The sequence below is a fragment of the Natrix helvetica genome, assembly GCF_964273705.1.
Source record: "Natrix helvetica genome assembly, chromosome: 1".
Lineage (NCBI taxonomy): Eukaryota > Metazoa > Chordata > Lepidosauria > Squamata > Natricidae > Natrix > Natrix helvetica.
In genome coordinates, this window is record NC_138548.1 from 260031995 (window position 1) to 260133235 (window position 101241).

At 41.0% G+C, this 101241-nt stretch overlaps 2 protein-coding genes across 6 annotated transcripts in view; one reads left to right on the top strand and one right to left on the bottom strand.

Moving 5' to 3' along the window:
• Window positions 1-14178, top strand: part of LOC309399288 (transforming growth factor beta receptor type 3-like) — a 43204-nt gene extending 29026 nt beyond the window's left edge. Inside the window, exons 10-17 of the mRNA XM_081966983.1 lie at window positions 1528-1662; window positions 2391-2708; window positions 3168-3297; window positions 3553-3645; window positions 6319-6429; window positions 11602-11646; window positions 12204-12309; window positions 13718-14178. Coding sequence (XP_081823109.1) covers window positions 1528-1662; window positions 2391-2708; window positions 3168-3297; window positions 3553-3645; window positions 6319-6429; window positions 11602-11646; window positions 12204-12289 — 918 coding nt within the window. The 3' untranslated portion in view covers window positions 12290-12309; window positions 13718-14178. The remainder of the gene's footprint in view (window positions 1-1527; window positions 1663-2390; window positions 2709-3167; window positions 3298-3552; window positions 3646-6318; window positions 6430-11601; window positions 11647-12203; window positions 12310-13717) is intronic.
• A 7879-nt stretch (window positions 14179-22057) lies between these two features.
• EVI5L (ecotropic viral integration site 5 like) lies at window positions 22058-82962 on the bottom strand. 5 transcript variants are annotated; one of them, XM_081966949.1, is made up of 20 exons: window positions 82838-82962; window positions 67937-68163; window positions 56973-57162; window positions 56150-56374; window positions 52339-52413; window positions 49566-49691; window positions 49176-49319; window positions 48514-48603; window positions 43764-43861; window positions 43353-43413; window positions 42875-42928; window positions 41895-41927; window positions 29920-30060; window positions 28772-28900; window positions 28015-28155; window positions 27269-27427; window positions 26634-26780; window positions 26171-26266; window positions 25458-25553; window positions 22058-24194 (listed from the first exon to the last, which is right to left on the bottom strand). In XM_081966949.1, exons 2-20 carry the CDS (start codon window positions 68116-68118, stop codon window positions 23883-23885), a joined length of 2499 nt encoding a protein of 832 aa, XP_081823075.1. In that variant the 5' UTR covers window positions 68119-68163; window positions 82838-82962; the 3' UTR covers window positions 22058-23882. The 5 variants fall into 5 exon arrangements, with proteins under 5 accessions (XP_081823075.1, XP_081823074.1, XP_081823076.1 ...); XM_081966948.1 differs by lacking the exon at window positions 82838-82962 and adding an exon at window positions 82508-82761; XM_081966950.1 differs by lacking the exon at window positions 82838-82962 and adding an exon at window positions 81795-81872.
• Between the last annotated feature and the right edge of the window lie 18279 nt (window positions 82963-101241).

A 101241-nucleotide genomic window follows, 5' to 3' on the forward strand; every position in this document is an offset into this window, starting at 1 on the left:
CTCCTTGCCTTGCTTGACAATAGCAGTTAAGTATATGGAGATGGTTGATAGACCGATAGAAGATTCCATCTCCCCCACCCCCATATATCCTGTCTCTCCCCTCCCCTTCTTTTAACTATCATTTGTATTTTGATTGTTATTAGAAATATTTATTTTTTACGGTTTTATTGCTCTTATATGTCGTAAGCCTTGCAGCAAGATGAGAAGCAAACAAATTTAATTAATAAATAGAATATGAGAGCCATATAAAAGACAAGTGTCTTTTAAATCAGGGGTCCCCAATCTGTGGTCCATGGACCGGCCCCGGGCCACAGCATGCCAGAAACTGGGTCACACAAACAAGAAGAGCCCCCTCTGCAGGATGCAGGTAGTATGCGAAACCATGTCCCTTCTGGGCTGTGGAAAAAACCTCTCTTCCCAGAATTGGTCCGTAGTGGCCAAAAGATTGGGGGCCACTGTTTTAAATGGAGAAATTGAACCAACGCCTTCTCCACCCCATAATTCTAACATTTGGAGGCTGAATTCCATCCCATAATGCTAACATTTGGAGGCTGAATTCCACCCCATAATTCTATCATTTGGAGGCTGAATTCCACCCCATAATTCTATCATTTGGAGGCTGAATTCCACCCCATAATTCTATCATTTGGAGGCTGAATTCCACCCCATAATTCTATCATTTGGAGGCTGAATTCTACCGGTGAATTCCACAGCATCAGATACAAGATGCATATTGTAAAGGATCTCTATCATCAGATTCAGTCCTGGGGCTCTTCCATGCTGCTTACCTCCACTGCTGAATCCAGCTGGAAATGATGAGAAATTGCTGTAACTATTTCAATTTGTTCTTTAGCTTTGACAACAATACTGGCCAAGTGTTTTGCCTCAATGGCAGTTACTACAGTGTCTGATTGCTGTCCACCCGATGCTTTATCCCTCTGGGCCAGGAAAACAAGCGCCAATCAGTTTCCTTGTCATAGGAGGCCTTTAGGAACATGTTGCTTTCATTTCATTTTGTATGAACCTCCTCCATGGACTCCACCAATAGGCATCTTCGTCTCTCTTGTATTTAATGATGGATGCTTTGCTGCTCTTCCTGTTACTTGGGTTAGAATGGGAAACTGGCAGATTTTAAAAAATCAAATCCAAGGAAGGAAGGAAGAAAGGAAGACAGAGAGACAGACCGGCAGAACTAGTAGTCGTCCACTGCTGAACTAGCTTTGGAAAAAGTTGTAGCATCATTTCATTTCCCTTTCAGGCTTCATTGGCCTTCTCAGGTGAGCTATTAGGGTAACTAACTGTTGGTATGCCAATGGCACAAACAGGTTGCAAACAGACTGGTGCTCCAGTATACTACTTATCTGAGATTTAGAAGAAAAGCCTCATAAAGCATGCTGAGGTTCAGGCTTTATATGGGCAAACATTATGCAGTTGGTCTGTGATCCTTACAATTAAACCCTCGTGCCAAATATAAACTCTTTGTTTCCTAAAGTTTTCCTTGTCTTTTCTTCTTCTTCTTCAACCCAGGCATTTTCCTCAGAAGACAAAAAGGACCATCCTTTTCACCAGGTCCAGCTCAGCCTAGAAGTGTCCAGTTCTGAGGCTTTTGTCAACCAACCAGGATTTTGTATTGTCGCTGCCAACAGCCGGGTCTTTGTGGAAGTAATACTAATATTCCGTTTGGAAAAAAAAAAGACTTCTTGTGCAAAAATTTTAATTTCTTGTCCCTTAAATAGTGCAAGGCCACTTCATATTTCCAAGTGGTCTTATTTCAGGGGTTTTGGCCAGGACTCCCAGCATCTCTCTTCTTAACTAGGCCAGAGTCTGCTTACTTCTTTTAAAGTACCAATTTAGATACTACTTGAGATGGTTTCAAAATCTTACATATCTGGAGGGTGTTGACTTTGGAGCCTTTTGCTCTTTTCCCCAAAACTTGGGAAAGAAGATCTCAAAGTCTATGTTAACTAGAGGCTACTTCTAGGCTACTTCAAGGATTGGTCACTTGAGTGAATATTCTTTTTCTTTTTTTGGTAGCTATTATGGAAGGAAAAGTGATTTTTTCCTCTATTGGGAAGCCTTCAGTAAATGGGCCTTCATTTTGCCAAATATGGTTGTTGGGATTGCCCAGTTTTTACAAGAAAAGAGTATAAGCTGTTAGTTGGACAGTCAGCATTTTTGGGATATTTTTTTTAAAAAAGCAACTACAGCCATATTTATGATAACCATCAAGAAAAATCCATATGATTGTATATATTTGGGCTTACAGCCCCCGCAGGTAGAGCCCCATGATGCTTTCTCTGTTCCTTACTCCATCCTTTCAAGATCAAGTATTTGGGTTTGCTAATTCTATGGTGGGTCTTTGGTTTTTTTGTTTTTGTTTTGTCCTCCAGGCATCTTTGGTCACATTTCACTTCTGTCTTGGCTTCACCATCCAACAATGCTTCATCTCTGCCTCTTCGGATTCTTCAATTATATCTTCGTACCTGCTTATCCAGCACGGCTGTGCAGCTGATTCCCATGTCAACCTGTTAGCACCTCAACATGCAGTTCAGGACCAGGAATCACGCCCAAGATACCACCAACGCCAACGGCTAAGTTTTGTGCTCCAGCCTCGCTCCAATCACTCCATTCATTTCTTGCATTGCCATTTGACACTATGCAGCAGGGGACCTCATGACTCCAGCAAAACTAGCGGTTCAATCCCCAAGGTCTCTATAGCCTTTGAGAGCAGGGAAATGAGCTTTTAACAGTTGTCCAGGAGCTCTGTGCAAATACTCACTTTCTGTCTCTGACGCTGTCCTGACATAAGATGTCTTACTACTCGCCAAGCTTTGGGTTGGCCCCTTGGATAGAGAAGGTATCAGACACCCATGTTTCTTCCACCCGTCTTGGCATTTTTGTATGCAAATCAGGTGCTCGATCACTGAGCTATGGCATACGTTTTGTCCAAAGCATGGAAAAGTAGTGCTTAAGAACAACTGGGAACCTGGGGGCAAGGCAAAAGGGAAGCTTCTTAATTTATCTCAAATGAGTTTCTGCACAGAATTGCTTAATGCAACTTATTTGAAAAATTAGATGAGTGATCTTATTGGAAAAGATAGTGGTATTTGGTCCAGACTTTTTCCCCCTTGCAAAGAGATGGTCATTGAGACAGATTTTTGTTTCAGTGCCAGTTTGAGAACAAAGGCTGCAGGAGAGAAGAGCCAGCCAGCGGGGACTTCCAGCGTACCATCACAAAGCCCATCATGGTGACCGTGGAAACTCCACTCAGACCAGCTTCTCCTAGTCTGAAGCCAGGTAGGCGCTTGGCTGTTGGCTCAGGAAAATGGCATCCCTCGCGCCAGAGAGATTTCACTGCCTGCATTTGGGAAAGACAGTCCGCGCAGCCCCTTTCCAGGATATGAATGAAAATCCAGAGATACATGACACTTCTTTGTGCATCTCCTCTCATCTAGTTATAGGCAACATATAGCAGTGATTGGGTGGGCCAATGTAACTCAAAAATATGCACTTGTTTTATGGAAGCCGTTTCCAGATTTATGTTTTTGTCAGTCTCTCCCTCCTTTGCCATAGATAATTCCCTGCCTAAACAGCAAGGAAAAGCAAAGGATGTCAGGAAGTTGCAGAAGGCACAGCAAGTTCCGAGTGAGTATGTGCTGATGTCTTCTTTAAGCATGTATCCTGGGATATGGAGAATAGAGCCACTTCTGAATCTGAATTCCATCTCCTCTCCTAGGAGAAGTCCCGGGGCTTTCCCTGTAGCTCAGTTCAAGTGCTCTGCTCCCATCCGTGAACCAGCAGATAAGCCTTGCTGTTCCCACCGTGGTTCCCCTATTGCATTTAACCATGGCTTGCAGCCAGGGGACAATGTCATTTCCCACACAAAGAAGGCCACCCTTCTCACACTGTCTCAGTGTCACCAGCTGACAGGAAAAGCATTTGCCAATCGCAGTACTATCACAACTGGCAATTATTTTGAGAAATGGCTGCACTGCAGGTTTAACTATGTGCCGGAGCTTGCTTCTCTTTTCATTTGCTGCCTCTCCCAGAGTGGAGATCAGCTGCCCAAGCAAGGTGATTGGGACGAGGGGGCTGTTTATCTGCTGTTTCTCCTAGTCAGTCCTCAGGCCTAGATCAAGCAAACTACAGGGAGATGTAGAACGTCAGTCATGCAAGCTGATTCTAACACAACTCAGTGTGTTCAGACTTATAACAGACCTATAGCTGTTGTTCATTTTGCTATTGTACCATGCACTGTTGGGTGCTGTGCTGCGAAGCAGTAGAGAAAGAGAAAAACCTCTCTCGTACATTTCATCTTGCAACTCCCCATCACTGCTGAGCAAGTACAACTCAGGCAGATTCAGGTCTCTGAGTTGAGGATTAAGAACTAATAAAGAAAAGACAGGGGATTGACCCTTCCCGCCTGTGGCTCACCTGATAGGTCTACCAATAAGATGGACAACCAAACACATGATTGTACCCACGGTTGTCATGGCGTTTTTGCTGCTCACAGGGCAAAACACTGCTTTAATGTCACAACCTCTAAGGATGACTTTAAGCAGCCCGAGGTATGGGTTGGGCACAAAGTGAAGGCAAATGTCTTCTTTTGCTGTGAATATAGCAAAAGAAGCAAGGAGAGGAGGTGTGGCAGCACATCAGTATCATGGAAAGGCTCAAATATGGCCAGATCGATGACTCCTTCTACAATGTTTTTCTAGCTCTTCAAGGTGTACATTTGGCTCTATTTCCATAGTAGTGCCAGAAAAAGAGAGGAAAGCTTCTGCTTGTTTAACAATATGATTCCAGTTACTTCTCATTAGGGATGTGTGAAACTTACCGATTCAGGAGCAGACTGTACTGAATCTCCTCCTGATCACATTCTGGGCATCTCCTGTGACAGAATGTCCAAGGTTATCAAATTTGTTCTTGTCACGTTGACCCGAGTTGCATGAATCACACACATAAGCAGAGACAGGGAGTCTAAAAGAGATTGTTATTAGAAATTTAGCTGTTGTTTGGGAGAGAGGCGAAAGACAAAGACTGACAAGAACATGGATGTACTGTCCATCACAGGAGAAGTTATGATACATCTAGGTGACAGAAAACAGTGGAGTTCAAAGGACACTTCAAAGACTTCCGAAGAGACATTTGATGATTGGGATTCCAGGGGACAGAGGCAATGAGAGGGAGGCTGAGTTATGAGCTTAGGATCTCAGAGAGAAGGAAAGAAGAGAGCAGAGAATAACAGAAGATAAAGCAGCTGGCAACTCTTCATCTCTACAATGTTATCTATAAGTCAACTCTTCAATGTTATAAGGAGTTACCCAGGGCAAGGAGGAGGAAGGGAATTGTTTAAAACCTGTCTAGCTATCTGAAAGTTAAAATAACTCTCCACACAAGGAGGAAGGAAATAAATATAAACAAAATAAGATCTATTTACAGGGAGAAAATGAAAGGACGAACTTAAGAGATAAGCAGTGAAGGAAATACAATAGCAATAGATTTATACTGCTCCATTGTGCTTTACAGCACTCTCTGAGCTATTTTCAGAGTCAGCAAATTGCTCCCACCAATCTGGGTCCTCGTTTTACTAACCTCAGAAGGATGGAAGGTTGACCTTAAGCCGGTCAGGGTCAAACTCCTGGCTGTGGGCATACTTAGCCTGCAATACTGCATTCTAACTACTGTGCCACCAGGGCTCATAATATTTAAGAAAAAGCAAAATTGCAAAAATAATAGGGGCAACGGTAAAATAGAGTTTTGAAATATAAATTCACTATAAACAGCACTTCTGGCAGTTACAAACAACAAGACATCTATTTAATTTGTAAATAGCCTATTAATAAACGTAGCAGTTTCACTGGCTGAATTGCACGCGTAGCCTAGTTTGTTGCTGTTCTAAAATATCTGGAATAGTGTGCAGAGGAAGAACCAGATATTCCAAAGTTCTATACAAAATAGGTTTTGTATACCCTTATTATCATACTGGAAAATATTAACTGGCTTATAATTCTTTACATTCAAAGTATAAGTCTTATTCGCCAGGTTTCCCAAAATAACATACCTCCCACAACTCTGAAATCTGCCCAATTTTGATATAATGAGTTTGAAATAAGAAGATTCTTTTGCAAGAGTTAGAACAATCTTCCTCTTTGTTTCAATAAATGAACTAAAATGAATGGAACCTTGATTTTGGGGTTTTTTTTTCCCCTCCTTGCAATCTTTAATTTTTGGGACTTGTTTCATATGTTTCAACTGGTTTTATTGGGCAAAGGGAACAAGACTTCTCAATTCCATGTATTTCCAACTTTTCTGCAGCTACTCCTCCCCCAGTTCTGGAGCTCCCAGCTGTCATTGGCATAGCCTTTTCAGCATTCATCATTGGCATCTCCCTCACTGGTGGCCTCTGGTTCATTCATTCTCAGACGCGTATGTAGAAGGACAGTTTTCAATGCTATTGCTAACATTATTCCATGTTCCTTCTGGCTGCTGCTAAAGTCTGCAAAAAAAAAAGTATCACAGACGACCAGATGAAGGGCCATTTAGTTCAACCTGGTTTTTCCCAGAATGGTCAACCAGAGGACAATGAAGGCCCATTAAGGGTTAAGTTTAAATGAGCACTATTGCATCTGTACCCCTTTGATGGGAACTTCCAGACAATAACTTTTATGAGCTGAATAGTATTATAAATATAGGAGACCCATTGCCTAGTTTCTCCACATAATTTTATACAACTCTATTATCTCTTTACTATTACTAGTATTGAAAAGCCAAAAGATAAACATTTTCCCTATAGAAATAGCTCCAGCTCTTGAAACCTTTTTGGTGATGTATTTACCAGAACTTTAGACAGTGGTCTAAATGTAATTGTATTCTAGCTTTATAGAAACAAATACATGAATCCCAATATAGATTTCATATTTTTATGGCTACTGCATATGAATCAGAGGTGGGTTCCGGCAGCTGCTACTGCCAGTTTGCTCATGGTTGCACAGCGTGGGTGTGTACAGTACTAAAAAAATGCTTCTGCGCATGTGCAGAAGCCAAAAACAAGTTAGCTGCGAGTATGTTGCTGCCGGAAGAAGCGGTTTGGGGGCATGGCAGGCCTGGGTCGCTGCCAGTTCCAGCGACCCAGGTCACCAAGTTACTACCGGCTCGGCCAAACTGGTTCAAACTGGTAGGAACCCACCTCTGATATGAATTAATGTTTCAAGCTCTTTAGAACTGACATGACAGACTAGGAAAGGTGTCCTGGAATTGCAATAATCTTATAACCCTGATTATGAGGCTCCAATATTTGTCTCCTGGTGTATCCTCAATATCAATCTACACAAATTCCTCAAGAAGCTCTAATCAGACATATTTTCAAATGCTTTTTGAAAGCATCTGATCCATTGGATCAAAAAGAACTGAATAAATTTAAGTATCGTTCAATATAATAATGGTAAAATATTGTTAAACTAAATAAGTAGAAATCCATTATAATCCTATAACAGTTTTATACTGTAATGTAGAAAAAGATACTTTATTATAACCAGAGACCAGACAGATTAAATGCTTATCAATACTAAACAATAAAATAATACCGACAATTAGAGTAATGTCATTAAAGGATTAAAGAATGCTTCATATATAACTATTCCCATGCATAGCAACCTAAAACCACTCCAAGATATTCAAGATAAAAATTAAATTGTAACTGACAAGGAGTCAATTGGTCAGTTTACAGAGGTAGCTTAGATGTTACAGATAGTTCTTAATGTATGACCACAATTGAGCCCAAAATTTATGTTGCTAAGTAAGAAAGTGGAGTTTTGCCTCATTTTGCGTCTTTTCTTGCCACAGTTGTTAAGTGAATCCCTGCAGTTAACTTAGTAACATGGTTGTTAAATCAATCTGGCTTCCCCAATGACTTTGCTTGTCAGAAAGTCGCAAAAAATTATCTCGGGACTCTGCAGCTGTCATAAATATCAATCCGTTGCCAAGAATACAAATTTTGATCACATGGGGATACTGCAATGGTTGTGTGAAAAATGGTCATAAGCCACTTTTTTCAGTGCTGCTGCAACTTCGATCACTAAATGAATGATTGTAAGTTGAGGACTACCTATATTTCTTGTCCCACTACTATTACACGAATTTTGCAACATTTTCTCAAAGCAGCAGAAAATGACTTTGACCAGTTTTCAGGACAGAACAGGAAAGCTGTGATGTAGTTCATGCAATAATCACTGGATTATAAACTATTGGTCCCAGCAGTTTTCTTGGCAATGCCTTTCAGAGGTGGTTTGCCCTTACCTTCTCCTAGAGCTGAGAGAGAGTGAATGACCCAAGGCCACCAAGCTGGCTTTGCCATGGGGTTCAGTGCTCGCTCATTTCCCGTATATACAGCTACTGTATATGAAGCCATAGTCATCTGTTGGTTGGACTGATGCGACATTAGTGCGCTGACGATATGCAGCTATGTATACCTGGGCTGAGTGATGCCATGGAGTGATGCTGCAGAGTGTCATGTCATGTGTGATGCAATGGCTGTCCAAGGGATGCCATGGGGTTCCTGTCTTGGTGCTCTGGGATCTGGATGGGGAAAAACAGGCTTTGACTCAATCATGTAAGACCAAATGTTTTGGGGTTGTAGGACCTCCAAGTTCCAGTGACCTTTTATCTTTTATTCTAGAGAAAGTTGTATTGTCCATTCAGACCTTGTGCCTAGATTTGGGATTGTGTTGGTTGTGTCTTCCTCAAATAGTAGGTTGCACTGTGGCCAGGAGACTCTTTGTAAAGCTTTGTGGGATGTGTTAATTGCACCTGTTCCTGGATTGGGAGGCCTTACTCACAGTCACTTATTTATTTATTTATTTATTACTTGAACTTATTAGTCGCCCCCTCTCCCCACAGGGACTCGGGGCGACGTACAAAGGTATTATATAGCGTATAGAGGAGGTAAGAATAAATAAATAAGTTACAATACTTAAAAAGTTAAAACCCCAGTGAAATTAACCCTTAAAAACTAAAATTACAATTAAAAATGCCCTGGGCTGGGGAGGTTGTAGAGTTATGCCAGGTCAGCTAGTCGAAACAGGTAGGTTTTCAGCTTCATACGGAAGGAGCGAACTTATGCCTTTGTCACCTCCCGTTTGGATTACTGAAATGAGCCCTACCTGGGGCTACTCTTGAAGAGTATTCTGGAAACTTCAGCTGGAGCAAAAGGCACCATTGTAAGGCAGCCGGGATATGCAGTGGGTTCCATCTACAAAACAGCTCCATTTGGCAGGGCCAAGGCACTGTGCCTTTTCTGCTGTAGCCCCCATCCCTTTGGAATATCGTCTCTATCTCTGATAGACTTCCAGAAGTCCCTTAAACTCCACCCCTTTTTTTCACCAGCCTTGAGGATCCTGGGTGGTTGAATGAAATTGAATGTGGTTTGTTCTCTCACTTTCTAGGGTTTTATCTATTTATTTCAGTTGTAACTGATTTTAGATTGCTAGGTAGTTTTTAGCTGTTGTGGTGGTTTATGCCACCCAAAGTCACGTTTGTGAGATGGGTAGCTATATGCAAATAGTCCTTGACTTATGACTGTAATGGAGCCTGCCCATTACGATCATAGGTGGTACTGGTGATTAAGAAAGGGATTGTGATCCCCTCATTTACCAACCACAATTTCTGATCTCCCTATTTTGGCCATTAAACGACTATGAAAGTTGTTAAACAGAGCATGGGATGTTTATATATCACCCCATAGTGCTTTACAACACTCTCCAGGCAGATGACAATGTCAGCCTATTGCCCCCAACAATCTGGGTCCTCTTTTACCATCCGTGGAAGGATGGAAGATCTTTCGCATGTCAAGATAGAACTCCTGACTGTGGGACCCAATTAGCCTGCATTCACTTTGCCACCAAGGCTCATTGTTATCACCTGTGAGAACTATTTGCCTTCCTGAAAAATATAACTTCAATCACAAATTGCTGTTCAACATCCTTCTTTTAATGAATTGAAGTAATGTTTACTGTTAGTCTTGATGTTATTAGCAATAAGCTTTTGAAAAATCATTTTCAGAAACTGTTACTTTCTTGCATGATCCTCCTTCTCTTCCTCCCACTCACACCCACCCACTCAGATAAATGTGTGTCCATTTTGGTAATCCTTGTTTTGACAAACATCTACCGTATTTTTCGGAGTATAAGACACACCTCTCCCCCCCCCCCCAGAGTGTGGAAATGCTGATGCATTTTATACACCAAATACAGACATTTTTGGCCTCCTGAAGCCCTGCCTTCGCATCCCATTTCTGCAAAAAACAGGCCGTTTTTCGCAAAAAACTAAGGCATTTTTGCCTTCCCTCAGCCCCCAGCAGCACTCTGCAGTCTTCAGCAGGGCTGGGAGAAGGTAAAAAAGCCTCAATTTTTGCAAAAAATTGGCTCATTTTCCATCAATTTTTCGCAAAAATGGGAGTGATTTTGCCTCCCCCCAGCCCTGCTGAAGCCTACAGACTGCTCCTAAGGATCAGGGAGGACAAAACCTTTTTTTTCTTACTTACCTCTTTGAAATCTTGGTGCGTCTTATACACCGGTGCGTCTTATAGTCCAAAAATACGCTATTTTCAAACAGGAGCCATTTTCCCATGAAAAGTTTCCTTAACTATGCTTGATACCTATGCTCTACTGATCTCTTTTGGGACTATATGTAACAATATAGTAATAACCAAATTGGTGCAGTGGTGAAGGCATTGGTCTAGAAACCAGGTTGCTGTGAATACTAGTCCTTCCTTAGGCATAAAAGCCAGTGGGGTGACTTTGGGCCAGTCACTCTCTCAGCCCAAACCAACTCATAGGACTGCTGTAGGGAAAATAGAAGGTGGGAGGTTTATGCACGCTGCTTTGAACTGTACAAAATAAATGTGGGATATACATGTAATAATTTTAGCTGGATTTCCATTATCATGGATTTGAACTCCCCTACCTCCCCAACCCTTCTGGAAATATCTGATCCAATTAAATTTCCCACCACTTTGTCTTTCTTATATTGGCTGTACGATTATTGTTCATGATTCTTTAAGAAGCCCCGAGATTCAACACAGGAAGTGGGGGGAAAGTGGAAAGAAACCGAATTATGTACTTAGGCTTAGGCATAGTAAGAGTAATGAATTAAGGTGTTAAAATGGAGAAGAAATAATTGCTGTTTTATTAATGGAAAGATGATGGAAAGGGAACATGGCATTTAGGTGAGGATCTATGGTTAAAATTACCCAGCCTTGTGGTTCTGCCACATTTCATTTTTACTCCTATAAGAAATGTACTACAGAATGTTACTTTATAATAAGCAGACCATATGTCACAATGCTTTCTGTGCATATGTGTAATTTTCAAATCCAGTTCTCACCATGAAGAAAAGACAACTAAACTGACACAAAGTAGAGTTCAAACAGTAGAATTAAATCTATGGGGTAGTGAAATCCGTGGTCCTTTTCTTTCTTCAAAATCTTTAGCAGATACTGTATATCCTTTTCCCAGGATATTCCTGGGCTATTTTTGCCTAGGAAATAAAATTAGTTCTAAAAATTAAGAGTTTCATATGTTATCACTGTCCTTGAATTCTTAGGTAAGATGGCTGCCAGAAAGAAGGCCCAACTTGCAGATGAGAAAGGTAAGGTAGTCAGCCTTGGTAATTGTATTTCTTGGTACTTGATTCCTAGTTTCAAAAAATAATTGAGCTCTGCATGTGAAGAAAGCCAACCTAGTCAATTTTATTGGCTTTATATTTCCCTGGAGTGTTTCCCCCAAAGTATTATGGGAGTTATAATTCAGTAAGGATGCACAGATCCCTAGCTTCTCTCCCTTCGTACAAAATATGCTCTTGTTCACTCTTCCACAGGAATCCCTAGTTTGGCTTGAACACCCCAAAATGCAGCTTTCTCTACCCAAGGGCTCTTCAAATATTTCAGTAAATTACTTGGTGCAAATGCTCCTGCTTCTGAGCCAAATCAGGACCTTTGCACATTTCAGCTAGTTTTGTTTGACCTCATATGTAAAAAGCCAGAGTTACACATAGATGCTTATAAATAAACCCAGAACAAATAGTAGAAGGCGAGTTTGCCCATTTGTGGAAGAGGCAATAATCCTATATTGAAAGTAAGCAAGCAGAAGGGGTTGCTGGAGAAAGAAAAAGAATAACATTATATTTCATTGCATTTCACCTACCAGCTCCTGAAGAAACAGCTGTTTCCAGTACTCTGGATATTTCCTCAGCTTTGAATGTAAACAGTCCTGCAGATAATTTCGTGCCTTAGAAGCCTCTCCTGAAACTCAGGTAGCTGAATTTGTGAATGTTTGTGGGAAAATATGACTGGGATTCCAATAGTGACAAAAACAATGAAGGCCAAAACTACTGTCAGATGATACATATGTGGAACTGTCTTTAATTTTCAATTTTCCATGGATGTGGTCGAGAATGAAGAACTCTTGAGCAAGTATTAGACTGACAACGAAGTAACTCACAAGTGACTGGTCCTGCAGCAGCTGCAGCCGCCTACTTTTCATTGCCTGAAACTTTTATTTTTTAAAAAATTGGGTGAGTGCCATAACAATCTAGCATTTCCAAACTGTATGGCATACTAGGTTCAATTTCCGTGCCACTGAACTAAAATGGGCAGCCCCGTGCAAGACCAAACATGGACTAACCATAGGTACAATCCCTTTAATCTGAACAGAACCGAAACCGCCAAGACATATTGTATGTTGTTTTTGTGACTGCTTTATAGTGTAGATCTCAAAAATAGTGAACACAGGTTGTTGTTTTTGAGCTCCGAGCTTGGCAATTTGGTTGCAAACGTTTCGTCACCATTCAAGGAGACATCGTCGGTGCGCAATGTCTCCATGAATGGTGAAGAAATGTTTGCAACCAAATTGCCATGCTCAGAGCTCAAACCAACAGTCTAACTACCAACCGGAGTTATTAATATTCAAACATGTTTCATAGTGAATATAGCTGGTGAATATAGAGCAGCTTGCACTACAAGCACTATTTCCACCTGTTGCAAAATGCAATCCTACCACAGTCTGTGAGAGATTATGGCTAAAGAAACAGTGGAAAGTAAGGTTGATTAGTATGTTAACCTTCAAGCCAGCCATCTCACCAATTACAGGTAGTCCTCAACTTACAACAGTTCATTTAGTGACCGTTCAAAGTCACGGTACTGGAAAAAGTGACTTATGATCATTTTTCACACTTATGACCCTTGCAGCATTCCCCATGGTCACGTGATCAAAATTCAGACGCTTGGCAACTGGTTTATATTTATGACGGTTGCAATGTCCCGGGGTCATGTGATCCCCTTTTGCGACCTTCTGACAAGCAAAGTCAATGGGGAATCCAGATTCACTTCACTGTGTTACTAACTTAACAAATGTGGGAAGAAAAGTCGTAAAATGGGGCCAACTCACTTAGCATGTTTGTTAAGTAAAACTTAAATGTTTCACATAGCAAACTTTGGGCTCAATTGTGGTCGTAACGTGAGGACTACCTGTATGGAAAGAGACAGAAAGGAGATGCCTAGCAGCTGTAAAATTGATCGCAGTGAGTTGTATAAAATTGTTGCTTTTGTAATACTGGGTTAAAGGACATGCAAAAAAAAAAAAACTGCAGAGGAGAACATGAGAATTGTAACAGGGTGGTTAGAAGTGCAGAAACCATTTTTCTATCCACTTTTTTTTAACAGATTCTGAGATGACTTTGCAAGCGTCTATAAACCTACTAGCCTTCTCCCTTTATTACAAGTAGAAGCTTCAGTATCTTTTTACTGTCCTTGAACTGGTGCTTGATGGTCTAGCTTCAGTAAGTAAATGAGCAGCAGGAAGGTTTTTCATTATGGAACAAGGTGGAAGACTAGAGAGCTGTGCCTCTTCGTTGAAGTGTGCCTCTTCTCTCTTACTGGGCCATCAACAAAAGGAACTGTCCTGCTTGAGTCTGTGCTGAAATATCTACATTCCTCTACTGTGCCAGATATGCTGCTGCTGTTATAGGTGGGGAAGTTGTCAATTAAACTGGGAGAAAAGATAGATTAGGGAACATTTAATAATTCCTACTGAGTGTTATTTGGCTGTGTTTTCCTGTCCAATAGTGCTAATACTTTGCAACTGATATATTTACACGACATGCCGTATCCAGCAAATAAACTATTTTATTGTAATGTATTGATCCATTAACCAAGTGTACTAAGAAAAGGCTGAATTTCCACAGTATGTTAAACTACTGCCTGCCCACAATCATAGCCCAGAATTTTACACCATTTCTTTATTAAATTATATTATAAAATATCCATATTATATTATATTTATATTACAAATTTATAATATATCTTATAACAAACTATATTATAAAATATAAACTAAACCAGCTCCAAATGTTTTTAAAGAAGCAAGTAGCAAAAAGTTCAAAGTTAGAAAATGTTGAGATTACTTTTGTCATAACAAGGGAATTTTGTTAGCGATAACGCAAATGATACAGTTTCCTATTATCATTTGCAAATGCCGCTCATTTGATCCTCGATAACGTAACACATGCTTTGTTTGCAAACCCTTATTTAGTGGTCAAGTAATTAACAGAGGCAGCTGTTGACTTGCCATCTCAACTGGAACCAGAATTTCCATTGCTAAGCAAGGGGGTGGTTTAGTGAGTTTTGATATATATTTTTTTGCCACAATTGTTAAGCAAATCATTTTAGTTGTTAAGTGAAGGGCGTGTTTTTTAAGCAAGTTGGTTTCCCCCATTGACTTTGCTTGTTGGAAGTTGACTGGGAAGGTTGAAAATGGCAATCATGTGACCCCAGGATATGTCAACCATTGCAAAATATATGGTGGTTGCCAAATGCTCAAATTTTGAGCACATGACCATGGCGATGCTGTGCAAGTTCTAAGTGTGAGGACCAGTTGTAAGTCTCTTTTTTCAGTGTCATTGGAACTTTGGCCCCTAAATGAAGGGTAAGTTGATTAATAATTATTTATTTAAAAAATGTATTGGCTGCCCATCTTACCATAGGGTAATTCTGGACAGCTTACACCTGCATTTAGGTTAAACCAAAAAGTTAAAATCAAACATTAAAACCAAAGACACACGAGAAGGGTGGGGGGCACTGGGGGGGAGCTGGGATCTGTTATTACTCAATCAACCACCTCCATTGTGCTGTTCCCCACTGGGGCTGACTGGCACAGCCACATCTTTAGGTCCTTACGAAAATATAGGAGGTAGAGGCTAGCCTCACATTGAGGGGCAAGGAGCAACAACTGAGAAGGCCCTCCTCCTGGACCCTGACAGACAGAATAGTAAAGCTGACAGGACCAGCAGCATGCCTCCCCTGCCAGCACTGGGTCAATCCCAGTGGGGTGAGATGGTCCCTCGAGTAACCTGGACCCGTGGCATGAAGAGTTTTAAAGGTGATTACCAACACTTTGAATTGCACTCGGAAGCAGACTAGCAATAGCAATAGCACTTAAACTTACATACCGCTTCACAATGCTTTACAGCCTTCTTTAAACGGTTTACAGAGTCAACACAATGCCCCCAACAATCTGGGTCCTCATTTTACCAATCTCAGAAGGACGGAAAGCTGAGTCAGCCTTGAGCCTGGTTAGAATCGAACTGCCGAGATGCTGACAGTTGGCAGTCAGCAAAATTAGCCTGCAATGCGGCATTCTAACCACTGCGCCACCACGGCTCTGGTAACCAATGCAACTGGCAGAGCTGTGGTGTTACAGGGGCCATTTTGGGGGGGCCCAAAACTACTACGTTGCACTCCGGACCAGCTGCAGCATCCAAATGCTCTTCAAGGGTAGCCCCATATAGTTTCAACATATATTACAATAGTCCAATCATGAGATGACATGGGGTTGAACGATTGAGTGCAGGGAATCCTGGTCCAGGAAAGGCTGCAACTGGCGCCCAAAATGAAGTTTTACAAAGGCTCTCCTAGCCTTGACTGCCACCTGTTCCTTAAATAGGAGTCATGAGTCCAGGAGAACCTCCAATTTGCGAACTGGGTCTTTCTGAGGAAGTGCCATCCCGTCAAGAGTCAAAGATGACAAAGTCCAGGATCCCGGAGCCCAGTGTACCCAAAGCCATTTGGTCTTGCCAGGGTTCAGGTGAAGCCTGTTGTCCCCCAACTAGGACCCCACAGCTTCCAGGCATCGCGAAACGGCGACCACACCATCACTTGGGTCACCAAGAGGGGGGAACATACAATTGGAAATATCTGTTATGTTTGTTTATGTGATTATTTATGTATACATTATTTAAATTGCACCTTTATTATTTTTACATACAACTCAAGGTGGTGAACATATCCGACACACGTTCCTACTGCTAATTTTCCCACGATAGCCCTGGGAGGTGTGTTGGGCTGAGAGAGAGTGACTGGCCCAAACGTTGTTTGTTAACAGCTTCTAATTTAACCTTCATTATTGGCCCAAATCTTGGGAGACAAGATAAAGTGGGCTCATTCTTCAATGTATACACAAACAATAACATGGCATTGTAGAACATTTTCTACCTAGAGCATCCCTCCTTGATGGGAGCTAATGCCTGCAGGTTCTCCACATTCATGTCACAGCGATTATCTTACTTTAAGTTTCCCAGAAGTTGTCAGGTATTATGAATAACGGACCACATACTTCTTTTTCGGCCTATCCTAGTTTGCCTAGCAGAACTTGGGATATGATGTGGGACTTTTATGAGTAGTAAGAATGGTAAGATAGGCCTTCCAGTTGTGATTACAACCCACAATATTTTCTCGAAAAAGCTAAACACTTCCCAATTTTGGAACAATTGTAATGCAGATGTTGACACCCCCTAGGTACAGCCAGTACTTTTCCCCAATGATGAGTACTGTAGTCCAAAAAGGGCTGAGACACAAAGTTAAAGACCGTGTAAATAGTTTATTATTATTTTTTTAGTACAGGTACTTTGTACAACAATATTTGTTTTAAAATGGGAATGGGCTGGAAAGAATAGAAGTTATATTCTGAGTAGCAGAGAAGGGACACTGGTACGTACTTACACTAAACACATGATTTTTGGAACTGTTTGGCGGGAGGAATATGAGAGAACAATACATTCTAACTGGAAAGCAAGCACACACTTGTTACGGGCAGGCTGCTTCTGGATATTCAGCAGCTTGCTGGCGTTCAGTGGTCTAGCTGTACAGGATAGGAGAAAGTCAGGATATGAAGATAAAATGTGGGCAGGGAAGAGCACTGTGCATGGGATAGCCCCAGTAAGATAGAGCATGTCACTAGCTCTTCCACTTTAAAACATGAGAACAAGAAACACAACAAAGATATGAATTTGCATTGCTAACTTCAATGCAATGTGGCCAATTTCATTTATAGCAGCAGGCAAGCTGATCCCATTCGAATTTTGTGCATTTCAGAAACTACCACACGCATAGCAAGAGCATTTTTACATACACATGGCAGAACATGTCCTTCAAAGCAATGGTTCCTCAGGATTCTCTAGGCAATAATGTCATAGCCAGAGAGAGAAGCTGTCTTTTTTTCCTCACCACGTCAATATCAAATCTGTTTAAGCAATTTGCATAATCAAAATGCATTTGGTGCCAGATTATTCTCAATCCAAAACATGATCTCCTGATTAAATAAAATTCTTAATCTGGGCTACCATCTCAGGTTATTATTATTCCTTCCTTTCTATCATTATGTTGCCTGAACATACAGTACATTTTAATAACCCAAAGCTCTTGCTTTATTGAAATCTGTTGCAAAGTCATTCTGATCAAGCTTAATTTTGGTACCGTTTAAAAATTCTCTCTTCACAATACAAAAGTGTGTTTGCATGTGAGGAGGAGAAATACAGAGAGGACTATGTATCCCAACAGAATAATAAGCCATTTTGGGGGAAACAAATCCCACAGGGATTAGATGGTTTTCCTCATTATATTTTCTTAAGAAAAATTTAAAAAACAATGAATGTAGTGAAAAAAAATTCTTACACGTCTTTTAACAGTAGTGTTTAACAATTTGAGGTAAAGACTAACAAAACATTTTACAGGCATTCATAGTGAGATTTTGACCTGTTACATAAAATTAATTTTCAACAATACAGAACAAGAGCATTCACACTCTTACTCTTGCCCATTAAAAAAACAAAAGAATTACTTTTAACTGTGTGTGCTGGCAATTTCACAGATGCTAACCAGTACACGACTCAAATAACCAGAATAGATTCACAGAATTTAGTCCAGGATAGGAAATGTACCTTTTCTTGGTAGAAAGCGCTATGCCCTCAATTTGGCTCCACTACCCTTAAAATGATGTGGTTTCTATGATCAAAGGCTAAATAAACTAGGACCTTGGAAATACAGACCAGTTTCCCCTTTCTCTAATTTTAATTCCACCCAGGTTCCCTAAAACACATTGTTCTTTTAGGTTGCATTGCAGCCCAGGATAAGAGTGGGGAAGAAAGGTACCTCTTTAGTGTAATTTACAATATGTCGTCCAAAGTTAGGAAAGTTACAAGCTAGGTAAGTTCAATGCATCCTGCTTAAACAGAATGGGGCAAATGGCACCCAAACGAGATGCATTCAAGCAAGTACAGGTAGTTCTCGACTTACAACAGTTCGTTTAGTGACCGTTCAGAGTTACAAGAGTACCGAAAAAAGTGACTTAGGACCATTTTTCACACAACCATTGCAGCATCCCCGTGGCCACATAATCAAAATTTGGATGCCTGGCCACTTGGTTCATATTTATGACGGTTGCAGTGTCCTGGGGTCATATGATCCCCTTTTGTGACCTTCCAACAATCAGTCAATGGGGAAGCCAGATTCACTGAACAACTGGGTTACTAACTAAACAACTGCAATGATTCACTTAACAATTGTGGCAAGAAAGGTCGTAAAATGGGGCAAACCTCACTTAATAAATCTTTCACTTAACAACATAAATTTTTGGCTCAATTGTGGTTGTAAGTCGAGGAATGCCTGTAACTCAAATACTAGAGTCAATCCTGGGGGGAGAACAGAAGTCATAATCCCAATCCCAGTCCTAACAAAGCACCACGTTGTATTCCTTCTGTGTAGAAGAAAATATAAAGAAAACCGCCACGAAAGTGCAAATTGATGTATGCTGGTAGCTACCACAAGCACCATCTTAACAAGCCTCACCTGTCCAAAATAATCTGCTGGGGCAGCGTAACAGTCTGCTTTAAGATACTAGGTGTGTTAAACTACTTTATAGGTAGGTCCTCTTTCTCAGCTAATGAATGTGAGGCCTACCACAAGATTCCTCGTGATATTGTGTTCATATAAATATTTGGGGGACGGATGTACAGGGTAGGCCATGGAAGATACGGTAAGAGAAGAGATACCTGTGGAAACTCATGACAGAAACAAAAATGCACCTCAAAGTGGTGTTTTGCTTCTTCCCTCGCTGAAGTTCTATTGAAAATTTATTTCTTTTATATAAATATTGTATATATCTACGGGTATATATGGCTGCCCCGTTGGCCAAAGGACTGAATGGGTTTGGCACCTTCACTGGAAAAAAATAATAAAGGCCCAAAAAATAGCCACAAAAGGAAATGCAAGGGAGAAAAAAAAGAAACCAATGCATTAAGAACTGGCTTCATCCTTTAAATTTCGTTTGTAATACTTCTTGTTAAGGGAAATAGAAAGTTTTAAAAGAAGCAAATGACTGACTCACAAATAGCTTGGCTTGGAAACTCACAACTATGTTCAAAATAGTTCCTACAAATACAAGCCCCCCCCCCCCCCCCATCTCCAATTAGGCAGTTACTTTTGCTGGAAAATACAGATATGTATCTGTTTGATTCTTGGTTACCAAGATTGGTTTGGTATACTTTTCTTCTCGTGGGCTTGCTATGTATTCTATGGATTGATGGTTTTTAATAGGCCTGTACTTTGAAAAAGAAAAAATAAAATTCCTTGGAGATTTTATAATTTATAGCCAGCAGAGGAATGGGGTGGGCTGAGGGTTGTGGATAACTTGATATAAATGGATTCTTTATGAAGAACTAGACACATAGTTCACTTGGTAAATCAAGCTCATTCCTCTAAAATTGAGGCGATGTTTTTCATGACTTAATGTAATTCATTACACTGTGGTTTATTCATGACATTTGGTGTCTCACCAAACTCAACCAAAAACAACACATTATGCAACTTGAACAAGTGAGTTTCCTGCACTTTGCTGTGATGAAATTAGATCTTCCATCTCTTCCTCCTAATATTTATTTTATTAATTTTCTACAGGTTTCATTGCAAGTTATTTGATATAACAATATTTATCACACGGTTTTGTTTATTATCCAGAGCTCCAAAAGGATAGCATGCTATTTCCTGGTATAGTATAATCTTCCTCTGCAAAAGGAAGATTCAACTCCTATCCTCTGATGTTGCATGGTCTCTGAGAAATTAGTCCTAATAATCCTAATATATCCTGTGGTTCCTGGTATTTACCAGCATGGAAGAAAAAGAAAGCTATCATTTTCTTTAAGCTTTTATACAGTAAAAGCAGTAAATAGTGGGAAGTTGGCATTTGTGGCATCATTTAATCAACTGTATTATAAGGCTCCACAGCTGTGATCTAAACTCTGGAAAAAAGCTGCAGTACTGTGAATAATTTGTATAGAATAGGTTAGCAGTCTTTACTTTAATCAAGATTTTGCCATAATGAAGTTTAAAGGACAAATCAGCCAAATTAATCAAGTCTAAATTTAACAATAACAATTTTGAAAATTGTTATTTCAAGGTTGAAAACAAAATCGGATATGGTTTGAACCATCTCCTTTTGTTTACTCCAGTGCAATTGCAAAACACTAAAGTCAATGGATTTTCTTCATATTTAAAAACAAACAAACATCAGTTAAAGGTCTTCCTAACTTGTAATTTTGGAGGCAGTAAGCATTCAGATAGCACTACACAAAACAAATATCCACAACTGCTAGGTATTAAGCACAACTGGCAAACAGTTTCACAAGCCATCCAACATTGCAAACATGTGCCCCCACTGCTAGCAGAGGGAAGGGGAGCTTCAGACCGATGCAAGCAGATCAAAACAACAATGCAAACTGAACTCATCTGGACCACGTAGTATTCCAATTATCTCTATGAGACTGAACAATGAAAGGATAAATTACAAAATTTTAGTATTACAGCGTAGTGTGGATGTATCGGTATGTGCGTAAATTGTATATATAAAATATGCAAGATTATGCCAAACTGGTGCCTTTCACTAGGCATACTATATAAATACTTATCTGTACATGTGTGTATGTGTATGTGTGTTTATTTCTGTTCACTAGTTCAGGGCCAGCCACATGATAAGTGGGTAGGCAGTTGCAGGTTTGTTTCCCGTTTCACAAATGCTGGTTTACCTTCACTGATTTGGAGCTAAAAAAGCCCTTGGAAAATGCAAGCAGCTTCTCCCTTACCAATCCCTTCCAAACCCGTGCCAAGGAAGGGGTCATGGAGAATTCTTCCAAAAAGAGAGGCCTACGTGTCTGATACAGAACATGGTCGGTTATTAATAAAGTTGCAAGCTTTACAAGTTTAGGTAAACTTAAATGGCAGATTGGTTCACTACAGATGAGAAAGGAAAGAAAATTGAGCCGAGGATGAAGAAAACACATCCGTAGCAAGAAATGGCCCCCTTCCCTGAGAGGCGGAATATTTCATTCCCCAATTTCAAAGACCTGTTAGTCGATGGCCATCCACAACCAGAGATCTTGCTTAACAACATCGCCTAGCCTACCTTCCTGACAGGGTCAAAGCCTCACATCTTCCACGTTCTGCACTTGCCCATCTTCTTTCATAGACCTTCTGTGAAACGCTTTCCATCTTCTAATGTCAGGTGATCTTTATTTTCAGCTGCAACATCATCAGTGGTAGCAATACCTTTATTCAGATACCTTGCAATGCTAAGTATTTCAAAACCTGCACAACTTCTTAATTTAAATGGGAAGAAACAGTGCTGCATATCTTTCAAAGGCATTTTCTGCATTGCCCTAACTTTTTTGGGGGTGGGTGGGGTGGGTGGGGGTAGAGTCTGGAATCTTACTTGCAGTGAGGTCTGGATGCTACACCAATCCCCCAAAATCATGCTGTGGCACAGTAGATTTAATACTCTTAAACATGGACTCTGTTAAAGAAAGGGGACAAAATTAAACTACCATCTTCAGTTCTATACTTCGAAAATGAAGAAGTGGTCCTAACTGCAGCATTATTTGTAGCCTCAAAAAACATGCAGTGCTCCTAAGTAATACTTCACTGATGTTTCTTAACTACTGATCCCCACCCCACCCCCTTTTTGTGAAAAACAAGCCTTTTTGCAGCAAACCGAGTATGAATTGAATTACAAATAGCATTGCAATGACTGTAGCATTTCCAACTGAAGAAGTACGCATCACTTTACAGTCTTATTCAAAGCCTTCTTCATCAGAATCCCTGCATAAACTATGGGTTCTTTCTTTGCCAACTGTCATTAAGTGGGCCACCAGCAATCCTTTCGCTCTTAGAAGCTAATTCTGTTAAGAAAACATGCTCTTTTCTCTACCCTGCCTTGCCTTGCCCCCAACCTCCCCAACAACACACACACACACACACACACACAGATCAAGAGGGGGCTTGTTTCTGAAAGGAATTGCTCCTTGGAGCAGAACTACATTTCATACAACCCAATGCTCCCAAATGCTTAATGGAACCAAGGAGCTTTTGCACAGACTTATCAGTAAACGCACAAGGGTTAAGCATAACTTTCTGTTGGTTCTCCCTCGCTATTCCTACTCTAACAATGTTTGGAAGCAAACATAACATTAGGAAATTCATATTTACTTGATATGTAATTCAAATTTGAGCCCTCAAGGGCCTTCATTTTTGTTATCTTGGCAGAATCAGCTATCTAGACATTCCACAGTATTTGTCTCTTGCCACACAGTAACTTTGTTGAATTCTCAGCTGCCTGATAGTTTAGCAATTAATACTCATGAATCAAGTAGCAGCTTACTAACATATCCCCCCCCCCCAATATATATAAATGTGTATGTATGCCCACATGTGCACGTGCACTGATGGACTGTCTTTCTATCCGAGCCAATTAGGCACTGAGCCAGAATGCTGCAAAAAACAGAGTTTGAAAATATGATATAAAAGTGGAGTTAGTAAAGCATATCCCTTTACATAATTAAATAGAAAATATTGTATGATTACGTACAGAAGTAGTTTTGGCTCCTCCATATAAAAGCCCTCAAAATCATCGAACTTTTCAAAGAGCTGGATTAGTAATTGCACTCTAAAAATAAATAATAAACAGGAACAAAAATATTATTTCCCTCACTAGAACAAATCACCTCTTCAGAAGCTCATTTTTCTCCTTGTCCGAAAATTACAAACAAGTATACAGGCACTCCATTTTCTCCTCTGGATGCAGAGCAGCATGCTAGGAGACAAATATAAATAAAGGGAAGACCAACCCCTTTCCCTTCTCCAAGCACAGCAAGGAGACAGAGATGGAACGCAGCTAGGCTGCATTTTAGGGAACCAGTGGATTGATTGCTTCTGCTGCCCCTTCACAGTCCTCATCTGTGCAAATCTTTGTGTAGAGAAGGGGGAAAAATGTGTGGAAAGCAGGACGTGGATGAGGCCAATACCTGGATTTGGATTTTAACTCCCAGTGGCAAAGCTGAAAAAAAAGGCAGTGCTGATAACAATCCGTACTGTTCGTGTGGGGCACTCCATGCCGCATCTGAGCCAGGACATTCCCTGGGCCGAAGACTCAGTTACATCTGATCCCTGACTTCTCAGTACAACATGGCCGGTGGATCAACTGGCTGAGTTGGGATGGCAGCATCACTCCTCATTTGCCCAGGGCCTCTGCAAAGATGATCTCGCCATTGGCCTCCGGAGCAGAGGTAGGGTCATCTGGATCGCTATCTGTGGTGCCATCGCTCTCCTTCCCAGAGCTTTCAGCCCCATGCAGAAAGTGGGTGTTGTGAGGAGACCGCGGATACAAAACATCCTGCAGGGCACCCACTACCATAGGGCTGGTCAGCAATTCCTCATCTGAAGAATGCAGGGAGTCATCGTCCACTGCCAGGTGACTCACAATATGTATACCATCAAAACCCATGGAGTCCTCAAAAGGCTTCTGTCCTTTCGTTAGCCGAATCTGCAAGAGAGAGAAAGAAAAGACACTGGGGGCAGCCACGATGGCTTGGCATTCAGCACTATGAAACCCGCTAAAGAGTCCTGGAATAGCTTGGATTTAGAAAACAATAATCTACAATGGACAAAAGAAAAATTCCTGCTAGGAAATAACAGAAGCGATGCTCTGGCTTAAGACTTACTAGAAGTGTGAGGCACTACAAGCATAAAAGGGTAACAGTAGCAACCTACTTCATTTCTCTCTAGGTTATTTTACAAACCTAAAGAGATACATTCTTAAATCAGAACAGATGCTGAAATTGCATGACATGGGGGCCTTTGAACTTTGTGTCTTCTAACATGACATTTTCAGCCACAAGTGAAAGAAGGGGTTTATGGGGTTTCGTTTTCAATAGAAAACTGATCTGTGCTTGAAAAAGTCTGGCCGGCACCAGCCGATTGTCGCACAGCTGATCGCCGAAACTACCGGTTCGCCTGAACCGGTAGCATTCAGCTGTGCTGCACGATTTATATTTGCTAGAAAGCAGGAAATCCTGCTTTCCCCCCTCGCTGTTCTACTTACCTTTGCAGACTCAGAAAAGGCTTCTTCTTTTTTTTTTATTGAAAAAGTTTTATACAAATAAATTTTCCCCTTTTTTACCCCCCCCCCGCCATATAATGTAAATCACATACAAATACTATACCCCCTCCCCTCCCCCCGTCTTAAAATAGATATATGGGCTGGGCTAAGGTCACACTAAGGAAGTACTATGTAGCCTTTAGGTAAGAATGTTTAGATTGACAGATGATCAGAGTAAATAATATATGGGATGCTTGGAATTGTTAGAGTGGTGTATAGCGGAAGTCAGGGGGGTGGGTTTGATTGGGAGGTGGGGGAGGGTTAGGGTGGAGGGTGGGGAAATATATATGCATAATAAATTTAGAAGATGGGATTAATGAGATATTGTTACTTTAAGAGAAACCTATATTATGATTTATATATGTTTAATTAATTTAGATGATGGGGCTACTGGGTTATTGTTACTTTAAGAGAAACTTATACTATGATTGTTGGGAGGTGAGAGGGTACAATATTTGAATGAGAAAAGGCTTCTTAATCCTCCTTTTTGAGCACTGCGCAGTAGAGCCTGTGTTGCGCCTGCGCGCGCAAAACAAACCAGTAGCGAAGCGAAGCGGTAGCAGACTTCAGAGCATTTCACCCTTGACGATAAGGGGTCCGAAACTCCTCCATGGTTTTGTCTGCTTTCTCCCACTAGGTTGGGCTTACCTCTGCTTTGAGTTCATCAATCTGCTCCTTGAGTTCACGGATGTATTGCGAGGCATCAGAATTGTTGAGTTCACCTTGGATCATTCCTTCTTCTCTCTGCATGTGAAAAGAGAGGGATAAAAATGACAATTGCTTGGAGGAGAGGACACAAGTGCTTCAGACCTTAGCCCAGCCCATATATTATTTCACAACCTGCATAAATAATTAAACCATTGTTGAAGGGATTTTAGAGACCATCTAGTGCGGTTTTTCCTGCTTCCCAGTGCAGGATCCACTAGAGCAGCGGGTATCAAACTGATGGCCCGCAGGCCGGATGAGTCACACATAGGCCACGCCCAACCCCAGCTCCACAAAGGGAAAATATGTCGTGAAACGTCACATGACAGCAATATGACGCCACAAGTTTGACACCCATGCACTAGGGCAATGTGGGAGATTACTTTCCAGCCAATGAGTTTGAAGAACTCCGGCAAAAAAAGCCAACCATTGTGTGATAGCTCTTCAGGTATCTGATACCTCTCAGCCTTTTCTATAGTCTAAACTTATTATTATCATTAGACCTCTCAATAGTTACAAAGAGAAGTTAGTTCAGGGGGTCATTCGCTAGTTTAGTGCAAGACCATCTGTTTTTTCTTTTCAGATGGAAATCGCTGTTGGCCCTTGTTTCACTTGTGGCTGAAAAGGACACCACCCGCTGGTTACTCTTCCCGAACCTGGATTTCCAGTTCAGCAACCCTCTGCCGCATCTCTGCAACAGCAGCCATGCTATCAGCTTCTCTCAGGCGGACAGCCATAACTTCTTCTTTGCTCTGTAACAGAGAATACAAACCAATGGCAGAAGCCCATCAGATTGAAACCCGCATGACGCGCAGAACAAAAAAAAAAGGCGGAATTCCTAGAATTTCTTGTGGCAGCTATAGATGCCATTTAAACCCACGATGAGTCACTAAATTATCTGAAAGTCAGGAGTTGGGTCATTTTGACAGTAAGAAGGTTTGCACACCGTGGTGCCCTGGTGCTGGGTAATTCCAACATCCCCAAGCTAAAAACAAGGTTAGTTTTACAATTCAGAAATCTGTTTTGAAGCTGCGTACCTTTGAGAAGGAACCGAGCAAGCCTGACTCATTTTCTGTGGGAAAATCACGTGCCTTGGTACCACTGAATGGGCAAACTCACCTTGCATTCAGATTCAGCATGCTTGCGCTTGGTCTCACTCAACTGTGTCTGCAACCCTTTGTTTTGGGCGGTGAGATACTGCATCTTTTCGTGCAGCCCAGAACACTCCTGTTCCATCCGATTGAGGAGATTGCTGTGAATCTGATCCTAGGAAAGGAGAATTAGGGGTCGTTAATACTCTGACACTTATTGAGCCAGCTTGGGGTAATGGTTAAAGTGCTGGCCTAGAAACTAGGAAAGTGTGAGTTCTAGTTCCACCTTAGCCATGAAAGCTGGCTGGGCCAGTTACTCTCTCTCAGCCCAACCCCCCCAGGGTTACTGTTCTTGGGAAAATAGGAGGAGAAGGGAATATATTTTTTTATGTTTGCTGCCTTGAGTTACCTTTAAAGCAATAAAAGCGTGATCAAGCTCAAATAAATAACTACATTATTGAATTTGTTGCCCGGTATGAGTGCACACTCATATAGACACAAATAGGTAATTCCTTATGCGTGAAAAACTTTGCACTTTCACATTCAATATAAAACTGGAAGGATTGTTATAACGATGATATAGTTAGGAAAGAAAGAAATTACAGATAGAACGATCTTATAAAGATCTTAGATAATACCCTTACACAACTGTCACAGCCTCACCTGGCTTTCAAGCTCTACCACTCTTTGACGCAACTCCCGGACCTCGCCCTGGGCCTGTGTCTCACGCAGACGGAGATTCATCAGTTCATCTTGGAGATCATTTATTGTGTTCTTTCGTGGAGAGTCCTTCCACCGCCCGCCAGTCCGGCTCAGATGGGCCTAAAGTAAAGGGGAGTCAAACAATTATCTGCAAATCTAGGCACAGGTATATGGGATCCAGGGGTTCCAAGGTACCAGTTCCCTCAACACATGCTTAATGTCTGTTGATCCACCATGGACAGTGACAAGCCATTTACCTCCAAGATCTGAGAGAGACTTTTTCAATTCTATATGAAGAAATTGGGGACAATCTAGATAAAAGATTATGTGCTATACCAGGTTCTCTCACCTGTAATGATAAACACATTGCTGCTTTATCAAACATTTAGGATCTTGTTCCTTAAAGTGATTTATCAATCAAATCAGATTTTATTATGCTCCTGGAGCTCCCAAATCTAGGCTGCAAAATCCTGATGACCAGTAGATGGTAGCAAGGAGATACAAGAATTTCTAGTCACTTATTGCCATCCAGTGGTTATCTAAACATTTGCAAACCCAAAAGTACTTCTTATTAACTGCTAAAGATCCAAGGACTTACAGGGCCAGTCCTTGTTGCCTTCTATGATGCAAAGATTTAGATTAAAACCTAAACCTAGGCCTAACAAGTGAGGTGTTGTCAGGTGTAGCATCCTTCAACTATAGCATACCTGCCAATTGTCATTGAGCTCCTTCACTTGATATTGCATCTCTCTGAATGATTTCATTGCCTCAGACTCCCGCAACTTCATAGCCTTCAGTTCTTCCTGCAGACGGGCCACATTGTTTTCATCTGGAAGCAAGCTGTTTCTCTGCAAAGGAGATGATTTAGTATTAACACTATATACATCTTTAGGTATGCCACAGCACAGACAGAAGAAGCACCTTTGGCCTGTTAGGTCTCCCTATGCAGCTCTTGGCACCTCAAGCAAATCTGCCCCTCCTTCCCTCATATTTAGTCCCAGCAGTGCTGCTAATTTCACCCTAAGATGCTACTTTCCAGTAGCATTGAATGGTTGAAGATGGTTCTAGGCATTCTACCAAAGGACAAAGAATAAAAGGGGATATTCTTAATATAGGGGTGTCAAACTCGCGTTGTCGTGTGACATATTGGGACTTTTCCCCCCTTGGCTAAACCAGGAGTGGCCAGCGCGTGACGCATCCGGCCCGCGGACCATGAGTTTGACAGCCCTGTCCTAATAGAATAGTGAGGAAGGAAAAAGCAGGGCTGGAACTTTTACTTGTTGGAATGAATAAATCTAAGGTTTTGTTGTAACTGTCATCAAAATTCATGATGCAGAGAAGACTCTATCAAAGCATCTATTCTTAAAACTTCAGCTAATTCAAATACTGCTATCTGGGATCCTGCCGTGGTTACTTTCTAAGACTTGTGTGCTTCTGTATCAGTCTTTGAAAGAAAAAAAATACCTTTTCCATGTCCAGAACTTTATCCTGCATCTCTTTAAGGGCACTCAGAGTCTCAGATTCCCTCAAGCGGGATTGCTCCAGTTCTGTTTCCAGGTGGCTCACAAATTCCTCAGAGTAGCGGGGATTTCCCTACAAAGTAAAAGAAATGTTAGTAAATCAACGGAAACCATGAATGAATGAGTGCTGTCTCTTAATGTTCCTATAGTTTTAATTGTAATCAATTAACTCTAATTTCTACAACTAGAAGCAAGAAACACATAAGTTGGAAGGTAGGTAACTTATAAATACTCTGAATGAATTATTTTAAAGGGATGCCAATAAGGAGAGCAAAGGAAAGAGATGCTTAAGGCTTTTCCCGAAAGCTTCTAAACAAACTATATCCCTGCCCTTTTTTATTTGCTCTTATCTTTTTGAAAGAAAAAAGCAGTGCAGGGGGGATGACTTTGACTGCAAAGTAAATTATAGTCCAGAGAAAAAGAGGATAAAATTACTCTGCTCTATAAAAGCCACGGCCTCCTTGCGAATTACAGTTCAGTTGTTCTTTCTTTTCATTTCAGGAGACTTATGCATAGAACTCTCAAATTTGGCCTTCAATCATAGGTTATCATTCTTAGGAATAGCCAGGCATAATTCTTTTTCTAGATGGGACTTCCTCAATTTGGTGCTCTTGTGATGTTTCATACAATAAGTCACATTAGCTGTCAAGATCTCTAATGGGCATAAAAGCTGGGGTTAGGAGTTTATTTTCAACACGTTCAGATGCACCAGGTTAAGGAAAAGGCTAAAGTAGGGTAGATATTCAAGCAAGACTCAGAGTAGATACAATCTTCCCTAAATCTAATACTGAGAAAAGAGCAAAAGAAAGCCCTGCACTGGCATGATTGATCTCAAGAGGAAAAAAAACCTGTCAGAATCATCCCAATAACATATATAGCTTTGTAAAGCCTGTTCTAACAAATTGCCATGGGAATGATAATCTCTAGACTTGTCCATTCGAGGTGTCGTCCACAAAACAAGTCACATGAATTTAAAAACCCTGTGGATTAACCAACTGGGCACTTGCATGTAATTTCACCTCTATGTATCCCCCTTCATCATACATCATACATCCCCTTTCACTCTGGAATCTTCCACTTTTACATAGTTACTTGTTGGTCCTGAAGTTGTTGAATGGTGCTTCGTGCCTTCTGCAAATTCTCTGTGGCAGAGCAGCATTGTTGCTTCACAACTGCCAACTCCCGCTTGATAATGTAATTCTCTTCAGCCTCCTGTGCACGGGTAACTTGGCCCTAAAGAAGGGAAGACTCAAAGCTGTTACCTTTCTTTCAAGAAAGTGACATCCATGTGGGATTTCTTTATGAACAGCAAAACAAAGGAAGCATATGTTTGATAGTAGCAAGATGAATACAATTAGATTTAAAATAAAACTTTCGCTTACTAACGTTCGGTATTCTGAAGGGTTGCTCTAGTATAATGCTTTGACTCAAAGACTTCTCGGAATGAGCAATGAGTTATGGTCAAAATCAGAACCATATCATAAAGCAGGTAAGAGTGATTATTGCTGATATGTGCTCAAAGGGTTTCAAATTCAGAATATCTGAGTTCAAAACACCCTGCTTGGGCTTGAAGAAAAATTGTCCCAAAGCTGTTCTGACCAATCTGAAAGCGGCCCAAACTCAACATAATCAATACTATTCATTTGAAAGTATCCTAAGCCTTCACTGTTAATGCAAAACAATGCCTTAAAAAGGGAGACTGGCTTTTCAATCCACTGAAGAAGCTTCACTGTGAAAAGTGAAGGGTGAGAAGATTACATAGAGGGCATTGGGACTGCTCTCCTGCCTGAGCCATTCTCTTCTATGATAACTGGAAGCCCATATCGTCTGTCTTTTGCTTGACTTCTGCACCATCCCTAGCATCCCCAAATTTGCAAATTCCCAATAAGTACAACTCCCAGCCCACAAGCTCAACAAGAATTTAGTATGCTACAGATTCTTGAAATTTAAGATTCTACCACAGGTTATTTTTCAGCCATAAAATCTGTTAGTTAAAATAAATCTTAGATTCCCTTGATCAAGAGACAAAGTTTTAAAGATTAGAAAACTGGCAATGAGCCCAAGCATGCATTTGTAATAATTAGTTTATTCCTGCATTAAAGCCACTTGACATTCTTTCCTTGCTCTCACAAAACATCAAGTTTCCATTGGACCCTAGCGGTCAAGGAACCTAGCTTGAAAAACCTTGCTCTAGCTTCGGAGAAACAGTGTTCGTTTGCATGACAAGGATCAAAGAACAAAACAAGGACAAATAATCAAGATCTGAAGAGACTCCCACCTTAATTTGAAGTATTAAGTGACTTGTATCAGTTTAAATAGTAATTCATACTAGTATGCTTCAAATTCTTACGAATTCATGTACATACTAGTGTTCTTCAAATAAAGTCATACATTTTCTAAAGGACAGGAAACCTGTTGCCCTTTTGTTGTTCCTGTTGCTCCAGCAAGCATGGCTAATTGTGAAAGATATCAGAGGCTACCATTCAGCACTTCTCTCTTTTAAGTTAAGTATGAAAATATTATCCAAGATATTCTTTTTTACAAAGAGCCCTGTAAATAGAACTTTTTCTCAGGCCTGTTGTCTGGATTACAAAAGTAATTTGCAAAAAGCCAAATAGATTCAGTAGTACAGCAGAAAACGAGTCATGTTTGGGTTGGTTATTGTAATAATAGGGGAGCCATCCCCAGTCAAATTGCTGGCAGAAGAATTCTGGGATTTGTGACTGATCTGGAGGGCATTCAGACTGAGGAAAGCTGTGTTAGAGCAATACTCAGCTTTAAGACTAATAATCGGCTCCTAGTAACTCGATCTTCATGTGCAGATCTATTTCTGCAAGAAAGAAAAAAACCCCAATGCAATAGATTTACAGAGATGTTAACACAGCCTAGGCTTTATTTATAGATGGAAGTGATGGCAACAAGCTCTCTAATCTCTGCCTTTCAAAGAAATGAAATCAAAGGGGAAAAGGCGCTATATTTTCTTCACACATCACAAACATTTCAGAGTAACATGGCAAAATTGTTAAGGACTTTGCTAAGTGAAATGTATAAAGAGATAGTTAAATTGTGCCACTTGAGGGATTGATGAATAAAAAAGTTGTTACTTTTGAAAAAAAAATACTGTAGTGAATGCATGAAAGATCTGGGTCTCCTAGAAGCATATCTTATTCCTTATTCAAATATACTGGATATTAAATTTTCATATGTAGATCTTTAAATATATTACACTGTTGTTTTTCTAATGCACTGAAAACAAAAATTTAGGCTTATAGCCATAATACTTGAGAATATTTCAGACTAACTTAATTCACCCAAGGCACCCAGTGACTTGGTAACATAACTTGTATGTTATGTTGTAGTTCACTTTTACACCACATTTAAAGGAGAAGTTTAAAGTCGATCAGTTTTAGTAAACAAGGGTGATTTGCCAACAGCGCCGTCATTTCAACATTGGAAGGCATTCTGTACAAGCTTTACCAAATACGTTTCTAAACCTAGATACATGACCTGCCATATCACATTCAGGAGAAACAACGGTGGATATCATGCATGAGTTTTGGTTTTTCCCTGAATATAGCTTGGCATATTTTTATCATCAAAACATGACTGAAATAATGCATTATTTGGATATTTTAAAAGTTTGTAGCCCTGTTTCCAATGCCATTTTTGAAATATACCAACAAAATATATTCTTCGTATATAGCAGAAAGGGCAAAATTGCTTACATCTTGATTGGTGATTAACTCTCTCTGCACTATTATCATCTGGGACAGAGGTCACTAACCTTTCTGACCTCAGGGACAGTTAAATTCATAATTTCAAATCCCACGGACCACTAATATGATCTGCCTAATGACTGGCTGGGTGGGCATGGCCAACTCAATGTCACACACATCAAGGGGCATCTCACCAGCCTCTCCTACCCCCTCCCCCCCAGCCACTTCTCACCTGCCCGCCCGGGCTCCTTAGGGCCCCAACAGGAAGCAGTTGTTGGAGCTAAGCAGTCACCATGAGAAAGAGTTGGCAAAACAGCTGGCTGAGTTCAAATTGGATCTGACCAAGGAGGAGGCTCAGCAGAAGCATCTCACTGAGGGCTATGAACATCAGCTTTCCAAGCAGAGGGAAGACCTGCGGGAGTGCAATGCCAGGTATCAGCCCCTGGAGGCTCAGCAGGCTGAGATGGTCAGCCAGTTCCAGGCCATGATGCAGTCCCACTGGAACGAGGCCCTCCAGCTCTTTGCCACTAGCAGCACTTTCCTCCAGCCTTTGCCCAAAGCTCCACACCAGGAGGCTGAAGCAGACCCCATGTCGGAATTTCTTCCTCCCTCCGACCAACACAAAAAGGCCTCAAAGGGTGAGACTCTGTGCAGCAATGTTGCAGAGACTCTGTGCAGCAAATGTTAATTGCACTTATCTGGTCCAGGGGGTGTAGTTTGAGGACCCCTGATTTAGTGCAATATAAAAATGCAAATAATTTTTCTGCGGACCACCAAAATTTGTCGCGGACCACCAGTGGTCCACTTACCACCAGTTGGTGATACTGATCTGGGACATTAGCCTTAAAAGGCAACAGGCTTAATTCAGGCTTGGTCCTGGGCATATGGGCTAACTACAACAAACTTCAATGAGGGGATAGCATTCTTTCATCACATTAAAACCAACGATTTACTGTGCATTAACTCACAGCAGTTGCCACGTGCAGTGATTCCTCCTCCTTTTTCAGAACTAGCCTTCAACCAAAAAGCTCCACTCCAAAATCAAACATTCCAGAAGATTTCCATTGCAAAATTTTTAAACAAATTTGTGTAGGCATTTGCGTGAATTGTTAGCAAGACCTATTTTCACACCCCATTATCCTTCTATCATCCATATCATTTATTCAGAATCAAAAGTGGCTTGGTTGTGGTTCCTCAAAATAACTGCCCAGCTAAGAATCAATTCTAGTATAAGTTAAGAAGACCCTCATTGATCTTTAGCTGAAGGAAAACCAGGAGTTTATCTTCCTTCCAGCTGATACCTCTTAATACCTTTACTTTTATGATAGAAGATTGAACAAGGCATCAAGAAATGAAAACAATTTTTGTTACTATAGACATTAAGCATAGAAACAATGCTAAAAAGAGAATTGGGAATTTAAGATTATTATTCCTCCAAAGAACACTCAGTGGAACGTAACAAAAGTGTTGTGGATGGAGGTCTCTTTTTGTTACAACTGTACCGTTTCCCATCTGAGGAATGGAGGAATGGATTTTTCTGTGGAATAGGGTTAATTCACCACATTTGAAGTAACAAAGAGTTTTATTTAAAAAGGACATCTGCCCCACAGCTGGGTAGGAATATTCTGTACACTGCATAAAATTACTGAACTGCATCATGCTAGATTCATTTTTAATCAGTTTTGATCTCAAACTATAACAGATTCTTTAGATCTCTCTTAATCACTATTAACAGAGTTGGAAGGGACCTTGTAGGTCTTCTAGTCCAAACCCCTTCCCAAACAGAAGACCCTATCAGTTTTGATCTCAAACTATAACAGATTCTTTAGATCTCTCTTAATCACTATTAACAGAGTTGGAAGGGACCTTGTAGGTCTTCTAGTCCAAACCCCTTCCCAAACAGAAGACCCTATACAATTTCTGACAAATGGCAGTCCAGTCTCTTCTTGAAAGCTTCCAGTGATGAAGCTCCCACAACTTCCGAAGGCAACTTCTGTTCCATTGATTGATTGTTCTCACTGTCAGAAAATTTTTCCTTATATCTAGGTTGAATCTCTCCTTCCTCAGTTTCCATCCATTATTCCTTGTCTGGCCTTCAGGTGCTTTGGAAAATAGTTTGACCCCTTCCTCTCTGTGGCAGCCCCTCAAGTATTGGAACATTGCTATCATGTGTCCCCTGGTCCTTCTCTTCCCTAGACTAGCCATGCTGAGTACTTGCAACAGTTCATTGTATGTTTTAGCCTCCAGTCCCCTAATCCCCTGAAATAATTAAGTGGCATGCAAAATTTATCTTGATCAAGTTGAGTCATGGCAGTCTGCAATTGCCTGTGGTTCTATAACATCTTGTCACATATGCGTCCCCATGCAACTGTTATTCTTTGTAGTCAGTAATGTGTGTGTGTATGTTTCTGCTAGGGTAGCAGAGGGAAGAGAAAGGTGAAGCCTTAAAAACAAAAGGAACATTGGAAAGAAGGGAAAGGAGATGGAGGTGTAAGGTCTGGCAGAAACAAGATGGATCTATACAGTATTGGCTACAGAAGGGCTGCTGTTAGTTCAAAGACAGGTTGGCCTAAGGTTCTTAGAAGTGGAACAGGGTGTAATCTGAAGAAAGGAGGAATCTTTGTGGGACAATTCTAAAAATGGTGGGAAACTGAGGAAGATGTGGAAGGGGAGTCATACCCTACCAGAACTCAGAATGTAATTTTTAAACTGAAGGAAACAATGTCATGTAGCATAATTTCCTTCTAATTAGTAGTAGGTAAAGGTTTCGCTTGTCCAATCCCGTTCCTCTCTAGGGGATGGTGCTCATCTCAGTTTCTTAGCCGAGAGAGCCAGCGTTGTCCAAAGACATTTCCATGATAGGTGGCCAGCATGACTCTATGCCTATGTGCACAGAATGCTTCCCACCAAAGTAATATTTATTTATCTACTTGCATTTGCAGGCTTTCAAACTGCTAAGTGGGCAGGAGCTGAGGTAAATGATGGGAGCTCACTCCGTCGCGCAGCGCTCAGGTCTTGAACCCAGGCTGTCAGCTTTCCAGTGGACAAGCTTGACATCTTTAACCACTGAGCCACTGCACCCTCTAGTGGGAAGTAGGAATACGGAAATAGTACCATAGTATTCAATAGAGAGATAACCCTCTAACTACACACATAACAAGATGAAGCTTGCCAGGAACAGGAAACTACTAATTGATAAAGAAGTTCTTGGCTTAGAAACATAATTTATTCACGTATTAGTAAGTCTCTACTGATTTTACTGTGCTTTATGACTCTACAACCATTTCTCATTGGCTAATCAGTAAAAGTAACAGGAGAGGGAGGAGAAAGAAATACTGCCTCAGATTGAAACTAGATACTTGTGTTTGCTTGCTGAATTAAAAGAGAAAAAAAAATCGAGCAGTATCTGATGTGCTGGGACTTAAGTCAAATTTGGAGAACTCGCAAAAGGCTATGGCATGCATGTTTCAATGAATCCTCAAATACTGTAAGCAAAAATAGTTACAACTATATTAACACAGTAATGTTTAACAAATTTGAATACATAATTAATGCGAGGGTTTTTAAAAACAGATTACAGAAACAGTAACTACATTATAACAGGTGCAGAAGTTTGGGCATCATTTCAGTGTCCCCTCTGGCAGAAATGACAGATTCCAAAAGTTTCCTCTATCTCGTTAACAGTTTTTTTAATCTTGATTTCAAAAAACTGTCCTCTCTTCCTTTCAGAACTCTTTCATTTCTGATTTGGCGATTTTTCTTTTTGCAAGTGTGAGATCTGCAGATTTTCAGTAATATTCAGTTCTACGATGATGAGAGAGATTCCTAGACCTTTACTTTTCTTTTAAGTATTTTATCATTGATTTGGGGTTTATGTTTCAGATTGGATATTTCTGCAAGACAACAAGCTTTTTCCAGCTGCAGTTTCTTTATTGACTATGGGACATTCAGTTCTAGATAATGTTGAATCCTTTCTTCCTTTCATTTGTACAATATTGCCTGTGCAATTGTCTTCCACAAAATCTGAAAGGATAACTCCTGTTAATAGTTGCTAAAGTGTGCCCCTCCCAATGCTTTACCTTTTTTCTCCAAATGGCCATACAGTTCAGTTTTGATTTCATTAGTCCAAACTACTTTGTTCCAAAATGTTTTCTGACTTATCAATATCTTATTTTGTATATTTTAGTATTTGGGGATTATGATTTCAAGCTGCATCTTGCCTATACAGATCACTGCAGTATACATAACATATATCGATATATGTCGATATAGTTTACTTGGACTAAGGCATTTGATAAGGTAGACCATAACCTACTACTAGATAAAGTAGAAGAATGTGGGTTGGACAGCATCACCACCAGATGATTCGTAACTGGCTGATCAACCGCACTCAACGTGTAGTCCTCAATGGAACTGCATCTACATGGAGGGAGGTATGCAGTGGAGTACCCCAAGGCTCTGTTTTGGGCCCAGTACTCTTCAACATCTTCATCAATGATTTGGATGAGGGAATAAATGGGGAACTCATCAAATTTGCAGATGACACCAAGCTGGCAGGAATAGCCAACACTCCAGAAGATAGGCTAAAGATACAGAAGGATATTGACAAACTTGAACATTGGGCACTATCTAACAAAATGAAATTCAATGGTGAAAAGAGTAAGGTTCCACATTTAGGCAAGAAAAATGAAATGCACAGGTACAGTATAGGTGATACCTTGCTCAATAGTAGGAATTGTGAAAGGGATCTTGGAGTCCTAGTGGACAATCATTTATATGAGCCAGCAGTGTGCAACAGCTGCCAAAAAAGCCAACACAGTTCTAGGCTGCATCAACAGAGGGATAGAATCAAGATCACGTGAAGTGTTAATACCACTTTATAATGCTTTGGTAAGGCCACACTTGGAATACTGCATTCAGTTTTGGTCACCACGATGTAGAAAAGATGTGGACTCTAGAAAGAGTGCAGAGAAGAGCAACAAAGATGATTAGGGGACTGGAGACTAAAACATATGAAGAATGGTGCAGGAACTGGGTATGTCTAATTTAATAGAAAGAAGGACTAGGGGAGACATGATAGCAGTGTTCCAATACTTCAGGGGTTGCCACAAAGAAGAGGGAGTCAAACTATTTTCCAAGGCACCTGAGGGTAGAACAAGAAGCAATGGGTGGAAATTAATCAAGGAGAGAAGCAACTTAGAACTGAGGAGAAATTTCCTGACATTTAGAACAATTAATTGGTGGAACATCTTGCCTCCAGAAATTGTGAATGCCCCAACACTGGAAGTCTTTAAGAAGATGTTGGATAGCCATTTGTCTGAAACGGTATAGGGTTTCCTGCCTAGGCAGGGGGTTGGACTAGAAGACCTCCAAGGTCCCTTCCAACTCTGCTATTGTATTATTGTATTATATTTCACACCTGTGGATAACTACTCCAGTGTCAGTTAAACTTTTTAGTAGACCATTTTCAATAATCTATGAGTTCTGCTTCACATATTGTACCAGTGTTTGGACAATTCTAACAGACATTTTTTCTTCTTCTAGATATTCCTACTACATCAGCAGTTTCATGAAACGTTGAATTGTAATGAAATTCCTAGTTGGAATAATTCAGAGATTTTTAAAATATCCTTTTCCTGCTTTGTAAGAATTATTTTCATTTTCAAAAGCTGTTTAGAGGAGTCAAAGGATTGGTGAAGAACACAGAACAATTATAATAATCTGAGATGTTAGAAGGGTTAGAATATTTGTTCAATTTGTTAAATGCAGGCCTAACAAATCCTAAATCATTTTTTAATCCTAAAAAACTTTAATGTTAAAACAAATACCTATAATGGAAGAATGGTAAAGCTAGTAGAATTAACAGAAATGACACCCTTAACAAAAAAAAAAGACGTTGACAAATTTTATTTTTTCTTTGAAACCATTTTTAGACTTTTTGCATGAAATTAAAAGAAATGAAAAGTTGATTTTGGGATCTGATGGTCAGAATTATATGGAATTATGGAAATAAAGCAGTCAAATGCTAATCTTAGTTTGATGTATTTTTTATTTATATTTTATACCAAAAAAAGTCAGAAGTCATTCTTTTTCTATTTTCTTTTTTCTGCCTTTTGTGCACTTTTCTTTAATCTTCCCCAAGCCTTTGGTTTTTTAAAAATCTTTTTTGTTTATTTTTTAACTTTGTAATTTTTTTTGAAAACCAATAAAGCTATGTAAATGTTAAAAAAATAACTAGTACTGAACGAATTGAAAGGGTCCACAATTTTACACCTCAAATATCTGAATCTGTAAATAAGCATATTTAAATATTATGCATGCAGATTTGCAGAAAACATCATGTTTAACTTTATAAAATTATATCAACTTCTGTTCACTGAAATACATACAATCTGAAAATGCCTAGGTTTTGTCTTGCAATTGCAAGTCAGCTGCTATCTCCCTTGTTTCAATAGTAATTACAATTATCAACCAACTCTAAACACAAGAGTAAGTGTTCCCAAACTCTGTAATTTTTACCTTTCAGTTAATGAGCCTTCTTTTATTCACAACCTTTTTACTATGGCTGAATTCATGCAACGAATTTAACCCTGAGGTATTAAATAAGTCATAGCTAACTGGATTCATACAATACACATATCTAAATTAACCAGCATTACAGATAAATGAAATACTCAAGGGCTTAGCATACTTAAAACCCTACTCACAAAGTGTTTTCAGGCAGTCAGTCCAGTAAAAGCTTTGCCTACTTCTGTGGCATTTTTACACCCACCCCACCCCACCCCTTTGCTACCCACAATAAATTCACAGAACAGCCTCCAGCTTCATTAAAGTTACTTGCTATGACATATCTCATCCTATACAGAAAGATTTTGATTTAGGAAACCTCATCACAGGATGTGAGATGAGGGGAATAGTTTTTCTCTTTCAAAATATCTGGCCACTTAGCATCCTCTTAGCATTGTACATACACAAATAATTGGAAACAGCAAGGCCTGGCCACAGTGGCATGGCAATTTCCCCCCCTTTTAGAACTGTTTTTAGGCTCATTTCACAAGGGAACACTGTGGTGTTTTTCAGACACTTATACACTTCAGACACCCTTTATTTACTTGCACACAGGATTGCATGAGAAGAGGAACTAGAGATAAAATCTTACAGACAGGTAATTGCAATAAGATGTCTGCAAATGGATATTTTGATCCCATTATTCAATGTTTCAGACTTAAGCTACTCAGTGCATTCCTTTATGAATTGTCAGAGAACATAGGAAATGGCAAACAAAAAGGTAATTTAATCATGATTGTTAGGTGAAAAACAGTAATTACTGTAATGAAATACCTACTTAAAATGCAGCAATTTACTTATCACATGCCTAAACAGGATTAAGTGCTTAGAGAGATTTGAGAAAAGGCTTCTGAATACCAATACTTTATTAGTAAATTCAGCCATATTCGTAGATTCTGATAAGATACTCTTTGAAAATCCTGTTTATATCCCTTGATTGATAAATAAAATGGCTAATTCCCTGGTGCTTCCATATTCAAAGTTTAAAATCTATGCTTGCTTCATATTTGTGTAAGAGAGGATATAAATATTAGATCTATGCAATATATTCATGCGTATTCAGTCTCCAAAAAAGCACTATGAAACACACAGGAGTGTGAATGTAGCATTTGTCTACATAACAACCTTATGCAAATTCATTCTTTGGGATATTTTAGCTTTTTCAAACAACAAATGCTCAATTCAAAGTTTTTTTATGGCATGACCTTAAACATTAGGTTCAGTTGATTGTTATGCTACTTTAACTTTCATCAGCTGCCAGACCATGGCTGCAATATTACATTCTGCTTCCTAAAAAATAAGCTTCACACTTCTTTTTAATAAAAAGCAGGAGCTTTCAACAGAATTCATGCACTACTTCTCTGCTTACAGAATCTGAAGCAATACAGAACACAAATTAGGTTGTTTGAAAGCCCAGCTGAAAGCCAAGTTAATGTTATTGTTCACCATGATCTATCCTACACACAGAAGCATGTAATTCAGTGTATATAAGTAGCACATGAAATTCCAAATGGCAAATTCCTTTCCCCCATTCTAATGTAATCACAGATCGTGGCAGAATTTCCAGGCAATTGAGACTGATGGGAAGGACTACGCCTTCATCTTCCTACTTGTTATTGTTGCAGTACCTTTTTAAGAAAAGTAGTGGTTGCAAGCATTGGATGGCACCAGAAAGTCACAGGTCTTTTAGCAAATTGCCAAGGCCATTCCCACAATATATTTTTTCCATTTAAAAAAACCTACCTTTTTAAGCATAAATATCAATTTGGTGTAGTCATTAAACTGCAGGCCTAGAAATCAGGAGGCTATGAGTTCTAGTCCCGCCTTAAGTATAAAAGTCATCTGGGTGATTTTGAGCCAATCGCTCTCTCAGCCCAACTAATCTCACAGGGTTCTTGTTGAGAGGGAAAATAGGAGGAGGAAAGCGTATTATGTACCCAGTCTTACTTTTTGCAATCTTCCATAAAGGGCATAATCTCCCCCATAAAATTTAGAAATGTTTAAAGTTCTTTGTAGTGTTTTAAAAGAAAATTCATGCTTAGAATATAAAACAGACATTGCAGATTAGAGTTTTCAGCCCCACTGGGACACTTTGACATCTTCCAACAATTCCCATGATGTAGCTACACAGTTTTAATAGTGCCTTGGTTTTCCTTGCTGGTCTATGCTGAATTAAAAAGATGATATTCATACTGATGATGTAGAATGAGTTTCTAATGGTAGAACTGATGTAAAAATGTGGAAGTGCCAGTATAAGAAATTAAACTTGTTTAGAGGCAAACCTAAGAATGATTTTTTTCCCCTTTCTATAGTGATTTTCACAGGGAAAGGTACCCCAGCAGCATTCTTTTTCCTGCACATGTATGTATCCATAATCCCCAATTATAATTCAGAGAGCAGGACAATTCAGAGATTTGAACTGTCTATTTAATACTAAAACAAATATTTCACCAAGCAGGTTTGCCATAATTTGCCAGCATAAAATATTTAAACTGACCTGAGCCAAAAATATTGGCTGGTATATAAGCAGCATAATTAATTAACCTTATGCTAAAATATATAGTGATGTGTAAGTCAACATTTCAAAATCAGCTGTTTTGTATATAAAAAACAGCTGCATAATATTGCAGAAAATTAAACAACCAAAATAGAATTGTTAGTCTGAATTTTATTAAATGCGAGCTACCAATAACATTAAATGTTGCAGACACTATTTTTCAAGTGAAATGAAATGGAAAACTAAAAGGAGAGTTGAAAATTTAAAAAAAAAATAGTTTACTGTACCTGGATCAATCTATCTGCCAAGGCAGCACTCTCCTACAGACCCAGAAGAGGGAGATCCAAGGAAGGAAAGATGAAGAAAAGAAAAAAGATACAACAGCAGGGTCACACAAGCACAGAGGGAAAAAAAGATAAAGAGCCCAAAAGACCCCAAGAAAAGGAACTTCCAGAATTGTCTTAAATTTGCAGCATGTCATTTCCATCATGCAGATCATAAGAATGTTCATGTGCATAAGGAATGACAGATAACTCTCAGAAGCAGCTTCAAATATTAATTTTTACCCAACACTGCAAGAACTATCAGGATTCATAATTTGCCTACTTCACCAATGGACAAGGATCTCATTGCATTTCAGAAGTCACACTTCCTTTGTCCAGAAATTCAAAGAAGCCTCAGTAGCAAGGACACATTTAGGTGGTTATGCCTTTGTTGGGCAATTAACCAAGATGCCCTCAAGTTAACTATTAAAGAGTATTTATGCTACAATAAAAGACTTCCAAGGAGTTTTTACATTTTTCATGAAAGCGTTTAATATTTAAACACAAAAACAAGATCAGTGTAAGAATATGGCACAAGACGGCTGAAAAACAGTCATTATCAACCACAAGAGAAATAAATTACTTTGGGTCCATTTCACCATTTTGATCAAAGTTTTTTTAGATTGGCAGAGAAACTACATCTAACAACTTTACAGATTAGGTTTTTTTTTAATCTTAAGGAATCCTGACAGAAGATCACTTTTTAATTATTTCCAGTAGTGATAGGGTGAGAAATACTCCCTTGGGTGCTTACATTAAGAATGATTCCAGAAATACATGTGCAGGGTAGTCCCTGAGAGGATGCACAAAGACTAATGGCTGGCATTCTGTGTATTGTCTACAGTCAATTGAGACAGAGAGCTGTGTAAGGCCTCATTTTTGGTGGCCAAGCTAGTCTGGAAGCGGAGGAAGTGGATTCTCATGCGGCTGGGTACACTTCTCACCTTCTCCAGGGTTTCAATTCGCTGTTTCAGAAGGCGATTCTCAGTACGGAGCCTCTGCAAGCAAGATTAGAATCAGCATGTGCTCTGTGTGTGAGCATGAGCTTTTGTCAAGTGAAAACCAGCATATCAAAATGTTATGCTGAAATCTTGACTCCTGAACTAAAGCCAAGCGTCATAAATAACTAGAAGAGGAAAAGTCACGCCACATCCAGATTGATGGATCTAAAGTTCAAAAAAGGGAATTCTTTAATTTCACACATATTACCCCAACAGAAATAAGTCGAATGCTTAAAATACATGCCCACTATAAATAACAAAGCTACTAATCAAGATGTCCAGGATGATACGAAGAGGAAATAATGTGACCTGAGAATTATTTAAGAAAGATTATTTTTCTGATAACACTAAGTATTACACATTACACCAACCCTTCATTTTGATTACAGTATTGCAAGACATAGACAAAGAGGGGTCTTACCTTGATTTCAATCTGTTCTTCCATTTCCCGGTTTTTGATTGCAGTATACTCTTTCTCCAGTCTAGAAAACAGAGAATAGGGTTCATTCTGCATCAAACATAATATGGTGACCGAAAAAGTATGGTAATGAGTGGAAAAATGCCCATTTTCTAATAACCTCCATTTTAAGATTATCACTTTTATTTAGAAAGTCACCACAAAAACTGCAGATTCAGCATATTTTTCCAAACACATTTGATGTTCAGTTTTTGTTCAGGGAAACGCGTAAAGATAGAAAGGATAACTATATTCTCTTGTATATTTTGACCTGAAACATGAACATTGTGTACTGGTCAACCACATGGATTTTGCCTAAATCCTGTATTCTTTAATATTTAAGCTATGTGTGAGGAATAAAAACTGAAAACATACCGTTTCATTTTCTTAGGGTTGTATTTGACTTGATAGGCCTTAAAGATCAGCTTATCAGGACAGCTATCAAACTGATGAGGAATCACCTTCTGAAAATACTGCAGTAGACAATTCTCAAATGAATATGCATCGAGATCATACGGTCTTATCATCAAATGTAATTTCTGACATTTTTATTGGACAGGTAATCCTCAACTTACAACCCATTCATTTAATAAAGAAGTTACAACATCTCTTATGACCTATTTTCACACTTACAACTGCTGCAGTTGGTGAACAAAATTTGGAATCTTAGCAACTGACATGTAGTTATGACAGTTGCATTGTTCTGGGGTCATGTAATCATCATTTGTAATTTTCCCAGCCAACTTCCTACAAGAAAAGTCAGTGAGGGAAGCCAAATTCACTTAATAATTGCATGATTCACTAATAATTGCTTAATAATTGTGGTAAAGGTCATAAAATGAAGCAAAACTCACATAACAACTGCCTTGCTTGGCAAGATAAATCTTGGGCTCAATTGTGGTTGTAAATCCAGGATTACAGGATCTTTCTCAGTTGATTACATTGGACAACAGAGGGATGGTTAATCTCTGGAATGCTTCTTGTGAAAATATTCTTCCAAACATGGCCCATTTGCATTAAACTAAAATTGAATGCACTGAATTCAAATATTTAATGATTGTGAATTAAAATTAAAGTCTAACACCATGATAAGGCAGTTTTTAGAATAGAATAGGTATAGAGGTATTACTGACCACATTTATTATAGCTCATTAAAATATTCTAAATCCGGATGCTTACATGAGCAAACACGCACAGTGAACAAGACATTTCAGAACAAAGCTTTTTACCAATTACAATCTTAAATCATGCCTATAGGATAACTCCCAGCTTCAAGGAAAACGTCTAGTATATTGCTAATACCTGGATAGAACACGTCTACGTTGTGTAATACGGTGTTCATTAGCTTATGCAGTCAGACCCTGATAGAATGCAGTGTTTTTAATCATACAAATTAGAATTTATTTATATGAAGATAATTTCAGCTATTAATGCAATATAAAACATAAATCTTTTCTCTGCCTATATAATTCTTCATACAATGTAGAAATTTTCAAAATTCCAATTTCATAAATTAGGGAGAAATAGCTTAATTAGATTTCAGTTTTTTCTTCAATCTCTAATTCTATGTTGCAATGAATAAAACATTTTTTTTTCACAGTCAGTTTATTGAGTTGTATAATTAAAAAATAAATATACAATATTGTAGGGAAGGAAGGTATCTTAGAAGTATTATACTTGTTCGAAGTAATTCAATATTTTTGAAGAAAAGCTTTCCCATAGAGATTCAATCTGATATATACAAACTAGATTTAGCTCAAAGTTTTCACCTGTTGAGCACAAACCAACCAGAGGTGGGTTTCTGCCGGTTAGGCCCGGATCGGGCAAACCGGTAGTGGCAGCAGCGGGAGGCTCCGCCCACCCACCCGGATGCTTCTGCGCATGTGCAGAAGTGTTGCGCGCACATGAGTGAACCGGTAATAAAAAAAATGGAAACCATCACTGAAACAAACCCATGTGGCAATATCACAAATGGAAATGTTTTGCAGTTATGGGCCTGGAGTTTTGAAATGTACTTGTTCAACTTTGTAAGTTACCAGTCGTCTAGCTCAGGGATCCCCAATTCCTGGGGGACAGATTGATACTGGTTCATGGCCTCTTAGGAACCAGGCTGCACTGCTGGAGGTGAGCAGCAGGCAAGCAAGCAAAGCTTCATCTGTATTTGCAGCCTACTCACTTAGCTGAGTAGGGAAATACCATATTTTTCAGAGTATAAGACACACTTCTCCCCCCCCCCCCAAAAAAAAGAGGCTGAAAATTTGGGTGCGTCTTATACTCCAAATGTAGCTTTTTCGAAGCTTTTTTTCAGCCCTAATGAGTGAAGTGATCTTCCATGCTTTGCCTGCTTTTCTCATTGTTCTATCTCCGATGATCAGCTATGCTTTAAAAGCTGTTTTTATCCCCAACAAGCAAACTTATGTGCTGAAGCTGACCAGACTAAGGATGCTAATCAGAGGAATACCTCGTAGGCAGAATCCTGCCCCTCCCCCATTTTCCTCCCCCAAAACTAAGGTGCATCTTATATTCTGAAAAATATGGTACATATGCAAAAGCCAGTCCGTAATATTTGCCATTGGGTAACCTCTCACCTTACTCTCAAATACTTTCCACCCAAGTAGTGAGCTATTTTTTATAGCTGGAGAAACACATCTGTTTCATTTCAAGAAAAGGAAATACTCACATGTATTTCAAATATTCTGTCAATTCTTTAGAACTATTTTAAAGGATGTAGACCCAATATCTGTTTATATTAGCAGAATGACAGCATATTCACTATACAATCACCCTTACATCTATTTTTTACATACACATATGGAATATGTGTAATCCCACTGGAATCCTCCAAAACCCTTTGATCACATTAAGAGAGGCAGTTTGTCATCCCACCATTTTGGGGAGGTTATGGCGAGGTGGGTGGGTAGGTGGGGAAGAGACATGTTCTCTAGGTGGACAGGGCCTCTGGATGCACTTCCCATGAGAAGTGCACTTAAGGGCTGACACCAGATGTTTTGTGAAATGTAGGTTTGTTTATTTGAGCTGTTGGGCTTTTTATATATTCATTTTGATTTATTACTGTTCTTTTAATTATTATTATCAGTTACAAAGAACTTATATATGATTACAGTGGGATATAAATGAGAGGGTGCAGTGTGTGTGTGAAAAACAGATACATGTATTTTGTTGGAATATTCCTTCTCATACTTGATTTCATTCACCAGAGGCTTGGATCTGCCCACTGAGTATTAGAGAGTCTCATGCTTTTCACTGACCAGTAGATCATCGCTGGGCAGCAAAAAGTAGTTAGGAGCCAGGAATCCTATGAAGCTGCTCTTAGCAGATGGAGTGTATAGATCTTTGAAAGATACCTTGACCACATACTACTCCCATGGACTCCTAATGTAGCCAAGATACATTTTTGTCGTTGTAGCAAGAGTACTACTACAGGGAGACTATAAACATACCTCATTCTAAGCCATGGCTTGTTTTAACTGATTGGTGAAAGATGTGACTGAATTTTTTTGGGGGGGGAAAAAGACTAGGTTAAAGCCACACAAATTGAATTATGGCTTGGCACAGTGCATGAACTAAGCTCTGATGTCAGCGTACGAAAGGCAATGGAGAAACACTATATTTGATAACTAATGTTGAAACTATCAAAAGGAGCTTTCTCCCTATCTTCAACTCGGTGGACCTATATCCATATGATTTTCAGGAATCACTGCCTGGTATCTACCATGTTTCCCCAAAAATATGACATGTCCTGAAAATAAGGCCATGCCAGATTTTTGGGGTGAGCAAAAATATACTCCCTCCAGCAAAAATAAGCCCATTGGACAACCCTCCCCCTCCAGCCAGGCAGAGCGCCATTCACCGACTCAGCGGTATCCCGAAGGTGTCAAGCCACGAGAGCCGGGGGGGGGGATAGGCACTCGCATAGCTTGGCACCTTTGAGATACCGCTCGGTCAGTGAATGACATTGGAGAGGGGGTTTCCAGGCAGTTGCTCTCTTGCAAGCAGGCTCCAGAAGAGCCTGGCGAGAGGATCAGAGGATGTGGGCACATCCTCAGGGGCAAACAGCTGTGTTACAGTCGCAACAGCGCAACACAGCAGCCGTGAGGTGACCACGCTCGCTACCTCCTGCAACCCCAAAAACAATAAGCCTCCCCCCGATAAGGAAAAAATGACCCTGTTTTATTTTCAGGGAAACGTGGTAGGATAATCCTTGACTTGCAATTGTTCATTTAATGACTGTTCAAAGTTATGATGGCCTCAGAAAAAAACACCTGATTTACAACCTGTCCTCATACTTACAATCATCACATCACCTCCATGGTCATGTGATTAGAATTTGGGCATTTGGCCCTGGCTCACATTTACGACCAGTTACATCATCCTGCTGTCAAATTATTGTGATTTGTGACCTTCCTAGCTGGTTTCCGACAAAAAATATCAATTGGGAAAGCTGGTTTGACTTAACAACCATGGTAAAAATGGTAGTAGAATCAGGTTTGATTGCATGGTGACTCATTTTATGATCACCACAACTTATTACATAAATTCCAGTCCTAACTGTACCCCTAAGTCAAAGATTACAGGTTTTTAGGCAGTTAATGGATATTCTTAATATTTGGCATATTGATATACTGCCACAAAAAGATGGAAAAGACATGAGACTTTTTCTAAATAGAAGGAAGAATAAAACATACAGACAGAGGGCAGATGAGTCATTGCTTCTCCACCTCTCTTGCTCTGGTCATTCTGGATGCCTCAGGCTGTAGTTCTGAAACTACTTTCTAGCTCTTTTTAGCCAGATATTAAAACAGCTAATTCTGCCTCATCACATGCAACAACAATGAACATCAGTTCAGAAAACAGCCAGGTCTTGGGGTCTTTTAAGTTTTTCTTCTCTGAAAACTGACTTGAGTTTTTACACTTTGGAACCGTGGTTCTAAAAGGCTTACATTTAGTATATTACTGAAATCAGTTTTTTATCTCAAACTATCCTCAATCCTGTAAATCTCTTCATTCGTACAAGCCTAAATATGGAATTGCGGACAGCTGAAAGTTTGTTGTATCAATACTGAACAATCTTTCTTCTAGTCCCACAATGCATGATAGAACTGACCTGCGACATCCCTTCCATGTCCAGTTGCATGAGTTCAGCTTGGTTGAATTGCAGAAGAGCCATTCCTACACGGAAAATTATTTCCAATCCCTAAAAGACGTTACAGAATTTAGATAGACTCCACCTGTAATTGAATTTCCTTTGGTTTACAATAAAGGTCACACAGTCCTTCCTATGTGAAGGGAATTTAATGCTTTAGTCCCCCCCCCCCCCCCGGCTCAACTATCCACTTGCACACACCATTTAAAATGTCCCGTTTCTCCTTTAATCAAGTTATAACAATAATTCTAAAATAAATTTACAGAAGCAAATATTTATTTATTTATATCTCACCAAGCTGGTTTCATACATAAGGCATAACTAGAACTCACAATATTGCTAGAACATACTGTGACAAATCAACCTGAACTATTTATTCAAATATAATTTTTGGAAATAGATGGATCCATGGACAATAAGAATAGCAATGACTACTACCTATGATTGTCTGCCCCACCCTGCCCCCACTAGAAGTAAAAAAAAAGTTGTATTGCCAGTGTACAGCAAGAGAAGAAAGCTGTTGCCCTCATATCCTATTTTTCCTGTGAAAATTTTAACTATCAAATCAGTTATGCAGACCACTCAATTTCTTCCCCTTCTGTATTTTTAATTGCAGATTTTACCTCATACATGAAGATGTCAAATACTCGTGTGGCCACAGGTAGAGGAAAAGTAGTGAGGAAGAGTGTAAGAAACCAAGATGATGCATACATAGAGGTGAGAAAGCTTTGGGAGCGGAAGTGGATATTCAGCTCAGGTAGTTGTTCCTGACAGAAACATAAAACTTAAGTCTTAAAAATATGAAAAAACTCCAGTTAACATTAATTACTACACAGGCATTAAGAGATTTCTCAGCAGAATTCTCAAAGTTAAATAATAGATTCAGCAGCAAACATTCCTAATTATTTGCTAAGCTAATAAGCTCTGGTACTTCAGACTTCTGATGGGTTTTAGGAATTCATCTAAAATAAAGTAGTGCATATTTAAAATCCAATATTTGGTCATTTCTTTACCTGCAGCATGTATTCAAACTGATAGATACAAAGTCCTAACTCGGCCATAGTGGGTTTGAATAATTCCCGTAGTCTATACTCTTGCATCAGCCGTACAAATACACAGAAGGCTTCCTCTTCCGGCATCTAGAAGCAGACAGTGCATGTGCATGAGTAACTTAATGAAGGACAAAAACATTCTGTTCAGTATGGCGCACTCAAAGCCTAGATTTGTCTTACTAATTATGAATTCCATTTTTAAAAAGGGAAGTAAATAAAAGACAAAATAAAACACAAAGAAAAAACTTTAATAATTCAAATTCTCAAAAAATAATTAATAATAAAACAGAGGTTTTTCACACAAGGGTTCTTTAACTGGGTCTGTGCTATTTTTTTTGAAACAGGGGTTCCCAACCCCTGGGATGTGGCCTACAACCAGACTTGGCCTATTTGGAATTAGGCCTGAGTGGCTGGATGGAGAGCATATGGCTGGCTGGTAGGCACTCGTACAAAGCATGCCGGCCCGCTGCTTGTACAAGTTGAGCTGCGCATGTGCATGCTGGCCCACCACTTGTGCAAGGGCTGTTTGTGCACTTGCATGGCCCAGTTCCCCTCTCCCCCTCCAAGCTGGGCTGCCAAGTCACAAAGGTTGGGGATTTCTGCTTTAAAAGAAAGCAGTGTATCAAAACCAACAAAACAGTTGCCTCCATTGTTCAGCTCCAATATATAATAACCCAAGAAAACTGTTTTAAAACAATATGATTACTTAATATGAATGGTTTTGAAAATAATAAGCATAAATATACATTGGAACTTAAGGAACACAACCATGTCTTAAATAGGATGGAGATTAAGGAAGCAATATATGTGACTGTTTTTGCAATATTTTTACTAATGCTACATTCAGGTTATATAATAATGTAATAATAACTCATTTCAATCAATGCAATGCTTTTAAGCCATTGTATTAAAATCAAGCGACTGATTTGACCTATTTATTGCATATACAACACTGCAATGTTTATACCATATATTGTGGTTTTATGTCTTTTTTTCATGCTGTCCTTGAAAAAGATACACATCCAAAACACAGCAGAATAATTTTCTACAAGGACACTTGGCTTTTTTCTCTTAGTTTTGAGCACCTAACCCCTCTAGCTTGATGACTACATGAATACATAACCACACAGTTTCTTGGTAACTGTAGTAAAATGTCTTCCCAATGCCTTTATCAGGGACGTTTTTGTAGTTCCCAATTTATTGATAAGATGTCCTGAAAATCCAGCTCCTAAGCCAGACACAAATCCATTAATTTCCGAATAAATGCCAGCAATTATATTACAATTCATTCTATGTTATACTTTTTCTAGTATAGACTGGAAAAAAATAGGTGCCCCCTACTACAAACTGACTATCAAGAATCTGTAATCTTCAAAATGGCATTTCACTGTGAGGGAAGGTCGAAAGCCTTCCTTTCAAAACAAGGCTGCAGAACAAACCAAGCAACCACTTCTAAAGGATAGAATAAGCTGCTGCCCTATTTCATTTCAAGCCAGTAAAAATAAGTGTGAAACACACATATAAAATTGAACCAGCTTGGCCTCAACAGTTTATTAAAATAGCATATATTAAATGTGCAATGTGAGCAGAATATGATCTATAGAGATTGCCTATTTAAATTCCCTGAAAAACAGAGTACTTAGGGACCTGCTTCTAAGCAAACTTTTTGAATAATGAAAAGCTTTTAAGTAAGTTTATACTGACAAAAATTTCTTTCTATATAAAACCAGAATTAAGCTTGGTCCCTATTTTTAAATAATAAATTCATGCTAAAATTATAGTTTGAGAAACTAGATGAGAACCCAAATCATCCACTTTTAGCCACAGAAACTGAGCAGGTGATATTGGGCCAGTTACTCCCCAGCCTTTGCAAGGTAGTTGGGGACTAAGTGGAGGAGCGTGTGATTAGGTATTCTGCTCTGAGTTTCTGAAAGAAATGTGGGATTAATTTTTAAAAATGCATAAAAATAAATTACAGACTACAGACCTGTAATATTTTATGAGACAATGAACTGATCTAAACATTCCTAGTCTTCCTTCCTCACTCCCCAACTGATCTAAGGCGACTCTGGGTGGCATACAACATTGAAATTTTACAACTCATAAATCCCTCTCAATTCCCAGCAGCATCAATCACACAGCCACCTTGACTGTATTAAAGGGGGGGGGGGAGCTCAGGTTGACAAACAGAACTATGGCCTTCCAGAAAAATTAAGGTAACAGCCAATCTTATATTGAGGGAAATGGGAGAGAGCCATCATAGAGAAGGCCCTTTCCCCTGTCTCACTAAATAAACTTTCCTAATAGTTGGGAATCCCAATATACTTGCCTTCCCACTCTGATGGGCTTGGTGGATGTAGCTGAGGAAGCAATCCTACCAATAACGTGGTCCTAGTTAAAGGTGACAACCAGCACCATGAATTATACCCAGAAGAAAATAAGTAACCAATGTAGCTCCCATGAAAGATGTGATAAATGTGTAAGTCTTGACTTGTGCCGACATAAGCAGGCCACTGAATTTTGAACCAACCGGAGTTTCCATAGACTCTTCAAGGGCAGCTCCATATAGAGCACATTACAGTAGCCCAAACTGGAGATGATGAGGGCATGGGTGAAGAGGACACATTGGTCCAGGAATTGGCGTAACTGGGGCACAATTTGCAGTTACAGAAAGAGCCTCCTCACCATGACGGCCACCTGCTCCTTGAGATTTCTAATGTTAAGTAGCACAAACCTGCATGAGTAGTAGTCCCACGATGAATGCACTACCTTGGCAGTATCCAACCTCACGGTCTACTAGAGAATAAGCCTGAAAGATAAGAATTTTAAGCCAGAAAAAATTTACAGCTCACAATTTAACCATTAATTAACCTGAAAGAGCTAAAACAAGATGTACACAACCATATTTTAAAATATGCATAGACAGTGGAGTAGCGTGGGTTGTCAGCACCCGGGGCAAGGCAAGTAATTTGCGCCCCCTAACCCGTGGCAACCCACGCTACGCCACTGGACTCGGGACATGAAGGGAGCTCTGAAGCAGCCGTCCTCCTTAGCAAAGCTCGCAGCGCCCTCTATAGGCCCGAAGCAGAATCATTTTCTTCCCTCGGTTCTGGGAAAATAGGAAAAGGAAAGCCGCCCAAGGTCTTCACTTGCTCTAATTTAAACGTATCACGTTATTAATGTCCCTCGCCCTGCCCAGCAGTCTTCAAGAGACCCAGATCTGCATTAGAAAACTTTGGCCCTCTTTCGTGCTCTCGACCCCGGGGAAGACCTGCTCGCGTCTCTTTTGTATTAAACGTGGGAAGCGTTCCTTGGCTTCATTCAATTCAAATTCAGCCTTGAAATACATGCAAGTCAACAGCAGAGAGCTGCGAGGGCGAGGGCGCCCCCCCAGATGTTGCGCCCGGTGCGGCCGGCCCCCCCTGCACCCCCCACGCTATGCCACTGTGCATAGATTTTTGTGATGTCATGACATTTAGTCAATGTATTATTGAACAAGGCTTCATGAATCACAGTTCTTTTTATAAGATGTATAAACTTAGCCCTATAATTTTTCTCACCATGATTACTTTTCAGATATTAACTATGGGAAAGTAACGAATCTGAAACTTGATTATCCTGGAAATTTGATATAATATGAAGATATATGAGTGGCAATATGGTAGGAATTAAGATCAATATTTCAAAAAACAACAAATGCAAAATATTGTGGAATTAAGTAGCAGGTTTCACTGAAAAAAGTGCCACATATATTAACCAAGGGATGCATTTCAGGCAATTCTTGGGGAATTTAAGAATGTGTGTGTTCTTTGAATCTGAGACACTCTGAGAAATTATGCAATACAAAGTAGCTGTTTCTGTGCATTCAAATCACTCTTGACTTCTGTTGACCACATGAATAGGATGTATAAGGAACAAGACTATATTGTCAAAATTGTAATAAAAGTTGAAAAAGTTTTAAAATGTTTTGATTTTGTAGGGTTTAACAGCAATTAGTTTCCCAACTTGAATTTATTTTTCTTATGTCTTTGTTTTTGAGTCTCAGGATGTTTTCCATTTCATTCTTGAAATCTAAGATATACCCAAAAGAAGAGAATATCTGTGGCTCAGGGTTGAACTGTGGGGTGTTTGGTGCTCTCTGAGCTTGTTTTCTTGCAGACATTTCATTTTCAAACTAGATAATGTCATCAGTCCTAGAAGGGAACAGAGTTTGCTCTCATTTTACATACTAGAGGCCTGCCCTATCAGTGTTGGTGGAGTGATCTTGGTGGTTCCTTGATTGGGCTGCTTACTGTTAGCTTGTTTGACAGTTCCTTGATTGGATTACTGTTTGTTTCTTGATTGTTGGTGTAATCTTAATCTTGGAGTTAATCTCTGCTCATCTGGGTGTTGATTGCTGCTAAGCAGGTGTTTTGGTCTTTTTAGTTGCTTTTCGGCTGTTCGATTGTCTCTTTTGAATGGTATGTAGATTTTGTTTATGTCTATGTTCCTGTTGATGGCCAATCTGTCTGAGTGCCAGGCTTCCACTATAATTCAAAAAACCACTTTTTTAATGGAACTAACAGTAATGATGATAAATATAGAATGTGATATCTTAATTTTCTTGTACATGTTCCACTGCTCTAATTACAGACACATTTCTATAATAGTAATAGCATTTACAGTTATCTACCACCCCACAGTGCTTTATAGCACTCTCTGGGTGGTTTATAATGTCAGCATATTGACCCCAACAATCTAGGCCCTCATTTTACGGACCTTGGAAGGACAGAAGGCTGAGTCAACCTTGAACCCCATCAGGATAGAATTCCAGGCTGTGGGCAAAGTTTGCCTGCAATACTGCATTCTAACCACTGAGCCATCAGGATTCTTATAAAATTCTGGGAACCCTTTATGGAATTTTGCTGACACCAAAATTCTGGAATGTTAACAATTTGTGGATTTTCATATGTATAAGGGATGGTTTCTAGGAAGATGAGAAACTTGCATGTAGTCTTATAAGGGATGAAGAATTACTAAATTTGTATTGCGATGAATATCAGAAGTCATTTCTTTTCCTCTTCTTCCCCCCTCTTTTCTTGTACTTTCTATGCTTTCTTTTCCTTTCTGAGTTTAGTTTATATTGTCTTTTGTTTAAAAAAAACCCTTTTAGTACTATTGTATATCATTTAAAAAAATAAAAGACTCCTCTCTTCCAAGTACATCTTTATTACCTAAAAAGTATTTCCAAGACTATCAATATCGATTTAGTACAAAAACCCTACAATAGTACTATTGCTCATGAGAGGCAATGATAAAGAGAAGAGTGAAAGAAAAAAATACCTGGCAATACAGGAGACTGTAAATATTGATAGATAGATTGGATATATGCCTACATTAGTCACAACAAAGAAGGAAAACTCTGGATGTTCTAAATAACTGTAATCAAAGGGAAGGTGACTTAATCCTCAATGGTACCTAACACCAATTATACAGTGTGAATGTTGTTGAACCACATGGGATAAGTTATACAATGAGGTGTAAATGAAATATTGCTATGAAAATTCAAGAATCACATGGGAGAAAGGGAACTGGTAAAAAGGAAACAGAGACCAGAGAGAGAGTTTTACTAAAAGTTTGTGTGTATGTGGCTCCCACCACAGAAGGCCAATGGGTGATTTTGGGCCACCTGCACTCTCTTAGTGCCTCACAGAGCTGTTACGAAAAATCAGAGAAGAGTGAGCTATTTCATCTATAGAATCTAATCAACTCGCTGATTATGTAATTGTGAATATATATAAAACCAAAATGAGAGAGTGATAGGCCTTCACAAATTTTCATCAGACTTATTAATTTAAAAAGAAGCCAAGGACACACTGAGAGAGGGTTCTGGAAATTTAAATTCCAGCACTCCTGGAGGGCCCTACTTTTGAAAGGCTAACTTTATAGTATGTCAGAGGCTGCAAAAGAAATATCAAATAGACGAATCTGCCTCATTTGTAGCTATTATACAACAATTCATTTTCTAAATCAATCTCTGCATTTGATCCTCGCTGCATATATAATCTTACAAGGAAAAATAATTTATTGGAATAAGACTATTTTTCCAATTAAATTTCAATATAACTAACATGCAAAGCAGTTTTAGTATGATCTGCAAGGATAATTATCAATTTAGAAATACATTATAAACATCAAGCAAGGATGTCCAAATCAAAACCTGTTTGATTTTAAGTTGAGATGTGACGTTAATTTTACGAAATAGACCTCTATTCCATATAAAGGGATATACAGTGTACGTACCTTGTTTTCTGGAAAATAATACCTCCCCGGATAATAAGCCCAATTGGGCTTTTGAGTACATGCACTAAAATAAGCCCTCCCCCGAAAATATTGCAACACAGCAGCAGCCATTAGGCGACCACACTCGCCACCTCCTGCACCTCAGAACTAATTAGACTTCCCCGAAAATAAGGCCAGTGCTTATTTCAGGGGGTCAAAAGAAAATAAGACCTTGTTGAGGAAACACAGTAATTCTGACAAAAAAGATATTGTCGTAAACTTGCCTTCATAACATTGAAGAGAACCTCCTGTCCCAGACTGTCTTGCCCCTTGAAGAACTCATGTTCAGGGTATGTTCTAGCAATGTCTCTTCTGATTAACTTTTCACAAGGAGAAGACATTTTCAGCAACTCTGAATATTGATTCTTCACTGGCATGTCTGTGGCACTGCACAAAAGCTGCCAAACAATTGCTCGGAAATGGTGAGGGATTCCTTTCCTTATGAGTTCCTAAGCAATGGAGAAAAAAAGACTACAAGATACTCTAAGTGATATTATGCAAAGCTGGTTCACACTTCATTTATTTTCCATATTTCTATAAAGGGATATGGTCAATTTTAAACCCCTGACATAAACTAAGAGTAATACTGGGTACAATGCTGTCATTGCATCCAAAATTACAACACATCAAGAAGGTATCTTAATAAAGTGTCTCTAAATTAAGGTCTTCATACTTATCCTGAGGTTCTTCTGGAATATCTGAAACCATAAAATAAACATTCAATACCTTAGCCAGCTGGCTTTTAGAAAACAATTTGTTTTTCCTCTAGTTCCTACCCTCAACTTTACAGAGTTCTTGCATCACCATTTTACATGCATTTGTTGCAAAGAGCTAGTATTCATGTAATAGTTTATTCTTACATAAAAAGAATTTTGTTTCTCTCTGCCTTGTTTGTCCAAGTCCATAAATATAATTTAGAAATACAGAATAAAAAAGGAATGATTGGATAAGATGCAAGTATATCACATATAACAAATATAAACATGTCTATGACTTACAAGTCTTATAAAATACGTCTATCACTAGAAAGGCAATTGCTTTCCTCACCTTGAGTAACTTCTCTTTTCTTTTCCGCCATTCTTCCCATTCATTGACAATCCTTCCCCATAAGATCCAGGTATCTTCTTCAAGATGGCTCAGATTGGATGACGCTGAAGAACTGGATACCAAAGATGACCCACTATTCCTTCGTGAGCCATTCATAGAGCGTAATGACTTTGAATCAGCTTCCAAAAGCCTTGAAAAATGTAAAAAAAAATATTACTTGTCACTTTACCAGTTACATAACTAGGTTAGAATGCAACAAATGTTCTAGGGCATAATGAAACTTCCACGTAAACAAGCTTCTTCAAACATTTCAACTGAGGCATTATGACACTTGTAGAGATTAGGATTGCCAATCAACATGTTGAAAATTCTCTTGTAATGTTGAATATTCATCAGAAACTCTTCCATCTCTGAAGAGGAATGGAAGGTTACATGCACAAATTTGTAATTTATGCAAATTATTCTGTTTGAGGAGCAGGATAGAGAATATGACAGAACATGGCATACTTCTTTGTTATAAAAGAATTTTAATATATATTTAAAATCAAAGCTATAGAAAAACATCTCTATCTTTAGACTGCATTCTGGCTTTACTAGTTTAAGATGAATGGAAACTGTATTCTGTGACAAAACAAGAAAATTAAGAGTCCCACTTTTTTTGCTTTATTGTTGGTTGATTAACTATCTTGCTGCTGTATGTATTTATCTTTGGATATTTTTATTATTTTACTGTTTTTAATTGTTTTATCAGTTTTATAGTTTTAGAATTCTAAGTCACCCAGAGTCACTTGGCTGAGATGGGCAGTGAAAGAAATTGAATAAATAAAATTAAAACAAACTGAATTCAGTTATTTTTTACAATTCGTTTTCAATTGCATTTTGTACAAGGTTGTACCATGTACCAGTCTGAAAGGATTCTTTCACCTTTTAGCCAAATTGTATACATTTATAGTACTGTACAGTCTGTACAGTACTAGTTCACAGCATAGAGAGAACGTTGGTCTTACCTGAACGTTTTTTTCTGGAGATGTGGAGGGAGGGGTCACAGCAGGGTTATCGCAGCCTGATTGGTCCATTTGACTGAGAGAAAGCTTCTTAACCTTCGGCTTCTCCCGTTGGTTCCCAGTTTCCGCAATGTCACGGTCAGCACCTGTAAATTAAACACAAACAAGGGCAAGCCCCCCCGGGGCCTCCCGATTCTACACCTCCCGGACCCTGTCTAACTAACTAGGGCGGGAATGTGACCCCTCCCTCCACATCTCCAGAAAAAAACGTTCAGGTAAGACCAACGTTCTTTTTCCAGTAGTGTGGAGGGAGGGGTCACAGCAGGGACATACCCACGCTACGTCCCTGGGCGGGCAGACTGGGTCCCAGGTGAAGAATCGGCCACCACCCTCTGAAGGACCCTCCGGCCAAATGATGCCTCAGCCGAGGCATAAACATCCAAACGATAATGCCTAATAAAAGGCGTGGGGGAAGCCCAGGCAGCCGCCCTACAAATATCCTCTAAGGGCGCCCTGGTGGCCCAGGCCGCAGAAGTAGCGGCACTGCGGGTGGAGTGAGCAGTGATCCCTGATGGGGGGGGCTTCCCGGAAGCCCCATAAGCCTCAACTATGGCCAACCTTATCCACCGTCCTATGGTGGAAGAAGACACCTTGCGTCCTAACGAGCCTGGGTGAAAAGAAACAAACAACGCCTCGGTCCTCCTAATGCTCTCCGTTCGCTTTAAGTATATGCGAACCGCCCGGCGGACATCTAGCTTACGCCACACTAACTCCTGCTCCCTCGAAGGGTTGGGACAGAAATTCGGGAGCACGACTTCCTGTGCCCTGTGAAACTGTGAATTCACTTTCGGAATGAACGAAGGATCTAAACGAAGGACCACCCTGTCCTGGTGAATTACACACAGGTCACTGCGGGAAGAAAGGGCCCCCAACTCTGAAATGCGCCTGGCCGATGTAATGGCCACCAAAAACACCACCTTAAGGGTAAGCAGACGCATATGTATTGTCCTAAGTGGCTCGAACGGGGAGCCCGTCAGAGCCTGGAGAACCAAGGTCAGATCCCAGGTCGGAAATCTATGAACCGGAGGTGGACGGATATTAGCCGCCCCTTTCAGAAAACGCTTAATCAGGGGGGAACGGGAAAGAGTCGGAGAACCTTCCCCCCCCAAAATGGTGGCCAAGGCCGCCACCTGTCGCCGGAGAGTATTATGCGACAAGCCGTCCTCCAAACCCTTCTGGAGGAATTCCAACACATCCGGGACGGTAGCCCTAGAGGGATCCAACCCCAGTGGAACACACCATTTTGCAAACGCCTTCCACGTGGCGTTGTAAATCCTAACCGTGGAAGGCCTCCTAGACGCCTCTAAGGTGGCTATGACTCCCGATGATAGCCTCCGCCCCCTCAAAATCCCCCGTTCAAGAGCCAAGCGGTCAGATGAAGCCACTGTGGCTCTGGGTGATCCACGGTACCCTGACGCAGAACGACCTCCCCTGGGGGAATCCTCCATGGATCTACGACCGACAGCTGGACCAGGTCCGCGAACCATGGTCTCCTCGGCCAATACGGGGCTAGCAGGATAACGAGAGCCCTCTCTGTGACTACCTTCCTTATCGTTCGGGGAATGAGGGGAAGGGGAGGAAATGCATAAAGAAGGCCCGGAGGCCACCGGCTCCTGAGGGCGTCCGCTCCTTCCGCCGAGGGAGTCTGGAAACGGGTGAAGAAACGCGGCAGCTGGGCGTTCTCGGGTGAGGCAAACAGGTCCACCAGCGGCAAGCCGAATCTGATGCAGATCTTCCGGAACAGCTCCGTGCCCAGTTGCCACTCGCCCTCGTCCAGAGTCGTGCGGCTCAGCCAATCCGCCTGGAGATTCGACACTCCCGAGATGTGTTCCGCTACGATCGAGGCCAAATGCCTCTCCGCCCATAGGCCCAACAACTGTGCCTCCCGCCAGAGAGCGCGGGAGTGGGTGCCCCCTTGGCGATTGACATGGGCCTTCGCCGCCACATTGTCCGTGAGCAGGAGAACATGGCGCCCCCGCAAGTGATGACGAAAAGTCCTGAGGGCAAGTCTGGCGGCTTTCAGCTCCAGCCAATTGATGTTGTGGCGGAGATCCGAGGCAGACCAACGTCCCTGGGTCATGTCGGAGTCCATCAGGCCCCCCAGCCGAAGAGGCTGGCATCCGTCGTCACTGTGACTCTCTCGGGCTCCCAAAAACAGGCCCCCTGTTGCAGCGCTGGGGACAACCACCACCGAAACGAGAGCCTCACCTCCACCGGTAGAGGAACTGGCCGCAAGGAGTTGCTCATCATCCTTCTCTGGACTGGGATTAAGGCCCACTGGAGAGGTCGCAGGTGGAGCCGGGCCCAGGGCACTATCCCTATGCAAGAGACCATCTTCCCCAGGAGTTGAGACAAGGTCAGGATGGAAACAGACCGTCTTTTTTGTACGGAGGAGACCAGCTGGCGTAGGCTGGACAAGCGTTCTGGAGACAGGCGGACCCTCCCTGACTCTGAGTCTATCACTGTCCCTAGGTGTAGGATCTGCCTGGATGGGGACAGGTGGCTCTTGGGAAAGTTCACGGAAAACCCCAACGCCTGAAGCCAACGGATCGTCAGCCGAAGATCCGACTTGGCTCTGGATAGGGACCCTGCCTGAACCAGGACGTCGTCCAAGTAGCACTGAAGTCTCACCGGAACGGAACGCAGGTAAGCCGCCAGTGCTGCCAGGACTTTGGAGAACGTCCGTGGAGCTGAGGCCAGACCAAACGGGAGAGCCCGGTACTGGTAATGCCCGCCCCGGTGAGAGAACCTGAGATAACGCCGGTGAGACTGAAGGATGGGGACATGGAGATAGGCCTCCGTCAAATCTACTGAGGCCAAGTAATCCCCCTTCCGAATGCCCTGCAAAATGGATTTCAGGGACGCCATCTTGAACCGCCTGTATACTAGGTAGCGGTTCAGGCGTTTCAGGTTGAGGATCGCCCTCCAACCCCCCGAGGATTTTGGAACTACGAACAGGTGGGAGTAGAAGCCCAGACCCCTCTCCGGCTCCGGAACGACCTCCACCGCCCTGATTTCTAGAAGATGGGCGACTGCGAGGTCCATGAGGTGACGCCGCTTCGGATCCCGAGCCGGGGGAAAAACTTTGAAAAAACTTGGGGGTTTGGAGAGGAATTCTAACCTTAGGCCGTGGCGAACGGTCGCCCTGACCCAACCATCTGACGTGATCTGATCCCACTCGTCCGCATACAGTGCCAGGCGGCCTCCGATGGGATGACTCGGGTTCGAGTCATTTCCCTCTGCGGAAGGGGCGGCCGCCCCCCCCACGAAAGGGCCGCTTGGACTGCGGCTGATACCTAGAACGGTCCTGAAAACTCTGCCTATTGAATGACCTGTCCTGCCTGTACGGTTGGTATCGCTGGTCCTGATCCCTGTCATAAGACCTGAACTGGGGCCTGCGATAGGGATGACTACGGGACTCCGCCTTCTTGGTGGATGTAGGCATAACCTTCTTTTTATCTTTGTTTTCCACCAAAAACGGGTCTAAGGAAGCCCCGAACAAATTTGGACCCTCAAAGGGGGCAGCTACTAGATCCCACTTGGCCTTATAGTCCATCTGCCAGTTCCTGAGCCACAGGAGTCTACGAGAGGCCACAGAGGTGGCCAAAGCACTTGAACCAAATCTAACAGCGTCTAGGGTCGCATCAGCCGAATACTGACACGCTGCCATTATTTTAGCCAAATCCTGGTGTACCCGCTCATCTTGGATCGGAATACGATCCTGAAGCTGGCGAAGCCACATAACCGTTGTACGGTTGAAGTACGAGGCGGCAGCCGCCGCCCGCACCGCCCATGCTGAGGCCTTGAAATTTTTACGTAAAGTGAGCTCCGCCCTCTTGTCCTCTGGTTTAAGCTTGTCTGCCGCGTCCCCCGAAACCACCGGGGAAGATGAGACTAAAGCTGCTATGGGCTGATCTATACTCGGAAGCTGAATAGCCTGCACAAACGACTTTTCCATGTTATAGGCGCGACGGTCGTTGCTGCCAGGCGGGGAAAAGTTAGAAGGACGGGCCCACTGACTAGTAGCTACCTCCAAAAACAGGGGAGGAGCAGGGATCTCCTCCTTATTGGTGGCTGTCGCTGAGAACATGACCATGTCTGGATCAGTGGGCGGCGGGACTGTGGGGTCCCCAGTGCCCACTTTGGTGGTCCTCCTAGCCTTTTTAAGCAAAGGTTTGAACATGGCCTGGAGGAACAGGTTTGAGGAACGAGGCGGCTCGGGGGCCGCATCCTCCTCCTCCGAAAACCCCCAATCATCCCTCCTTGCCTCCCCCCTTGAGGAGACTTCACTCATGAGGGAGGGGGAGGAAGCCCTAGACCTAGATCTACCAAAAGGAGTAAGCCTACTATGATGATACGGCCTGTCCCTTTGGGCTATGCCCCTAGAGATGGCCGCGGAAATAAGCCTTTTGAGGTTCTCAGGGAGGTGTTCCAGATCCTCCTCATCGCCCTCTGAATCATAATCTGGTGCCACATGGCCCCTGCTACGTTTACTGCCCCTACTCGGGCCTGCAGAGGTACCCTCCAGTGGGTCCTCCCTATCTGCCCCTCTAGTCCCCCGGGAAGGAGAAGGAGAACGAGGATCCCCCCGCCCCTGACTCCTATCAGATCTACATGAGGAGGCAGATGAAGATGAAGGGCTAAACCCCCTGGCCACAGGAGGAGAAGGGCAGGAAGCCAAAGGACGTGGAGATCTGGATCTAGGCCCAGGATCCCGGGCCTGCCTTTTCTCAGCCCTTTCAATAACTTTTTCAATGGCCCTGGATCGCCTGAGCTCATCTCTCTGCAGAGCCCTTGAAGGCCTTTCCTCCGCGCAAGGCCGAGGAGCTCGAGGCCTAACTGTGGGGGTGGGATCCGCCCTATCTTCGCCCGCCTGAGATGGCGTGGCCTGCTGGGACTCTGATCTCTCCGCCATCGCCCCACTCACGTGCTCCAGGTGAACAGACCGAAAAACCAGGGAAATAAGCAGCCACAGCCCTTTAGCCGGTGAGAAACGCCTGCTCCGGGTTCCCTGCGATGCTGCCACTCGCCCCAACACGTTCCTCCGGCCTCTACGTGCTGCAGGCCCAGCCACGTGTGTCAAAATGGCCGCCGGCTTCTTTGGGCGGTCCTCCGACAAAGCGCGCCCAAAAAAATGGCCGCCGACCTCAACTGACGCTTCCTGAGCCTCTGGGCGGCCGCTCGCAAGCTCGCCGCCCCGATCCTAGCCAGCACTCACTGAGGGAGCCTAAAAAACCCCGTAGGCAATAAAAACTCTTCCGCGCCTCTGCCGCGAGCTGCAACCGGCCCCAGGATTAAGGCGACTTGAAAAGAAGCCGATCTGCCGCTTTCGCGCCGAAAAATCCCAGCGCGCTGCGGCTCCAGTCAATTTACACGTGTCGCTGCAAACTAGGCAGCAAAAGAAGGTAACAGGATCGCCCAGCACGCCCGAGACTCCAGGCATCAGTCCGGGCGATCCCCTTGGGAGAGGGAAGGCATGGAACGCCCCCCCCCCTGTCTCTCAGCCTTCCGAGGGCAGTAACAACAGCCCTGCAAGGCAGACCAACTATAAAAAAATCTGTAAATTTAGAATGTTCAATTTTTACTAAATCCAATACTAAAATAGCTATAAAAACTCTCTAACTAGGAACCAAACCTGAGTCTTGGACCTTGACTGAGAGGAAACTGGGAACCAACGGGAGAAGCCGAAGGTTAAGAAGCTTTCTCTCAGTCAAATGGACCAATCAGGCTGCGATAACCCTGCTGTGACCCCTCCCTCCACACTACTGGAAAACAAAATGATTTTGTTTATTCAGATTCTCACTACTTTCATTATATAAGATTTTTCACTACAATAAAGCATTTGATGTTACATTGCCACAACACAATCATATAGCAATCAAATAAGGTATTAATAGAAATAAGCTAACCAAAGGATGTTTACTCGTTTGCATGTTTTAAGCAACTGTCAAATCCAGGCATACCAATTAAATGAAGGCAAACTCAAACTAGGATTCCCACTAATAGCTGGCTCGGTACTGGATTTGGATCTATATAAGCCAAATTCTATTCTTAGTTTGGATGGAGCTTGAGCAACACTAATATACAATATATAAAATAAAATATTAATAAATAGGTAATCATTCATCCATCCCTATTCTTTCCATGTCTGATTTAGCATTTATGCTTTAACATCTATCTCATGGGAAATACAATAATTAATACAAGGGAAAACATTTAATTTCTTTGGAACAAGTATCATTTGATTTTGTGAATGAGAAGTAGTCAATCCTAACTAAAATATTACCAAATTGCACCTCTGGCTATCTTTTGATATTCTGGAGGTACTGAAGCTGAATGCGATAGAAAGCTCAAGGAGACTATAAAATGACTTTTAATCATTAATAAGAGTGTTCATTCTCTGCAGAGATTGTTACACATGATTAAAGTTAATCACGAAATGAAACTGCTGGTTATAAATGGGAGGGCTGACCTGATATATATTACCAAAACTTAGCTGAACATCAGTGGGTGGGTGAGTTCCCTCTCCAAAATATGCCATTCTAGGTTGCAGGTATAGCACCAACTATGATTCCAGAGATAGGGTTGAGGCACAGCTATTAAATCTCTGGCAGCATAAAAACGAAGTCCAGTTTTTGTTCCATAGCAGTTGTAATGTGATCTGCTATTGTGATATGTTGATATCAGGATCATGGATAGATCACTCCTGTCAACCCCACTAATTAGCCCAGACTAAGAAAACAACTCCCCAGGAAGACTAGAACTATTATTGAGACTGGGTATAATAATAGAACCTTCCAAGTCTGAATGTGACGTCCCCTAAATTAGGAAAATGTCTGCCTTGGCCACTTCCAAATACTATCTTGTTGCTCTGAACTTAAAATGTTTCAGCCCATTTTGCCTAGCTAATGATTCCTGCATACCTTCATCAAGGTCATCTTCCTTACTATCTACAACTCTCCATCAGCCTTGGGGGTTCTCTGCAGCTATTCACCACTGTGCAAAAGGAGGGCCTGATTTGATTTGATCTGTTCCAGGCAACTGATTAACATGAAAACATTCCAGAGGGAACTTCATGGTTTTGTTGAAGCTTGGTTGCATGGCTTTAGATGTAGCCTGGAGTGAATAAGCAACAACAGTCTTAAATTGGATCACATCTGGGCAGACCCTGTGATTCTGGACCTTGGTTTTCACAAGTACCCCAGGGGCTGAAAGGACACAAGATATACCTCGAGCACCACTGGAGGAAAATTAAGTGTGATCCAAACCAAGTAGATGAGAACATGGTTTACCTTTTACCATTAAAAGTGGGGGGGGGGGAAATACTTCTTTGCTCTTATTGAATCTGTAGAGAGCTGAGCAGCAGCCCTTTTGGATAACTAGTTCCTTTATTGGTAAGGCGGAGGCCCTTGTAAGATCACTTGAGGATTATTCTAGACATCTGACAGATCAAGTTACTCAAATTTGCTTAGAGGTGAACTCTGGCTGGAGAAGCCCTGTGAAACTGACAGAGGCATGGGAAGGGATGGTTCCATTTGTTCTGAAAGAAGCGGTGATTTGTGTCTTCCTGAAGAAGTCCTCCTTGTAGCCAACTATACTGGATAGTTTTTATCCAGTTTTCAACCTTCCCTTTTTAGGAAGTAGAGTATCTGGCTGTATCCAGTTGGGTTTCAGGTCAGGCTGTATTACTCAGATGGCACTGATCATACTAGATAGGTAATAATAGAGTGGTGGATCAATCCTGAACCTTCTGATTCTTTTGAAAGCTTTCAATATTGACAATGACATTGATTGGGGTATTATTCTGCACTGGCTCAGGAAATTGAGAAAAGTGAGGCAGAGTTCTGCAGTGGTTCTCCTTTGGAGGCCAGTCCCAGGTGGTACAGATGGGAAAAGGATAGGTCTAGCCCTAGACCTTTGATATGTGAGGTGCCACAGTGCTCAACTCTCCCTGTTCCTATTCATCATTTACATGAAGTCACTAAGCGAAGTTATCTATTGCCATGGGGTGAATTATCCTCAGAATTTATGCTTTGCAGTTATATATCTCTTGTGCAGGTTGTACGAGTGTTGCCATAAGGTTTTTATCCAGTGCCTGGATGCAATGAAAGACTGGCTGGGAAGAACAGGCTGTAACTCAGTCTTAGCAAGACTGTATGACTGTGGGTTTTTTGGGTCCCTTGGAACTGCAGATTCTCCATCTTTGGATCTGAATGGGTAGCACTCTCTTAGATAGAACTGGTGCACAATTTAGAGTCTCTCATGCAGTGGCACATACAATTTTGGCACCACAATATTCACCAATGCAACATCACTGCTACAAAGTTGCATTGGCTCCTGGGCGTAATTGAGGAACTAGGGAGATGAAGAGCAAGGAGGAAAAGAAGGGGGTCTGATTCAACAGCAGCACACCCAACCTGACACTTCTTAACATCTCCCTGGAAAATGAGCACTCCCTACCAACCCTGCTGGCACGTGCATTATTGCTTGAGAGATATATGCCCTCATGTTCCTCATTCTCTCCCACATTTGTCATCACATCCTTGAAGTTTTCAGTATCTTCCTATTTAAGGAGTAGAAGCTGAACTGGCTTTAAAAACTTAAATTTGTTGCCATATGTACAACCTGCACACCCACTTGTGGCAGCCCTGGGTATCAGATTTGCTGGGGGAGAGAATGCTCCAGGTCCACTTTCTGAGACAATGTCTTATGAAACTTAGACGTATGTCTCCTCTGTTGTTGCTCCTGGCCTTGGAACACAGCAGTCTCAACTGTATTGGCTTTCTAGAAGCCTATGAAGACCCAGCTGTTTTTTTAGGCTTTACAACCAGGATATTAACAGGAGCCCAATAGAATTGTTGACTTGTGAGCCATTTTAAAGCACCTTGGTTATAATATGATGATTGTCCTTATTTTAATGGCATTATACATTTTTATATCATTTTTATTAATACAGGTTTTTAATGTATTGTTTGTTAGCCATCCAATATTAATTAAGATGTATGGCAGAGGTGTCAAACTGGAGGCCTGTGGGCCAGATGCATCATACACAGGCCACGCCCACTCCAGCTCACGTGATGGCAACGTGATGTGGTGAGTTTGACACCCGTTATGTATGGTAAAATAACTTATCCAAGAAAAAGATATTGAAAATAAAGAGTTAATAATGAAGCTGTTATTTTTTTAATGCCCAGTAACAATATTTTCAGATAAATTACAGGGAAGAATCAGAACTTTTTGTCATCTATGATTGTTGTTCTTTGGGTAATAAAGATCTATTTAGCATTTAGAATAGAATAACAGAGTTGGAAGGGACCTTGAAGGTCTTCTAGTCCAACCCACTGCTCAGGCAGTAAACCCTACACCACTTCAAAGAAATGATTATCCAACATCTTCTTAAAGACTTCCAGTGTTGAGGCATTCACAACTTCTGGAGACAAGTTGTTCCACTGGTTAATTGTTCTAACTGTCAGGAAATTTCTCCTTAGTTCTAAGTTGCTTCTCTCCTTGATTAGTTTCTACCCATTGCTTCTTGTTCTGCCCTCAGGTGCTTTGGAGAATAGTTTGACTCCCTCTTCTTTGTGGCAGCCCCACAAAGATATTGGAACACTGCTATCATGTCTCCCTAGTCCTTCTTTCTATTAAACTAGACATACCCAGTTCCTGCAACCATTCACATGTTTTAGCCTCGAATCCCCTAATCATCTTTGTTGCTGTTCTCTGCACTCTTTCTAGAGTCTCAGCATCTTTTTTACATCATGGTGACCAAAACTGAATGCAGTATTCCAAGTGTGGCCTTACTTAACTGGAACATTTGACAAATGTTTAAATATTAAACTATTTATATCCTCTGGCTTTCAGTCAGTATCAGAGAGGTACTGGATCTTCAGAATGTCCTACCTGTTTTGTTCTTCCAACTTGGCTAACAGTTCCAACTCATCTGGGCTCAGGTTCTCAGAATCGGAAGTAGGGGAACATGCAGGCATAGAGTTGACAGAAGAAAGTGCTTCATGGGAAGAAGAGTCAGGGCTGATGGCTGGACTTGCCATCTCCAGCAATTTGAGAGTAACAGGAATGTTCATTTAGAAAGTATTTGGAGACAGTGATCAGGAAAGTTAAGGAATCACCTGTAAAAGACAACATAGTACTTAAAACAGCAATGGTTTTCTCCCTTCTTTGTAATTGATGCCAAAATAAGCTGTTCACAAGATTGGAACATAATTGTTCTAGTTCAAGACTAAATTGCTACTACAGACAAAATAAGAAAGAAACAGTATAACAAATAACCAAGGGTTATTTCTTTTTACATTTATTTTGGGAAGAAGCATTTCTTTTCAGATAATCACGCGGATTTCCCCAATAATCCTTACGAACATTTGACTGCAAAAATTGTAAAATACTCAGAGAATGTGAATTGCTTTTCCAAAGACAAGCCACTATAATTTGAATGTAAGTCACACATTTTATCCTTACCAAACACTCAGGACAGCTCATTGTAGTTTACAGCAGAATTAATATTATGAATGTTCTAAAGCCTTCTTCAAAAAAACATCCACATATTCACACTTTCTGCTTGTAGCATTAAACTAAAAAAAAAACACAAGTAAAAACTGGTTTCTCTTAGAGAGTAACTAAGTTAATATAATTCATACAACCCAGAAGTGGTATTTAGCAGGTTCAGACCAGTTCTGGAGAACCCATAGCGGAAATTTTAAGTAGTTCGGAGAGCCAATAAATACCACCTCTGACTGGCCCCGCCCCCATCTATTCTCTGCCTCCCGAGTCTCAGCTGATCAGGAGGAAGTGGGGATTTTGCAGTAACCTTCCCCTGGAGTGGGGAGGGAATGAAAATTGTACAGTATCCTTCCCCCTGCCACTCCCACCAAGCCCCTCCCACAGAACTGGTAGTAAATTTTTTGGAATCCCACTGATACTACCGTAGATCAATATAATTAATTTGAAAATTATGCAAAAACTACTGGAGTAATTTAGAAGTGCTGCTGCTGCTTGGAACTAAGACAGCTAAAGTACCACATCATAAATGTAGATTACATTTCTCTTTCACAGTTCCGTTTCATTCTCTCCTGACTTTAATCAGACTGGAGAAAACTTATATTGTGGAGTTTTGATGAAGAAAGCGTGTCAAGAAATCTGCCAAGCACTAATTTGTGGAACCATTTCTCCCAGATGGTTTCTGCTCACCCTATCAGATAGGGTAGGCTAGATATTCACCAGATCCCACTGGGGAAGCAGTGTCACCTGGTGGACCCCAGGAAGCATGCCTTCTCTGTCAGGGTGCCTTCCTCATGGACCAGCCTCCTAATGAGATACAGATAATCTCAACCCTGTGGGCCTTCAAAAGGGCTGTGAAGATCTGACATTTTTCTCCCTAGGCCTTATGGTCAGAATGTTAATAGAGTACTGCCATGGCTGTAGATACCGTACATTTGATATGGATGTGATCTTTTCTTTTTTTTTTGGGGGGGGGGGTTGACTCAGTTTCTTTTTCATAGATTTCTACCATTTGATTATTCTTCTTTTTCTGTTCATCACCCAGACTTTTCTGGGTAGACAGCTATATACATTTGCTAAATAAATAAGTGAATACACTTTCAGACTTTTTGATTTGATTTATTCCAGCCTTGTAAATAATTTTACTTGGTGTTTATCTTATTTGTTTTGTTGAATTGGTTGGTCATTTGGTGGCTTTTGCTGTTTCATGCACAATGATTCTACTTTAGCCTAGTATCACCATGTTGATATCTAGCCACTGTCTTGTACCTGCAAGCATACTGCTCCACCAAATAAGTACAAAGAAAGAAGCAAGGGGACTTGAAGAACTAACGTGGCCAGCTAGTTGGTGTGTTATGTTTTGTGACACATAAATACAGGAAGCATCTACTTCATAACTCCTGTAAATTCTTAGTCCCATAAGTACTTAGCACATAAATCTAGTCATTTGGAACAACTATCAATTGTTCTGATATAAGACACAAAGAAGATTTACCTTTTCTTTTTCTTTTTTTTAAAACAAATTTAAACAAACATTTAATTGAGAGGATATGTGAAAAAAGTAAACCCTTACAGTAGTATTTTTGAATATTGATTAATATTCTGCCTTTCCTCCAAGTTGGTATAAATAATTGTCACACCTCCAATAATTTTTGATAAGGTTACTTGCTGCACAGGGTAGTTAATTCATAGTGAATCTTTATGGTCTAAAGGTCACATGGTGCTAGTCTCCCAGTCATAGCTTAATACCTGAACCATTACACCACACTGGTTCTCAAGACTTGTGTTCTGATACTTAGAGAAGCATTATTTTAATAAACATTAATTAGTTTATATTTAAAACATCTTCTATTTGAATCCTGCTTAAATCATTATCAGCTCTTGGAGGAAGGAGGAAGGGAAGTGAGCCCTGGGCCTCATCTCTGCCTCCTTCCTCGAGAGCTGGCTTTGGGGACGGCCAGCCTCTCCCGTCACTGCACCCTTCACTCGCCTTTCACCCAGAGGATCTGCCAGCGGGGTGCCTGCCATCTCATTTCCCAAGAGAAGCTCGGGAGAGACATGCAAATGGCAGCAACTCGAGGCTCCTGAGGATGATGCTGGACACCAGGGGTGGCAGTGGTGCATGCTGCTCCTGCTGTTGCTGCTCCTGGTAATGCAGGCTTCATGGAGAGCATTAAGTTGCAGGCGCATCGATTCCAGCAACTGCGTTTTCCCTTGAAATTTGCGGTCCCGGCAACCCGAAGGAGACATTCTCCCAGCGGCATCTCAGGCACTTAGCCGCGAGGGAGTGAGGATGGCTGGCCGCAGTTTGGCACCTCCCACTCCCCTCAGATCATCGAGGAGCCTCACACGCCTGCTCGCTCACATGGCCTGCGTGCTTAAAATTTCTTAATGTAGTAGGGTGGGGGAGATTGGAGTGGGAGGTTAAATAAACAAATTTGGCTTTGCTTCCTTGCGCGGCAAGAGAGAAAGGTGCCTGAGACGCCACTGGGAGAATGTCCCCTTCGGGTTGTCCCTTAGCATCTCCCTGCTGCCCCCCTTGCCTCTTTTTTTTTTTTAATAATAAAATTTTATTGGGTTTTCAACATTTATAGGGAAAAGGGTAAATGGACAGGTCTACAAATTTTGGCAGTTGCAAAATGTGAAAGGCGCCCCTCCCTCCATACCCATAGTATACATTTATATATAATGCATTGGTATATAATTGATTACAATCAGCATATTAGTTCTATTACTAAATTCAATCAGATTAAACATTACAGTATAAAATCCAAGTATAATTCCATTATCACTTTCGGTCAATTTATAATAATATGATTTTCTTGTTTATTTTTGTGATCTGAGTCTTCTTGCTATTGCCCCATCTCCCTCCACTGGCAGAGCTCTGGCCCCTCCCGTGTCCTGCGTGTCCGTTGTAATGTCTGGTGTTTTCTCTAGGAGTGTTTTATTTTTTTCCATAAAGGCCTGCGCCTCTATGGGTGAATTGATTCTGATTCTTGTCTCCTCCCAGAATATCAGCATACCTTCAGGCATCAACCATCTAAACCACACCCCTTTCTGGTATAATTTATTCGCTAATTGCGAATAATTCTTCCTTTTTTCTCTAATCTTCTTAGGGATCTGCTTCAGAATGGTTATCTCCATATCATGATATGTCAATGCTTGCCCCCTTTGTACACCCAGAATTTCATCTCTTGTGCTTTTTCTAAGAAATTTAATGTGAACCTCCCTGGGTACATTGTGTGTTCTAGCATAAGCTGAGTTCACTCTATAAACCAGGTCTATATCCCACCCCATCTGTTGTTTTTCTTTGTGTGTGTAGTCAGCCAGGATGTTTGTCATGATGTCCCTTATGTTTTCCCCATCTTCTTCTATAACATTTTGAAATCTAAGATAATAGGACATTCTCTCAAATTCTAATTTCATCTGTTGGATGTCAAGATCTTTGTTCCCTTTCTGCACAGCTTCTACCACCCCCTTCACCTCCTCCACCCCCCCCCCCTTCCACAAGGTTCAGTCTTTGTGAGTTCTTATAAATTTGGGCTTGATTTTCTTTAATTTCATCTTTCATTTCCCTTAGCTGTTTCTTGATTTCCTCCTGGCCCTGTAAAATTTGTTGAAGCATTTGTTGAAAGTCCATCTCTGTAGTCTTGGGTTGCATCAGTTCTGTTATCTTTGACTGTGTGGCTGGACTGGATGTTGCAGATGTTGGAGCAGACGTGGCAAAGCCAGGTTTTCCAGGAGGTGGTCTTTTGGATGCCATCCTTTATAACGTTAAAAGTTCAGTCCATATATAAGATAAACAGTTAGAAAAGAAGGGTAGCCAGGTGAATTCCGGGAGCAGGAGAACCAGGCAGAAGAGAATCTCTCTAATAAGTCTGGCAATAGATGAAAAGTTTCCCCTAGAAAGTTCAAAAAATACCAATCCACAAGAGTTTCCTCTGGGAGACACGGAGACAAGGACCGGAAGCCTGAATTTTAAAGGTGGAGTCAGGTTTCACAGTTCATAAAGACAACGGAAGTGTGCCATCTTGCCCTGCCAGTTTTGGGCACAGAGGCATAACAAAGTTTTTAAAAAAGTTCCAGAAGTCCTCAAATCACAGTAATATATAAAATTAAATTGAAAAGAAAATCATCTCAACCTGGGTGAGGCTTCATTCGTTGGCTCTCCCCCCTCCTCCTCCCCCGGGGGCTGAGAGCAAAATTGTTCCTCACCGCTTGTCCAAGGGGGGGGGGGAAACCCCCCTCCCTCCAGCCGCGCCTCCAACTTGCTCCGAAAGTTGTTTTAAAGAAAGCTGAATAATCCTTCGTGCAGAATAGGGAGTGAAGAGAGAAGCAACCTCACCGCACCGCAGCTGCGTCCTTCTATTGTTGCATTCTCCGGTCGGCTTTAGCGAGGCGCGAGGCGCAGAAACGCGAAGCGCCCTCCGATCTTGCTCCCCGGTGCCTTGGGCGCGCGAGAGACCTCCCGCCGGCCGCCGCCGCTGCAGGAGACCCCTGCGATGCCGCCCCTCCGGCAGGACCCCTCTGCGGGGTGTCCTGTGCCCCCCAAGGAGTGGGGAAGCCCACCGGGGAGCCAGAGCGGGCAAAGAGCTGCCCGTCGCCGCCGCCGCCGGAACCGGAACTCCCCCCCTTGCCTCTTAGCGCCCTCCTGCTGCCCCCCTTGCCTCCTAGTGCCCCCCTAAATCATCCCACCGCCCCCCAGAGAGGTGTACCGTCCACTTTGGAAACCACTGCCCTAGAACCTTGTACCCCTTAATCACCCAGTTTGGCCTGCATTATAATGATAGTTTAAGAAATTGTAGCAGGGGTGTCAAACTCGATTTCATTGAGGGCTACATCAGAGTTGTGTTTGAACAGGGGGGCCTGGGGTGGGTGTGGCTAGCTCAACATCACTTGTATTGGGGGCGCCTGTGGCAGTCTGAGCGCTTTGCCAGCGAAAACAGGCTCCCAAGCTCCATTTTTGCCTGCGAAAGCCTCCTGCAAGCTCTGCCAGTGAAAACGGAGCTTGGGAGGGTGGCCTGCAGCTCTCATGAGCTCCGTTTTTGCTGGCAGAGGCACTGCGAGCTGGTCCTTCACTGTTTCCAGGGCGGCCCCAAGGGTCAGATCTAATCACCCGATCCGCCCCCTGGCCTTGAATTTGACACCCCTGAATTAGAAGCACTGATTAAATTAGACAAAGCTATGGGATGGGATGTTATCCCTGTAGAACTTTTCAAAATTAATATTCACTGATGGCCACAAATTTTAGCAGCCCTTTTCTTTTGCCATCGATTCCCTGCTATCATTTCAAAAGACCCACAATTACAATTCCCAGTCTAAGAAAAACCCACAAATAGGCTAGGGTTAGAACTGGCAAGTCTAAAACTGACCAATGCCTGAATTTCAACAGCTGGCAGAAAAATACTGTGGCAACCTTTATGGGGCTCTTCATGCTGCTTTTATTGATCTTGAATTTGTCTTTGAGTATATCCCAAATGACAAGACTTTGGAAAAAGCTAGACATTTCAGTCCTAAATCAAAGGTTTTATCTTCAGATGTGAAAACTACACAAAAACAGTTTTCTTAAGGTCGGTTGAAATACCCAAGGACATTTGACACAAAACATCTCTGAAAATAAATGAATGAAAGATTTATTATAAAGTTTTTTCTTCTCTAGAAGTCACAATCTTACAAAGCAGATTGTGTGATTGACTTAAGGTGATATATTGTCCATAAGGTCTAGCCCCCTTAGCTCTATTTGATCAACATCACTTCAGGCATACAATTTTCCTGGAATCAAAATCAACGGTTGCAGCCTTTTAATTTCTTATGGCATCTGTTACATACACAAAGTCAGACTTTATAAAACATGTCCACAGGATACTGATAAACAATTACATTAGCAGAACTCTTGTGCAATCAGAAATTCAACTAAAATTTTCATCCCATCCTATTTTTAGTGATTTGTTCTCAAGGCACCAAAGTGACTTTTCTTTAATCTGTTTGAATGTTTTGCCCTCTGTAATTATGCAAGGTAAATTTGATAGGGTCCTACAAGACATGTCCATATTTTTCTTGATTTGTAGAGCCAATGGTGTGTGTACTATACAAGGACCCCCAAATTTTCTCACAACACCTCTTTCTAATGAAATACCCATGTAGAAAACTTTTGTGTTAAATATCTTAGATTTAAGGTGAGAAGATTGTCTCTGAAACTTGGATATTAGGTCACAAATAATGTTAGAGGTGCTACAAAAGTATGCTTCCATGTTTAGATTTAACTTCATGATTATCGATTTTCCAACTCCTTTCTCATTTTCCATTTCAAAGCTTACTCTTGTATCTTTAAGCATTCTTTTTATCTTCTATATACTACAATACAATAATACAATAATACAATAGTAGAGTTGGAAGGGACCTTGGAGGTCTTCTAGTCCAACCCCCTGCCTAGGCAGGAAACCCTATACCGTTTCAGACAAATAGCTATCCAACATCTTCTTAAAGACTTCCAGTGTTGGGGCATTCACAACTTCTGGAGGCAAGCTGTTCCACTGATTAATTGTTCTAACTGTCAGGAAATTTCTCCTCAGTTCTAATTTGCTTCTCTCCTTGATTAGTTTCCACCCATTGCTTCTTGTTCTACCCTCAGGTGCTTTGGAGAATAGTTTGACTCCCTCTTCTTTGTGGCAACCTCTGAGATATTGGAATAATGCTATCATGTCTCCCCTAGTCCTTCTTTCTCTTAAGCTAAACATACCCAGTTCCTGCAACCGTTCTTCATATGTTTTAGTCTCCAGTCCCCTAATCATCTTTGTTGCTCTTCTCTGCACTCTTTCTAGAGTCTCCACATCTTTTTTACATCGTGGCGACCAGAACTGAATGCAGTATTCCAAGTGTGGCCTTACCAAGGCATTATAAAGTGGTATTAACACTTCACGTGATCTTGATTCTATCCCTCTGTTGATGCAGCCTAGAACTGTGTTGGCTTTTTTGGCAGCTGCTGCACACTGCTGGCTCATATTTAAATGGTTGTCCACTAGGACTCCAAGATCCCTTTCACAGTTACTACTACTGAGTAAGATATCACCTATACTGTACCTGTGCATTCCGTTTTTGTTGCCTAAATGTAGAACCTTACTCTTTTCACCATTGAATTTCATTTTATTAGATAGTGCCCAATGTTCAAGTTTGTCAAGATCCTTCTGAATCTTTAGCCTATCTTCTGGAGTGTTAGCTATTCCTGCCAGCTTGGTATCATCTGCAAATTTGATGAGTTCCCCATTTATTCCCTCATCCAAATCATTGATGAAGATGTTGAAGAGTACTGGGCCTAAAACAGAGCCTTGGGGTACTCCACTGCATACTTCCCTCCATGTAGATGCAGTTCCATTGAGAACTACACGTTGAGTGCGGTTGGTCAGCCAGTTACCAATCCATCTAGTGGTGATGCTGTCTAACCCACATTCTTCTACTTTATCTAGTAGTAGGTTATGGTCTACCTTATCAAAAGCCTTACTGAAATCCAAGTAAACTATATCAACGGCATTCCTCTGGTCCACTAATTTTGTCACATTATCAAAGAATGCAATAAGATTAGTCTGGCATGATCTATTTTGATTGAATTTATTTAACTGAATCTCCATTTTAATGTTGGTAATATGTAAGTTTTAATTTAATGTAATTTATAATCTAGAGAGCTAGTTTAGTCTAGTAATTAAGGCTAGAAACCAGGAGATTGAGTTCAAGTCATGCCTTAAGCATGAAAGCTGGCAGGGTGACTTTGGGCCAGTCACTTTCACGCAGCCTATACCATCAGTCTTGGGCAACTATCCTGTTGCAACCAATGAATGAATATTTGGTTGATCCCCTCCAAAAGAAACCCTGCACTTGAAAAAATTGATCGGCTGACAGATCAAATGACAAAAAACTTTACCATCGTTCCAATATATACAAACCTGACTATAAGAGCTCCATTTTGGAACGTTCTGTTCAAGGGCCTCCTTGTGTTAAAACCAAGAAATGTATCTCTCTCTATACGTGCTTTAGTGAGAGTGATGTTTACTCAGATGTTTATATTCCTTGAAACTGTCTCCTAGGCAGAGAGGCTCTTTTTTGTTACATCAAGGAAGTAAAAAGTAAAGTACGTGAGGGCGGGAGCTCTTAAAAGCATTTGTATACTTAATTTTTGTGTATTATTAATCCTAGAACAGAGTCTGATTGCCTTTCATTAGGGAAATAAGGAAAAATATCCTTATCAGGCTTCTACTGCATTCCCCCTTTTATATATTTCAATCTTTAATATACATCTACATTTTCTTGGAGCATCCAGGAGAAACCAGAATGGGCTTGCTGGCTCCCAAACAGTGAAATCATTTGTGGCTAGACAAGAAGTCTGAGTAATAGAGAAAAATTTCATTAACATTAGTCAGTCCTTTCTGATCTAATGATGACACAAAACTGTTTGCTGTTTGTCACGGTATTCGTGTGAAATCCAGAAAGTTAAATTTATAAAGCAAATCCAAGATCCAATAGTTTGCTCAACTGTACTGCTCAATTAAGAGCAAGTCCATGAAAAAACACAGGATGAAAAAGAAATAGTATGAAGGTGCTAAGATTGGGAAAGACAAATTTCATATGCATAAGATCTCATCCTCTTATAACCCTATCTTCAACAGACTTCAGTGAAGCACTTGAGAATAACAAACAAGGTCTACAATATTACACAGTGGATTCTGAATGTGGGTTTTGAGCCTGTGGGTTTGGTTTTTCTTTTGCCATTATTAAGCAATTAGAATATGTGGGAATTTGATTTCTGTTCCAATTAAGTATAATTTAAATAATAGTATTAAACAATATTAATTTTGTTGCAATAGACTACATAATCATATCCCAAAGCTATAATGTTAGTTATTTTATAAGAGAAGGCACTCCAATTCAAATATTAATACTATTTAACTATAGTCATATAACAATTGTGATTATGGTGGATCACCATATAAAACATTTCTCTAAAAATTATTGAAAAGCAAGCGTTTTCTTCTTAATCCATGAAGCCTATGAAGCCAGCTGGGTGACTTTGGACCAGTCACTCCCTCTCAGCCCAACCTACCTCAAAGTGTTGTTTCTATAGGGAAACAAGATGCAGGAGTATTTAGTACGTTTGTTATGTTGGGCTATATATAAAAAGGTGGGATAAAGTTCTAATAACAATGTAGAGATGAATTGGAACCAATTTCTATTTAGCTTATGTTTTTAGACTAATGAGACTTCAGACAAGTAGCAGAAAACATGAACGACAATATAGTAAGCATATGACCAATACTGGAAATAAAACCTCACATTTTATATTGTGGTATTTGATTTTTCCCCCCCTAAAATGCTTGTTTACCAGAGACAAATCATACTTCATAAAAGATCCCTGATCCCATTTTCAGTTCAACTTGAGCCATGATTCTAAAACTCCATAATAAACAAGTTAATCATTAAAATTTAAGTATATCTGAAGACAGATTCCAAGTAATCATTCACTCTTAGCTTTCTAGTCTCTGTTATAATTCATTAGTGTTAGCAGAGGCTAGAAAGCAATGTTTTTTTACACCAGCAGTTCTTAAATTTGGTACATGGACTATTGGGAAACCATGAATGATCCTCAGAGAGGTTATGAACCGGACCCAAAACAACAGCAAGAAAACCAAACAATTCATTGTTTCTTCAATTTCTTTCCTATTACTTTGAAAAACATATTTAGGGAAATTTTGTATTTATATCTAATTAAATTATTAATGCACTGTTTTACTCCAAAGTATAGAATATACCAGATCAGAGCTATCAAACTCCTGCCTCTGGGCCGGATGTGTTATGTGCTGGCCATGCCCACACGCAGTTTAGCAAAGGGGGGGAAGTCCCAATACATCATGTGACAAACGCTGTGATGATGCAAGCTATCAAACTACCTCTGGGCCGGATGTGTTATGTGCTGGCCATGCCCACACCCAGTTTAGCAAAGGGGGGAAAAAGTCCCAATACATCATGTGACAAATGCTGTGACGATGCAAGCTATCAAACTCCTACCTCTGGGCCGGATGTGTTATGTGCTGGCCATGCCCACACCCAGTTTAGCAAAGGGGGGGGAAGTCCCAATACATCATGTGACAAACGCTGTGACGATGTAAGTTTGATACCCCTTTACTAGATATATAATTATCACTGCCATGTTATGATGTCTCAAACTCTTACCTGTTGATAAAAGTTAAAGAAAAGTACCTGGCCATTAAGAACATTTGTTACTCAATCAAGTCAATGTGAATGTCAAAGTAAAACTAAATTTTTCAAAAGCTCACTGATTTTTAAATGCCCAACTGATATATTTAACTTATAGGCACTTGATGTTAAGATGACAAGGAAATACCATTCATTTACAGTTTAACATAAATTGTGCATATAAATTTATTTATATTTTCCTGAACATGTGTGTCCTCAACTTTCATTAGATTTTCAGAAGGATTGTGAACACAGAAGGATTAAGAAACTCTGGTTTACATCATAACTAGCTCAGTTATAAGACAATTCTACCATTTAAAAAAAAATCAAGCTAAGGATTTCTAAATAAAATAGAGCTGAAGAAAACATCCTGATCTAGGATTGTTTTCAATAATCATCCACTATATTGGTAGCCGTCTGACAAAGATTTTTACAATTAGTTAACCATGTCCAGCAACCAGAATTACAATTCTTTTCAATAGTTGTTTTTTCAGTGTATGCTACTGAACAAAAGTCTATACCCATGAATAGATTAATTCTTCTTTCTTTTGACAGACATTGCTTGGAAACAATTCCCCTTTGTTTAAGCTAAAACATTGAGCTTTAACTAGCTAAAATCAAACGTCTATTAATATTAGAAAGATTTCCACTGGTCCTTGATGGTATATAGGGTACACCAATGTTCAATTTCTGTTAAAAGGTTTAAGTAACCTTCAGTTTACACTCAACTTCTGTAACTCTCTCGGCATGCTTATGTTTTTAATGTAAGAGTGGTTTGCTCTTTTCAAGTTCAGTTTACAACTTGTTTATAATTTTCCATCTAAAGCTACAAATATTCAATAGATCTGGTTGTGGATAAAGGATATCTGAGGAATGAATTAGTACAATAACAAGGTAAACCACAACCAAATGTGCTATAATCATCATATTTTCAGCCAGGCAGGCTGCTTGAATGTTCATACCAAGATAGAAGAGAATAGAATAGAAGATATTAAAATTTAACATTTCCAAAATCAATTGCTAGTATTTAGATACAAAGTAATAGGTTTCTCTATTTAAATGTAACAAGTATCTCTATTTAAATGAATATTCATATATTAGACCAGGGGTGGCGAACACGCGGCTCTCGAGCCGCATGCGGCTCCCGGCCAAAATGAATGTGGCTCTTTGCCTCTTATCATTATTTTGTATACTGTGGCTCTTTGCCAAGTTTGGATTTTGTCCCTTTCGGCGCTAAACCCAGATCGCGCGCTCCCTTTTGGCGCTAAACCCGGAAGTACGGTCTTGCCCCGCCCCTGGCGACGCGACGACGTTTGCCTGCGCTCCACCAGCTCGGCTGGGAACGGAGACGTTTCTCTGCTCAGCAATGTCTTCAGTGGAGTGGTGGCAGCCTGGCAGGCTGAGCCTGCGTCCCTTTCAGGCGCTCCGCTCCGCTGAGGAAACGTCTCCGTTCCCAGCCGAGCTGGTGGAGCGCAGGCAAGCGTCGTCGCGTCGCCAGGGGCGGGGCAAGACCGTACTTCCGGGTTTAGCGCCGAAAGGGAGCGCGTGGTGTGGCTCTCTGACTCTCACAGTTTAAAATTTTGGCTCTTTTTGTCGAACTTGTTCGCCACCCCTGTATTAGACCATGTATGTACAACACCATTTATTTCAATTGAAGTTGAACCTTTTTTTTTATAACTTATTAAGATATATTACCAATCACCTTCACTTAGTAAAACATGAAGCGGCATGGTTTATAAACACTGCTTTCAACCATTACAAAATGCAGAGGACATCACAACATACCATGGTTAAAAATGGCCGGACTTAGTACTTCTGTGTTTGGACAAATGCTTAACTGTAAATTAGCCATGTAGCAAGAACTAACAACAGTAAAATATAAAGTAGAATTATTTTATGTTTAAATTCAGTCCTCTTGTGCTATTATTATTCCCAAATGAAGCTCTCCAGAATCAAAGGCATACTCAACAATGAAATGTGGCTACAGTTTGACATATTACAGACGTTTTTGGAAGTCTTATGTCAAACCAATAGAAACGTTGAGCCTTCATCTCTTAGTTTTTTTAAAAAAACCCATCTTAGTCTACTACATATCCCATTCAAGTATTTAACCAGGCCAATCCTTTCAACAACCAAGTTCAATAATATACTGCCAATTCCTGAACCAATTTCTAACCGTCATTTAAAAGGATTCAATCATAGTTTTTCAAACTATGATTTCTCCTTTGAAAAGAAATAATTATAGCAAATAAACTTCTCTGCATTGATCATTTTGCACAAATTATTGACATTAACACTAAAGCCAAATATGTGTGGTAATCTTTCAACAAAAGTAGTTGGTAACATGTTGTGCAAAAGTTGTATCAAGAGAACAAATGTCAGAAATGTTTACAAAAGTAAAAACAATCTGGATATTAACAATTAGAAAATGTAAGCATCTACTTTGGGTGTTGAACAGCCAATTAAACCATGAAAAAATGTCCTGAACACCAATCTAAAATTAGTGTTCGCAAAATCTTTGAATTTAATAGAAAGTCTAAACATTACCCACACTAACCCAATAACATTTCCTAAAAGTTTTCAAGAATAAAATATTAGTAATAAAGAAGATAGGTTTAACTATTCTTGGACAGGAGAGAATATTCCTCTGTCCACTCATTTCAAAGGAAAACAAAAGGAACTAAAATAGAAATACTAAATATAAAGGAACTGTAAATGCCAGTTGCATTCTTGTCCAAAGTATATCAGTGACAGGAGGAGTGAGAACATTTTAGGTTTTTTTAAAAAAGGGATTCTAAATGCAATTGAACCTGTGTTGATCCACAGGGGTTATTCATGGAGGACTGTAAAAAAAAGTCCTTCATGTGAGATTCAAACTAAGGTTATTTAGAGACCAATGGTATATCCCAAGCAGGATATGAGCATAATTTTTGCTTATGCTTCCTAACAAGTGGTATTGAAGGACCTATTCTTTCCAATATTAGAGGTAACCTACTAAGATAACCTTATTTTCCAGCAAACAGGCTGAAACCTCAGATCAACAGGGCGCACTTTATCCACCCTCCAACGTTTTCTTAGCCCCAATGTTCATTTAGAAAAGAGCTTTCACGATATACGCAACGAAGTAACTGAACCTGGTGGAGGAGCAACACCCTTTACATCCAGAGTGCTTGATGATTATCATAATTACTGACCTAACTAGCGGAAAAAAGGCTCTCATTCCCGAGTTGGCAGAGGGCAGGAAATGAGAAAACCCCTCCTTTTAGGGGTGGTCGATGCCCCCCTTTTGAGGACCAGGGGAATGACTGGGTTCAGTAGAACACGGCTTGCTTGTCCTCCTTCGGAGTAACAAAATTAAAATACTGGGAGAAAAGCCTGGCCTTTCTCTCCTCCCCAAGGAAACCTCCCAAGCAAGGCGTGGAAGCCTACAGACGAAATCGAGAGGTCCCAATCCGGGCAGCCCGAGTACCCTCCGCCCCATCATCTCAGAGACAAACGGAGGCCTTAGCCTCGGGCATGAACGGAGGACAAGAGTGAAGGGGCAGACGGAGAAGCGGCTTCTCCACGGGAAGAGAAGGGATGGAGAGCAAGCGGCGGCGGAAGAAGGGAAGCCTTTCGCCCCCTTTGCAGCAAAGGGATTCCTCTGCAGCCAGCAGAAGTCGCGGGGGGGAGAGGGGAAAAAAGGGGAGGGGGAGCCGGGCGTCCTCGCCTTCCTACCTGCGCGGCCGGCGTTGCCATTTCGGCTCCTTCCCCGCAAGGAGGCGGGGGTCCTAAGCCTCCGAGCCTGCCCTCCACGGCCACCGCCTTCCTCACTACCGGCCCGGCAGGGAGAACCTCGCCAGCGACCGCAGCGGCCATGGAGAAGCCGGAGCTGCTGCGGACAGCGGCGGAAAAAACGACCAACCACCGGAACCGCCGCCGCCGCCTCCCGCGGCAATCCCAATTCACTCCCCGATTGATGGGCAGCGAACTCCGCCCTCTGCTCCACATCCTTTGCTCCGGCTGGCCAATTAGGATCCGGGCCCCGGGCTCTCGGTTCCCTCCTACCTGGCCACATTCTCCAATAAGGATTCAGCTTTCGCCAAGGCACCGGATCCTGGTCCCGCCCCTTTAGATGCCGCTGTTCACAGAGCAAAGCGAAGGGACATAAAGCCGCTAGGCGCGGCGATTGAGGAAGGAAAACCTGAGAGGGGGCGGGAATATTAACCCCACCTCTTACGACTTCCACCAATAGGGCCTCGGGAAGCAGCAATAGACAATTCTTTCCACCTATCTTAGTTTTGTAAGGCAAATGGGGCGGGGAAAAGTTATTAGCCCTCCTGAGCTCAGAAATAATAACGGGCGCGGGAACGTGGAGCGACTGAGAGGCTATAAAGCCCAGGAGCTATCGGCCTTGAGGAAAAAAAAATAAAGGGGGGTTAGGGGTGGGAAAGAGGGGGATCTCTGAAAAGTCGGACGATACAGATTTCGAAGTATAAAGGAGAGAGCATTCCGGGGATGGGACGTGGGATGGCAGGAAAATGCTCCCATTTCCCGAGAGTTCAGCTGTGAGATTTACCAGCGTCTGCAAGAATTTACGGGAATGACAAAGCGACCAGCCAATGAGATTTAATAACGGGCGCTTCTTCAGGAAACCAACGTCTAAAATTTCAGGATTGCCCCGCCCTTCTCTCTGCGTCGGGTCTCATGTGCGGGCGCTCCTTGCAGGAGATTTTTTTTAAAAAACCCAGTATTTCCATTAATAGCGAAATACACCGATTATTAACCCTTAAGAAGGAAGGGGGGAAATGGCTTCCTATAGCAATGCACTAAACTACATTAATATTCTAGTGGAATAATAAATAATATCCCTGCCATATATTGTAGTAATACATCTGCACAAACGCAAACGATATTTTAGTGACGGCAAGGAGCTGCTTTCTGTATCTGCTGCCCTTCTAAAGGTCCTTCCGGTTTTTGTAGAATAGATGGGGTAATTCCAGTGTAGTTCCCCCCCCCCCCTTCGCTGACCAGTATAATATATGCATTGTATATGATGCTGGGACGGAAACGAGGACCTTCTGCCTCTTTGGAAAGAGGTTGGCAGAGCTGCTGCCCGCTGCTGCCCCCCCGGTTGCCGATGGACTAGGCACAATTGCGTTTAAAAAGCCCAGTGCTTTGGTGTCTCTAGCAAGGGGTATGCAACTGGGAGACTGCAGATTTTTCTCTCTCCTGGGATCAGACTTCTGTGCCTAGTTCAAGATACTAAAATACCGTTTTCTATAAATTTCCACAAGACTTCTCAATTGTCACCCTTAGTTTTATGTATTTTAGCTCCAAAAGTCAATGACTAATTCAGACACCAAACTAACACTTTTTCTTCTTGAGCGTTTTTGAAATATTTTATTTATTTGGTATATTAAAAAATATCTCAGCTTCTTAATGAATATACATCTCTCAAAAGTTTGATTTGATGGTTTTTATTTGATCATGTTTTATTTCTTTTAATTACATTTGTAAGAATAGAATTCTTTACATTTGTAAGAATGGAATTCTTTATTGGCCAAGTGTGATTGGACACACAAGGATATTGTCTTTGGTGCACATGCTCAGTGTACATAAAAAGACAAGATACATTGATCAAGAATCATACGGTTAAGTGACTATCACTTAATGATAGTCATAGAGTACAAATAAGCAATTAGGAAACAATATCAATATAAATTGTAACGATACAAGCAACAAAGTTACGGTCCTACAGTCATAAGTGGAAGGAGATGGGTGATAGGAATAATGAGAAGACTAATAGTACTAGTAAGGCAGCCTTAGTAAATAGTTCGACAGCGGTGAGGGAATTATTTGCTTAGCAGAGTGATGGCGGTTGGGAAAAAACTGTTCTTGTGTCTAGTTGTCTTGGTGTCAATCAATCAATCAAACTTTTATTTATAAACCGCACCCTTTCCTAAACAGGACTCGGGGCGGTGTACAGTCATTATTAAAAACCATATACATATCAAAATAGATGTGCATAAATATACATATACATAAACATAGACATAGACGGAGGAGGTAGAAAATATACTGTACCATATTTAATTAAAAATACAAATAAAATTAAAATTCCCTTAAAAATTCCACAATAAGATGTTTTCCAGGAGGTGAAAGATGGAGCTATAAATCTGCTAAGCCAGCTAATTGGAACAGGTGGGTCTTAAGCTTCTGTCGGAAGGAGCGGAGGTCGTTAGTAGTTCTAATATCGGGGGGGAGGTCATTCCAGAGGGTTGGGCCCATCACAGAGAAGGCTCTACTCCTAGGCGCCACCCGTTGGCACTGCTTGGCGGATGGCACCTGGAGGAGTCCCTCCCTGTGAGAGCGGATAGGTCATAGAGATGTGTGAGGTGAGATGCGATCCCGCAGGTAACTAGGTCCCATGCCATGGAGCGCTTTAAAGATAGTAACCAACACCTTGAAACGCACCCGAAAAACCACAGGCAGCCAGTGCAGCTCGCGCAGGAGTGGTGTTATATGGGAGTATCTTGTTCCTCCCATGATGGCCCGCGCGGCCGCATTCTGAACTAGCTGTAGTCTTCGGGTGCATCTCAAGGGGAGCCCCATGTAGAGAGCATTGCAGTAGTCCAGGCGAGACGTCACCAGCGCATGAGTGACTGTGCGTAGGGCGTCCCGATCCAATAGGGGGCGCAATTGGCACACCAGGTGAACCTGGTGGAACGCCCCCCTCGCCACGGCTGTCACATGGTCATCCATCGACAGCCGGGCATCAAGGAGGACGCCCAAATTGCGCGCCCGTTCCACAGGGGGCAGTTGTTCGCCCCCTATGGCCAGCGATGGCATCCACTGGTTGAACCGGGGCGCCGGTAGCCACAGCCACTCAGTCTTGGAGGGGTTGAGTTTGAGTCTGTTGTCCCCCATCCAGACCCGGACGGCTTCCAAACACCGGGACATCATTTCGACGGCCTAGTTGGGGTGGTTTGGGGTGGAAATGTACAGCTGCATGTCATCAGCGTACAGATGGTATCCAACCCCAAAACCACGGATGATCTCACCCAGCGGCTTCATGTATGTGTTGAACAGGAGGGGCGAGAGGACCGATCCCTGTGGCACCCCACAGGTGAGTGGCCTCAGGGTCGACCTCTGCTCCCCTGCCAACACACACTGCGTCCGGTCGGAGAGGTAGGAGCAGAACCACCGCAAAACGGTGCCCCCTACGCCCACCTCTTCCAGCCGGCGCAATAAGATACCATGGTCGATGGTATCGAAAGCCGCTGATAGATCTAATAGGACCAGGATAGAGGAACAACCCCTATCTCTGGCACTCCAAAGATCATCTACCAACGCGACCAAGGCCGTCTCCGTGCTGTGACCGGGTCGAAAGCCGGACTGGCGCGGGTCTAGATAGTCTGCTTCCTCCAGGTGACGTGGGAACTGTTGTGCCACCACACTCTCTACAACCTTTGCTAAAAAGGGAAGGTTGGAGACGGGACGGTAATTAGCTAGCTCCTCCGGATCCAGGGAAGGCCTCTTGAGCAGGGGCCTCACCACCGCCTCTTTCAAGGTGGCTGGCAAGGACCCCTCCTCAAGTGAAGCGTTCACCAGACCCAGGAGCCAGCCTCGTGTAACCCCCCAGGATGCCAGTACAAGCCAGGAGGGACACGGGTCCAGTAAACATGAGGTGGCTCGCAGTCGCCCACGTAACCTGTCCAAATCCTCGGGGGCAACGGAGTCAAACCCCTCCCAGCGTGGTGTCTCAAGACTTGCTTCCGACGTCTCCCCTGGTCCACTGAAGGGGGCCCATCCACTCCGGATCTGAGCGATTTTGTCCTGCAGATATTCCCCAAACTCCTCTGCTCTACCCTGCAAAGGGGCTTCCCGCAGCCTCTGTGATAAGAGGGAGCGGGTCACCCGAAACAGGGCGGCAGGGCGGTTATCCGCGGACGCAATAAGAGCGGCACAGTGTCTACGTTTGGCCGCTCTCAGTGCCACAAGGTAGGTCTGTAAATAGGCTCTTACCTGTGTTCGGTCAGATTCGGAGCGTGAGGACCTCCACCTGCTTTCTAGGCGTCTCTTGTGGCGTTTCATCACCCTCAGCTCCTCGGTGAACCAAGGAGCCAGGGTGGTTCGTTGCCGCAGGAGAGGCCGCAAAGGCGCTACCCGGTCCAAGGCCCCAGCAGCCGCTCTATTCCAAGCGGCCACTAGGTCCTCCATCCGGGAGCGGGTCAGGGCTACAGGAAGTGGCCCAAGCTCCGTCTGGAACCTATCCGGTTCCATCAGTCGCCTGGGGCGGAACCATCTGGGACAATCAGGTTCCGCCTCCCCGCGGTGGAGGGTAGCGCCGGGGAAGTCGAGCCGGAGAGATGAGTGATCTGACCATGACAGGGGTGTAATAACTAGATCCCCTATTCCCAGATCACTCGTCCACTGTCCAGATACAAAAACAAGGTCCAAGGTGTGCCCACCTTCGTGTGTGGGGCCCTGAATTAATTGGGTCAGGTCCATGGCTGTCATGGAAGCCATGAACTCCCGAGCCACCTCGGATGCTTCGCCCGTCGACGGCAGGTTGAAATCCCCCATAACCACAAGTTTGGGGGTATCAACCGCCGTCTCCGCGATCAGCTCGAGGAGCTCAGGCAGGGCCGCTGATGCATAGCGAGGAGCCAAGTATACAATCAGCAAGCCCAACTGCCTCCCTGGCCCCCATTTCACACCAAGGGACTCACACCCGGAGATCTGTGGCAATCTGTGTGCAATGCTCTATAGCATCATTTTGAGAGTAGGAGTTGAAACAATTTATGTCCAGGATGCAAGGGATCTGTAAGGCTCTGAGCATGAATCAGTTGACATTTTCTTAAACTTTTTAATCTAGAAACTGTGTAAATTTAGTTACCAATCTGTCTTGTGTTGCATGCAACATTTCCTGATAAAGATTGTATATCTGTTTTTAGCACGCTTTGCCCAATATGCCACTGCACAGGCTCAACTACAGCAGCTTTATCTCCAACATACTCACTGTTCTGGGTAAGCTGGTGTATACAGTGTGTTGACACACACTTGGGTGCCACAATCTGGTTTATTTACCAATATATGCCCAACCAGATTACCACAGAGTAGCAATCCAAAACAGGTTCTCCAGTTTTCTGCTTTCCAGCTCAACTGGACTACGACTTCATTCTCCCCAGGCAGTGCAGCCAGCAGCTATGTTGGTTGAGGATGGTGGAGTGATACTCAACTCTTCTGGAGGTCACCAGGTTGGGAAAATTGTAGAACAGCTCATTCCAAACTATCTGGCTACACTCTGCTTGTTTTGCCAAATGCAAGAAAGTTACATGCTTCAGACCCTGAGACATTGTCGGTTACCTGAACAGATTTTATCAGAACAGCTTTTGGCAGGATAATTAATTGGGTTACATAAGGCACTAATATAAAGGTTGATGTTAGCAAGCATTTCTGCAAGTTTGTGAGTATAGATGTGCAGGCATGAAAACATTGCCATGATGAAAGTTGGAGCCAAATGTTAGTATTTATTTACTTATTTTACATATTTTTGAACTATGCATCTCAGAGGGAGAGGAATTCTCAGTGCTAAAATATTGACTTCCAGGTAAGGAATGGTGAGCTTACACATCTTTGAAGGAGAAATGTACTTCAGCCAAAACTGATGAACTGGTGGTGAACCTGCACAGTATGAGAGATCATCTGCTTCTGCTCCATATATCTGCTCCTTGCAAGGAGACCTAGGAGACAAGGAAAGTCATTAAGCTCTCAATTGCAGCAGAGCGTGTATCAACACCAGGTTTATCAAACCTCACTTTTTAAACACTTAAAAGTCTAACAAAGGCGCCAAGCAAAAGTATTTGTGTCCGAATGACAAAATAGGATGCCTTTTCTCCACATACAGGAATAACAGAAAAGGTGTCATTAGGATTCCAAAAGGGAGAGGTGTGGATGTATTTTTCAAGTCCTGTAAAATATTGTTAAATTAAGTAATATATTCACATATGGCTCAGGGGTGGGTTTCTTCTGGTATTACTGCCAGTTTGGTGCGCATGCAATTTTGCGTGCCTGCGCTTGCTTTGCTTGTACCCCTGGTGTGCGCTCTGCACGCGTACGCAGTTGTCTATAAGATCTATTAAGATGAAAAAAAGATGTTGCGGTGACCAGGGAACTGGTTTGGGGATGTGGTGAGTATGCCGTCCCTACCTGTTCGAAGACCCAGTCGCCATTTCCACTACCAGTTCCACCGAACTGGTGTGAACTGGCAGGAACCCACCTCTCGTATTGCTACCACATTTTAAGAAAGGCTGAAAATAAGTCAGTGGGGATTCAGAGAAAAGCCTAAGGAATCTTCAAAAAATGTGAATACAAAGCACTGATCTAAAACAAAGAACATGCTTATGAGATTGCACCAGTGACAATAGATAATCAAGAGTAGTTATGCCTATTTCTGATACATTCCATACCAGCAAAGTGGTTATAGTTCTAATCAAAGTTATGGAACATAAGAAGCTGCCACAGTAAAGTTCTTTGTTCCCATGGCGAATATTCTTTTCTGCAATGGATACTTGCAATCTAGGATCTCAGATGGAATAATTTTCTCCATCAACTGATCATCTTATCTGAAGATGCTAGGGATTATGTCTGCAAAAGAAGATGGCCTGTTAGTCAGCTATCGATTGAAGGTTCTTCACCAAGTACAACTTGCTTTTGAAAGAGCTCCCTTGTGCCCACTGTTGGAAGCTAGTCTTTTACTTCTGGAAGAGAACCAAATTTAAACATAGATATATAAATTCATGCATCTTTACTAGGTAGAAGAAAAAGACATTTGGCAGAATAGAAATATCTACTTTGGATACTATTCAAGCAATGGCTTTTCTGATTCAACACCGTTAAGTCACAATATTTGTTTCCTATGGAGGCATTCATGAAGTACTACGGAATAGAGCTGCCCAATCACATTCTTGCACTTAACAATGGCCAGCTGTGAAATGACAGCTGTTAGGAGAGACAACATGCATCTTCTCAATTGCTACCCTTAGTAATGTCTGTACACAAGAGACTTGTGGGAAATTAAAATAAACTAATATGATAACATCAAAGAATTTTATCAGAATCAAGTCACTCAAATGTAGCTAGCTAACAGTACCCTGTAGATGGTGCACCACACTTCCTAATAGCTGTAGGTCAGAGAAATGTAGTTCAGTTCTTCTGATATCTTTCTGCCAAACCAATTAGGACCAAGTTGGACTTGAAGATTCGTTCTTGACTCCTATCTTTGGCATGCATTCATTGTGAGGCTTTAAGCAAATTCTTACTCTGTCTCAAATCAGAGAAATACTAATAATTTCAGCAAGCTGTTTACAGATACTAGGGACTACAACCCTTTTCCCAAATCAGTTTAACTCTTTATGTTTTCATATTTACAGTGCATAAAGGAGAGCCTTTTTTGTTACCTTCTTTGCATGTACTATCTTTACTTTTATAAGCAATAATTTAACTGTTTCAATATCAGATAGGGCAATCTACCCATAGGTTTTGTTATCTCCTTTCTATAGAAGGCCTATAAACTTTCAAAGACATTTACTACATTCCCCTGTTAGGCAACAATGACTTTGGCAGAATGTCCACTAGAAACTTCTTAGCATTACCAATCCATTGTTGAAGCATTGTAAAGCCTTGCATCCGTATTCTGATTTCAGCACAACTATACTTGAATGACCCTGGGAAATATTTCAAGTCAGTGTTGGGTATCCCGTCTCAGCTATGATTTCTAAATAAAAGTGCTGTTCCATACTTGAGACATGGCTGAGAGTCATGCAAAATCATTTTCTTTCATTCAATTATCCATTCACATCTCATCTTCTTTTTAGGGACTCACTATGTGTGCCTGGAGATGCGGTGGCTCAGTGGCTAAGAAGCTTGGCTTGTCAATCAGAAAGGTCAGCAGTTCGGCGATTCGAATCCCTAGCGCTGTGTAACGGAGTGAGCTCCCATTACTTGTCCCAGCTTCTGCCAACCTAGCAGTTCAAAAGCATGTAAGTAAATGCAAGTAAAAAAATAGGAACCACCTTTGGTGGGAAGATAACGTTCCATGTGCCTTCAACACGGCCGTCCACATGACCATGGAGACATCTTCGGACAGCCCTGGCTCTTCAGTTTTGAAACAGAGATGAGCATTGCCCCCTAGAATCGGGAATGACTAACATGTATGTGTGACGGGAATCTCTACCTTATGTGTTCCCACAATGGAGCTGAGACAGGGACACAGAGAGTAGAACATACTTATGACATCGTTTATACTCCTTTAATTCAGAGCCAAGCTGTAAGAGTTTTCTTTCCATTGATTTCAATAAAACAGCTTCTCTACCCCAGTGAGTATCCAGACATATTATCACGACAGACCATATAATAAGGAATAAGTCAACATCCATTTCCAGCATATAGCTGCCAACATATAAGCCGCTTATAGGAAAGTCAGAACTCAAACAATAAGAGTTTGTGATATGGAAATATATTTCAGAGAGAGAGAGATTATAATATTATGATCTGTGAGCTTTTTGCAAAGGAGACACTTTTCTAAAGATTCTAAGATAGGAATCAGTTAGGAGCAAGAGCAAGAACAATAGCACTTAGACTTATATACCGCTTCACAGTGCTTTACAGCCCTCTCTAAGTGGTTTACAGAGTCAGCATATTGCCTCCAACAATCTGGGTCCTCATTTTACCGAGCTTGGAAGGATGGAAGGCTGAGTCAGCCTTGAGCTTGGTGAGATTCAAACTGCCAAATTGCAAGCTGCCAGCACTCAGCAGAAGTAGCCTGCAGTACTGCATTTTAACCACTGTGCACCGTGGCTCATAATGACACTATTTCAAGGATTGAGATCCCTGCTTTGAGTTTTGTGGCTAAGAGGTTGACACAATATGGGTTAGCAGTTACCAGTACCTTTTTCAACAGTAACATAAACTCACATCATAATAGGATTCCATCTCAAATCCTAGAACTTCTTAATTGCATTGTTGCTCCCCTCTTTGCTTTTTACTTCAATTTTATGTGTCTCATATTGTTCTGACCTAGGCTTCCTGAGACAGTAAAAATCGCACGTTTAGTCCCCAAAATTCTCTTTTATTTAAACGGCTGTGAATTATGTTCATTCACAGCCCATAATGAGTCACAAACAGTTTTTGAAGAGTCCAACAGATGTCTGCCACAGTGTTTCAGGGTAATGCTGATAAGCACCCACCTTTATTTCCCTTGAAATGCTGCCAGAGACCTAATTGTCAATTAGTTTTGCAAGGCCAAACGGAGCACAGAGTCAAATGGAGCTTCAGAGTTTAAACTAGCCAGAAGGAACAAAATTGCTTCCTGCAAAGGCTCATGTCTGTTTGCTCCTCTTTTATGTCTTATGGGAGGGGCCAATCATCTCCAAGCCTTACTCCCGAGTTGCCCCTTTTGTATTAACTGTTCTTGCTTTCTGGCAGCTCTGCACATGCATGCACTGCGAACAGCTTCCTCCTGTTCTTCTGCCTCGCTGATGTCAGACTCCGGAGGCAGCACATAACTGTCAGATGGCCCTGGCCCCATCTCTGCCTCTGACGCAGAGCCCTCGTCCGAGCTTTTCCCAGACTCCAGAATTGGCCCATGTTCCTCCCCAACCTCTTCACTGTCTGGCTCTGCTGCCAGCTCCGCAGGCAGCTGGCTGACCACAACACATATCTCTTAACCATTGCTCTTCAGATCTACTGTTTCATAGAGTTATCATACAGAATCTGTTCCTTAAAATGGATGTATATTGTGACTGTATAATTGCTCATTTATAACTTACTGACAGATGTTCATAATCTCTTTCACTATTGCAGCTAGAAGTGCCTTGACTGCTTACAACCCTTTATCTCCTGTTTCCTATTATGTAGTTTGCTTGATTCTGTTATCAGACGATGCCTATGTACTGAATCTGTAGTTTATATTGAAGAAATGTAGCCAATGAACCAATAGTTTGCTTTTCTTCTTCATGACTGTGTTTATCCAATCCAAACCTTGCTATCATTCTAGTTTTCATCATTGCTTCAATTTCTGTATTTCCAAATATTTTTTTCTTCTTGATGTGGCATCTAGTTCATTTTACAGTTTGCCATGGCATTCTTTGGTGTCTTCCTCAATTTCATTGTAGCAGATTAGTACATTCATGTGCAATGTTGATATTTTTTACAAGATATTCACTAATCCCAATCAACACGATTCCATCATTTATTAGTTTATAGATAGAGATATACATACTGTAGAAAATAAGAAATATGATTTTCATAGAAATATGCAAGAAACATTACTCAGGCAAAAGATTTTTAAAAACTGGTAGAGCAACAAGGTAACATTTGGAAGTGACTAAGGCAGACATTTTCCAAATTTGCTGAACTATAGGAAGAAGAAGGAGGAGATAAAGTATGTTTCATCTTTCAAAATTCTCTTATTATAGCCAATCCCAATAAAAGTAGTTTTAGCTTCTTATGCAGTTGATTTCCTGGTCAAGTCTGCTTAGTGGGGCTGACATCAATCTTTATACATTAGTATAAAAATATATCTATACAAATAAAGTTAAAATTATATATGCAAAGTTCAAGCATTGAAGTGCACATATATGCCAGCACAACAGCTAGCTTTTAAAAAAAAATCTTGCTGGTCCTTTTGTATTTTAATAACTTTTACACTTCCCCTTTATCATTAGTGCTAAAATAGTACAAATGCTAAATGGTTTGCTTAGCATATAAAAGTTGTTATCAACAGATTTGCATAGATATTTTGACTCGCAACCTCTGTTTCCCCTTTAATGTCTATAAAGATTCTTCAGGTCATGGTTGTCCCAAAGTTGCTTTTTCAAGAGGCAACCGGACTTTCTTGTTTTTCTTTGAAGACATTTCTCTTCTCATCCAAGAAGCTTCTTCAGCTCTGGCTGGTTAGTGGGGAATGGAAGGGTGTATATTCCTTGCAGACAGCTGGCCATTTGCATCTTTTGTCTTTAGTTTGTAAACTTAGAGGTTTATCTGTATCCTCAGGATCACCTGAGTAGTGAAAATGGGTATGGAACCTTCTTGGAACTGCTGAAAGGATTGTGTTGTAGACTGGAGAGAGATGATATCCTATCCCTCCCCCTATGTTGGGAGAGGGGTGGTCCTCTCTTGTCTAAAATGTAGACTTTGCTGTCTTCAAAAGAGTGGCCTTTGTTTTTTAAACACAGATGGACTGCTGGTTTGGACTGACAGAACCGCTGGTTTGGAAGAGGGATCAAAGAGGCCATCTATATCAAAATTGAACAAATCTCTCTCAACAAAGGGGGAGGGATACGACATCATCTATCTCCAGTCTATAACACTATCCTTTCACCAGTTCCAAGAAGCCTCCAGAGTCAGACCCATTTGCATCACTCAGTTGACCCCGAGGACATAGATAAACCTCCAAGTGGCCTCAACAACTCTCTAAAAGAATACAAATGACCAAGCTGTCTGCAAGGAATATACATCCTTCCATTCCCCACGAACCAGCCATGGCTCAATAAGCTTTTTGGATGAGAAGTGAAAAACAAGAAAGCCCAGTTGTCCTTGAAAAAGCATGTTTGGGATGTCTCTCCTTTAAGTTTCCATTTCCTGTAAGTTTTAAGCAAGCTATTGTAGTGTATTCTGCATACTGTGAAGTTGCACGGCAGATGGGTTTTGCCATCTCTTTCTGCACAGCAGTAGCTGTTGTGGTCCAGCAGGATACGGTTGAGTTGCTGATGGACTCGGATAGCGAGGAACCATATGAGTCTTCCCTGGATAATGTGGAGGACCCTGTGCAGGGTTCAGACTCAGAGCAGGGACCAGAGAAGCTGGTTGGCCACCAGGAGGCGCCTGAGGCATGGAGCACTGGGGGCAGTTTGTCAAAGGCAGTTTGTCCCTGATGCTAGATTGAGAAGGGCTGAGAAACGGAAGCAGCAACTCCGTAGGCAGACTCACAGAAGATGATTAAGCACAGGTGGTTGTGGATTGGCCCCTCCCAAGAGTGATTATAGGTGAGGCGTTAGGAGGGGACATTTGCAGGAAACAACCGTTCAAATTAGTAGTTAAGAAAATCTATCTGTGTATTCTAGCCGTGTCTGCTCGTTTGGACTATCTGCGTTGCTTCATTATCTGGGTTGCTCTATTGAACGTGAGTTGTCTGGGCCCTCAGCCAAAGGATTCGTTATCTCAGTAATTAAACAATGGCAAACAGCCAAGCCTGTGTTCTGGTTTATTCACAGGCATGGAGAGGGGGGTCAGAACAAGTAACTATAGATGTAACATTCACAACTTACATTAAAAACTCAATACTGGTATACCTATCTTCTTTAAAACCAGGATATAGTATTCTTGGGAGTAAGCCATAGCCTTGGGCATAGTTTGTATTTTATTTACTCATATTTATAAACTTATTTTTTCATCTATGAAAATAGTCATTCCGGGAATAGACTCCAAATATGACACTATTTTAAAATTTGTGTTGGTGGGAGTGGCTTAAGATTCTGAAAATGACTTTGCAGCAATATATCCTAAGATGCAATAAGATACATTAGTGCTATAGATCAATTTCATCATTGGATTATGCCAGCATAATTTACAATTATAAATAAGAATGAAGAACAACAAATATACATACAGGACAATAAAGATGTGAATGGGAAAGAGACTTAATCTCTTAGGTGGTCTTGTTACTGCACCAAATTGTACTTGCAAAAGAGGCTGTATCAATTAAAAATATCCAAACTATATCACTGTTCCTCTCCTTCTGCTTCATGTAAATAGTCATTATAGCATCTAATTAAAATTTGAAATCAACTATTAGTGATTAAAAACATACTTCAGAAAAAAAAAGCTCACAAAGCAGACCATTCTGATGATTATAAAAGTTTCCTCAAATTTCATTCAGTGTCAACTTGCAAGTTGGCTAGAAGTTACGGGACTTAATACTGATACATCTGGCTGGCACCAGCTTAGGGAAAACAGGAAGAAAGTCTCTTCTTTTACTGTTTGCTTTGCTCAGAGCAAGATTCATGGTAGCTCAGTGGCTAAGACCCTGATCTTGTCAATCAGAAAGGTCTGCAGTTCAGCAGTTCCAATCCCTGGCACCACGTAATGGCTCACTCCGTTACTTGTCCCAGCTTCTGCCAACCTAGCAGTTCGAAAGTATGTAAAAATGCAAGTAGAAAAATAGGGACCACCTTTGGTGGGAAGGTAACAGTGTTCCATGCTCCTTTGCCATTTAGTCATGCTGGCCATATGACCACGGCGACGTCTTCAGATAGTATTGGCTCTTTGGCTTTAAAACAGAGATGAGCACTGCCCCCTAGAGTCGGGAATGACTAGCACATATGTGTGAGGGGAACCTTTACCTTTACCTTGCTCAGAGCAAGATATGGAATCCAAACCCCACTATTCCAATTTTATTTCAAGAGTAATCAAATGTCAAATCAAGGAATATCGAAGCATTCCAATGAGATGATACTCCTTTACTAAACCAAATGAGCCAAAACTTATTAAACAATTGTTTTCTGTTCTCTCTTTCATAGCTATAAGGATTTCTATCCCTTTTTCATATCCCTTTGGTGTATCTATTAATATACCATTTCAATGATTCTGCAGAACCTTTCTTGTGTAATAAGCACAGAAACTTCTAGCCGGTGAGAACCAATCCAAGAAATTTTGCTGACTGACCCAAGTTATTTTTGTACTTGAGACAGAAAATATATTTTCCTCTCTGGGGAAATATAATAATAATGAGGATGATTCCAATCACTTCTTCTGCACTATACAGTGATACTAAAGAAGAAGTGGTACACCTAAGCAAGCAGATGAATACGAGTAGCAGAAAAGGTTTGGGAAGGAGGAATATCCTTTGACCCTAGTACAGAGTTCCTTAATCCTTTAGCTGTGCTTCTGTCTTCTGCAGAAAACAAAAGTTGCTGTTATGAAATTGAATCTGTACCCATTTGTTGTCCTCTGGAATGTTTGTTTTATTGTTGCTTAATTATTATTTTTTTGCATTCATTGCATCAAGAAATTCTGATGAGAAAGAAGCAGAGGTGGGTTTCTACCGATTCGCACAGGTTCAGGTGAACCGATAGTGGTAATTTGGCCTGGGTCGCAGAACCGGCAGCCCCTGAACCGGTTCCCTGATCTCTGCTGTCAGTTCCGGCATGTTTTTATATTAGTTTTTCATGATCTTTGTGCATGCGCAGAACAATTTACAGTGAACTGTGCACATGCGTGCAGTGTATGTCTGACACGTGCACAAAGTGAACCGGTACCAACATAGGTAGGAAGCCACCCCTGGAAAGAAGACAAGATGGAAACAGTTGCAGTTTTTGTTATACCCTTTTCTAGTGGAATTCCTTGGTTTGGACAGATAGGAGGAGCAAGTAAACATGATCTGTAGTAGTAATATGACTCTAGCTTCATACTCCTGCCCACATGAAAAATACAATTGTATACGTTCAATGGAATCACAGTCTAAACAAAATCTAATGTCAAACACAGAGAATTCAAGACAGAAATGGGCAATAGATTGATCAAGGCTAGTAACACATCATGCTTGAAATCAACACTCTGAACTTTTCCAGTAGAATATTTCCTACTTATTGAATCTTATTTGTAATTAGTTCATTGGTCATGAAGGATTAAATGTATTTAAATTTAAACACATTAAAGCATCTCTTTAATTTTTCACTAAAAGCACCCTTTACCGATTACATTTCCCAGTATGGGTGGAGACTCTTTTATATTTTAATATGAAAAGGAATATTCCATGCAGCCTAAGGCTACTTCCAAGGGAAACATTAATATAGGTATATGTATTGATTATTTTAAAGGCAAATTTGTCCCAGTAAAAATACTTTCTTAATGCAGGTATTCCAATCATTCATTACTCAGAAAACTTCAGGACATACATACATATATAAGAATTTTGATTGTAATAACAAAATCTAACACAAACTAAGCTTAAGGAAAAGAGAATAGAAAGAAGTAAAACATGCAAGAAGAAAGAGAAAGGGGGAGCGAGAAAGTGAGAAGAAAAAGAGAGTAGGAATATAATGACATAGAAAATAAATACATCTAGAGGTAATTTCCAATCTTCATCACAAGTATAAACAAATTCAGTTATTCTTTATTCCCCCCTAAGGTTACAAACATTTATCTCTTCATCCCATAACCCATCTGTATCAATAAACAAATCCATAGAACATCACCTTTTCAGTCCTAATGTTAGAAGAAAGTCTGTAAGGGTTGCTAGAGGTAACTAAATATCTTGTTTAATCTTGATTTAATAAATCAATGTTATTATATTCCTCCCTTTTGTTTCTAACAATTGTAAACTTCAGTTCATTCAAATATTGTTGTAAGATATGGTTTGTCTTCATCTCTTCTTCTTTATCCCATCACATAGAATTCTTCAAGAGTTTAACATGTTTAACAACAGTAGGAAAAATTGTCCAGATCACACTTTGGTTTGTCAGTTGCATTTTTAAAAAAATTGTAAAGCCTTAATCAGTTTCTTTTCTAGGTCCAGTAAAGCAACCTTTTTTCAAATCATTCTCTTGGCCTGTTACAGTAGAATTTCTGGTCACAACCACAATTAGTTTCATAACTTTGGTCGCAAACCAATTTGGTTGTGACCTGAACCTAATTTTGAAAATTTGGCACTTACAAAAAAATCGGCTATGAAAAAAAATACTGTGAATTTTTTTGGTTGGAACCCGATTTGGTCATGATCAGAAGCGTTCATGACAAGAGGTTCTACTGTAGTTATAAATCCACATTCAATGTCATCTCTATCTTGTCAGCGAAATTTTTTTCTACATTATTACTTCAATAACAACTTTTGGACATAGTCTATCTATAGAAAGAGATGCCATTAATGATATAGTTGTTACTGTGGGTAATATATATATATATTTTATAAAAGTTTTTTTTTATTTTCAAAACAAACACAACACGTAAAATCTTCCTTCTTTACATACTGTAGAAAGTGTATCAGTTGGTTACAAAAGACTTTCGCGCATCTCTTCCACCGTCATCAAGCATAATTCATATAACTCAAGTATTTTAACTCAGATATTTATACATGTTACCGTCATCATACCTCCATTTTCATTTGACTATAATTGTTTAAACGTCCTTCATCATAAAATATACCAAGATTTAATACATAACCACATACTGGCATTTCATTTACTATTTCTAAAATCCTCCAATGACACTAAATCCTTATGTCCTATTCTAGCTAAACATCCATAATATTTAATAACAAGGTTTTCTAATCCTTCTTTCCAAATCACTATTTACAATTTACATCCCATTTCCTTATGCTGTACCCATACATATATATACGTTATTATCATTGTCCCTCCTTTATTTGACTATATCCTGCATCATATCATTTTCCCCCTAATAATCAAGACAACTGAATCTAACTTAATCCTTTTTTATTAGCCTTTATATATAATCCAAAAGAGTTTCTAATCTTCCTTTCATGGGTACCATTCAATATTTATATCCAGTTATTACTTATCATAACACTACACATTGTATACATTATTATCATTATCAATTACTTATTTAACTATATATATTGTCACTAAATTTCACTAAGTTTAGCTAGTTTTAAATTATACTCTTCCATCTATCAACCTGTATCTTTCCAGTAGCAAAACAGTCTCATATCTTCTGCCATTTGTGGTGTCATTCCTCTAATCATCTCCTTAATCAACTTTGTAATTTCGATGCCCTTCTTCTGTTTCCTTAATCAGTTTATCTTTGATTGTCGGTAGTGTTATCAATGATATTGCTAACAAAATTTCTTTCTTTAAATCCATAAATTCTTTTGTTTTTTCTTCTTCTGCATCTTGCCATCTGGGGTAGATTTCCTACCCCAGATGGCAAGGAGGAGGGAGGAGTCGAAGTTGCAATGACACGAGGTGCGATCTCAATGCTCTGAGATCGCAGTCGATACTTTTGCCACCGGGTGGTCCAAACGGACCTACACCATCCCACAGAAATGGTGAACAGGAAGAATATGTCTTGCTGATTTCAGGGATATCATAAAGTCCCTGATTGATTCAAAAGAAGTTCTTCAAGCCAGTGACAAAAAATCCAGCCATTTGGCTGATGAAGTCGGGGTGGCTCCAAAACAGAAGGATATGGAAAGAGAAAGTGTTTCCAGCTGGTGAGGAATTTTTACTGTTTTAAAAGTGACTGCCTATAAACAAACTTAAAATTAATTTAAATTGGAGAACAGAAGAAATAAGCGGTGGAGTTAAATTTGGACTGGTTTTGGACAGTGGATTATCTTACTGTTTAAATGCTATCTTCACGGATGGAATTTATACAAGCCTTTTAAAATGAATGGATTAAGTTTCCTTCTTCTATTTTTTTTCTTTTACTATTCTCTGTAATCTATGGACTAAAATTCTCCTCTTTCATTACTGTGGATGTTTTTCTAATTCATTTAAGAATCTGACTTTTTTTTAACTTGAAATACAAAAAGAAACAAAGAAATTGTAACATTGTAACACTGCTACTCGGAGGCTGGAGGTTTGTGTATTGGAAACACTTTTTTCACTGATTATCCTAGCTTGGCACTTCAAGGTCTCACAGCTTGTTTATAGAGAGTGATAAGAAGAAAAGCACACAGATGTTCCTTTGAAGTATATTTTTAACCAGAGAAAGATGAAATGTTATTGTGATGCTTAATCCTGTTAAAACCTTCTAAGCTAGAGCAACAGTGTTTGTTAGCTGGAGATAATGGCACAATTTCAACAGCAGAAAGAAGTTTTAAGTCTGCAAAAGATACTCTCAGAAATACAGAAATTATCAGATACACGTGAGAGGATAGAGAAGAAGTTGGAGGTTTTAGTGCACCTAACAGCAAAATATGATAAAGAAGTTTAAGATCCTAATCAAATGGAATAAGTGGTTAAAATCCTAAAAACTGAAGAGGAAAATGAATATAAAGAAATTAAAATTGCTGATATTTATGGTGATTGGTTTGTCTCTGAAAAGGAAAAGAGTGGAATACTGAAAGAGGAATTAAATGGAGGGGAAATCCACCCCAGATGGCAAGATACAGAAGAAGAAAAAACAAAAGAATTTATGGATTTAAAGAGAGAAATTTCATTAGCAATATCATTGATAATACTACCGACAATCAAAGATAAACTGATTAAGGAAACAGAAGAAGGGCACAGAAATTACATGAGAGATTTTATAAGCAAAGAGTTGCTAAGAGGAGTCCATACAAAGTTGATTAAGGAGATGATTAGAGGACTGACACCACAAATGGCAGAAGATATGAGACTGTTTTGCTACTGGAAAGATACAGGTTGATAGATGGAAGAGTATAATTTAAAACTGTGGGTAATATTTTTGATTCCATTCTTCAAAAGACTTTTTCAGTATTT

Excerpts from the sequence above, each read along its gene's own strand:
- EVI5L (XM_081966949.1), bottom strand. The coding sequence starts at position 68,118 with ATGAACATTCCTGTTACTCTCAAATTGCTGGAGATGGCAAGTCCAGCC. Across the intron at positions 49,320-49,565 it reads AGTTTGAATACATGCTGCAG|GAACAACTACCTGAGCTGAA; the intron begins GTAAAGAAATGA and ends TGTTTCTGTCAG. Across the intron at positions 26,781-27,268 it reads TGGTAGAGCTTGAAAGCCAG|GATCAGATTCACAGCAATCT; the intron begins GTGAGGCTGTGA and ends CTCCTTTCCTAG.